Source organism: Camelus dromedarius, chromosome 9, assembly GCF_036321535.1.
Source record: "Camelus dromedarius isolate mCamDro1 chromosome 9, mCamDro1.pat, whole genome shotgun sequence".
Lineage (NCBI taxonomy): Eukaryota > Metazoa > Chordata > Mammalia > Artiodactyla > Camelidae > Camelus > Camelus dromedarius.
In genome coordinates this window covers 52,220,519-52,356,532 of record NC_087444.1, presented here as the reverse complement: position 1 = coordinate 52,356,532, position 136,014 = coordinate 52,220,519, and the positions used below count along the sequence as shown (strand labels likewise).

At 41.0% G+C, this 136,014-nt stretch overlaps 3 protein-coding genes, 3 long non-coding RNA genes and 2 other non-coding genes across 17 annotated transcripts; 5 read left to right on the top strand and 3 right to left on the bottom strand.

Moving 5' to 3' along the window:
* Positions 1 to 17,072: 17,072 nt before the first annotated feature.
* LOC105091177 (UPF0547 protein C16orf87 homolog) lies at positions 17,073 to 40,742 on the bottom strand. 2 transcript variants are annotated; one of them, XM_031458520.2, is made up of 4 exons: positions 40,413 to 40,742; positions 35,359 to 35,455; positions 24,472 to 24,654; positions 17,073 to 18,666 (listed from the first exon to the last, which is right to left on the bottom strand). In XM_031458520.2, the coding sequence occupies exons 1-4, from the start codon at positions 40,476 to 40,478 to the stop codon at positions 18,548 to 18,550; spliced, it is 465 nt and encodes a 154-aa protein (XP_031314380.1). In that variant the 5' UTR covers positions 40,479 to 40,742; the 3' UTR covers positions 17,073 to 18,547. The 2 variants fall into 2 exon arrangements, with proteins under 2 accessions (XP_031314380.1, XP_031314381.1); XM_031458521.2 differs by lacking the exon at positions 24,472 to 24,654 and having other exon boundaries at positions 40,413 to 40,689.
* A 13-nt stretch (positions 40,743 to 40,755) lies between these two features.
* Positions 40,756 to 54,616, top strand: LOC116154881 (uncharacterized). The gene is made up of 3 exons (XR_004138951.2): positions 40,756 to 40,889; positions 53,430 to 53,477; positions 53,932 to 54,616. It is a non-coding gene; the product is annotated as an uncharacterized LOC116154881 (long non-coding RNA).
* Positions 43,558 to 69,798, bottom strand: LOC105091176 (histone-lysine N-methyltransferase SETMAR). Of its 7 annotated transcripts, none has more exons than XR_010382323.1 (5): positions 69,533 to 69,798; positions 67,253 to 67,355; positions 60,614 to 60,683; positions 56,118 to 56,214; positions 43,558 to 48,313 (listed from the first exon to the last, which is right to left on the bottom strand). XR_010382323.1 is itself a non-coding variant. In XM_064489199.1 (5 exons), exons 1-5 carry the CDS (start codon positions 69,566 to 69,568, stop codon positions 48,279 to 48,281), a joined length of 333 nt encoding a protein of 110 aa, XP_064345269.1. In that variant the 5' UTR covers positions 69,569 to 69,798; the 3' UTR covers positions 43,558 to 48,278. The 7 variants fall into 7 exon arrangements, 2 of the variants coding, with proteins under 2 accessions (XP_064345269.1, XP_064345268.1); XM_064489199.1 differs by lacking the exon at positions 67,253 to 67,355 and adding an exon at positions 63,394 to 63,488; XM_064489198.1 differs by lacking the exon at positions 67,253 to 67,355 and adding an exon at positions 63,394 to 63,488 and having other exon boundaries at positions 43,558 to 48,250.
* LOC116155044 (U6 spliceosomal RNA) lies at positions 50,999 to 51,106 on the top strand. Its single transcript, XR_004139074.1, has one exon. It is a non-coding gene; the product is annotated as a U6 spliceosomal RNA (small nuclear RNA).
* A 25-nt stretch (positions 69,799 to 69,823) lies between the features above and the next one.
* LOC105091174 (uncharacterized) lies at positions 69,824 to 87,041 on the top strand. 2 transcript variants are annotated; one of them, XR_010382326.1, is made up of 3 exons: positions 69,824 to 69,989; positions 80,844 to 80,907; positions 86,910 to 87,041. It is a non-coding gene; the product is annotated as an uncharacterized LOC105091174 (long non-coding RNA). The 2 variants fall into 2 exon arrangements; XR_010382327.1 differs by lacking the exon at positions 69,824 to 69,989 and adding an exon at positions 70,020 to 70,173.
* TRNAV-AAC (transfer RNA valine (anticodon AAC)) lies at positions 72,191 to 72,263 on the top strand. The gene has a single exon. It is a non-coding gene; the product is annotated as a tRNA-Val (tRNA).
* Positions 74,936 to 98,113, bottom strand: LOC105091175 (uncharacterized). 2 transcript variants are annotated; one of them, XR_004138949.2, is made up of 3 exons: positions 98,049 to 98,113; positions 75,918 to 76,022; positions 74,936 to 75,619 (listed from the first exon to the last, which is right to left on the bottom strand). It is a non-coding gene; the product is annotated as an uncharacterized LOC105091175 (long non-coding RNA). The 2 variants fall into 2 exon arrangements; XR_010382328.1 differs by lacking the exon at positions 98,049 to 98,113 and adding an exon at positions 80,539 to 80,746.
* On the top strand, positions 97,902 to 130,348 carry GPT2 (glutamic--pyruvic transaminase 2). Its single transcript, XM_031458519.2, has 12 exons — positions 97,902 to 98,008; positions 98,240 to 98,503; positions 105,313 to 105,402; positions 107,488 to 107,596; positions 111,961 to 112,094; positions 114,044 to 114,287; positions 118,361 to 118,440; positions 120,210 to 120,346; positions 123,555 to 123,729; positions 125,194 to 125,349; positions 126,410 to 126,522; positions 127,680 to 130,348. Exons 2-12 carry the CDS (start codon positions 98,261 to 98,263, stop codon positions 127,768 to 127,770), a joined length of 1,572 nt encoding a protein of 523 aa, XP_031314379.2. The 5' UTR covers positions 97,902 to 98,008; positions 98,240 to 98,260; the 3' UTR covers positions 127,771 to 130,348.
* Positions 130,349 to 136,014: the final 5,666 nt, after the last annotated feature.

The following is a 136,014-nucleotide window of genomic DNA, read 5'->3' as shown; positions in this document are numbered from 1 at the left end:
CCTCTGCTCATTTCTATGGACAATAGAGCAAAGTGTGATGGTCACTGATTACATTCCTGATAGGCAACTGAATTTGCACTTCCAGTTTCCATTTGCAGTGTTTATTTTTATGGTTCATTAATGAATGTATCCTGGAATGGCCGTTCAGAATCACCTCCAGGAAAAAAAAGAAAGTTGCTGGGGCACCCACCAGGTAATAAGAGTTACCACTAAAAAGTGTTTCTCTGATGGCTGCAGTCACTTTTTGGAACTGGAGGTGGAGATTCTGTGTGTGTGTGAACTCTCTGCCATTTCAAGAAATGCTGTACACTGTCATTTTTAATTAATTTCAATTTTTTGCTTCTAAAAGGCCTTGCTATCCTTACTGGGTGATCATGTGCATAATGTGAACTAGAGGCGGGGTTAGCTGCCCTCCCTTCCCACGTGCTCCCAAAGCACCCGATCCGGACTTCTGTCGGACCCTGTGAGTAATAATTATCTCTGTCCAGCATTCCCCTTGTGCCAGGCACCCTGCCTTTCATTTACATTCACTTTTTTTTAAGGGGGGATGTAGTTAGGTTTATTTATTTTATTTATTTTTAAGGGAGGTAGTGGGGATTGAGCCTAGGACCTTGTGTATGCTATGTGCTCTACCACTTGAGCTATACCCTCCCCACTTATATTCACTTTTTAAAAACTCTAGGTATTACCATTAATATCCTCCTTTTACCCATAAGGAAACTGGCCTAGAGAGGTCACAGAGTCACTATATTTCGTTTCCTATGATTGCCGTAATACTACCACAAACTTAGTAGCTTAAAACAGCAGAAATCTATTATCTCACAGTTCTGGAGACCAGAGTCTGAAACCAGTATCACTAGGCCAAACCACAGTGTCAGTCAGGCTGTGCTTTCTCCCGAGGCTCCAGGGGAAATCGTTCCTTACCTTTTCCAGTTTTGGGTAGCAGCTGGCATTTCTTGGTCTGTGGCTTCATCATTGCAGCCTCTGCCCCCACGATCACACTGCCTTACCAACTCTTCTGTGTGTGTGTCAGATCTCTTTCCTCCCTTTTATGATGACATATGTGACTGTATTTAGGGCCCACCTGGAAGATCCAAGATAAGCTTAATCACATTTGCAAAGTCCTTTTCTGCCATGTAATGAAACATTCATGGGTTCCACGGATGAGGATGTAAGTATCTTTTGGGGGGCCATCATCTGGCCTCCCACATCACTCATCTAGTGGGTAGTGCCTCCAGTCCTCTCTTCTCCTGCACTCATGAGGGTTCCCTGGCTGAGTGGTGAATATGTAGCACACAGGTTCAGAGCTCAAGCTTTGGTGCCAGGCAGACCCAGGTTGGAGCCCAGCTCTACTTCTCACTTAAGCAAGTACCTTAACCGCTCTAAGCCTAATGTGTGGGATTACTTTGAGGATTAAATGAGGTAGTGGATGTGAAACTCATACAACAGTGCCCAAACTTAGTTTAGTGCGATGCGAATGGTGGCTGCTGCCCTTGTTGCTAAAAGCAGAGTGTATGCTGGAGTTCTGATCTGACCTTATAGAAGGGAGGCCAGTGATGCCAGGCTTCTACAGATGAAGAAATGTGAAAACAGGGGTGGCTGGGGGGTGGGGGTCATTCTGCCACAGAGCCAAGGGAAGTCAGTGCTAACCAAGCTTAGTAGAACTCTCAAAACCTTTTGGTATGGAATGATAACAAAGGCCTGCCAGAACCGGCCGTGCAGAAGGATTTCTGCTCTTCAGAAGTAGAGGCTGTGACCTTTCTCCAGGGCAGGTGTGGATCTGGATGCCCAAAATATATTCCCAAAATATATTTTTTTGTCAACAGATGTTCCTATACATTGTTATAAGTATGGATCATCTGGAAATTAACACTCTGATGGTTCTTTTGAGATTAAATTTACTCCAGTTTCAAGACCTATAGCAAAAAGAATGACCAATAAATCAGAAGCTTAGAGTATGGAGAATAAACTAAGAAAAATAGGCAGGAAAAGAACAGTAGACAAAAAACAAGGACTTTTAAACCTGGGCATTTATTAATATGTTTGAGAAATGACATACAAGCTGGTTTGCCTCCTTAACTCTTAGCAAAATAAACGTGATTTGATTCTGTTCCATTCATTAGCTGGGATAGGACAGCATGAACTTTAATAAAGAGGTTTTAGCACTGCACTTCTAAATATTATCATATATTATGATCTGTTCAACTTGCTATAGTTCACCCAACTGGGTTTTTCAGTTTAATCCACTGGGATTCTTTACAGATACGACAAGGATTTCTCAGTTTGGGTGGAAATCATGCTACAGGTCAGTGAAACAGCAAAGTAATAGATTTTGCCTTTTTGAAAAAGAAAAACTGCAAATTACTTACATGTCAACCAGTAGGGAAAAGAATGATAGCTCTACACCTACTACCATGAAAAACTGTCCAAGGCCACGGCCAAGTTAAAATTCACAAAACAACATATGAAACTTGATCCTATCTAAATAAAAAAGATAAACAAACTGATAACCAGACAGACACAGATATATAAATACATTCGCAGTAGTCGAGGATATATACCCAATTATTAACAGCAGTTACTTCCCAGGAAAAGAGCAGTAATAGCATGAGGAGAACTAGCAGGGAAAAGCCAATTTCTTTTTATAGTCTACATGCTTTTGTAGTCGCACTTTAAAGAGAAGCATGTTTTTGTATATTACTTGTATACTCTTTTAAATAGTAAGAAATAAATTATTTAATTAATGGAAACATTACATTAGTTCACAGATCTTTTGCTAGAAATAATACTTGCAAGACAACAAACAATAAATGTATGTTGTTGTTTTTTAACTTTTATGAACCAGACATGCTCACGCTGCCTTGACTCTTTGTATTAAAGGAACAGAAGTGCAAAAGGGAGCGAGGGAGGGTATAGCTCAGTGGTAGAGTGAATGCTTAGCATGTGCGAGGTCCTGGGTTCAATCCCAGAAACTACATCAAAAAAAAATTTTTTTTAATACACAAAGAAATAAACCTAATTACCTACTCCCAGGGGATAAAAATGAATAAACCCATACCCAAATGGGAACAGAGTAAGGGGGTGTCACTTGAGGATGAGATAGTCAGCATGTATCTGGAAGCCAGAAAGTTGATGGGACAGGGTTAACAGATAAAGAAGGCCTTAGACAGCCGGCCCCAGACAAGCTACGAGGGCTGCAGGGGAGGGCTGCCAGTCAGCCTGGGGAACCAGGCAAGCTCTGACGGTGGATCAAGTGTACCCACCTGCTTTTCTCTACCACCTGCTTCCACTCTCCAGTCCCAGTCTTTCCCTCATACACACACCCAGCAAGTACAGGCAGCTGGCATTTATCCTCAGGCAAAAGTAAACAAACAAGTCCCTGACAGTTCTTTTAAAGAAATTAAACAATCCGTATTGCAGCATCCAGCGTTTTTAGTCAAAAGCTTATTCTGGCCAGCAGGTGGGCTCAGCCTAAAAATGAGTTCCCACTCAACTCCCCTAACTCCTCACATCCAGAGTACCCACTCAGAATTCTCACTGGGGAGATGTCACCCCTTTTACGTGGAACTTTCTTAAATATGACCAGACAAGCAGCAAAGATCCTGAAGATATTAGCAGATCCAGCAGCTTGAGAAGGAAAGACCAAGATAGAGAAACGTGAAAAACAAATTCTGGTGGAAACAACGACAATCAGGCAATAGAAGAAAACTTGAGTCAGAGAGATTTAAGTAGATTTTATAAAACCAGAGGAGGTTGATTTGAAAAAAGAATAATCAGAGAAGCAACTAGAAATTTAAAATATGATAGCTGAAATAAAATGTTTACAAATCATAAGGTTAAATAGAGGAAATCCCCTAGAGCATAGAATAAAAAGAAAAAATGTGAAAGAACAGATAAAATCCCAAAGTACAATGCTCACTAACTGAGGGTTTCAGGAGAATAGACTAGAGAAAAGGCTGGAAGTGGGAGGGGAGGGATGAGTGAATATCAGCCATTTCCCCATCTTTGCATTACTCATTCCCAGGGGAGCTCCAATGGGAGCCTCCTGGACTTACCATCCCATCATGAATGGGGGATAGTATACCAGGAAGGGGAGTTAAGGGTGGCCAGAAAATGACAAATGACTACCATTTTCTTAATGTGGCCTGATAACTCCAAGGAAGCAAGGACCATAGCCTCTGTTCATGTGTGCACTTGCATTCTAGGAGAGAAAAGCTAAAATCAGGGCAGGGTGAGCAGAGCCCTTCAGATCATCACTAATGACCTACATTCAGGCTAACATCAGTTCACCCTCCTTGGATCTGGTTGTTGAATTACTTACAATTGTACCCGATTCTCCAGGATTCAGTTCATGTTTCTCCATCTTGTTTACAAGAACATCATAACTTTTTCCAGTGCTTTAGTCTACAGTGTAGAAAGCACCTCTTGGATGTGTACCAGGCTAGTAAACATTCTGCCTTTTCCAGGAATGACCCTGACACGGTCTACATCAGTAGACTCTCAGCAGCCATGTCTGTACTGTGGGATTCTAGTCCCCACTCAACTGGTCATGACTGACTGAGCCAAGAGTAGATTTCTGATCAATCTGAAGCAACTAGTTTTTCTATTCCAGAAAGTTGATATTAGTTTAGTAAGAGAGATTCTAAGGATAGTCTTTAGGACTCAGCCTTAAGAAAGGGCCATGAACTCCCATAAATTGAAAACACAGGGTAAAAAAAAATTTTTTTAAGCCACAAGGGAGGAAGTATAAGACAAAAGTTACAAAAGTATATTTCTAAAGAACCAAGAACTATAGTGTAGGCAAATGTAGATTAACTGGAGACTTTCATATCGTAAATGAATAAGTTACATAGTTTCCCCTAACAGTTACATAGTTTCTATTTGGAGTGACAAAGATGTCTTGGAAATAGATGATGATAATGGTTGCCATTGTTAATGTAATAAATGCCACTGAATTGTACCCTTAAAAATGGCAAATTTTGCTCTGCATATTTTATCATAATTTCTTAAAATAACATAACATACCAAAAACAACCAAAAGGTACACTTTAACTAGGTGAATTGTATGGTATGTGAATTGTATCTCATAAAAGTGTTGAAAAAAATATTGGTACCTTTGTATCCCCCTGGAAGTTCTTTTCATTTCCCAGATTGAGGACTACTGCCATGGAGAACACTGCCACCAAATAGATGCCCTAAACACTCAGGTTAGAGATGCAGCATCATACAAGCACCATTTTGCAAAAGTATATTGGAGAGTAACAATTTTGTCCATTGCTCAAAGATCACAACTACAATAATGAGTATCCTAACATATGAAGCAAACACTTGAGAATGAAAAACATGTGAGTTACATAATAGAGGTTCTAGGCTGAGCCAGAATAAGTATTTTTTGCCACAGTCAAATAATTAGTTCCTTGGTGAAGAAAAATTGGAAATTGATTCCTGAATCTGCTATGTTATCCTATAGCTGCATTTATCCATGCATATGAGTCTAGTTAGCTCAACAACACCTTCCACTACCTTCGTAAAGTTCCAAAGAAAGGAACCTTTGAGACGTGGGAAGAACTCTAAGACATACTGTAGGCAATGGCAGTGTGCTTTTACTTGAATTAAAAAGCTGTGAGTTTCCAATTCCAAAGATGCAGAGTAAGTAACATATCTGTCTCTTCCACTAAATGCAACTTTAAATCCTAGACAGAATGCACGAAGCCATGTACCCAAGGATTCTGAAATGTAAATGGTAGTAACTGAACTGGGAAAGCTTTCGAATTCTAAATTCTACAGAACTGGTGAAAACTTTATAGTTCTTTTTCCTACGTTATCATCTGGCCTGGACCCAAAAGCAGTTTGAAACACAGAAGTGGCACCAAGAGCACACAAAAGGAGAAAACATATGACCTCCCTTTCTGAACTGAAGAGTGACAAAGGCGACTCCTAAAGACGAAAGAGAGTAGGTTATGTCTCTCTCTCTTTTTTCACCTTCTTTGATTTTCTCCCTTCTCTACCATCCAAGCTGCCAGTTAATACCACAGCAGCCTGGAAAGGCACCTAAACTCCAGAGAGTTCAGAGTAAGCAGACCCCTTCCCTCTGACCAGAATATGATCACAAGAACAGAGGCAAATCCCCGTTGCTTTTCTTCTCTCTCTGACTTGTCACCTCTTAGCCACATGCGCAGTCACAGAAAGTCTGCAGCAGGGAGGAGAAACTAAAGCGCCAGCTTTCTGGATGAAGGATTGGGAAGGGAGGCCCTAGGAAACCAAAAAGTGTCAAGGAAATTGTGAAAAGCAGGAAAATGAAGACACTTATGTCATGAAGTCCGAATTACTGGGCTCACCTCTGAGCTGCAGATGCATGGATCAGACCATAAATAACACAGCACAAGTTATGAGAAATGAGCTGTAGGGTAGAGTACGGCCCAGATCCCAGATTTGCCACTGGGTAGTACACATGCAGGGCTGATCCAAATAGCACTGCAAACACTTAGAAACTAAACTGGTACTAGAGCCACAGCTCACAGAGACACCAGAGTGTGCAGCCTGAACCTAACCTGACTGACTGCCTACTAAAACAACCAAAATCAACAGTACCCTTAGTTATCCAGAGATTCAAACGCAATGTTCAAAATGTCAAGGATGAAATCCAAAATTATTTGGCATACAAAGAACTGAAATAAATCTCGACTCAACAATCAACAGAAACCAATCATGACATGACACAAATGTTAGAGTAACCAGAGAAATATGTTAAAGCAGCTATTATAACCACACGCTAAGGATGAATACTTTTGGAAGCAAATGGAAAGAAATTTTCAGGAAGGAAATAGAAGACAAAAAAAAAAAATCAAGTTGCCATTTTAGAAATAAAAAATACAAAAATAAATATAAGAAATTCATTGGATGGACTCTGCAGACTAGAGATAAAAGAGGAGTCAGTGAGCTTGTGAACTTGAAATATATCAATAGAAATTATCCAATCTGAGCAGAGAAAAAAATCTGAAAAATGAACAGAATCTCTGAGATCTGTGAGACAATACAAAAAGTTTAACATTTGTATCATTGGAGTCTTAGGAGAAGTGAAAGGAGGTGGAATAGAAAAAATATTTGAATAGTTGAAAATTTTGTACATATTTGGTGAAAGATGTACTTACACATTCAAGAAGCTCAGCAAAGCCCAATTTGGATAAATTCAAAAAAATCCACACCCACACACATTATAATCAAACTGATAAAGAGAAGGACAAAGCAAAGACTCCTGAAAGCAGCCAGAGAAGAAAACTTGTGAAATTCTCATCAGAAATCATGGAGGCCAGAAGGAAGTAATAGAATTTTTAATGTACTGAAAGAAAAGAACTGTCAACCTAGAATTTTATATCCTACAAAAATATTTTTCATGAATGAAAACATTCTCAGATGAAGGTAAATTATAAGAATTAACTGTCAACACATCAGCTCTAAAAGAAATGCTAAAAGAAGTGGAAAGGACATAATACCAATGGAAATTTAGAACATGAGGATTCAAGAAGGAGCAAGAGAAATGATACATATCCAGGTAAATATAAGACACTGTTCTCCTCTTGACTTCTTAAAAATATGTATAATAATTGTAAGCAAAATAGACAACATTATCTGATGGGTTTTATCATTTGTAAGACCTCTGTAACAGAAAGAGTAGAGGGTAAAGAGATAGAAGTGGTGATAAGTTTTCTACATTCCATTTGAATTAGGAAAATATTGATTTAAAATAAACTGTAGAAGCTTAAGAATGCTTAGAGTAATCTCTAGAGCAACCACTAAAAAAGCTATCCAAAGTAATATTAGTCAAAAAACACAATAGATAAGTTTAAATAGAATGCTAAAAAAAATTCAAGAAATCCAAAAGAGGGCAGAAAAAGGGAAAAAGAAGAAAAGAGAGAAATCATAACAAAAACAATAAAATGGTAGATCTAAATCCAAACATATAAATAAATACAAATGGTCTAAATATGCCAATATACAGAGATTATCAGAAAAATTGAAACATAAATCGCTATATGCTCTCTATAAGAAATTTACTTTAAATATAATGATAGAGGTAGATTAAAAACTGTACTTAAGAAAAATTCAGAAGAATGGAAAAGATGTACCATGCAAACACTAATCAAAAGAAAGCAGATTGGTTATATAAGGTATTAATATCAGACCAAGTACTACAGAGCAAAGAAAATTACCAGAAATATAGACAGACACTATTTAATGATAAAAGGGTCAATTCACCAAGACAACATAACAATCATAGGTATTTATGTACCCAACCACAGAGCTTCAAAATACACGAAACAAAAATTGACAGAGCCAAAAGGAGAAAGAGACAGATCCATAATTATAGTTGGAGATTTCAACACTCCCTCAGTAATAGATAACAATAGTAGAAAGTCAGCAAGGATACAAACTGAACAATATCAGCAGAAACCACATTCTTTTCAAGTGCACATGGAACACTTAGCAAGGACAGACCATATCTTAGGTCCTAATAACAATTTTAAAAGAACCTAAAATCATATGAAATTATGTTCTCTGATGACAATGAAATTAAACTATCAGTCAATAACAGAAAGATAACTGGAAAAGCCTCCAAACATTTGGAAATTAAAGAAGGAATAACAAGGAAAATTAGAAAATGTTCTGAATTGAACAAAAATGAAAACACAACACAACAAAATTTAGGGGATAAAGCAAGTACAGTGCTAAAAGGCAAATTTATAGCATCCTATGCTTCTGTTAGAAAAGCCTCAAACCAACAACCTAAGCTTCCAACAACAGAAATTAATGAAACTTAAAACAAAACAAAACAAAAAACAGAAGACGTCAATAAACCATAAGATGGTTCTTTGAAAAAGCAACATAATTAATAAACCTCTAGTAAGACTGATAAAGAAAAAAAGAGAGAGAAGACACAAATCACTAATATCAAGAATGAAGGAGGGACTATCATTGATCCCCAAAACATTAAAAAGTAAATACTATAAACAATTCTACATGCATAAATTCAACAACTTAGATGAAATGGACCAACTTTTTGAAAATCACAAACTACCAAAACTCACCCAAATAGAAATAGATGCTTGGAATTGTTCAATAACTATTAAAGAAACTGAATTGATAAAATCCTTTTGAAATAGGAATCTCTAGGCCCCGGTAGTTTCAATGGCAGATTCTAGCAAACATTTAAAGAATAACTAATTCTACACAATCTCTTCCAGGAAATAGAAAAGGATAGAACACTTCCCAACTCATTATAAGAAACCAGTACTATCTGATTCCGATGCCAGATAAAGACATTACAAATGCACTACAGTTCAATACCCTTCATGAACACAGACATAAAAATCCTCAACAAAGTATTAGCATATGGAATTCATCAATATCAAAAAATAATAATACAACACAACCAAGTAAGGTTTATATCAGAAATGCAGGTCTGGCTTCAATCAAAAGAATCAATTTGACCTATCATATTAACAGTTTAAAGGGGGAGAAAATCATATCAATTTATGTGGAAAACCCATCAGACAAAATTCAGCATCTAGTCATTAAAATCTCTCAGCAAGCAACAATAGACAGGAATTTCCTCAATTTGATAAATGCGTACTCTACAGCAAAACTCTATAATTAACATCATACTTAAAGGTGTAAGACTGAGTGTTCCCCCCACATCAAACCTGGAATCAAGGCAAGGCTCTCCTCTCTCACCATTCTTTTTCAACGCTGTACTGAATTCCTTGCTACTGCAATAAGGCAAGGAAATAAAAGGCACAGAGGCTGTAAACTAATAAAACATGAAGGGTGTGGCAGGGGACCCCTCAAATGTAAGAGGATAAATTAGATTCCTTATAATACAAAAGGAAAATATGTGACTGTGGTTAAAAAAAAAATTATTCCAGTCCAGCCTAGAGTCTCTGTTATGTGTCTCATACTTCTCACTCCAGACAGTTTAATTTGTATGTTAGGATACTCATTATTGTAGTTTGCAACATCTGAGCAATAAATACTACTAATAAACTAAAATAAGTGTGTTAAAACAAAACAAAAGAGGGGAGGGTATAGTTCAGTGGTAGAACGCATGCTTAGCATGCACAAGGTCATGGGTTTGATCCCCAGTACCTCTGTTAAATAAATAATAAAAATAATAAATAAACCTAATTACCTCCCCCAAAAAAATAAAATGAAAAAAAAATTTTAATTTAAAAAAACACAAAAGAATAACTTTAAAAAGTAAAATAAAAATGTAAACATATACATATGTATATATAGATACATACCTCCAAATATAAAAACAAGGCATTTAATAACAGTAATAAGAGAGAAAAACACCCAACTACAACACAAAATTTTTTTAATTAATTGAAATAAGAGATTCATTTATTAAAAACTACAATTTTCAAAGGCAAAAGTGATAGAAAATGGTTGTGAAATTTCAAGAAAATTAGACATCAAACCAAAACCAGAAGGTAAAATGGAAATCATAATTTTAGAACAATTTCCAAGAATGATAGACAAATATTTTAGGAAAGAACATATTAAATTTGTCAGTGTGAGTGAAATCACCTGTATCTTGAGCATATTTTGCATGTAGAATCAAAAAAATTTGATTAATACTTTCATATGAAGTATGTAAAGAGTTTAATTTCTCTAAATTAAAAGGATAAAAAAGCAAGTTGAGAAAAAAGTAAAAATTACATATATTGCTAAAGTACTTCTAACGTCAGAACTGGAGAATGAAGTACAATTACCAGATTTAGAAAGCCAAGAACTTTTCCACTGGAATTTTTATCTCAGGAAAAACACTTATAGTAGTACATTTAGGAAGAAACACAGATGACATGCCATACCAACCATTATTTTTTAAAGTATTTCTCAAATTTAAATAAATGTGAATTTACTCTGGCTAAATTTTTAAGTCATTTGTAATTAAATACTTTGTTTCATCATGATATAAACTGCCTTAAGCTGCTTGATCATTTCCACTGATTGCTACAGAAATAATTTGCATATTTCCCTTACTTTTAGATAACTTATATTTAAATACAACCTAAGGCTTCCCTGCCCATGGAAATATAAGAAATGTTCAGGCTTTAAAAATAAAAAAGCACACAAAATCAAATCTCAAACATTCAACTGCCCCCCAGAACCTTGCGGACTAGTTATGGGATTAGGTGGGGAGGTAAAGATACAAATTAGTGAAGTTTAACCTAACAGCTTTCACATAACTTTCATTTCATCTTTCTCACACTTAAGAACGAACATATCTGCAACAGATCTAATCTAATAATGGAATCATTTCAGCACATTTTGAATAACCATATCATTTATAAATATTGAAGCAGAGCAAAGTTTGGATTATGTAATTAAACTACTATCATTATGCTTTTAGGATATCTGCTGACAAGAGAGGTTTCCTCAACACCAATGAGAAATTTTCTGAGACCAATACAACATGCCTAGACAAGTTCAGCTTTATCATGTGATAGCTTATAAACATAGTCATCAGCGAATATGATTTTTAGATAAATTGGTTATATAGTTTACATTACTAACAGAGGAAGCCTAATTTGGTCCTCCTTCAAATTACTTTTTAAGTAAACCAACCATCTAACATTATGAGAATCTGAAACAATTACTTTTCTAAAGAGCAAACTCCAGCTTAGTCACCAGTCTTCTCCCTTATTGTGTTCAATGACTATTTTTAACATGACTTTCTTCTAAGGGCCTTCAGCTTTAAATGGATAGACTCTGACATCAATAATTCTTTAAAGAGATGCCTACTCCATAAGCTGTTCTTGCTTCCTCTGGGGACCTAAGCAGGTATACCTTGTTTTACTGAGCTTCTGTATCTGCACAGATACTGTATTTTTTACAAATTGAAGGTTTGTGGCAAGCCTATATCAAGCAAGTCTGTCAGCACCATTTTTAAAACAGCATTTGCTCACTTTTTGTCTGTATGTCACATTTTGGTAATTCTCACATATCAAACTTTCTCATTATTATTATATTTTATTATATTTATTATGGTTATCTGCAATCAGTGATCTTTGATGTTACTACTGTAATTGTTTTGGGGTGCCAGAAACCTCACCCATATAAAACAATAAACTTAATAAATGTTGCGTGTATTCTGACTACTCCACCGACCAGTCATTCCCTGTCTCTCTCTCTCTCTGCTCTGGCCTCCCTATTCCTTGAGACACAACAATATTGAAATTAGACCAATTAACAACTCTGAATAGACTCTTAAGTGTTTAAGTGAAAGAAGTCACATGTCTCTCACTTTAAATCAAAAGCTAGAAGCGATTAAGCTCAGGGAAGAAGGCATGTAAAAAGCCAAGACAGGCTAAAAGCTCAGCCTCTTGCACCAGCAGTTAGCCAACCTGTGAATGCAAAGGGAATGTGCTTGAAGGAAATTAAAAGTACTACTCCAGTGAATACACAACTGGTAAGAAAATGAAACAGCCTTATGGCTGACATGGAGATCTTCTATATGAATAGAAGATCAAACCAGCCATAACATTTCCTTAAGCCAAAGCCTAACCCAGAGCAAGACTCTAACTCTTCTTAATTCCATGAAGGCTGAGAGGTGAAGGAGCTGCAGAATAAAAATCTGAAGCTAAGAGAGGTTAGTTCAATGAGGTTTAAGGAGAAAAAAGCTGTCCCCATAACATAAGAGTGCAAGGTGAAGCAGCATGTGCTGACGTAGAAGCTGAACAAGTTATCCAGAAGATCTAACTAAGATAATTAATGAAGGAGGTTACACTAGACAACAGATTTTTCATTGTAGGTGAAACAGCCTTATATTGGAAGATGCCATCTAGGACTTTCATGCTAGAGAGAAGTCAATGCCTGCCATCAAACTTCAAAGTACAGGCTGGCTCTCTTGCTAGGGGTTAATGCAGCTGGTACATTAAGATTGAAGCCAGTGCTCATTTACCATTCTGAAAACCACAGGACCCTTAAACATTAAGCTTCATCTACTCTGCCTGTGCTCTATGAATGGAACGACAAAGCCTGAATGACAGTACATTTGTTTACAACATGGCTTACTGAATATTTAGAGCTAACTATTGAGACCTACCGCTCAGAAAAAGTCCTTTCAAAATGCTCATTGACTATGCACCTTGGTCACTCAAGAGCTCTGATGGAAACGCATGACGAGATTAATGTTGTTTTCATGCCTAAGATGACATCCATTCTGCAGCCCATGGATCAAAGAGTAATTTCAACTTTTAAGTCCTATTATTTAAGAAATACATTTCATAAGGCTATAGCTACCATAGACGGTAACTCCTCTGATGGATCTAGGTAAACTGAAAAACTTCTGGAAAGAATTAATCATTCTAGACGCCATTCAGAATATTTGTGATTCATTGGAAAAAGTAAAAATACACAGGAGTGGAAGAAGTTAATTCCAACCATCACGGATGAGATTGAGGGGTTTAAGACTTCAGTGGAGTATCTAAAGATGTGATGGAAACAGTAAACTAAGAACTAGAATCAGAAGTGAGACCAAAGATGTGACTGAATTGCTGTAATCTCATGATCAAATTTTAATGGATGAGGGAGAGCAGAGATGACCAAGTGGTAGGATCATGAGCTCACCTCTCCTTGTGACTACAAGGAAACCACAACTGACTGCTAAAGAACCATCAAAAAAAGACTGGAACCTAGCAAAAAAGACTTTCTGCAACTGGAAACATAAAGAGGGAACCACAGCAGGACAGTAGGAGGGGTGTGCTCGCGATATAATCAGGCCCTATACCCCCAGGTTGGGAGACCCACAGCTGAAGAATAATTTAAGTCACAGAGGCACTTCCACAGGAGTGAGAGTTCTAAGCTCCACGGCAGGCTCCCCAGGCAGGGGTTCTGGCATTGGGAGGAGGAGGAGACCCCAGGACATCTGGTTTTGAAGGCCAGTGGGGCTTAGCTCCAGGAGCCCCATGGGACTGGGGGAAACAGAGACTTCACTCTCTTGGGAAGCATACACAGAATCTCAAGTGTGCCAGGTCCAAAGGCAGAGGCAGTGATTTCATAGGAACCTGGGCCAGACCTGCCTGCTGGTTTTGGAAGGTCTCCTGGGGACATAGGGGATGGCTGCAGCTCACCTAAGGGACATAAAAGCTGGTGATGGACATTCCGGGAGTGTTAATCTACATGAGCTTTCCTGGAGGCTGACATCTTGATTGGATCATTAGCATCAAGACCTAGCCCCACCCAACAGCCTGTAGGGAAGCCTCAGGCCAAACAACATACAGGGTGGGAACACAGCCACACCCATCGGCAGACTTCCTAAGTCACAAGGCCTCTAGACACAGCCCTACCCACCAGAGATCCAGGACCAAGTTTCACCCAGCAGTGGGCAGGCACTGGCTCCTTCTGCCAGGAAACCTACGTAAGCCTCTTGTCCAGCCTCATCCACCAGGGGCAGATACTAGAAATAAGAAAGAAACAATCCCAAAGCCTGTGGAAGGAATCCACAAACACAGGCCAGACTCTGCACTGGGATGGGCTGGACCCTGGACCTTGGGTGACAAGAGAGGAGTGCACTGCTGGGACGCATAGGATGTCTCCATAAGGGCCACCTCTCCAAGATGGAGAAACATAACTAACCTATCTAAAAATACAAACAGAAATATAGGCAATATGAGGCAGCAGAAGACTATCTCAGGCCAAGGCACAAGATAAAATCCCAGAAGAAATAAGTGAGGAGGAGATAGGTAATTTATCTGAGAAACAGTTTAAAGTAATGATGGTGAAGATGGTCAGAGAACTCAAGAGGGGTATAGATGCAAATACAGAAGTTTTTAGCAAAGAGTTGAAAAATATAAATACCCAGAGTTGAAGAATAAAATCACTGAAATGAGTAACACACTAGAAGGAACCAATAGACTAAATGAGGAAGAACAGATCAATGAGCTAGAAAACAGATTAGTGGAAATCACTACTGCAAACCAGAAAAAAAATGAAAAGAAATGAGATTAGTTTAAGAGAACTCTGGGACAACACGAAGCACACTAATATTGCAATATAGGGGTCCCAGAAGAAGAAAGGACCTGAGTTAAGAAAGATAATAACCAAAAACTTTCCCAACTTGGGAAAGGAAAGTCACCCAAGTCCAGGAAGCGCAGAGTTCCACACAAGATCAACCCAAAGAGGAACACACCAAGGCACACAGTCATCAAATGACAAAAATTAAGGACAAGGAGAAAATATTAAAAAGCAAGAGAAAAGCAACAAATAACATACAAGGGAACTCCCATAAGGTTTATCAGCTGATTCTACAGCAGAAACTCTACAGGCCAGAAGGGAGTGGCACAATATATTTAAAGTATGAAAGGCAAAAACTTACAATCAAGATACTCTATTCAGCAAGGCTTTCATTCAGACTTGAAGAAAACAAAAGCTTCACAAACTAAAGCTAAAAGAATTCAGCACCACCAAACCAGCTTAACAACAAATGTTAAAGGACCTTCTCTAGTCATCAAACCATAAGAAAAGAGAATAAAAAGAAGAAAGAGTGGGGTCAGGGGGAAGACCTACAAAAGACTGCTTTGGCAGTTTGCTTTTATGATTTCATATAAATGTTGGAATGGTTTGTTCTAGTTCTGTGAAGAATGTCGTATTTTGACAGGGATTGTGTTGGATCTGTGGATTGCTTTGGGAAGTATGACAATTTTGATAATGTTGATTCTTTTAATCCCAGAGCACAAGGTATTTTTCCATTTCTTTCAATCCCAGAGCACAAGATACCTTTCTATTTTGTTGTATTATCTTCCATTTCATTCACCAACGTTCTACAGATTTCAGAGTATAGATAACCTCCTTGGTTAAGTTTATTTCTAGGTATTTTGTTGTTTTTGATGCAATGAAAACGTTTATGCCGGTTATAAAATTCTGGTTTTTGAAGTGAAAAAAAAAGTGAATGAAGGGCCACAAATGGCAAAATATCCTTTCTTATGGGTGAGTTGTATCCCATTATACACACACACACACACGCATATATACATACACATACACACATACATAAACACATACTACATCTTCTTTATCCATTCATCTATTGATGTGCACTTAGGATGCTTCCATATCTTGGCAATTATAAATAATGTTGCTATTAATAACGGGGTGTATCTTTTTTAATTAATTCTTATTTTGTGGTTGGCTTTATTCCTTTGATAACTATGTAAGTTTAAAAACCTAAAGCTCTAAATGTTCTTAGAAACAATGAACAAACAGTACATATATGTAAATTTAAAAAATACGTGCAGTATATTGTGTATATGTATTTACATGCAATACATTGTACATGTGCAGTCAAATTGTAACAATTCTACGTAATAAAACTGAAAAATGAAAAAAATTTAATGGATGAGGAATTGCTCTTTATAGATGAGTCAAGAAAGTAGTTTCTTGAGAAGGAATCTACTCCTGATATTCTGTGTAGTCTGCTGAAATGACAACAAAAGACTCAGAATATTACATAAACCTACTTGATAAAGCAGCAGCAAGGTTTCAGAGGACTCCACTTCTGAAAGAAGTTCTACTGTTGGTAAAATGGTATCAAACAGCATCACATGCTACAGAGAAATGGTTCATGAAAGAAGAGTCAGTGGATGTGGCACACTTCACTGCTGTCTTATTTAAGGAACTGCCACAGCCACCCCAACCTTCAGTTATTACCACCTTGATCAGTCAGCGATCATCAACATCAAGGCAAGACTCTCTACCAGAAAAAGAGAATGACTGAGGGCTCAAATGATGGTTAGCAATTTTATCAAGTAGTTTTAAAATAAGGCATGCACATTGTATTTTTAAGACATAATGCTAGTGCACATTTAATAAGCAGTATAGTATAAACGTAACTTTTACATGCACTAGGAAACCAAAAACATTCTGACTTGCTTTATTGTGATTATTTGCTTTATTGTAGGTATGCCTGTATATATGTTCACAAGCATTTTTAGATAATAATCATTTTTACTTTTTTCCCCTCAAAATGAAAATAGTTTTCTTATATTTCAAAGACAAAAATCACATTAACATTCTTGGGAATAAACTTTATTACTAGGGCTTTAAAATGCATATAAGATAATTGTAGTAGTACTTGCAGGTAAATAATGGGGATGGAGGGAAAAGGAATTCTTAGGAAAATTCTACATCCCACCTAGAGTACCTCTTAAGCTCCCTCTGCTGGCTACCATTTAAATAAAGTAGAAAAAATATATAAAGCTTTTTTCTTCCAGGAAGTGATGGGAGATGTAGGCTGAAGCTGACAATTTTGTTGTTGAAACTGAAAGGAAAATTCTCTGAAGTAAGAACTAAGTCTAACTGACGTCTACTTCCCCTAATAAGGCTTTAGGACTTCCAAACAGATTTTGGCGGGGGTGGTGGAGCTGGGAAGGGCAGGCGCCATGGTTGACTTAAAATAAGTAAAGTCATTATCAAGTTTAAATATATTGAGCATTAAATCAATACACAAAAATGCAAAAGCATTTAGTATAAAAGAAATCAACTATAAACAATTATCATTTAACACTAGAAAATTAATAATTTAAATATATTTCACAAACTTCACTAGAACAAAAAGCTTATACCACACTATTTAATCTATTAATTTCAATATTAAGGTTTATTTTTTCCTCCAGAGTGAGGTTAAGTAACAATTTAAATAATTTTCAGGATGTATAAATGAACATCCATTCGGAAAGAACATTACTGCTTAAAAGTTGCTAAGAAATATTTCGCATGTAATAAATATATTTTATGTTTAGGTTAACAGGCACCATCTTGAGAGCAAAAAAGTATTTTTTTTAAACCAATAAATAAATTACATTCAAGAAAACAGGTGTTTATATCTGAAGTATGATATATCCTTAAATGTTTTTCTTCATATAGCACCCAAACTTCCAAACTGTCTAGAAGGTATCTTCTAAAATATAACTCACACATTAAGCCATAAAAATAAAGGCCAAGAAAAAAAATCAATTTAAGACAAAATTTACAGTTTATATTCTTAATTCCCTATTCAATAAAATATCAATTGGCAATTTATTAAATGAACTGCAAATATGCACTGTTAGTGCTGAAAATCTGAAATATATATCTTTAAAAGTCACTCTTTCTCAAAATATTTAAAATATTGCATCTCTGGTGGCAAACCTGCAAACTATCAAGCATTTTACTTCTCTAGTTTTCATACTTCCAATATCAACCCTACCCCTTTATCCTTTAACAGCCATCCAGCTTTCTGGGGGGAAGGATAAATACACCACATTACAAACACAAAACACTGACAATACTCCTTGGTAAACAAGGAAATAAAATCCCAGTACAGTCCAAGCCTACAGCTTTGCTCCCAAAGTGTGGCACAGGCTAAATGACAGGGAAAAAAAACAAAAAACAAAAAACAATCAATTGCCCTTATTGATGTAGTCAGAATACTCCTGAGAGTCCATAACTGCTTGAGAATTTGCTGATGTAATTCTGAAGAAAGTTTCAACACATTTTGCGACAAATATCAGAGAATAAGTCTTTGATTAATAATTTTTCTATTTATTTCTGCCAAGGCGACTGAAAACACGAAAGCCTTTTCATCAGAGAGGTTAGCATAGATGTCAATTTCCTTTTCCTGTTTCTCTGTTAAAAGAAAAAAGGAAAGCTTTTAATATAAAAGTGACAGATGCTTTGACATAACATTGTAAAATGACTATAACTTAATAAAAAATGTTTTAAAAAAGTGACAGATGCAGTAATTTTTTTCATTTAAAGTTTTCAAGTATTTCTTTAAATGACAATAAATACTATACATAATACTACAATGTACATTAAATGTTATAAAGGATTATGCTAGTGAGCTGAAAATTTCAAATTACATAAAGGAGTCACTGAAATGCCATGAAGTTAATTCTAAGGCTAAATGGAGACTATATATATTTCTATACACACAGTCTAATATCTATATCATTTCTGTAAGAATCTCAACTTTTCTTTTCCTCTCTGGTATGAGTCTCAATCAAAATTTCCTCACCCTAAAGATTATCCCTTCTGACATCAATGTTGCCTTTATGAATATATTAGGTTCTTCACCTTAGCCCTGCTATAGTAACCAATATTTATTTCTACTTTTCCCCTCTTGATTACAAATGTAACATAAACTTCATGGTGGAAATTTTGAAAAATACTGAAAAATAAACAAGAAAAGAAAAATCACCTGTTATTCATGAGCCAGCTAAAATCACAATGAACATCTTTGTCTATATTCTCCCAAATTACTTTTTCAGGCTCTACTATGATTTCACTTTGTTCTTTGGTTTTGTTTTGACTTTTTAATCATAGTTAAACATGCATGACTCAGTTTAGAGTCAAATTATTTTCACAAAACTGTTACAAAAAACAGAAGTTCTCCTCCCTCCATGCATATTTCCCACTCTCCAAATGCAACTTCTTTTATCATGTGTTCCTTTTGGCTTTTACCTAAATAACATATTTATCTGATGCAATGTCTTGGTTTTTTGGTTTTAGGCATTACCTTGTTTTTTCTGTGAAAAATTAATTTATTGTTTTCTGTCTCTTGCTCTGACAAACATGTATCTGCCACATTTTTTGGTTTTAGGCATTACCTTGTTTTTTCTGTGAAAAATTAATTTATTGTTTTCTGTCTCTTGCTCTGACAAACATGTATCTGCCACATTCTGCTTATTCCATCTTCCCATTATAGTTATACCATAATTTCAATGAGATCAATATATTGTGTTTACATTATTCTCATTATGTAAATGCTTTCACTTTTCCTGCACATTGTTTTCCCTGAAGAGATTTTTTCCATTTGCTTAGTTTTCATTAAGAACTGAACCCAAACTCTCTCCTCATTGTATATATCCTTCAGAATGTTTACACATTATCAATTTTGTCTTCTTGAAGAAACTCTTCAAGAAAGCCTTCTGATCTGCTCCAATCTGAAATGGTTCCTTTCAAGGCCTACTGCATAATTATCATCTTGAGATCTCTCTTCAACATAATGTTGGAGATTCTCCTCATCTATCTCTTGAGTTGGACCCTGTGTCCTGGACCCAGGATACTTTCTTGGTTTACCTCTTCATTTTGATGGCATACATCTTGAATAGCTTCCTGAGGAAGGGAGTACAGGTAGCAAATTTTTTGAGACCCTGAATATCAAAAAGTGTCTTTAGTCTTTCTTCACACTAATTCATACTGTGGTACTAAAGACTCACAGATTTCCTCTTAGTACTTTAAAGGCAAAAAACCGTCTTCCAACTACTGGTGTCACTATTAAGAAAACCCAACACCTTTTTTATAGTTATTTTTAAAGTGATTGCTAAATTTACATACAGTGAAATACACAGATCTTAAGTGTACAACTGGATGAGCTCTGACAAACATGTATCTCTATATATATGTAACCCACACCACAATCAAGATATAGAAAATTCCCCATGCTCCTTTCCAGTCAATCCTTCCCCAACTCACCAGCAACCACTGTTCTATATCACCATTCATTTTACCTGTGCTTGAACTTCACATAAATGTATCATATAGTATGTACTGTTTTGTGTCTAGCTTCTTTCAATCAACATGTTTTGAAATTCATTGATGCTGTTCATATATGAGTAGTTTGTTCCTTGCTGGGCAATATTCCATCGTATTAATTCCTATACCATTTCAATTATTTTCTCTGAACACTTTGAAGGATTTTCCCTTTTGCTAAAGAGAGATGATTTATGATGATATGCTTTGGCATAACATCTACTTTTGACCATCCATTAGGCTGAGAATTGGTGGGGTATTTCAATACGGAAACTCAATGTCCTTTGGGTTTGGGAAAATTGCTTTAATTATTTCATTGATGACTTCCTTCTCCTCCATCTTCTATGTTCTTTTTCTGCAACATCAATTATTTATAGATGTTGACCTCAAAGTGGTCCTCGAAATTTCTTATCTTTTCCATTCTCTTTTTTCACCTCTTTTCCTATTGCTCTACATTTGGCACATTTCTTCAATTTTGTCTGTACGCCTTCTGTTAAAGTTTTTCATTTCTGTAAATCACATATATACTTATGTATTTATATTCATATTTTGAGATTCTTATTTTAAAGTTTATTTTCCAGGTACCTTTTGACATCTGCAGTTTCCTTTTTAATATCTTTTTCTTGTTTCACAACTGCCATGAATTCTCTTGCTAAGAATATTAATGATAGTTTCAATTTTTTTCTTTTCCCCACAAAAACTTACTTCATCCAAGTTATTTTTTGACTTATTGATTTGGTCTTAGCCTTTCATACTAAGCCTTTCATATATCTAGGTATTAGTAATATACTTATATTTAGGAGTAGGACCAAAAAAGCTGGTTAGTTTGACTGTGATCATCACTTCAGGACCATCTGACTGGGCCATTTGTTTGTGAAATCTCTAATTAAAGTATTTTTATTTTAGGTCTCTTCTCTTGGGCTCTTCAGATTCCCTTCCTCTAATATTTCACCTGGAAGATACAAGCCTGACTGGAGAACTCAATATTTACCATCTCCAATTTTTATCTAATCTTCCTCATCTAATTTGGTGCCCCTGGCCTCAATGATGCCTGCTAGTGTTCCTGGACCAGAGACCCTGTTTTGCTTTATCTTTTTCAAAAGATAAACTTGTGGTGGGGGTGGGGGGGCAGTGGGGGACACAGTAAACAGCCCCAGCAGGCTATCAAAACATACTTTCAAATAATCTTGTTTTAAGCCTCACCTTCACACCTCTACATTTCCAGACAGAACTGATGCATAAATTCCTGACCTTAAGGCAGCTGTGTAATAAAGATCAGTCTGTCTCAGCTTTCCTCAAAGGAGCTTACAATTTAGGTCTCCTAAAAAGAAGTTACCACTTTCCAAAATTTTGTTGCTTCTCCCATTCCTTGTCCTTGTGGGATTTTGCCCTTTTAAAAACAAATCCCTTTCCTGACATTTTACTAGGATTTGGGGAGGGTGCAGAGCTAGATGTATTTATTCAATCCACCATCTTTAACTTGAAGTATACATTAATTCTATATTCATTAATAAAATATTCAGAATTGCCTGATATATTTTAATCAATCAAAATGTCACTCCTACATTACTAATATCCAGAATAATCATACACCCCATATAGGAAATGAAGATTTATTTTAAACCAACCAAAACCCAAAAGTTTAACAGTTTGTTTTTATGATTTTATAAAGATAATGTTGTTATCTAGATATCTAGAAAGCTTTCCTTTTCCAGTCTTTCTTCTTCCTATTTTTTACAAAATATAGAAAACAGTAAGGTCGATTAAAAATGTGCTTTTAGGCACAATTGTCAGGTTTTCTTTATTAAAATAAAGGTAAAGCCTGCTTCAAATTCTTCAAGTGCCCTATGAACAGGAAATCAATATATACTAAATTTAAGTAGTTAATTAACACTGAGAAGAATATCAAAGAAGTCTATTCTAAAATATACAGACATTTCAAAAGTTCCTATTTCTTATCAGTATTCTATTCAGGAAATATGATCTGCCCTAATGGTTAGTAACATACAGCCCAGAGTCAAAATCTGGCCTGCCACCTGTTTTTCCAAAGTCCTACCGCAGTACAGCCATGCTCATTCATTTGCATATTCTCTGTGGCTGCTTTCCAGCTACAGCGACAGAGCAGAGTGGCTGTGACAGAGACTATATGGCTCACAGAGCCTGAAAGATTTGTTATCTAGCTCTTTATAAAGAAAGTCTGCTAACTGCCCCTGCCTCACATTAAAAGATTCTAGTTCATTAAACAAAAATTGCTTTGAGTACTTTCCTATTTACATCAAAAGCAAATATATTACAAACATATTTTACCCTGGAAACAGCTTTCTTAAAATTTTTCTATAATAAACCAAAAATATCTGAAAAAAATTTATAGCCAAATAAACATTTTTTCAAGTTAACATGAAATAAAATATTCAAACTTGCATATGTAGAGTCCTAGCACAACTACAGAGACTTGTTTCCCCAAGTAAAAGACTGTCATTATCTGTTTTCTCATCTCTTACCCACCACCAGAAGCATAACTTCTCCATTCTTTGGGTTATATTCCCTTTACTTCAACTGAAAAGAATGTTGTTTTCTGGCCCAAGCAGTCTTTCCTTCTTTTCTTTTGCCTCTGTTGACTTTTCCTTACCTAGATTCCCTTATGAAACAGTTTTTAGCACAGATTTTTCTAATCATCCCATTGTTAAAACACATTCAAATTGGAGGAAAAAAAAAAAAAACCCCTTGAAGTCTCTGGAAGATCAGAACAGGAGGAAAGAGAAAAAGCAGTAAAATTACCCAAGGAATTAAGGAGTATCTAAGTATAGTCTTTAGTCAAACAATATTATGAAATCTTTAACTTTGATAAAAAACTATACCAGTGAAGTTATTTTCCTGAACAGCAGTAATTTTTTTCAAATAAAAGCACACAAAGCAGAGAGAAATGATGAACAGGTAAAAAATTCTCAATATCTAAAATATATTTATGCTTGAATACCTGAATATCTAAGACTGAATACCTGAAAGTGTAACTCACAAGTAAGAAATTATAAATGCATTTCATTGAAGGTGAAATTATTTTAATAAAGGTTTTTTGGGTATCTAACTACATTGTTTTTTTTTAAATTGAAATATAGTTTATTTACTTGATAGAGGTTTTAAAGAATTGTAAAAAGCAACTATCCCTTTTTTCATTAATCAGTGGCTTAAAAGTCTCACTTTAAAAAAGATATTCATGGGCATATAGGGGCTCATTATACTATTATTTCTAATTTTGTATAATCTTTGAAATTTTCCACAATACAAAGTTTTTTAAAGATGTATAAGTCAAAGAAAAGAGAAGCTGAAGTTTTAGTTAGCGGTTAAAAATAAGTTTTGGCAGACACACTACTACTTATCAGAAGAAAGGAGAAGCTCTGTAAGGAGAATATGAATATGTTTGGACCACACAGAATTCACCTTCCTATTCAAAAGCTGCCTCACAGCAAGGGAACACAATAAGAGCAATTTAAAAATTCATACTGAAGAACATTTTCAATAGTATATTTTTTAAAACTCATAGTATAACAGTTTGAAATAAGTCTTAACAGAATTCAGATTTACCTTAAAAAAAGAAGAAGTACAACCATTTTTCAGGCTTATCCAGGATGTCATATAAAATTATCTCTGAACTCTACTATCAGTTTATAGCAAGGTGAATTTTACTTAATTTAAGCCTTTAGTTTTCTGATAAGAATAAATTTACGTGACTTTTTAAAAACAAGTAAATACCTTAGAGAAAATGCTTTCATAAACTAAAATATGAGTTGGGATTTTAAGTTCAATGCCTACCAAACACTTTCTTCACTATTATCTAATTAAGATCTTAGAAAACTTTAATACTTGGAGAAAAAAAAAAGCTGCTGGATTTACTCATACCTCTTTCTTCCTCATGTTTTTTGGCAGATGCACTTTTAGGTCTTCCTCTTCCTCGTCTGATATGATCTGAATGGCTGTTACTTCGAGACCTCTTTCTGTTTTCTAAGTCCTTATTTACTGTAGAATTTATCTTCTCTCTCCTAACTCTCTCTGTTCGCCTCCTCTTGGCCTCATGCTTGTTTTCTGTATGAATGAATAAAAGTGATATATTTTAGGGCTTAGCAAGAACTGTTTGCCCAAGTTTTCATTGCTTTCTTCTTTTTCTTTCTAAATAGCACTAGTGTTCGCTGCCTGGCATATTTTATAAAACTACAACCATAACATCTATGTCCCTCACATCCATGTGAAAAAAAAAAAGAAATTGAGCAGAATTCAGATCCACGTTAACACATGAGGTAGGAGTAATCTTGTAACAGAAGACGAGTTTCTTTATTTGGCACCTTTAATTTCAGCCCCTACAAGTTCACACAATACCAGGGACCTTTCTGCCTTTTTCCTTCTCTCTGCTTTCAAGCTAAAAATGATAAAGTATTACAAAAGGGAAAAAAATTCCATTTTCCCCCTACCCAAATTATAGATTGAAATATGTCAAATACACAGAAGCAAAACTGACGTTAGCCATAATTTATTAGGTTACCAATAAAAAGCAAATAGAAAGTATCTAGGGAAAACATAAAAACACTAGGGAAGTAAGTAGTTTTCATTTTAGCCACAGATGAGGTAATTTCTGACATTCTAAGAGGATGTTTATTCCAAATGGAATAGCAATAGGGGAACTTTACTCAATATGATGATTTAATTAATGCAAGGAGCCACCCTTCTCTCTCCAAACAGATCAAAAGGTTGGATAAGACAAACAAACAACAATTTTTTAAAAATTGCTTTAATACATACCTGGACTCAAAAGCAAGAAACAGAATTTCCCAAATGCCTAAAATCATGATGGTAAGGGGGCAAAACAAATAAGAAAATTTACATCCAAAGGACTAAAGGGAACAATTTAAAAGGCTATATAAATTATGTTTAAGAGGCTACTATAAAAAAATTTTTTTAATTAAAGTAAAATACTAATAGTTATTGCCAAATACCATATCCTTAATTCCAGGCCGCAGATTAGATATATACCAGATGATGAAAGAACATTTAACTATTCCAGATTTTAAGAAAGTTATCAAAGACAACCAGTGTCTTGTTGAAGGACTCAAGGGCTAACTTGAAGAGGCTCCCACTGATCATTGTAAGATAATTTGAGCATTAATAAAAAATAATAGCTATAATAGACTGAAACATCTCAAGAACCAACTCACTATTTTGAAAACTAAAATAAAGGGAAAGAATAAAGCATTTATTCTTTCTTTTCTATTCAAACTGTACCACTCATTGGGTTACAAGGGCAGATGAACAGCACTTTCTCATTTTACAATCACTGCAGCTAAAAAAATGAAGAAGGAATGATAAAATCAGGGTATCACCACTTTCAACCTGAAATGAACTGAATGACCTAAATGCTAAACTTCAACAGCTACTAACATCACAGAAACAGATAAGGAGACTATGTGCCTCCTGATAGAATACCTACCGATTAAGTAGTCTTGTCAAAAATAAATAAATAAATAAAATCTCAAGTCCTTGGATCCAAATTACAATTTTTAAGAAAAACAAAAGTCATTAGAGGAATGTGTTAACACACACTATGGAGACACAAACAGTACATCCAAATGGACAAGAGATGTAGTTTCTATAACATAATTTGCAAGGAAAAAAAGAGAAAATAATAAGAGAGCCAAAAAAGATACCACCCATATGCAATGTGTGAATTTTATTTGGAATCTGTTTTTAAAAACTTTAAGACCATTTATGAGAAACCTGGAAATTTAAATACCAGTTGGATATTTGATATTAAGGAATTATTGTTAATTTTTATTATGCTTCTGTTTTTAAAGGTCTATCTTTTAGAAACATATAATAAATGATTTATAATTGAAATTACATGAGATTTGCTTGAAAACAGTATACAAGAGAAGAAGTAGATGGTGGATATGGATGGGGCAGGGTTGGCCACTGTCTACTCTTGTGTATGCTTAGAATTTCTCAAAAAATAAAAAAGTTAGAAGAAATAGTGATAGGTAAAGCTTTTTATAGTATGCCTTTTAAAGTCTGATACTAAATTTAGGTTGTTCCTCCAGCTACTCACCCATCTCTGCAAACTTTTTCATAGTCAAACGTCTCAAAAATAGAGATATGTGTATTTTCTGCCTTCAGTTTCTCACTTCCCATTCACTAATCAATTCACTTCAGTACAGTTCCCAACCCAATTAAACTGATCAAGAAGGACAAAAACCTCCCTTACCAAATCCAGCAGACAACTCTCTTCAGTCATTTTAATTTCACCTCTCAAAAATTCATCAAAGACAAAAGATGACTTACTCTTTTCCTTGCAATTATTTTTTCACTTGACTTTCAGGTTCTCCAGGTTTCCCATTTCACAAGCCATTCCTCTTTATCTCCTCTGCTGTCTCCTCCTCCCCCAGGTTCTTTCTCATCTCTAATATTAAAGCCTCAGGACTCTGTCCTGAGCCCTCTCCCTTATACTCAGCCTAGATAATCCATGGACCCAAATCATTAAGCACTATTGTTATAATGGTTCTGAAATTTATACTTTCAGCTCTGACTTCTTCCCAAAGCTCTAAACTGCCTACCTGACAACTTTACTTGAATGACTCACAAGCATTTCAATGTACCAAAAAAACCCTCGATTTTTCCCTCCTACTAGTAAATAGCACCAACCTGTTGCAAAAGCCAAATAACTTGTCGTCATCTGTGACTCAGCTTGTTTCTGCTTTTATCAGCACAAAAGTCCACAGATACTCTCTGCAAGATATATACACAATTTCTTCATTTCTCCCACTTCCATGGGCAACATCCAAACCAAATACATTCCCTACACAACTGCCAAAATTATTGTTTAAAAAAAAAATTCAAATCATATAGCTTCCTTTCTAAAACCTTTCCTTAGCTTTTCACTTTATTTAAAATAGTCAAATTTCCTTACCAAAGACTGCAAGTCCCTAAAAGACTTGACATTCACCTCTCACGCATCTCATCTCAAACCACTCGCCACTTTGCTCACTACTCTCCAGACATGCCTTCCTTTAAATAAAACACGTTCCTTCTTCTCCTTGAGTCTCTGCACTTGCTAATCCTTCTGCCTAGAGCTATCTTCCCAAGGCTCTTCAAGATACAGGCTTTATTTCCTTCAGATATCAATATATAGGTCATCCTCACTGAGACTCCCAGCCTAAATTACTTTCTATAATCTACTACCACTACTACTATAATCTGTTATTTATTTACTTGTATGCTTAACATATCTCCCCCATCAGAATATAAGCTCTATGAAAGTTGGGACACTTTTGTCTGCCTCATTCACACAACCTAAAACATTACCTACACACATTAAGTAGTGCTGAATAAATAAAATCAAACTGAGCATATGCATTTACCTCATTATCTTCTCAAAATCTCACTGAAATGGGAATAAACATGGAGGAAAGGGAAAAAAGAAAACAATGTTGCAATGTTGGAAACAAGGAATGGGTCCGATTAATGATCTTAAATTACAGAATTTCAGCAAATTGGAAAACTGACAGAATCTGATTAAATAACCAGAATAGAAGAAACTAAATTTCAAAATAAGAATAAGAGACGGCTCTTACAGAAAAGGTAACTGTACTTCCCAAGGATACTTCCAGGACAGGACAAAAAGTACAGTAAAGGGGAGCAGGTCACAGGGTGATCATCAGAATACAGAACTATTGCAGAAGCACTGGGCCTATGTACACAAAGCAACAGATATAAAGAAAGAAGTAAAGCAATGTTCAAGGGAACTTTGAACCTCCACAACATAGAAAGAAACAAAAAAGGTAGCGCCTCATAAAAATGAAACACTGTAAAGGATTTCACATTGTGCCCCAGAATGAAGCCTTTCTTATTTTGGCAATCATGGATTTCAATATCATCCCCCAGCTCACCTAGTTTACATCTAAAAGCCTGCCTATAAAGCGTCTTCCAATTATACACTAAAGAGATCTGTTGTCAAAACAGATCTTCAAAACAGTGTAGATACTCATGAAAGTTACCTATATTGATAAAGCAAGTCCTTCATTTATAAATATCAATAGGCAATTAAGGATTGCCAGCTATTTGAAGAAGACAAAAGTGACAGAGAGAAGGAACAAGACAAAACATGAGGAACAAAGGTAGCTCAGTAAACAAACAAAAATCTTAAAACATACCTTCAGAGAAATCTGAGTGATTATATCAGAAAGAGAAAACTCCAACCTAAAATTCATATGGAATCTCAAGGGACCCCAAACAGCCAATCTTGGAAAAGAACAAAGAATCACACTTTCTGATTTCAAAACTTTGTCTAACAAAACTACAGTAATCAAAAAAGCACAGTACTGGGGTGGGAGTGGGTACAGCTCAGTGGTAGAGCACGTGCTTAGCATGCACGAAGTCCTGAGTTTGATCCCCAGTACTTCCATTAAAAAAATTTTTAAAAAAAACCACAGTACTTGCCTTACCAGAGACACAAATGAACAGAATAAAATAGAGAGCCCAGAAATAAATCCTTGACTATACGGTCAAATGATTTTCAGTAACAGCTGCCACGATGACTCAAGGAAGAAAGAGCAATACTTTCAACAAGTGAGTTTCAGAAATAAAAACACGGGTTAAAAAAAAATGATATATAAGAAAAAGTGGGATTATCCCTGTAGTACAATGGAAAGAAATTTTCATATGACAGCTGTGCAGCAGATCTAAAATCTATCAGTCTTAATTAAAAGAAATCAGAGGATTCTATGAAAAATGTCTTAAAATATTGAAACAGATATTATATGAACTATATGATTAAACACCTAAAAGCACAGAGGTAAAGGTATGCACTTTTTCATCAAAAGGCAAAATAAAAACTATGTTCCGTATATGACTGTACAGCAGTTTTAAGTGATTAGCATATAAGAAACAATGTTTCCTGAAAATACAGAACCAAACCTTCACTGTCAAGTAATTCAGAGTTGAGGATCACTTACTACTGAGTTAATCTTCCATCACTTTCTGTAAGGTATTGGTAATAATCATTTCTCCATTTTCCCTTAACTATAAAAGTGAGTATATCATTTATTTACTTTGCTTTTTTATCAGCCTTTGCCTGTTAACTTATCTTAGAGAATAATTTGAAAATTATGTTTTAGGTTTAATATTTTTATCCCTTTTTTCCTTCCCCAATAAAAAATGGGGAGGTTGATATTTATTTGACTAAGCTTAACCTATTTGTCTAACCTTATACCCACTGAGAAATATACAGTTAAATACTAATAACCTATTCCAATTTCTTACTGTTTTAAATCTTTTTCTTACCTTTAGAAGTCTTTTATAAACTAGTACCTCATTTAGAATTTCAGTTTACGTCTTCTTTATAGTTTTTATAGTTAAAACAAGGGAAAAGGTATATCCATGGTTACTAAATGTAAAATAGCACAACTGATGTCATTAACTACCCAGAATATCCATTTGGAAAACCAAATTTAGAGATTTGTGACAAACCAAGTTTATTCTCACCAAAAACTGCTTCTGTCAGTATCTGATGATTGACCAAATATTTGACTAGATAACTACTAGTTACAAACCAATCAAACATTAGAATAGATTACTACTATAGTGCTCAAAGTTTAGTCCACAGTACAGATACTCTCAATTTTAAGAAATACAACATTTCCTTTAATCTATTTTTTAAAGAAATTTCTCCAAATTGACAATTTAAGATTTAATCTCAAGGTTACTCTTTAAACTCTCTCAACTATTCAATCTAAAAATGAAATCCTACATGGAAAAGACAGTCAATTGTTAAAAATTTATCTCCATTTAATATTGGCTCCCAAAAAGGATAAAAGAAACAACACTACCTAACTCATTTGAAAAGGTATCAAAGAATGATTAAAGAGGTTCTATACACTCATACAAAACACTGGGCAGCTAATACAGCTCTATCTGCAACACTCATCTTTTCCTCTCACAAAATTAACTTTAAACTTAGAAAAATATCTTAATTTCCAAAACAGATTTTGTTTATTTATATATATTTTCAGCTAGACAAAGTTTTATGTTATTCTAATGTCCCACCTCCTGATTTCCATGTATGTTATGAAAATGTAAAGACAATTAGTATATTTGAAAAATGTGAGTTTTCAACAATTCAAACCTAGATAAATCTATTTGATTTAACAGATTATTTTCCTCATACAGGTCACAAAGTTACAATAATTAAAAAGTTTCAACCCACTGAAATTTAAAATGATCTGTTACAGCTTTGATTTTACTTTTAAGTGCAATCTGAGCTTTAAAGATGTTTCTCTTTTTTGTTTTAAATGTTTAATTATGCAAATAAAAGTCTTCCATGATTCCTCCTAGTTAACTAGTGATCTACCCACTTACGCATTTACTGATTAACACTGCACTTAGAAATCATTTCGTGGAGTCTTAAAAACAAATGAAAAATAGAACTACAGTATGATCCAGCAACTCCACTTCTGGGTATTTATACAAAGAAAATGAAAAACACTGACTCAAAAAGATATATGCACCCACACGTTCACTGAAGTATTATTCACAACAGTCAAGATACGGAAACAATGTTAAGTGTCCATCAATGGATGAATGGATAAATAAAATGTAGAGTATTACTCAGCAATTAAAAAAAGATGAAATTTTGCCATTTGTGACAACATGAATGGACCTCAAAGGCACTGTGAAATAAGTCAGTGTGCTAGTGAAATAAGTCAGAGAGAGACAAATATCATATGATCTCACTTACGTGCAGAAAAAAAACCCCACCAGGAGCTCACAGATACAAAAAACAAAATGGCAGACCAGATGCGGGAACTGGGAGGTGGGTGAAATGGGCGAAGGAGATCCAAAAGGTACAAACTTCCAGTTATAAAATAAATAAGTCATGCATATATAATGCACAGCATGGTGACTATAGTTAATATTGTATTGTATATTTGAAAATTGCTAAGAGTAAATCTTAGAAGTTCTTATCACAAGAAAAAAATTTTTTGTAAAAAATGAATTCATGTAAGTATAGTTTTATACTTTCTTCCCTAAATTAACAATGTTTTAGAGGGTTTTTTCCATGTCAGTACTTAAAAATCTGCACCATTCTTTCTGATTAGCAAATACTGGTGTTCCCTAATAGATTACCATACTTAATTAACTATTCCCCTACTGACATTTGGCTTAACAACTTTTTGCTATTGGTGTTGCCTGAAAATCCCAGTAAATATTTCATTGTGTTTTATAAACAATTGTATCTCTGGGCTACACACCTATTGACAAAGAAGTCCAGTTTCTAGGTTAAGTGCCTTTAAACCTTTTGACAACTACTGTCAGACTGCTCTCTAAAAAGGCTACGCCAATTTATACTCTCACCACTAGTATGAAAGTACTCATTTTACCATAATTATAAAAAGCACTTAGAAATCCTTTACATCTTTTGTCAGAATGTGCACAAAAGAATAGTATTTTATTTCAACTGCATTTCCCGGATTAGTGAAGTTGATTATCTTTTCAGATATGTTATCCATTTTCATTTCTTCTATAAATCCTCTGCTAATTAAAACTGAAATGTTCTAGATCCCACTGACAACATTCAAATACTTGATAAACTGTGGAAATTTTTAAAATTACACTCTTCTCAATTCCCTACATTCTATAGACTACCCAAGGAAAACCTTACTTTTAAGAAATATAATTGTAAAAACAACTATTTACTGAGTACCTTTAACATACCAAGCTTTATGTTACACATTTTCATATGCACTTCATCTAAACTTCAATCCTCTAAGATTGGTACTATGTATCTGTTTTATATACACAAGTAAACAGTAGCTGCTTATGGCAGTTAATAAACTTGTTAGAGAATGATCAAACTGGAATCTGAATTTGGAGCCCGATCTTCCAGCTCCCATGTCTGTACTATATACCACACTGCTTTCCAGGCTTTGAAAACTCTTTAACCTTTCTTAAAACCCTTTCCTCCATTGGTTCCATGGCACAGTCTATCCCTGATGTTTCTCTGTCCTTTCTATTCTTTCCATTTATTTTGCTGGTTCTTTTTCCTGCTCCCCAGGATTTCTAGGCATCAATGTTTCATCTTCATTCACTTCAAGGTCACAAGGCTACTCTTACTAAAACAACAGAAACTTAGGAAACTCCAAACATAAAATAATAATGAATTGCTTTGCACTCATCTCCCAGATATGTAACAATACTGTCTATTGATTGTTCTCCTACAGCTCACATTTCTTCTCAGTTGACATAACCTCCCTACCCACTTCCACCCCTTAAGATTGAGGTTTGCCAGAGCTCAGTCCCTGAACTCCTTCTTTTTCATACCCTACAGACTCTGTAGCACTAGCTCATCCATTTCCATGATGTCAACAACCATCTACTCAGTGATGGCTCAAAACCTTTATATCCACTAGCTGAGGCTATATTCTCTGAGCTTCAACATGGATGATATTTTAAAACTATATCCAAACCTAATTTCTTTCAGTAATTCAAGTCAGAAACTTGGGAGTCATTCTAAATTCTTCCCTCTGGTTCAAATAATTCTGACTCTTTAACACATGTAGCATTCATCCCTTTTCTCTTTCCTGCTGGGTTTCTTCCTTACCTCATTTCTCACCTGAATCATTGGTATATAGAAGGGGCTCAAAAATATTTGAATTAAAAAAATAAACACACTTGTCCCACTAACAGCATGGACCATGTCTTACTCATTTTGGAGATTCAGAACTGAGTTGACATGCCACCCCAGGAAATTTAGTGAATGAATCATTCCAGGGTTCCCATACGTAAATCAAACTTTTAGGGAATAAGAATCAGGAATCCATTTTTAACAAGCTCTCTGGATGACTCCTATATAGACGATCCAGCAACATTCTTTAAGAAATAATGAATTATTAAGTCCATTCTCATGTTAAAAGAGAGCAAACTCAGAGGAAGAAATGGAATTAAACAACTTTCCTCCTACCTCTCTATAGACCTCTCATGCACATAAATGTAAGTAATTCATGAGTCACCTCCTACTATAACCACTCTATAACTCGGCATCTTCACGCAGCTAACATGCTGCAATAGCTCACTTTCACCCTCCAACTCCACAAACTGTCCTCTAGACAGCAGCCAGAATGGTCTTTCTAAAAGGCAAATCAGAGCATGCCACCTTCCACTCGCCTCATCCCACATTCTAGGAATAGTTTCTCCTCATATTGTAAGAACAAAATCCAAAATCTTACTCTTGTTTACAAAGCCCTAAATAATCTGGCCCCTGCTTATCCCTCTGGCCTCATCTCAAACATCCTCCTGCTTTTATGGTCTACACTGCAACCACACTGGCCTTTTTGTTCCTAAAATATTTTAACACCAAACTTTTTCCAGTCTTAGAATTTTTGCATTTGCTCTTTCATCTGTCAAGAATGTTCTTCTTCCTCGTCCTGTCATGGCTAGCCCGTTGTTCCTATTCAGCCTCAGCTTAAATGTCACCTCTCACAGAAGCCTCCAACCACTCAATCAAAAGTAGCCTTCTAGTCACACACTGCAGCACTCTATTTTAATTTCTTACAAGGCATTCATCACAAGTTGATATCCTCCCTGCTTACTTGTTCATTGTTTATTTCTTGCCCGTAAGAATATAAGATCCATGACAGCAGTAAAACTACCTTGATAGTAGATTCATTCATTACCTTAGGCCCAAGGCTTAAAACAGTGGCTAGCATGTAGTAGGCACTCAATACATGTATTTGTAATCAATCTACTCTTATTTGGGGATCAAAAGTGTATGAAGCTCAGATTTCATCAACAAATAACAAAACCTCATCTTTTTATAAATATATTCATTGAATAAATCCAATTTGCCTACATTAATTGGAAAATAAAATTCAAACAGAATTATTTTTTAGGTATTCCATATCAGGCAGTCACAAAAAATAACCAATATGTTCAAAAATTATATTCATAACAAAATCAGGTTATATTTTTTTAGTCACTGATTAAGAAAAAAAATTTAAGTTGTTACAAATTATACCAGCACCATGAGGGGAAAAAAACCCAAATGCCCACCAACCAGTGAACAGATAAACAAATCATGGCATATCCATACAAAGAATGCAAAGCAATAAAAAGGAATGAATTCTTATTGATATACACAACAATGTAGCTGAATCTTAAATTATCCTCAGTGAAAGAAGCCAGGCAAAAAAGTACATACTGTATGATTCCATTTATAAAATGTAAAGTTCTAGAAGAGCAAAAGAAAGCAGATCAGTGGTCATCTGGGGAGAGAGGGAACAAGAAAGAAAGACTACAAGGGGGAACCAGAAAACTTACGGGAATGATGGACATGTTCGTTACCTTGATTGTGGTAGTTTTTTGGTGTAAACATGATAAAACTTAGCAAACATACACTTTAAAAATGTGCAATTTATTGAACATCAATTATAACCTTATTAAATTTCTTTTTGTAATTTTTAAAAATCAGATTAGGTCACTCCCTTAAAAACCTTCAATGGCTCTCCATCCTCCAAAAATAAAAAAATAGAAAATTTCTTATAAGCTTTACCAGCAGTAGAAAGGAGTTAATATTTAAATGGAATGGACAGCATACTAATGTCATAAGCTGATTTCCAATAGCTAATAAAAACCAAACAAATACTTTAACAGATTTTAATTTTTAACTTCAACAAAAACATATATAGTAAATTCACAAGGTTAAAATTTCTACATCAAAAAGCTAAAAATGTGGTAAACTCTCACAATTACCTATAGAAGATGGTGATTTTTCTGGGTGTTTCGCATTTAAAAGTTTTCTGCTAATAAATATGTAACCACAGGGACATGATTTACATGCAACAGGAACCTGTAGGAAAAAAAAGAAAAGAAACAGTATATTATTACTATTTTTCTGTTGTTAAATTTCTCAGTGTTTACATAGTCTCCAGAACTGAAAAATAAATTACTTGAAGAAAGAATCATGGATTTATTTAAACCCCACCTCCTTACAACACATTATTTGAAATTGGTATCATGTCCTCTACATCTCTACATTCTATAAATTCATCACAATACCATGAATATAGTAAACACATGATAAATGTGCTGATGTGAGTGAATGATAGAAAACCATAATAGGGTCAGAGTCAGGGAAAATAGGAAGCATTTCCTAAAATATTAGTTTGATAGTTTATATAAAACAAACTAGAAAAGGGAACATTATTGGGAAGTCATTAAAACAATCCTAGTGTAAGAGTATGAGGGCCCAACTGGAATAGTGAGAACAGAAATGGAGATAAGGTAGATTTACCAGACACATCAAAAGGGGAAAGAACTGAAAAGGACCCAGGCTCCAACATGAGAAGGTAAGATGCCAAATATCACTGACAAAAAAAAAGTTTATCATTATGCTGTACACCAGAAATTGACACAACATTGTGAACTGACTCTATTTCAATAAAAAAGAAAGCAAAAAAAAAAAAAAAAAAAGAGTTCACAGCAACCAGCTTGAGGGGCAAAAGTACAGTATAAACAAAAGAGAATGTAGGAGAAAGTAGGAGTTGAGATCTAGGATCTTACAGTCTCAGCTCCAGGAAGGATGTTGGCTAAAACACTTAAGCTCTTCAGGCTTCTATTTCTAAATCTGTAAAATACTTTTATAAGTAGCTCTTTTCTCCATTTCAAGCATATAAAGTTTAAAAGCCAAATGTTACTGAAAATCATTGAGAAAAGTTTTAGATTTCCCTCCATAATCATTTCATTAATATTAACCTTAATGATCCTAGGACTCAAGACATATTTACCAAAACTGAGAAATTTATCTCAACAAAAAGTACTCATAAAAAAATTATAGTCAGAAAATTGCAATTCCCTTTGTAAGATAAATTTCATTTGCCCATTGTTCTGCTTATGTAAAAGTTTAATTACAATTAGGAAGATTTTCATCCATTTAAGTACAGAATGCTTCCTATTCAAGAATATATTTTATTTAAATATGCTAAATTAGAATTTTGGCAGAATTCTTTTTCTTTGCACAAAAATAATGAACAAAGGATTCTAGTTTGTATTTATGAAAAATAACAATGAATCCTGTAAAAATAATCCAACTCCAGGTATGCCTAACAGTTTGCATTATCAAGAATGTAATGAGATTCTTTCAAATGATGAAAGAAAATGTAATGTAACATTTTTTAATATTTTAAAATCTGCCCCAAATAGATATGTTTTGCCATTTTAAAAATTTCACATCTTCACAGAAACCAAGCTCAAAGGTACTGACTCATTTCCTTTACACTTAAACACATCATAAAGGGCATCCTAAGTAATATAAATTGCTTTAAGTTAATGCTATCCAAAAGACACAGAAACATGATGTTCTTATTCAACAGATCCTCTGCTACTCAACATGCATGTTCTTTCAGCTACTAAAATTCAATACATTTAAATGTAAGTCTCTATCTTATACACACAAAAAAACTGTATCAACCTATATCCAGAATTAACAGAATGCTTGAGTTAGATGACAAATGTACATTTGGCTTCGGGATGACTAATTGAATTGATAGGTTGATTTATATCCCTTAATGAAAGTGCCTTATATTCAAGAAACATTCATGTGCCTGAGCTAATTCACCCTCAAGTCCTTTTTTTTTTCCTCAAGTCCTTTTTAAAATGGAAAGTTCCTTCCTCCCACACCAACTTGGAAAAAAAAACCCAGCTACCACAATACAGATTCTGTAAAGAATAGGGTGGATAACTTTGGCAATATTAATCTCTTTAAATTATAGTATAATTTGGATTTTAAACACCCTAAACTTCCTTCAAATTTCAGTTGTAATGCCAAAGATAATAGTAATGAAAGTTCTAATGCTATACCTTCAGGATTTTAAAATGGAAGAAAAAAATTCAAGGTTTTGTTTACTTATGGCTTACTGTGCATCAACTTGAAAATCAGGTATTTAGATTGTTTATATGTTCTGCAAGTAAAACAGGCTTAAAAAAACTGTAGAAAATGAAATCCTAGTCCTGTATTGTTTCACTGATTTTAAAAAGCCCAAAAATAACCACATTAGAGAGAATCCATTTATACTTGGTTGCTAAGAGAATCAAAATTACCTACAGCAGACATACTTGCTGTCTGTCACATGAAATTTCCTATAAATGATGGGAAAAGAGGTGATATAATTTTAAAAATAAGGCAAAAACAGAAATATACACAAAAGATATCAGAAAACTAACAGAAATCTAGACTACTACTACACTCAAAATGTCTCAGTAATTTGAGTTAGTGGATGTGAAACCCCTTGAAAACGAAAAGCATCGTGGTTTAGATGTTTCAGAACTGTATTTTCAATAAAGGCATGTAAAAGGGACGTAATAAAGCAACTGAAAATCTAGGTCTTCCTTGTTTGCTTATCTCTGTACCTGTCTTTAAACTTAAACACACACACAGGACATATATAAATCTATTCAACTAGGGTAGTCTCCTAAAACTTAAAAATTTTTACATTTATGTTTACAGACTATATCTGAATTCTAATTTAATATTCATGAAGCAACTTAGAATATCAGCAGCATTCTAATGCTGTTTAAAAGGTTTTCTGGATTATAATTTTTTTTTCTCATAATAAATTTGGAACTTCAAATACTTAGATAGCTAAGTTAATCTATTATTTTCTTCAATTCAGTTACTTTTAAAGATAAATCACTTTCAAGAATCACCAAAAATTTTAAGTCTCTACATGTTACATTCTCTTAAGTATTTAGAATAAAAGACAAAACAACCAACATTCAAAATTATGTTGTAGCTTGCTGTGGACTGAACTGTATCCACCCCACCTCCAAATAAATTCATATGCTGAAGCCCTAACCCCCAATGTGATGGTATTTGGAGATGAGAAAATTAGGTTTAGATGAGATCATGAGGGTGGGGCCTTCATGATGTGATTAGCGTCCTTATAAGGAGACATGTGAAAGCTCTTTTCTGTCAGGATCTTGGGACATTTAGCCTCCAGAACTGTGACAAAATAAATTTCTGTTGTTTGAGCCACCCAATCTCTGGAATTTTGTTGTGGCTGCTGGAGGGGGTGTTGTGCGTGTAACAACAAAATTAAAGTGATCTTTCCAAATAAAATGCTGATCACCTTTTGTTGAACAGTTACAGGAACTACTACAAGTTTATTATCCTTTCCTCTTTTCTTAACCAGGATATTAAAAACAAGTGATTTTTCCCAAAAGGTTACTTTATGCCAAGTACAACAAGGTCAGGATTTGCAATAACTGGTGCCCTACAGAAACTGGAATGCATAATGCATACTATGCAAACCTTATACTTCTGCACAATTAATTGGAACAAATGGAAATGATTTAAATATTGAAATAATCTTCCACAAAGAGACTTGAATCAAAAAATCCAATTTTTTCAGAATTTAACAAATTTAGTTTAATGGTAACTATTTTGGAAAACACGGCTTTTTTTACACTGCATACACAATAAACCGTAATTCTCCTTGCAGTCTTTCTCTGATCAGCATTTCTATCATTGCCCATAAAAGACATTGAATATAACATTTTCTGTTACAAGATTTGATCAACTTAAACTTACTCCTTAAAGACTGCACTAAAATCATCTTATTAAAAAAACGGGGGTGGGGGGGGCCCTCCAGCCATTTCAAATTACTCCTGATTTTAAAAAAGAAAGGAAGAGAAAAAAAAGGAAGAGGGTAGTCATTTTGAAAAAAATCCTCTCAGTGGAAAAGAAAAACACACCCAGATCTGCATGTTTGCGTCAAATAAGAGCCCTTACGAAGGCTTTTAACTGGCAGAGTTTTAACTCATTAGATTTTAAGGTTTACTGGAACCTGTAATATTTCAGTAAAAAAATGGGGCATGCTTTACTAGGAAGCAGTAAAATGAGATTTTTTTTAATTACAGGTATGTCACCACTAATTCTGTGTAAAAAGAACTCACTTAAAATTCATAAAACCACATACATATTTTTTAAATGATCTGGAAGCAGAAATGCCAAATTTTTACCAGTGGATACCGCTGCGGGTGGGGGGAAGTGAGGAGTGCCCAGAAAGAAAGGGCTTCAATGGGGGCGTTATTCAATAATGTTCCACTTAAAACATTGTAGAGAAAGGATTCACAATTATTTACGCCAAAAATATAATAAACATATTTAAGAGAAAAAAAATCTCCGATTTTGCCGAAACTTAAAACCATTTCACTGCGGCCCGTTCTGTCACATTTAAGCATCCGCCCAGGTCGCGGTGGGGACAGTTTTGGGGGGTCCACCGCAGACATCTGAAACGGGAACAAAGCAACCGTGCGTGGCAGGAGGGGGCTTTCGGAGCCAGGAGCCTGGACTCGAGAGTCGGGCACATCGGGCATTCTCCTCCGGGCAGGAGCGGGTGAGGGGGCCATGCTCGTCCACTCGGGCCGCCGCCCTCACAATCCTGCCGCCGTCACCCGGAGCCGGCCCGGAGACGCAGGGAGGGTCCGGACACGGCGCCCCGTCCACCACCACAAGCCCACGCCCCCTTCCCGCGCGGCCAGGCCACAGGACGAGACACTCGCCCTCTGACCGCCGCCAGGTGGGCAGCCGCCGGGCGGCCGCCCCGCGCGTTTCCCTAGTAACCCCTCGGCTCCGCCCGGAGGGCTCCGGACCCCCACCGTGGCCACCGAGCCCACCGAGCCCAAGGGCCCGCCCACCCGTTCTGCCGCCGAGACCCCGGAGAAGCGGCCTCACCAAAGCCAACGGCCGCCGGCAACGGCCGCCCGCCCGCTAGTCCCCGTGCGGGTGCTGGGCCCCCAGCGCCCACCTGTTGGTCACACTCAGGGCATGATTTGGTGGCCATCTTCACTTTCTTGGCTCGAGTTGCAGACATACTCCTCTCTGGCAGCGGCGGCGGCGGCAGACGCAGAGGCAGCGGCGGCGGTGACTGCGGCTCGGACTCCGCCCCTCGTACCTCAACGGCCCGGCCTCCGCCCGCCGGGTCCCCGCAGACCAGACCGAGGCTCTGGCGGGTGCGTGCGCGCGTGCGCGATCTCACGCGGAGCCTGCGTGCCGAGGGGGCGGGGCGCGGCGCGGCGTGCGCCGGCTCCGCGGGACCGCGGAACACGCTCCCTCCTACACGGCTCCGGTCCTCCAGCGCGTCCCGATTCTCTCGAGCGGAGACAGCCTGGGTCGTCCCGCGGGTCAATGGCCACGCCTCCTCTCGGCCGGGAGGACGGCGTGGGGCGTGGTTTGGGCAGGACTCTGCGGTAACGGGCGTCGGGCTCGACCAACGAATGCACAGGTAGGGCGGGTGGTGGTGCTGAGCACGCCCCCTCCCCGGGAAGAGGGAGAACGTGAGAGTGAAAGCGCAGGTGGAAGGAAACACGCTTAGCACAGATCCTGGCGTTTGATAAACTTCAGTAAACGTTAGCAAGTTTAATATTGAGGAATTGTAATAGATATCTGATGAGTCTGCTATATACCAGCCCTGGACTCTACGCTGAGAGGTATAAAATTCGTTAAGAATTGGTCTTCGTTATACTGAAGACCAATTCTGCCAGACAAATGTGAATAATAGGAGGTGCCTACCCTCAAACACGCAGTCTAGAGGTGTAGACGGCCTAACATTCGAATATAGGAGAGTTGGATTATTGACGGGAAAAGTGAGTCGGTTGACTATTTAGTGTGTTACATCAAAATTTAAAATCCACCTCATCTTTGATCTGGTAATCCCACCCTTAAGAATTTGAAGAAAAGATATTCTCCAGCTGTGCTCAGATGCATTTGTACAAAGATATTGCACTTTGCATCATTGTTTGTCAGCGTAAAATCAGAAACGGCCAAGTGTCCATCAACAAACTGTACAAGTTAAGGTATGTATACAATGGAATATTGATGCTCTTCAAAGGAATGAGAGTTCTATATGAAGTGATATAATGATCGCCAAAGTAGTGTTAATTGAAAAAACAAACTACACAATACCTTGTTAAAATTGTTTAAAAGTAATATGAAAATATATTTATGCTTGTAAATACATTAAGAAATTGGAAAAGGAACTGGATGGCAGAGAGAGGAGACAAACATATTCCATATCCCATTGTATTATTGAATTTTCTACTAGGTCAACCTAATATGGCCTTTTCTCCTGCAAAAGGGAAAAAGATTTGTACATAGCTACTTAGGAGGTCACCTGGCCCACTGTTGAGGGAGTTAGTGGTCCTAGGCAGCTTTCTAGAAGGGTTATCCCTAAAACCGAATTCCTAAGGATGTCAGGAGGAGTTGCCCAATCCAAAGTGAGAAATTCCCAGGCAGATGGGACAGTGTAAACAAAGGCAGAAGGGTCAGTAGTTTGATGTTGTGAGTAGACCAAGTGCAGGGAAGAGATGCTGGAGACGTGGGCCATTTTCATCTATGCAGAGCCTTTGCTACCATGAGAAGTTGTTTGGGTTTCATACTGAGCGCAGTGGGGCAGTAAGGGTTTTAATTTGGGGAGTAACAGGATTAGGTTTGGAGTTGAGGATGATTGGGCCAGGAAAATGCCTCCAGTAACAAACCTGGGGCGCAGGGAGAAGATGGACAATAAAGAAGGAGAGGAGCGGGATTTTAAAAGTACAAAGGCCATAGTATAGCAAAACTTGAGGAGTTATATTTCTAGGGAAGAGGGGTGGTCATGGACATGTCCAGGAAGACTCTGAAGTTTCTAATGCAATGAAATGGAGGAATAGAAGTAGCAGAGGAAGATAAAACCTCAGTTTTCTCTGGAGGAGAATGGTGTAGGGGATGAATAGGGAACCCAGGCCCTGCAATCCTGGCCCTGAGGTTTCTGAAAGTTTCATTTGACTAGGTCCTTTTTCTGGAAGTCTCCCCAAAAGGCCACTTGGCTGGTGCAGGTGTTAAGAAAGAGGTCTTTAACTCTGTGGGGTTTTGAAATGGTTACCATGGCAGACACTGATAGTTGGCTGATGCAAACTTCATCCAAATTCCCCCTTTCTAGCCACCTTCTGACTAGGAGTGGGCCGTGTGGTGTTATTTCTGACCAATAATACATAAACCAAAGTCTGCTTTGTGGATTTTTGGAAAGGGTCTGAGTTCCTGATAAAAATGAAGTGACTCATGTCAAGAAAAAATGTATTTGTCCTTTGCTTTTCACAATTTTCTTGTGGTCTGGAGCATGAACATGAGGTCCTAAAGGTACAGCAGTCATCTTACCATGAGACAATGAGGTGTTGTAGTTATCTATTGTGATGTAACAAATCACCTCAAACATTATCTCAGTTTCTGTGAGTCAGTAATGCACGTGTGGTTCTGCAATCTCATCTGAATACTCAACTAGGGGGAAATCCACTTCTAAGCTCACTCGCTTGATTTTTGGTAGGCCTTAGTCCCTCATCGCATGGGCTCTTCACAGACCTGCCTTAAAACATAGCAGCTGGCCTTCCCTAGAATGAGTGATCCAAGAAAGAATGAGAGAATATGCATAACAGAAGCCATATTGTTTTTATAACTCAGAAGTGGCATCCCGTCACTTCTGCTGTATTCTATTAGAAGCAAGTCACTAAGTCCAGCCCACACTCAATGAGAGGAGAAATTACAGAAGGGTAAGAAAACCACAAGACAGAGATCATTGGGAGCCATCTTAAAGACTGCCTACCCTAGATGCCGTACGTGGAATTACCACCAATCCACTGAGAAGGATGAAAAGAAAACTAGAAAGTGTGTGGGTCACTCATCCCAGTTTTGACATGCCTCTCTAGATTCCCTATAATGTGAAAGAGGAAAGTAATGGTGTAATCACTTTGGGGAAAGGTCTAGGAATAACTAAACACATAGCCTATGACCCGTATTTCCAATCTTAAGTATTTATCCAGGAAAAGTGAAAAGAGTATTCATAACAGCTTTATTCATAATAGACCCAACTGGGAAAAAAACACACACAAACATCTATCAAATACGAAAAGAGATAAACAAACTGTGGTATATTCATTTAATGGAATATGAATCAGCTTTTAAAAGGAACAAAGTGACACAACAAAATGGATGAATTTCAAAAACAGTATGTTTTGTAAAGGAAGGCTTACACAAAAGAGCACATACTGTAATTCCATTTATATACAGTTCTAGAACATGCAAAACTGTTCCATGGTAAAAAAAAAAAAAAATCAGAGCAGTGTTTGTCTCTTGGGGGCTAAGGGCAGGGATAAAATGAAAAGGGTTATGAAGGAACTTTCTGGGCTGATAGTAATAGTGTGCATCTTAATAGGGGTTTGTGATACATGAGTATTTACATGTCAAAATGTATTGAAAAGTACACTTCTAAGATTTGCACACTTTATTGATTTAAATTTTATCTCAACAAGAATCTTAAACTAATCTGAACTCTAGGTAATATGTATGCTGAAGTATTTAGGATGAAATGTGCTGAAGCCTGAAACTTATGTTGAAATACATTTTTAAAAAATGGCTACATGGGTAGATAAGTGATAAAGTATAGTACAGTAAAATGTCAACAGTACAATCTAGGCAGCTGGTATACAGATGTCCACTGTAAAATTCAAATATTTTGTATGTTTGAATATTTTCATAAATTATAGGAAACTAAACCTACTTTTTAAACTACTGTTCATTAGGTTTTCAATTATTTGCTGTCAAGCATATTCCTTACTTAAGCTAATACCAAAACAAGGGTTTTCTACAAAATAGATGAAACTGTCCCTGACACTTATTCATTTAATATGTGCTGGATCTTGTGCTCTTGATGGGGATACCATCTTGTGAGCAAAACAAAGTTCCTGCTGTTGTGAATCTCATACAAACACACACCATTACACAAATAAATATATAACTACTATGCTCACAATTATGAAGTACCATCCTGGAGCTCTAAGGCCCCTGACTAGGGGATCTGACCTGGGTGAGGTGGGGGTGGGCCAACCAGGGAAGAATTCCGAGAGGAAATATGCATGATGGGTAGAGTTAATGAGGTAAGGAGGAATATCAACTACTCAGCCAGAAACAACAGCATGGGCAAATGAGCTGAGGTAGAAGGAAGCGAAAGGCTATTGTGGCTGAAGCACCAACAGAAAGAGGAAGCACCAACAGAAAGAGGAAGAGAGAATCCACCATACTGAGGATGGGTGCTAGAAGAGACCACTTTCCACTAGCTTTCGATACTATTTCTAACATTGCTCAAGATCCTTCATGTGTGCTGTTAAATTGGCTTTAGATGTTCTAGTCTCATAATAAGCAATTAGACCAGGCAGGAACTTCTTTAATAACAGGTATTATGTACTGGAGAAACCAAAATGGCCACTCAAAGCCATTTTTTTTCCCTTTTGTAATTATAACTCAAGCTCAGGGGTAGGGTGGGGTGGGGTGAGATCTAGCAGCCTCTGTCTCCACAACTTTGACACTCAAACAAATCACAGTTTCTACCAAGGTGCCTTTTAAAGCTCTTATTTCTTTTCTGGAAAAGGAGAGCAAGAGCATTGGGATTCTTAGTGTGTATAAAATTTCTCACTTCTTTTGAAAACAATGTACCTCCTAAATTAAAGAGTTGTAAGTTTAAATCTGTAGTTCCTGCTTTTCCAAGGCAATGGAGAGATGATCACAATGATGAAAATGCAGTCGTAGTCATTTTGTGTTGATTCTGTTCACAACATTACACTCCATATTTCCAAAAAGGAATAGTCTATGATTTCAATAAAAGATACAAATAATCGCCAAAGATAAAGACAAAGAAGATGAAAAGCCTTATCTTTGTCCTGAAAAAGAGCTTTTCTTTACTTCCTGTGAGGTCAATAACACACTGGGTCAGGGAACACCCACTGCAGAAAAACCACAGGCTCCAAGTGACTCAAGGGGGCTAGCCCTCCTTTATAGCTGGGAACCTCTGGACAGTCCAAGACAGGTACCGGTCTTTACTGGAAGCACTGAACTCAGCCCACTGGACTGCCTTGGACACAGAGGGGCCTCCAGGGGTGTTCCACACCTTGCTTTACCTCCTTTGCTTTTTACTCTCACAGTATTAAGTACTATTTATTGGATATCTACTTTAAATTAACTGTCCCTCTTCCTCCCCAAACCCTGCAAAGGTTACAGTTAAATAAAGAAAGACTCAGGGAGCATTAACCAGTCAGGAATCTTTCTTTTGCCAGAATGGAAAAATCCAACTTAAAATGGCTTAAGCAAAAAGGGTTACTGACTCATATAACTAAAAAACACTAATAGCAGTACCAGTCTCAGGCACAACTGGATCCATGGGCTCACAAGAACCACCGGGCCCATTTCTGTCTCTCGGGTCTATACCCTTTATTGGAGGTAGTAGGGAAGACTGCTAAGATAACTCACCATCCTATGTCTGCTCCTTTTCCTGTTACATCATGCTTCACTGCTTCTGTTTGGATTTCCTGTTCATCCCAGAACCACTCATTTGGGCTGGACAAGGATATCCACTGATTGTTTTAGGCCAAAATTCAGCATCCAGCTCTGTGAGCCTGATAAGAGGTCTGAGAATGGAGGGAAGGATGCATGGGCCATAGCACAACTACCACCCAGACTAAGTAACTATAAAACACAACTTTCCCACCCTGTTACCATTTAGCCTCACCCTTGTGCTGCCTTTGAAATTAAGTCCTCCTCACATTTCTGGTCTTAGCCCTGTTACCCTCTCAGTCTGCACTAAATCAGAAGCTTCACTCTCCAGAGAGTAAGCAAGAGTCCACAGAAACACAGTAGATACCCTGACAAACCCAAAGACAGAGTAGTAAAGAGAACAGGTGACCCCAGACCTGGGCATCCAGCCAAGGGAGTAAATTAGGACTGAAAGTATCCCATGCTCTGCTCACCAAGCCTTGTGTCATAGTGCACGGCTGCATCTACCCAAAGGAAGGGACAATGTGTGGGGTTTTTTTGTTTGTTTTTTGCAGTAAAGGGCCCTTAATCCTTGAGTTCATAGTCAGTTCTACTTTAGGGAATTTCCATTCCTTCTCTCCCCTCCATTTCCCTCCATCCCTCTCTTTCTGTCTCTCTCCCCCTCCTGGTAGGATCCATTCCAGAATGTCCTTCTCTCACACCTTATCTTTCAAGATTCCTTAACTCTCCTCTCCTTCATGGATTAGACATAGCAGGTTGTCAGGAAGGAAAGAGGCAGGAAGAGGACCATCCCAGGATCTTTATCCCAACTCAATTCCTAGATGCCACAAAGAGTAACTGCAATCCAGCTACAAAATCATAAAGAGGCCATTAATTATGACCTCTCACAGGCTATCTACATTTTTTTTTAAATACAGAATCAGAATGCAAAACATATTAACAAAAAGGACTGGCTCTGTGTGACAGAATAAGTATTATCATCCGAAAGCATTACTGAGCCACGTGTGCATGGCTTTTAGTGTTAGAAACATGCTTTCATTTCTTTAGTCAAAAAATATTTTCTGAGAGCCTCTGATGAGGCAGCTCATCTCTCTGGAACCCACTTTACTCAGATCTTTGCATACCTGACTCCAAAGCATCTTTCACACACACATACACTCCAGGTTGCTCCACATTCCTCCAATGACGAAGCCCAAAACTGAGGAGCACCATGTAGTTTTCCAGTACCGTAGGTACCTTTGAGTCTTCATGTTCTGCCAGGGTCGGGGAAGGTATCAAGTTGAACCGCATGAAACTGCCTTTTTGTAGGCCAAATGAAAATGTTTTATTTTTGAGAAAAAGAAAAGCTTTATTCAACCAAAGTAGGCACTGTTAGCATTAACTGCTTTCCCAAAATGATAAACTGCCCCAGATATTAAGTGATATATACCATATTTATAAAATTCAGCATTGCTAAAATTTATTCAAATCTTTCAATTACTGGTTTTCAATTGCAGCAAGTTCTGTTTCTTAGGAAGAGTTCCAAATGACAGGAAGGGTGGTAATCCCTTGAAAAAAAGTCAGGTGAGTATGATGGAAGTGGCAAAATTTCTTAGCCCAATTCAGTTAACTTCCATATGGTGGTATGTGACTTCTGTGGTCAAATGCTGTCATGGAAAAGTCTGCTAACCAAAACAGAGTGCTTTTAAATCAATTTTTGATACAATTTCAACTTTTTGACAGTAAGAACCTACTATTAGTTTCACCTAGGTTAGAAAGCAGTAATGAAACTCTTTTTGCAGACCACCATACAACCTATTTTTGGTTTTAGTAACAGTTTTAACACATATTCAGGAACTTCATCAATATCCAATCATTGTCCAGATGACTTTCAATTTCATTTTTTATCAAAGTTTATGATCCTCTCCAAAATAGGTCTCTGCTCTTTCAAATCGTAAGAGATGAGCATATCTCTAACCATCTGAGTTTATGATTGTCCATCAACAGGTGTCGTACCTACCCACTTGTCCAATTTTTTCACCTTTCCTATTGCAGCCAAGTGTCGAGAGATTGTTGTAGCAGAAACTCCTAAGTCTGCCGCAAGGCCTCGAATTGCTGTTTTGGGGTTAGCTTCTACCATGGCTCTCAACTGATCTTCATTTAAAACCGATCTGGGTCTCCCTCGAGGCTCATTTTTCAGGCTCAGATCCCCAGAACGAAATTTTTCAAACCACCATCGGATAGTCCTTTCACTAACAGAGCCTTCTCCAAAGACAGAATTGATGTTTCTACTCGCCATGGCTGCACTATGTCCTAGTTTAAATTCATATAAAAAAAGTATTCATAAATCTTTCAAAGATATGGTATTGTTCACTTCTGTGGAAAAAATAAACAATAAAAACTCAATAATCAGAGAAAACTGAATAGCATAATATCATTGCAAATACTAAACACAACTAAAATTAGACCTGGTATCAATCATGGTCAAGTTTCAACTGGTCAAATATCAGCAATTTCATTTGGAGGATATATAATTTTATCACTGTACTCTTATACCATCAGTTTTCATCAGGTGGACAATACTTTCAAGTCTTCTGGCTTTCCAATACGAACACAACTTCCAGTAATTTTACAAGCATCTAATATGGAAGAAATGCTTTTGAACTAAAATATGAGCAGTACTTTTAAATCCAGGAACTCAATGCCTACTAAATAATTTCTCAGTACTACCAAATATCTCAGATCAATTTAATGCTTTGAAAAAAATTCTCCCATAATGGGTTGATTTTCCCATAATGGACTGACTGTCCATCACCCCCAATGTATGTTTTCGGACCAAAGTATTTTTAGGTCTTCCTCTTCCCCGTCTCGTCTGATCTGAATGACTGCTACTTCACAACCTCTTTATGTTTTCTAAATCCCTATTTACTATCAAATTTATCTTCTTTTACCTCTTTATTTCACTCCTCGTGGCTTCATACTTAATTTTGTATAGATGCATAAAAAAGAATGTATTTTAGGGATGTGAAAGAACTATTGTCTAATTTCGCATTTTCCCCCTGTGACAGTCATGTATTCTAAATGGCGCTTAAGTCCACTGCCTAGTGTGTTTTTTAAAACTACAACCATAATATACATGTTCCCTAAACCCTCCAAAGGTTTTTGTTGTTGTTGTTTGTTTGTTTTTTTAAAGGGAGAGTGATTTAGCAGAATTCAAATATGGACAATGGGGTGAATCTTGAGGTGAAGGAGGATGGTTTCTTTTTCAGCAGCTTTCATTCCAGCCCCTTGTAAGTACACATTGCTCCACAGCAACTTATCTGCCCTTTTCCCCATCTATGATTCTAAGATGGTGAAGTGGAAAGTGGGTTGGTTAGTGGTTGCCCTCACTTAAATTCTAAATTAAGCTATTTCAAATAAGTCAACAATCTTCTATTACAAAAGCAGAAAAAAAATCTGACTTCACCCATACATAATATATTGTTACAAAAAATATATATATATATAGAAACTGTAAGATAAATATTAGGAAAGTGAGTAGCTTTATTTCAGTCCCTAATATACTGAAAGCAATTACCCTCGTTGTTCCTAAATGAAATAGAATTAGGGGAGAGTTTTCCCATTAATATAATAGATTTAACTGATGTAAGAAGCCACCTCTTCCACTTCAAACAAACATGCTAGGTTAAGATACAAACAAAAACACAATTTGTTTTAAGAGTTAAATCCGAAAGCAAAAGAGAGAAATGTCTCAAGTGCATAAGTAGGGGGTAGAGGGTGGACCTGAAAGCCACAGTGGTGAAGGGACACATGAATAGAATTCATATCTCATAACTATATACAAATAATAAAATGATATGAAACACTATTTTAAGTTAAAATAAGACATTTTAAATCATGTCTTAAATGTTCAAAGAGAATACACAGAAATAGATTGCATTAGGCAAGAAAAAGCCATTTGAAATGAAAAAAAAAATCCCACATTATATTTAGTTGTCATGTGTCCTTAGTCTCTTCCAGCCTCTGCCAGGGCCTCAGTCTTCCCTTACCTTTCATGACCTTGACTCTTTTGAAAAGTACTGATAGGTCATTTTGTCAAGTGTATATTATTTGGGTTTGGCTGATGTTTTCTGTTGATTGGACTAAGTCTATGCATTTTTGGCAAGAATACAAAGAAATGATGTATCCTTTTCAGTGCATAATATCACGAATTTCATGATGTCAATATGTTTTATTACTGTGATATTCACCTTGATCACTGTTTAAGGTAAATTTTGACAGGTTTCATCCCTTTAAAGTTACTGTCTTTCCCTTTGTGGGAAAATTTTAATTTCTCCTCAAATTTTCACTCACTAATTTTACTATCCACCAGTGGATCTTGTATACAATAATTACTGTTTAGCTAATGCTGATTTTCTATTTCCTGCAATCCTTCTACAGTTATTAACTGAAATTCTACTATAAGGAAGAACTATACCCTTTCCCCCCATTTTTCATTTATATATCAGTGTGGACTCACGGGTATTTACTTTACTATTCTACAGATTATAATCCAATGGTGTCATTTATTTCTTTAGCTCAAATTGTTCCAGCTTTGGTCATTAAGGACTCCTTCAGGCTGGCTCCCATGTTCAACAATATTCTCTTTTTTCTTTTTTTTTTATTAAGAAGCATTTTGTCATCGCACACCTCAAGATATTCCAGGCATCCTTACCCCATCTCAGTCCTGGGATCGACCAGTTCTCCACAGAGCCCTGGTTCCTTTTATTGGAGAATTATACTTAGAAAAAAAAAATTGGATGCTAGGTTTGTTCATTACCGCTGGGGTGTCATCACTTACAGCTCCTCTCAGTGGACAGAGTAAATATATGTATGCATTCTAACTCACACATAAGTGATATCTCAGATTCCAGTGCAACTCAGAGTTCATTTTAGCCTCCTCCTTTCCTTATTTATGAGAAACCCAGTTCTTATTATCTAAAACACTGGTATCTGTGGTTACCAGAGGCAGGTGTAGGGGAGGGCAAACTGGATGAAGTACATAAAAGGTACACATTTCCAGTGCTCACTTCGGCAGCACATATAGTAAAACTGGAACAATACAGAGAAGATTAGTATGGCCCCTGCACAAGGACTACACGCAAATTTCGTGAAGCGTTCCACATATTTTACTCGTCTACAAAACAGAAACAGACTGCAGACATAGTAAACAATCTTATGGTTACTGGGGGAAGCAGGTGGGAAGGGATAAATTTTAGGAGTTTGAGATTTACAAATGTTAGCCACTGTATAGCATAGGGAACTATGTTCAACATCTTGTAATCACCTTTAATGAGAAAGAGTATGAAAACGAATATATGTATGTATATGCATGACTGGGACATTGTGCTGTACACCAGAAACTGACACATTATAACTGACTGTACTTCAATTAAAAATATAATTTTTGGGAACTGAAAAAAAAAAAGTACACACTTCCAGTTAAAAGATAAATAAGTACTAGGGATGTAATGTACAAGGTATATACAATTAACGCTGCTGTATATTATATATGAAAGTTGTTAAGAGAATAAATCCTAAGTTCTCATTACAAAGAAAATTATTTTGTATCTATATGAGATAATGGATCTTATTATGGTAATCATTTCCTCATATAAGTCAAATCATTATGCTGTACACAAATTTATACAGTGCTGTATGTAAATTATATCTCAGTAAAACTGGAAGGGAAAAAAAAACTGGAAGGGAAAAAAAAAGAATAAACCTTAGTACACTCAGCACTAATCTTAGAGGCCCTTTGTTTACTGTAAGATGTGAGAATTACCTGAAAGAGGACTATTTAATCCTGAAGATGGTTGGCCAGATTGCATGGAATTATTGGGAAGGCTTAAGAAAACAAATGGGACAAAAAATAATAATAATAAATTCAGTGTACAATTCAATGGTTTTAGTATATTCACAGGGTTGTAAATCTAATTTTAGAATGTTTTTTGTTCCCCCTCCCACAAGAGAAACTCTGTATGCACTAACAGCTATTCCCCATTCTCCCCTATCCCTTTCCTAGCTATAAACTACTGATCTATTTTCTGTCTATAAATTTGCCTATGTGGATGTTTCCTTTAATTGGAATCATACAGTATGTGATCTTTTGTGACTGGCTTCTTTCACATAGTGCATTTTCAAAAGTCATTCATGTTGTAGCACATATCATTACTTTTTTTTTTTTTTACTATCAAATAATATTTCACTATATGGATATACATTTGTTTATCATCAGTTGACAGACATCAGGACTATTTCCACATTTTAGCTATTATGAATAATGCTGCTAGTAACATTCATGTACAAGTTTTTGTGGTAGACATGTTTTCAATTCTCTTGGGTATATACCTAAGAGTAGAACTGCTGGGTCACACTGTAACTCTGTGTTTAACCATTTGAGGAACTAGCAGATTGTTTTCAAAGTGGCTTACCATTTAACATCCTAGCAGCAGTGTATGAAGGTTTCAGTTTTCCACTTCCTCACCAATACACAAAAGAAAAAAGTCACCAAGACTTGTCTTTTTTATTATTGCCATCTTAGTATGTGAAATAGTATCTCATGATTTTGATTTGCATTTCTCTAATGGCTAATACTGTTAAACATCTTTTCATGTATTTACTGACCATTTGTATATGTTCTTTAGACAAATTCTACTCATATCCCATGCCCATTTTAAAAACTGGGTTATTTCTCTTTTTATTATTGAGGTGTAAGAGTTCTTTATACATTCTGGATACAAGTCCTTCATCAGATATGTGATTTGCAAATAGTTTTTCCCATTCTGTGAGCTGTCTTTTTACTTTCTTGATAATATTTGCACCAAAAAAAATTTCTGATTTTTATATAGTCCAATTTATTTTTTGTTTTGTCACTTATGCTTTTGGCATCATATTTAAGAAACAGCCTAACCTAAACTAAGGTCACAAAGATTCAGTCCTTTGTTTTACTTGAAGAGTTTTATAGTTTTATGAGCTCTTATATTTAAGCTTATGATCTATTTTGCATTTTCCTGTATGCTGTGAGATAGAAACCCAACTTCATTCATATGTAGATATCCAGCATGGTATACTGACACTGTTTGTTGAAAAGACTTCCTTCCCCATTTAATTTCCCTGAGACCCTGTGGACAGTCAACTGGCAATTTTCTTGGCTATTTTTGCGTGTTTGTTTTTCCATATGAACTTTAATAGTTTAAATCTAACTCAATAAAATAACTTAGAATTTTTACTAGGGTTGCATTGATTTTATAAATTAACTTAGGGAGGATTGACATGTTCATGTTTTACCATTTTCTTAAATCTGCTTTAGTGTCTTTCAGGAGTGTTTTAAATTTTCTTTGTAGAGGCTTTGCAACTTCTTAATTTATTTCTAAGTATTTAATCTTCTATTTTGCTATTATAAATGGGCTTTTCTCTAACATTGTGTTCTGTTTACTGTTTGTATATACAGGCATACCTCAGAAATATTGCAAGTTTGGTTCTAGACTATGGCGATAAAGTGAGTATTACAAAAAGGCAAGTCATGAATTTTTTGGTTTCCCAGTGCATATTTATAAAGCTATGTTTATACTGTACTGTATTTTATTGTGTGCAATAGCATTATGTATAAAAAATATACATACTTTAAATAAACAATACTTAATTGCTAAAAAATGCTAACTATCATCTGCGAGTTCATTCTATTGATGTTGATGGCTGCTGAATGATCAGGGTAGTGGTTGCTGAAGGTTGGGGTGGCTATGGCAATTTGTTAAAATAAGACAAAAGTGAAGTCTGCTACATCAACTGACTCTTCATTTCATCATTGATTTCTCTGTAGCATGCAATGCTGTTTGATGGGATTCTACCCATAGAACTTCTTTCAAAATTGGATTCAATCCTTTCAAACCCTGCCTCTGCTTTATCAACTAAATTTATGTAATGTTCTAAATCCTTTGTTGTCATTTCAACAGTCATCACAGCATCTTTACCAGGAGTAGATCTCAAGAAACCACTTTCTTTGCTCATCCACAAAAGAAACTCCTCATATGTTAAGTTTTATCATGAGATTGCTGCAGTTCTGTCACATCCTCAAGCTACACTTCTAGTTTTTCGAGAATTACCAAAATGTGACACAGAAACACGAAGTAAGCAAATGCTACTGGAAAAATGGTACCATAAGACTTGTTTGATACGGTTTTGCCATAAACCTTCAACTTGTAAAAAATGCAGTTATCTGTGAAGCTCTATAAAGTGAGGTGAAATTAAACAAGGTATGTCTGTATATGAAAGCTGATTTTTGTATGTTAATTTTAAATCCTGCTCCTTCACTGAATCTTTTCACTGTCTGAGTTAGTTTTATTACTGATTTTCTGGGGTTCAGGTATACTATGATCTGCAAATAGTTACTGTTTCACTTCTTCATTACTCATTCTTATGCCTCTTATTGATATCTCTTATCTAATTGCCTTGGCTAATTTACCTCTGATACACTGCTGAACAGTAGGGGAGACAGTGGGGTTGCTGCCTTGTTCCTCATCTTAATGGATATGCCTGTAGTGTTTCCTCATTTAAATATGATACTAGTTTTAACACTAAGATATATACTTTATCAAGATAAAAAATATTCAATTACTATTTTCTTGAGTGTCTTTTTCATGAATGGGTACTGAATTTTGCTAAAGGCTTTCTCAGCATCTACAGAGACAACCTTATGAGACTTTATCCTTATATTTATTAATATGACATATGATATTAATAGAATTCCTTATGTTGTACTGATGGGGCTACAGGCAGGCCACCCCAAGATGTGCCACTCTGGCATGTGGATTATTTTGAGCTGAAAACTATCAAGGCCCACAAGACTCAGCAAGAAGCTTCCCTCTTACTGCCTAAAAGAATTTAAGATAGGAGGCTTGTCCTAGGAAGAAGCTATTACCATAAATAACTATAGTAAAGTATTAGGTATGGTAGACAGTAAGAAACCTCGCAAAGCCCATTTGATCAAAGTCCTCTGTGTCCCACGGTCTTTGGATGGCCCAGCAAACATTTCTTTACCAAAAATTAACACTTTTTATCTTCCTGTGAATTACCCTAGTTCCCCTTGAAGCTTCAGTCTTCTCTACCTCCTTCTCCTTAGTCCAGAATATATAGATCTATCTCACCTTTTCTTGCCTTCTTTGGAATTCTTTATACTATATGGATTCCCCATGCACACATAATAAACTTGATTTTCCCCTGTCAATCTGCCTTACATCATTTGACAGGCAGAAGAACTAATAGGGGAAGGAGAGGAAATTTCCCCTCCCCCACAGTACCAAGTTTGCATTCCTGGAATAAATCCAGCCTTGCTTTTCCCTCTGCCTAGAATTTGCTGTCCCTGCCTTTCATGTGTAGCCCCTTCATGTATTCAGATCCTAGCTAAAATATTACCTCTTCAGAGACATATTTCCTGACCATTCAAGCAAAAGTAGCCTTCCAGTCAACCTCCAGGACAGTACCCTATTTTAATTTCCTACCTAGCACTTAGTATTAGCTGATATTTTTCCTATACATTCCATATGTATATTCCTATATATATTTTTCCTCCACTGTGACAGCACCAAACCTGTCTTGGTAGTAGATTTACTGCTATATGCCCAAGATACACAGCACCTGGCACATGTTAGGTACTCAATAAATGTAATAAATCTATTCCTATTTTGGGTTCACTGTTAGAAATCTGATTTTATCACAGAAAAAAAAATAAGAATAACAAAAAACTACATTCTCTGATTATACTTATTGACTAAATCAAGATTTGTCAACTTTAAAGAGAAAGCTATAACCTCAAAATTAAAATCAGCAATTTTTTAGTCTAAATCAATAAATTGAACAAAATAACTGGTACTTTAAAAAATATTAATAATAAAACTAAAGTTCTCTTTCATCCAGTTAACATTTTTCAAATTAAAATTCTCATTAAAATTTGTTACAAAATTTATCAGTATTGTGAAGGAGTCAACATTTAAATTGGATAAAGAACAAATCATCATAAATCGACTTATTGTATCTAATAAAAGCCAAAGATGTATTTCAATATACTTTAATATGATAACTTTACCAGCAAAAATATTTTAACTCACAAAAATTAATTTTTGTGGTAAACTCTCACAATTACCTGTGAAAGGTGCTGATTTCTCTGACTGTTTCATTTTTAGATATTTCCTATTAATAAATACATAACCACAGGGACAAGATTTACATGCAACAGGAACCTGAAGGAGGAAAAAAAGGAAAAAATGTATTACTACTTTACTATTAATTAAACTTCTCAAGTGTTTATGTGATCTCTTCAACTAAACAATAATTAACTTGAAGGTAAAAATAACATTTATATTTAAACACCTCCCCATAAAAACTGAGATAAGAATCATGTCCTTCCATTCTCCTAGTCCTTTACAGTTCCATGCATATAGTAAATGTTTAATATATGAATGGCCAGGAGAAGAATGTGAAGCATAAAATTTATTTCCTAAAATGTCAGTCTCAGAATAGTTACAACATGGATTAGATTAGAAGAAAGGGACTAGTTAGGAAATTACTGCATTAATTCCAGAATGAGAGGCTGTTGGTCTGTTCTGCAATGCTGGCAGAGAATGTAATTAAAAAAAAAAAAAAAAAAGATGCATTTGACAGACATTTCAAAGGGAGGAAGAAACAAAACTTAGACACAAACTGATTACTGATAATAAAACAGAACTGAAAATGAGTCTTCAAGCATGAAGAGGGTCAATACCAATTACAGAAAAAGGATCATTCACAATAGCCAGTTTGGAGAAAAGGAACATGGAAGACTACAAAAAAAGGTGTTGAGACACAGGTTCTCCTAGTCTCCGCTTGAGGAAAGATATCGAACAAATCCTATAAGCCTTGCAGATTTGTTACTTTTCTAACAAAAGTTCTTTACTACCTGAAGTAGTCTATGATCTTTACATATTTTTTAAGTGAAAAAACCATCACATCATTTAACAACTTCACTAAGGTATAATAAACATAAACTACATATATTTAAAATGTACAATTTGACAAAAGTTTTGACACCTGTATATGCCCATGAAACCACCACCACAATCAAGATAGTAAATACAGCTATCATCCCCCAAAGTTTCTTCATGCCCCTTTGTAATCTCACCTCCTGCCCCTCCCTCTTAACCCCATCTCAATATCCACAAGCAACTACTGATCAGCTGTCACTATAGATAAGCTTGAATTTTCTAAGGTTTTATATAAATGGAATCATAAGCACATGCTTTTTTTTGTTTAGTTTCTTTTACTCAGCATAATTATTTTGAGATCTGTCCACGTTGTTGCATGTAATAAGTTCATTTCTTCTACTGCTAAATACTATTCCATGTACGGATATACCACAGCTATCCATCAACCTGCTGATGTACATTTGAACTAATTCCATTTTTTAGCTTTTACAAATAAAGCTGCTATGAATACAGCAAGTACAAGCCTTTGTATAGACATACACTTTCTTTCCTCTTGTATGAATAGGTAATGGATGGATCATACAGTAGGTGTTTAACTTTCTAAAAAAAACTGACAAACTATTTTCCAAAGTGGTTGTACTGTTTTACATTCCTACCAGCAGTTTTAAGAGAGTTACAGTTCCTCCACATTCTCAGCAACACTTGGTAGGTTCAGTCTTTAATTTTACTTAACCATTTTAGTAGGGTAGCGGGATCTTATTGCAGTAATATGCATATCCCTAATGCCTAATGATGTTGAACATTTTTTCATGTTTACTGCCATCTGTAGGTCTTCCTTGGTGAAGTGTCTATTCAAATTTTTACCCTTGTTTTAACTGGAATGTTCGTTTTCTTATTATTGAGCTTTGAGAGTCCTTAATATATTCTGGATACAAGTCCTCTATCAATGGCTTTCAAAGAGTAGAAGTTTTAACTTGAACAAGTCCAATTTATCACTTTTTTCTTCTATGGATCGTGCCTTTGGTGTGTAATTAATAAACATTTGCCTAACTTAAGTTCACAAAGTTTTGTTTTGTTTTTTACTATTTTCTGGAAGTTCCATAGTTTAAAATTTTTCATTTAGGTCTATGATCCATCTTAGAATATTATTTGTATATGGCACAAGGTAAGAATTAAAGTTCACTTTTTAAAGATAGAAATCATTCAAAGTATCTTCTCCAACCATAACAGGATGAAGTTAGAAATCAAGAACAGAAGAAAAACTTGAAAATTTACAAATTTGTTGAAGTCAAACAATATATTCTTAAATAACCAATGAATCAAAAAAGAAATCACAAGGAAAATTAGAAAATACTTAGTGATGAATGAAAACAAAAATAAAACCTAGTAAATTCATGGGACATAGTGAAAGCAATGTTTACAGAGAAAGTTATAGCTGTAAACACTTACATTAAAAAAAAAAGAAAGATCCCAAATCAACAACCTAACTTTCTAACTTAAGGAACTAGAAAAAGAAGAGTAAACTAAACCCAAAGCTACCAAAAGGAAGAAAAATAAAGATTTGAGAAATACAAAATTGAGAATAAAAAGTAGTGAAAATCAATGAAACCAAAGTTGATTTCTTTGAAAAGATGAACAAAATTGACAAAACTTTAGCTAGACTGACTAAAAGAGAGAAGACAAATTATTAAACCAAATAATTTGATTTGAAAGTGGGTTATTACTACCAATTCTACAGAAGTAAAAAGGATTAAAGAGAGTACTATGAACAACTTCACACCAACAAACTGGATAACTTGATGAAATGGACAAAACCCTAGAAGCACAAAACCTACAAGACTGAATCATGAAGAAACAGAAAATATAACTACAACTAGTCAAGAGACTAAGTCAGTAATCAAAACCTTCCCAACAAAGAAAAGCTCTGGACCAGATGACTTCTTGGTGATTTCTACCAAACATTTAAAGAAAACTAACACCGGTCCTTCTCAAACTTTGTCAAAACATGTTACAACATGAACCTTGGGGATATTAAGCTAAGTGATATATGATATAGGTCAGTTACAAAAGACAAATTAGTATGATTCTACTTAAAGGAAGTAACAGTCAACTTCATAGAGACAAAAAGCAATGAGTAGTTGCCAGGAGCTGGGTAGAGAGCAGAAGGGAAGTTATTTTGCAAAATGAAGAGTTCTGGAGATGGATGGTGGTAATGGTTGCACAACAATATAAATGTACTTAATACCACTGAACTGTGCATAGTATTTCTATAATTATATTTCTAGATTTTTTTAAAAGGAATAATATATTCAAATAGAAAAATTCCTTCAAACTTTAAAGGTTCTATACATTACATATAAAATACATATAAGAATTTTATACGATATAAGGTATTGTAGAATCATTGTAGTATTCTAATATGCAATATTTAATATTCTAATATGTTATGTAGTAAACAAAAAAGCAAGAAACAAAACAAGGCTTTCTGGTTTCCCATTTTTTCGGCTTATATCTTAAAGAACTATTTCTTCATAAAGTTTAAAACAAACTTCACCTTTAAAAAATTAGAAAGCCTCAACTATAATTTTTCTTCAGTTATTTTTACTAAAAAAAAAGCACATTTAAGAATCAACAAAACTTTGATTAAATCCTGATGAAGTCCCTTAAGTATTTTCATTAAAAACTGAAACATTTTCAAATTATATATGTGTTATATTCAAAAGAATATATTTAACATAATTAATGAGCTCTTTCCAAATAAAATTGAGCTATTATGATGAAAACTTGTAGTTGTCCTCAGATTTTCTTTTCATCTCTAAGCCAGCATACAGTTTATGACCTAAACAAACTGGAAGGTATTATGTATACAATGTAAACCTAAGCTTTTACTCAATTAACCAGAATAAATGAAAATGTTTTAAATATTGAAATTATTTCTTCCAAAGTGATTTACAAGTACTCAAGTCAATTGTCAGAACATAATAAATTTAATTTTAAACTAACAATGGAGACAATCCTTTGCTAACACAACACTGTAAAACAACTATACTTCAATTTTTAAAAGTTTTTTAAAAAAGAAAGAATCTTTTACTTTGGAAAACCTCACCAAATTGTTTTTATACTATATACTGGCAGTGCTTGGTGGCACTGGAACAACATAAACTATATTTCTCTTGTTTAATCTTTCTCTGATCACATTTCCAACACTGTCTATAAAATATATTTGTGTAAAACAATACAGACTTGGTCAGACCACAAGATTGCTCCCCAATGTATTCAAGTCTCTTTTTTTAAAAAAAGGCTCTCCAGTCTTTACAAATTATTCAAATTTAAAATAAGTATATGTGTGTGTATTTTTTTTTCTATTACTTTCTTTTGAAGACACATATGATTGTTTATGCCTTCTTTTGTAAAGGGCCAGATTAATAAATATTTTTGGTTTGTGGGTCACATAACTGTGTCTCTCTTTTTTTTTTTTCCGTTTTCTTAGTAACTCCTTAAAAATGCAAAAAGCATTCTTAGTTTGTGAGTCCTTCAAAAACAGACCAGGAGCCAGATTTGGTATGGGAGCCAGATTTTGCCCACCTCTCACTTAAAGCAAAAAGTATAACGTTGTATTGTTGAGTTTTTAACATTAATAGATGTAACAAAGATGATAACAATAGCAAAGGTCACCAACCTTTCCAATTTGCCCAGGACTGAGGGAGTTGCCGAAAGATAGGACTTCCAGTGCTAAAACCAGGAAGTTCCTAGGCAAACAGAAGATAAGCTGATCACTCTAATTATAGCACAAAGGTTGGGAGAAGTAAAAGGAACTGGATGGTTGCAAAATTCCTGTATTTTTTCCTGAACTAATCCAAAATTGCCTCTAAAGAGATTGTGATAAGTTAAGAGTTGCATAATGTAATTCCTAGAGCAATCACACACACACACACACACACACACACACACACACACAGAAGCAAAGAAATAAAGCTGAAAAGCCAATAGATAAATTAAAACAAAGTACAAAAAACATGTGATTAAGACAAAAGAGGGAAGAAAAAGAGAAACATAATAAAAAGCTGGTAAGATGGAAAATAAACAGCAAAAAAATTAAACATATTAATAGTTATATTACATATAAATGAATTAATTCTCCAATCAAAAGTTAGATATTGTCAGATGGATAACAAAGCAAAACCAACACAAAACTGTTTACAAGAATCACACTTTTAAACACAAAGACACTAACAAGTTAAAAGAGAAAAAAAAAGAAAGATACACCATTGTGAGATAATGGGAAAAATATATTGGTTTCTGCCCCCTCCCAGCCCCCAATTTCCTGGCAAGGAGCAACTAAAACCCTTGTAACTTTCTAAGTGATAAGAGCATTAGGAGCATCTTTTATTTTAATTGGTCATTGATCCCAGTTCCTGACACAGAGTTCGTAAATCCCTTGGAATTTCCTGGGTGATAGCAGTGTCTTCTGTTCTTATGAGGTGACTCTTGGTGGGCTGCTGGATGGGGGCTAATCACCAGAAAGACCAAGCTATGATTAAAAATTTGGAATTTTCAGCCCAACTGCCAATTCTCCAGAGAAGGTAGGGGGCTGGAAATGGAGTCAATGATCCATCATGTCTAGGTGCTGGAGCCTCCATAAAAATGCCAAAAGTAAGGGGCTCAGAGAGCTTCCAATTTGGTCAACACATCTAAGTCCTGGAAGAGTGACACATTCTAACTCCATGGGGATAGAAGCTCCTGTGCTCAGGACCCTCCAGACCTTGCCCTATGTATCTCTTCATCTGGCCTTTCATCTGTATCCTTTATCATAATCTTTCTTACAATAGTCAATACTTCCTTGAGTTTTGTGAGCTGTTCTAGCAAGTAATCTAATCCATGAGGGAGGAGGTCACAGGTATCTCCAATTTGCAGACAAGTTGGACAGAAGTTGTGGGTGTCCTTGGGACCTAATACTTGCAACTCCAGGTAGATAGTGTAAGAACTGAGCTGGTATCACAGAGAATTGTTTGGTGTAGGAAAACCCCCTACATATCTGGTGTCGGAAGTGTTGTGAGAGTGGTAGTAACAGAAAAGTAAAAGAGAGAGAGAAGTGAGTTTTTCCTACTCATCCATGCAAACAGGAAGTATAAGAAGGTTAGATCGGCTACAATAAAATCAGACAATGCAAACTTCAAGATAAGCAGCATTTATTGGAGACAAGGACAGATATTTAATCACAGAAAGGTAAATATATTAGGAAGATACAAAATTATAAATGTTTATGTGCTTAATGGAAGAGTTTCAAAATATATGAAACAAATACTGGGAACACTAAAAAGACAAACAGTCCAATCCATAATCATAACTGGATATTTCTAGCACACTTTTCTCAGTAATGTATAGAGCTAGACAAAAAAATTTAGTAAAGATATCTGAATGACAATATAAACCATCTTATCATAATAGAAATTTATAGAACACAACAGCTAAAGCTGAAAGAATATACACTGTTTTCAAGTATCCAAGGAACAGTCATTAAGGCAGACCATATAGGGGGCCATAAAACAATTCTTACAGATTTTAAAAGACTGAAATCTTCAAGAGATGTTATCTGACCACAATGGAATTAAACTAAAATCAATAAAAAATATTGAGAAAACCCCAAGAATCTGGAATTTAAACACTCTTCTGAAAAAAAACAAAAACCCACAGGTCAAAGAAGAAATCAAAAGGGAGATCAGAAAATACTATAAGCTGAATGATAATGAAAAAATATCAAAATTTGTCAGATGCGGTTAGTCAGTGTCCAGAGTGAAGTTTGTAACTTTAAATGCTTACATTAGAAAAGAAAGGTCTAAAATGAATTTTCTTCATGAACCTGGAAAAATAAGAGCAATTAAAATCAAAGTAGAAGTGGGGGAGGGTATAGCTCAAGTGGTAGAGCACATGCTTAGCATGCATGAAGTCCTGGGTTCAATCCTCCGTACCTCCTCCAAAAATAAATAAATAAACCAAATATCCAGCTCCCTAAAAAAAGAAAAGAAAAATAAATAAAAATAAATAAAAATCAAAGTAGAAGGAAGGAAATAATAAAAAGAGGAAATCAGTGAAAAAGCAAGCAAGCAACAGAGAAAAACAGAAATATTAGCAAATGGAATCCAAGAATGTATAAAAAAATTATATACCACAACCAAATGGGATTTATCTCAGGTATGAAAAGCTGTTTCAACATTCAAAAATCAACTGATATAATTTACCACATCAACAGGCTAAAGAAAAATCACATGATCATATCAATATGGGCATACTTCTGAGATACTGAGGATTTAGTTCCAGATTACTGCAATAAAGTAAATGTTGCAATAAAGGGAGTCAAATGAATTTTTTGGGTTCCCAGTGCGTATAAAAGTTATGTTTACATTAAACTGTAGTTTATTAAGTGTGCAAAAGCACTATGTCTTAAAAAAAAGTACATACCTTGATTTTAAAATAATACTGTTGGAGGGAGGGTATAGCTCAGGGGTAGAGTGCGTGCCTAGCATGCACAAGGTCTTGGGTTCAATCCCCAGTACCTTCATTAAAAAAAAAAAAAAAAAAAACTAATTACCAACCCCTTTAAATAAATAATACTGTTGAGAAAATGGGTCTGATAGACTTGCCTAACACATGGTTGCCACAAACCTTCATTGTGTAAAAAATGCAGTATCTGCAAAGTACAATAAAGTGAAGTGCAGTAAAACAAGGTATGCCTGTAGATGCAGAAAAAGCATTTGATAAAATTCCAACACCATTCATGATAAAAGTTTTCTGTAAATAAGGAATAGAGGGGAACTTCCTCAACTTTATAGTAGATATCTACCAAAAACCTAGATAACATTATACTTAATGGTGAGAAACAAGAATCATTCCCAGTAAGATCAAACACAAGGCAAGGATGTCCCCTCTCACCACTCCTTTTCAACATCATACTGGAAGTCCCGGCTAATGCAATAAGACAAGAAAAGGAAATAAAGGGTATACTGATTAGGAGGGAAGAAATAAAACTTTTTTGTAGATGACACGACTGCCTATGTAGAAATCCTAATGAATCAACCAAAAATCTCCTGAAATAAGCTACTAAACAAGGTTGCAGGACACAAGGTTAATACAAAAAGAAAAGAAAAAAGCCAACTGCTTTCCTATATACCAGCAATGAACAAGTGGAATTTGAAATTAAAAGCACAATACTATTTGCATCAGCATGGCAAAAAAAAAAAAGGAATACAAAATATAAATCTAACAAAATAGGTACAAGATCCATATGAAGAAAACTACACAAATATAATGAACAAAATCAAAGAACTAAAAATATGGATAGTCTATGTTCATGAATAAGGAGACTTAATATTGTCAAGAGGTCAGTTCTTTCCAGTTGACCTAAAGATTCAACTGCAATCCCAATCAAAAGCCTACCAAGTTATTTTGTGGATATCAACAAACAGATTATATGGAGAGTCAAAAGACCCAGAACAGCCAACCCAACCTGTAAGGAAAAGAACAAAGTTGGAGACTTACTATAAAGCTACGGTAATTAAGATAATGTGGTATTGGTAAAAGAATAGACAGAAGAATCGATGGAATAGAACAGAGAGTCCAGACATAAATACACATAAATTAGCCAACTGATCTTTGACAAAGGAACAAGCGCAACACAATGGAGCAAAGACAGTCTTTTCAACAAATAGTGCTAGAACAACTAGACATTTACATGCAACAATAAAACCAAAAAACAAGAAAAACAAAAAACAGAATCTAGACACACACCTTACATCCTTCACAAAAATTAACTCAAAATAGATCACAGACCTAAATGTAAAACACAAAACTATAAAACTCTGAAAAGATAACATAAGAGAAAATCTAGATGACTTTGGGTTTGGTGATGACTTTTTAGATATGACACTAAAGGCACAATCATGAAAGAAAGAACCAATAAGCTAGACTTCATTAAAATTAAAATATTCTGCTCTTCAAAAGATACTGTGAAGAAAATGAAAAGACCAAGCCACAGACTAGGAGAAAAGATTTGCAAAAGACATATCTGATAAAGGACTGCTATCTAAAATATAGAAAGAACTCTTAAAACTCAACGATAAGAAAATGAATCCAATTTTTTAAAATGGGCCAAAGATCTTAAAAGACATCTAACCAAAGAGATACACCGACAGCATGTAAGCATATGAAAAGATGCTCCACATAGTATGTCATCAGGGAAATGCTAACTAAAACAACAAGATTCCAGTACACACTTATCAGAATGGCCAAAATCTGGAACACTGACAAGGATGTTGACCAACAGAACATTCATTCATTGCTGGTGGGAATGCAAAATGCTGCAGCCACTCTGGAAGACAGTTTGGCAGTTTCTTACACAACTAAACATTTTACAATCTAGCAGTGATGCTCCTTGATATTCACCTTTTGAAAGGGCTAAAAACTTATATCCACACAAAAACCTGCACGCAACATTTATAACAGCTTAATTCATAATTGCCAACACTTGGGAATTGTTGTGTACTCTATCCTCAGTACATAAATTGGTAAGTAAACTGCAGAACACCCAACAATGGAATATTTTCAGGGCTAAAAAAAAAAAGTAAACTATCAAGCCCTGAAAAGACATGGAGGAAACTTAAATGCATAATACTAAATGAAAGAAGCCAATATAAAAAGGTTATATACTATATGATTCCAACTACATTATTCTGGAAAAGGCAAAACTATGGAGATACTAAATAAATCAGTGGTTGCCAGGGGTTTGTGGGGAGGGAGGGATGAACAGGTGAAGCACAGAGGATTTTTAGGGTAATGAAAATAGTCTCTAATACTGTAATGGTGGATATATGTCATTATATATTTGTCCACACTCATAGAACATACAACACCAGGAGTGACCCATAATGGAAACTATGGACTTTGAGTGACAATTATGTGTCAACGTAGGGTCATCAATTTTAATAAATTTATCACTCCAGTGGGGGATGTTGATATGGGAGAGGCTATGCATGTGTGGAGCAGAGGGTATATGGGAAATCTTTATACCCTCTTCTCAATTTTGTTGCAAACCTAAAACTGCTATAAATAAATAAAGTCTTATTGTGTGATCATTTCACATTATTCACAATTACCAAATCATTATACTATACACCTGAAACTAATATAATGTTATAACTAGTATATGTAACATTATATGTCAATTATACTTCAATTTTTTATTGAAGTATAGTTGATGTACAATATGATATGTTACAGGTGTACAATATGAGTCACAATTTTAAAGGTTATACTCCATTTATAGTTATTATAAAATATTGGCTATATTCCCTGTATTGTACAATATATCCCTGCAGCTTATTTTATACAAATAGTTTGTACCTCTTAATCCCCTACCCTTATGTTGCCCCTCCCCCTTCCCTCTCCCCACTGGTAACTACTAGTTTAATTATACCTCAATTTTTTTTAAAGTCTTTTAAAAACCTTGTATATCAGTGAAAAAAGAAAAACAAAACAAAACTCTGTAATGCTGGCATAAGAATAGACATATACATCAATGAAAGAGAATTGACAGTCCAGAAATAAACCTAGCAAATATTGTCGATTGATTTTCAACAATGGTACCAATATCCTTCAATGAGGAAAGAATCATCTCTTCAACAAAAAGAGCTGAAACAGCAGGATATCCACATCCAAAGAATGAAGCTGAACCCTAACCTCACCCCATAAACAAAAACTAACTCAAAATGAATGAAGGACATAGATATAACAACTACAACTATACAATTCTTAGATGAGAAAAGGGGTAAGTCTTCAATGACCTTGGATTTGGTGACAGTTTCTTAGTTCTGACACCAAAAAGCACAAAAGCAACAAAAGAAAAAATAGACATACTGGACTACCTCAAAAAACTCATGCATCAAAGGGTACTATCAAGAGAGTAAAAAGAAAACCCACCAAATTTGTTTTCACAAATATTTGCAAATCATGTATCTGATAAGGGTCTAATATGCAGAATATACAAAAACTCTTACATGACTCAAACAACAAAAAGAAAAACAACCCAATTAATAACTCAATTAAAAAATGGGCAACGAACCTGAATAGGCATTTCTCTAAGGAAGATACATAAAATGACCAACAAGCACACAAAAAGAGTTCAATGTCTTTGATTATTAGGGAAATGCAAACCAAAACTGCAATGACATCCCACTTCACATGCACTAGGATAACCATACTAATTTTTTTTAAACAAAAAATAACACGTGTGGGTGAGGATGTGGGGAAATTAGAAACTTCATACAATGTTGGTCCAACTGTAAATGCAGCAACTCCTGGGGAAGACACTCAATAAATTCCTCAATAAATTAAACACTGAATTACGATATGACCATGCAGCTCCACTCCTAAAAATAAATGAAAACAGATGTTAAAACAAACACTTGTACGTGAATATTCACAGCATCACTATTCACAATAACCAAAAGGTGGAAACCACCAAAATGTCCATCAACTGATGAATGGATTAACAAAATGCAGTATATCCACACAATGGAATGTTATTCAGCCGTAAAAGGAAACGAAGTACTGATATATGGTACAACATGGATGAGTTAAATGAAAGAAGTTAGATATCAAAGGACACATTGTATGACTCCATTTATATGAAATATCAAGAATAGGCAAATCTACAGAAACAGAAAGCAAATTAGTAATTACTAGGGGAGGGTGAATCAGGGAATGACTGCTTAATGAAAACAGGGTCTCATTTTGGAATGATGAAAATGTTCTAGAACTAGACAGTGGTGATGGTTGTAACACACTGTGAATGTATTAATGTACCCCTGTATATAATTAATGAACACTGATAAGATAAAAAGTTTAAAATAATTCCACTTACAATACCATCCAAAAAATTAAATTCATAGAGATAAATTTTACAAAATACATATAAAACCTGTACACTGAAAACAATAACACACTGCAGAAAGAAAGTAGAGGAGGCAGTAAATTTCTCTTGCCAAGGGAGGGAAATTAAAGAGAAGTAATTATTTTGAAAAGAAACACACATCAAGGTCTGCATTTTGGCATAAAAGATGTCTTACAAATGGTTTTAATTGAAGGACTTTTAAATGAACTTCTACCTTTCCTAGTTAAGAATAATCAAATGATCACATAGGAAACAGTAAAAAAAAAATTTCCATTGGGTTATGACATGTTAATAAAGGATTAACAAAATTCCTTCATAAAAGAAATACCTTTGGTTAACCTATCACTATGCCCATTAGGCTGATAAAGACGACATGTCAGCAGCGTTACTAGGCAATATTGCTTATGGTTAAAAAAAAAAAAAAAGACCTCTTGTTGGCATCTGGACTGGAAGGTACCTGGTGAGAAGCCATAGCTTTGAACTTCCCTAAGTACAGTATAATCATGCCACTCTCTGGAAAACCTTGGAAGCTATGGCCTTGCCCACGAGCTAAGAAACATGAAATTTCTAAAACAGTAGCTCTTGCAATCACTAGCGTGGTTTTGCTTCTTTACATCTAAGCTGTCATTGATGAGGCAGAGAAAGCCCCTGGTATGCTGTGAGGATCCTTACTGGCCACAATTCTGATGCTGTTCTGATTACATGTAGTGTTTTCTGTCCTAGCTGAACCCTTGTGAGTTTGAATGTCTATCTAAACCCTAGACCACTAGTGGTATAAAGCCACTGCATGACCTAATGAGTTTAGTTTAGAAAGCAGATATTAAAAATTCAAGAAACCACACAAAGTAGGAATGGCAAATCTGTCTTATAAAAAGTTATAAAACTACGCAACACTTTAATAGGAGAGCGCCTAGAAAAACAGGGCTTTAATGGGGACTTAGTATTTAAAAGTGTTCTAAAAATAAAGACCAAGTTAATGATTATTGGAGTTATTAAAATTATTGAAAAAGCATAAAGATCATCAATCTACTCAAGTCTAAGAGGAAAACATCATTTCACTGCGGCCCGTTCTGTCACATTTAAGCATCCGCCCAGGTCGCGGTGGGGACAGTTTTGGGGGGTCCAAACGGGAACGAAGCAACCGTGCGTGGCAGGAGGGGGCTTTCGGAGCCAGGAGCCTGGACTCGAGAGTCGGGCACATCGGGCATTCTCCTCCGGGCAGGAGCGGGTGAGGGGGCCATGCTCGTCCACTCGGGCCGCCGCCCTCACAATCCTGCCGCCGTCACCCGGAGCCGGCCCGGAGACGCAGGGAGGGTCCGGACACGGCGCCCCGTCCACCACCACAAGCCCACGCCCCCTTCCCGCGCGGCCAGGCCACAGGACGAGACACTCGCCCTCTGACAGCCGCCAGGTGGGCAGCCGCCATGCTGCCGCCCCGCGCGTTTCCCTAGTAACCCCTCGGCTCCGCCCGGACGGCTCCGGACCCCCACCGTAGCCACCGAGCCCACCGAGCCCAAGGGCCCGCCCACCCGTTCTGCCGCCGAGACCCCGGAGAAGCGGCCTCACCAAAGCCAACGGCCGCCGGCAACGGCCGCCCGCCCGCTAGTACCCCCCCGCCAGTCCGCGTGCGGGTGCTGGGCCCCCAGCGCCCACCTGTTGGTTACACTCGGGGCATGATTTGGTGGCCATCCTCACTTTCTTGGCTCGAGTTGCAGATATACTCCTCTGCCGCCGCCGGCTGCGGCGGCAGCGGCGGCGGCTCGGACTCCGCCCCTCGTACCTCAACGGCCCGGCCTCCGCCCGCCGGGTCCCCGCAGACCAGACCGAGGCTCTGGCGGGTGCGTGCGCGCGTGCGCGATCTCACGCGGAGCCTGCGTGCCGAGGGGGCGGGGCGCGGCGCGGCGTGCGCCGGCTCCGCGGGACCGCGGAACACGCTCCCTCCTACACGGCTCCGGTCCTCCAGCGCGTCCCGATTCTCTCGAGCGGAGACAGCCTGGGTCGTCCCGCGGGTCAATGGCCACGCCTCCTCTCGGCCGGGAGGACGGCGTGGGGCGTGGTTTGGGCGGGACTCTGCGGTAACGGGCGTCGGGCTCGACCAACGAATGCACAGGTAGGGCGGGTGGTGGTGCTGAGCACGCCCCCTCCCCGGGAAGAGGGAGAACGTGAGAGTGAAAGCGCAGGTGGAAGGAAACACGCTTAGCACAGATCCTGGCGTTTGATAAACTTCAGTAAACGTTAGCAAGTTTAATATTGAGGAATTGTAATAGATATCTGATGAGTCTGCTATATACCAGGTATGAACTTTGGGGTGCATGTATCTTTTCGAATTAAAAGTTTCACTTTTTCCAGATACATGTACATACAAGAGTGGAGTTGCTGGATCATATGGTAGTTCTATTTTTAGTTTTTTAAGGAACCACCATACTGGCTGCCCCAATTTGTATTCCCATCAAAAATGTAGGAGGATTCTCTCTTCTCCACATCCTCTCCAGGGTTCACTATTTGCAGACTTTTCGATGATGGCCCTTCTGACTGGTGTGAGGTGATACCTCATTGTAGTTTTGATTTGCATTTCTCTAATTATCAGTGATGTTGAGCATCTTTTCAAGTGCCTGTTGGCCATCTATATATTTTCTTTGGAAAAAATCTATTTAGGTTTTTTGCCCAGTTTTTGATTAGATTGTTTGGGGGTTTTTTTTGATACTGAGTTATATGGGCTGTTTGTATGTTTTAGATAGTAACCACTTGTTGGTCACATCATTTGCAAGTATTTTCTCTCATTCTATATGTTATGTTTTTGCCTTGTTGATGGTTTCCTTTTCTGGGCAAAAACTTTTAAGTGTGCTTAGGTCCTATTTATTTTTGCTTTTATTTCTTTTGCCTTGAGACTGATCTAAAAATATATTGCTGAAGTGTATGTCAAAGAATGTTTCACCTATGTTCTCTTTTAGCTGTTTCATGGTGTCATGTCTCACATTTAGATCTTTAAACCATTTTGAGTTTATTTTTGTATATAGTGTGAGAGAATGTTCTAATTTCATTGTTTTACTTGTTCGTAGATTAATTGACTGTAGTTGCATGAATTCATTTCTGGGGTCTCTATTCTGTTCTATTGATCTATGTGTCTGTTTTTGTGTCAGTACCAGGCTGTTTTGATTTCTATAGCTTTGTAGTATAGTCTGAAATCTGGAAGGGTTATACCTCCAGCTTCGCTCTTTTTTTCTCTGGATTGCTTTGGCTATTATTATTTTGCTAAAGAGTTGTATGATGTCCTCATATATTTTGGACATTAATTCCTTATCAGATATGTGGTTTGCAAACATTTTCTCCCATTCCTAGGTTGCCCTTTCATTTTGCTGATTATTTCTTTATTTCTGTGCAGAAGCTTTTTAGTTTGATGTAGTCCCACTTATTTATTTTTTATTCTGTTGTTTGTGCTTTAGTAATAGGGCCAAAAAAATCATTACCAAGACCCATGACAAGAAGCTTTTCCCTGCTTTCATCTAGGAGCTTTATGGTTTCAGGTCTTTCATTTAAGTATTTAATCCATTTCAAGTTGATTGTTGTGAGTAGTATAAGATAGGGGTCTAGTTTCATTTTTTGCAAATAAATATCCAATTTCAGGGCACCATTTATTGAAGACACTGTCTTTTCTTCACAGAATTTTTTTGGCTCCTCTGTCAAATATTAGTTGACTGTGTGTGCATGAGTTCATTTCTGGGCTCTTGATTCTGTTCCATTGGTCTGTGTGTCTATTTTTATGGCAGTTCCATGCTGTTATGATTATTATAGCTTTGTAATATGGTTTGAAACCAAGAAATACGATACTACCAGCATATGTCTTCTCTTAGTATTGCTTTGGCTATTCAGGGAATTTTGTGGCCCCATATGAATTTTTACTTTTTTTTTCTATTTCTGTAAAATTACCCTTGAATTCTTGATAAGGATTCCATTGAATGTATAGATGGCTTTGGGTAGTATGGATGTTTTAACAATATTAATTCTTCCAATCCATGAAGATCAAGTATCTTTCCAATTGTTTGTTCAACTTCCTTCATCAATGTCTTACAGTTTTTAGGGTAAAGATGTTTCACCTCTTGGTTAAATTTATTCCTAAGTATTTTGTTTTTGATGCTATTGTCAATGGGATTGTTTGCTTTATTTCTTTTTCAGATAATTCATTTTTAGTATATGCTACTAATTTTTGCATGCTGGTTTTGTATCCTGCAACTTTACTGAATTTGTTGATTAGATCTAACACTTTTTTGGTGGCGTCTTTAGGATTTTCTACATATAAAACCATCTGTAGCGGGAGGGTATAACTCAGTGGTAGAGTGCATGCCTAACATGTATGAGGCCCTGGGTTCAATCCCCAGTACCTCCACTAAATAAATAAGATAAAGTAAAAAATTAAAAATACATCTGTAAATAGAGACAGTTTTGCTTCTTCCTTTCCATTTTTGATGCCTTTTATTTCTTTCTCTTGCCTGACTGTTCTGGTTAGCACTTCCAGTACTGTGTTCAATAGAGGTGGCCCAAGTGGGCACCTTTGTCTTATTCCTGATCTTAGAGGAAAAGCTCCAACTTTTCACCATTGAGTATGAATGTTAGCTGTAGGCTTGTCATATATGGCCTTTATTATGGTGAAGAAGTTTCCTTCTATCCCTAATCTGGTGAGAGTTTTTATCATGAATGGATGTTGAATTTTGTCAAATGCTTTTTCTACATGTATTGAAATGATCATATGATTTTTATCTTTCATTCTTTTAATGTGATGTGTTACATGTATTATTGATTTGTGTATGTTGAACCATCTTTGTATCCCAGGGATGAATTCCTCATGATCGTGGCATATGATCCTTTATTGTGCTGCTGAATTTGGTTTGTTAGTGTGGTGAGAAATTTTGCATTTGTATTCATCAGGAATATTGCCTGTAGTTTTCTTTTCTTGTAGTATCCTTCTCTGGCTTTCATATCAGGGTAATTTTGGCCTCATAAAATGAGTTTGGAAGTGTTCCCTCCTCTTCTATTTCTTGGAAGAGTTTGAGGATTGACATTAATTCCCCTTTAAATGTTTGGTGGAATTCACCAGTGAACCTGTCTTGTCCTGGGCTTTTCTTTGTTGGGATGTTTTTAATTACTGATTCAATATCCTTAATAATTATTGATCTGCTGAGATTTTCTATTGTTCCTGATTCAGTTTAGGTAGGTTGTATGTTTCTAGGAATGTATCCATTTCTTCTACATTGTCCAGTTTGTTGGTATTTAGTTGTTCCTAGTAGTCTCTTATAATCCCTTGTATTTCTGTAGTATCAGTTGCTATGTTTCCTCTTTCATTTATGATTTCACATTGATTTCTGTTTTCTCTCTTTCTTGGTAGTCTAAGTAAAGGTTTGTCAATTTTGTTTATCATTTCAAAGAACCAATTCATTTTCATTGCTCTTTTCTATTGTTTTTATTTTCTCTGTTTTGTTTATTTATGCTCTAATCTTTGTTACTCCTTTCTTCTATTAACTTTGAGCTTAGTTTGTTTTTCTTTTCCTTGTTTCTTTAGGGGTAAAGCTAAGTTTTTTATTTGAGGTCTATTTTATTGATGTATATGTTTATATCTATTAGCTTTCTTCTTTAAATGCTTTTGCTGCATCCCATTGGTTTTGGTATGTTGTGTCTCCATTGTCATTTGTCTCAAGATACTTTTAATTTTTCTGTTAACTTCTTCTTTGATCCATTGGTTATTCAAGAGTATGCTGTTTAATTTCCATGTATTTGTGAGTTTCCAGTTTTCCTCCCATTACTGGTATCTAGTTTTCATACCATTATGATCAGTGAAGATATTTGTTATGTTTTCAGTCTTCTTAAATTTGCTAAGACTTGTTTTGTGGCCTAATGTATGATTTATCGTAGAAAATGCTCCACGTGTACTTGAGAAGAATGTGTTTTCTGTTGCTGTTATTGTTGGATGGATTGGTTAGGTTGTCTGTTAGGTCCATTTGGTCTATAGTGCTGTTTGAAACAGCAATTCAAATCTACTGTCTCTTTATTGATTCTCTATCTGGTTGATCTATCCATTGTTGAGAGTAGGGTGTTAAAATTCCCAACTATTATTATACTGATGTGTATTTCTCCTTTTAGTTCTGTTAGTTCTATTAGTATTTAGATCCTCTGATATTGGGTGCATAAAATTTATAATTTCTATGTCTTCTTGATTGATTGACTCCTTTATCATTATATAATAACCTTTTTGTCTCTTCTGATCAATTTTAGCTTAAAGTCTAAAATGGCTAAAATTTTAGCCTAAAGTTTTTTTTTTTTTTATGATTTATTCTTTTAATGAAGGGACTGGGAATTGAACCCAGGACCTTGTTCATGCTAAGCACACTTTCTACCACTGAGCTATACCCTCCCCCCACAGCCTAAAGTCTTATATAACTTTAGTCTAAAAGTCATATAAGAATATATGGATATGCCACATTTTGTTTATCCATTCACAGCTGGTATTATCTTTGTTCAGGTGGGGCATACAAAGCTTTCACATGCTCAGAAAATCATGAGGAATTACTTTCACTGTATTCTGTTGGTAACACAGGGCCAGGCCATAATGACTGTGAAACGGAACTATACAAAGACATACAGTTAATTCTCATTATTTGTAGTAGTTAAATTCCATAAAGTCACCTTAAACACTGAATTAGTGAATACTGAATCATTGCTCCTAGGGGAAATACAAGATCGGGTTCCTGCAATCCTCTGATCACATTTTTCTCGATTGATTAATTCATCACCTATTTTTATGTTTGTTTCCATTTAAAGACACCTTATTTGCTATATATTGTTGATTCACTAACACTGAACTAATGACCAATGGCACTCTAACTCATGCCTGAACAGAGCTTTTCTAATACACATACTTTCTCCATAAGACAGTCACAGACTTCTTGTGCTTTGTAACACCAGACAGCAGCACTTCAGCACTCTTCTTGGGGACTCCAAATAAACTAATAAAGGTAACCACTTATCTACTTTTAGTCTCCATAGATTTACCTTTTCTGATCATTTTGTATAAATATAATCATATCACCTATAGTGTTTTCTAACACCACTTCTGACACTAAGTACGTGGGTTCTTTTTCCCCACAGTAACCAATTCTCCAGCTTCCTAAACACTGGCTGTGTGTTCTACAATTCAATTCAGTTCTGACACTAACTACCTGTAGGTTAAGGACTTAGCCCCACAAGACTGCCCCAGCTAAAGATACCTGTTGCAAGTCCTAGGTTGCCACCTGTACTTCTGACCAACCCACTATAAATCAGGAGTTGCCACGATCCCCCCCTTAGCTTCAATAATTTGCTAGAACAGGTTACAGGACTCAGGAAAACACATTACTTACTATTACCAGTTTATTATGAGAGGCTACAACTCAGTAACAGCTAAATGGAAGAGATGCATAGGTCAAGGCACGGGGCTGGGGACACAAGACTTGCATTCGCTCTTGGCATACAACCCTCCCAGCACCTCAGTGTGTTCACAAACCTGGAAGCTCTCCAAACTCCATCATTTAGGGGTTTTTAGGGAGGTTCCATTAGATAGGGATGGTTGATTCAATAATTGCCCATCAGTGACTGAACTCAGCCTTCAGACCCTCTCTCTTTCCAGGGTCCAGAGTCTTATTGTTTCATTGGTCAGTATACCTCCATAAATAATATACCGCAGTCTTGATTCTTGATTGTTAATTTTGGCTTCTGTTGACAAAAACAAATGAACAAACAAAACAGAAACAGTAAAGTTTGTTTTGCTGTATTAGGGTAGAAAATAAAAAAAATAAATTTTCCTTCTCTAGTTTACCTAATAATATTAAACTACATGTGTATTCTTTTAAGACAGTTAAAAACTTAAATGATTATAAAAGTGCAAGCAGCTTAACCACGTGGTTCTGACACCGAATCTCTCATGAGGAGGTGGCAGTCAAGCTGTCAGCAGGGCTATAGCCATCTGACTTGACTAGAGCTGGAGAATATGTTTCCAAGGTGACTCACTCACATGGCTGTTGGCAGGAGGCCCTGGCTCCTCGCTTCATGGGCTTATCCACAGGGATGTTTGCGTGTCCGCATGACATATCAGCAGATTCCCTCCAGATCAAGTGATCTAAGAGAGAGACAAGAGTAGAGTTGTGATCTCGTTCACGACCAAGTCTCAGAAGCCACAAGCCATCCTGTCTGCTATATTATACCTATTTATTAGAATTGAGTTAACAAACCCAGTCCACACTCAAGGAGAAGGGAATTAAGCTCCACCTCTTAAGAGAGATGTGTCAAAGACTTTGTGGACATCTTTTAAAGCCACCACAGTGACTGATGGCAGGAAGCCTCAGTTCCTTAGGATGTGGGCTTCTCCACTGGACTGCTTGAGTGTCATTATGACATGGCAGCTGGCCCTCCATAGAGCAGGTGACCCAAGAGAGAACAAGAAGGAATCTACAATGTCTTTGATGGCCTAACTTCAAAAGTTACCCTCTGTCATTTCTGCAGTATCCTATTGGTTACACAGGTAGGCCTCATTCAGGGTGAGAACAGACTAAATGAGGGCATGTATCCCAGGAAGCAGGAATCAGTGGGAGCCATCCTAGATGGCTCACAGGTACCCAAAGGAAAGTAATAATTAATTCTGTCAGGGCATGCTGGGGAGGTCTCCACAAAGGAAATGACATAGAGATAGGCTTTTGGGGTCCCACAGACCCTGAGAAAAATGAGGAGGATCAGTAAAGGTCATCTAGTTCTATCCTTGACTTGAAGACAGAAGGAACATAAGAACCAGGACAGGTGCCAGAGGAGTCTGCTTTCCACTGGCTTTTGATGCCCTTTCTAACTTTGCTTACTATCTTTCATGTGAGCTGCTGAAATGGCTGGAGGTGCTCTAGTCTCACAATATGCAATTATACCAGGCAGGAGCTTCTGTAATAATAGGTATTAAGTACTTGATGAACCAAAATGGCTATTCAAAGCCACTTTTTGTTCTCTCTTGTAACTAGGTCATGAGCTTCCTCAAGAGATTGGGAGAAATGAGCTGTAGCAGCCTCCACCTCTATGCTTGTCATTGTTTTAACATTCAGAACACAGTCTCTACCAAGGAGCCTTTTAAAGCTTTTACATTTTTGATGGGAGAGACCAGGAACAGTGGGAAGCTCAGCAGATCCTTAAAATATAAAATTCCCCATTCCTTTCAGAAAACCAAAAATAATTCCTGAGTTATAAATTAGAGGTCTTTGCTCATTCTTGTTTTTTTTTTCCCCTCAAAAGCTTTGGCATCATCACAGTGCTGCAAATGTGGTCATTTCCTGTGTATTCTTTTTATTTTGTTATGAACTTTACATATTTCCACAAATAAAGAGTCTACCAACAACAACAACAACAACAGAAATAAATGCAAAGAACTGTCCATGTAAAGAGAAATAGGGTAAGAATCCTCCTCTTTGGCCAGAAAGACAACTTTTTCTTCCTCCTGCGAGGCTAATAACACACTGGGTCAGGGAGCATTCATTGCAGAAAAGCCACAGGCTCCAAGTGACTCAAGGGGGCCAGCCCTCCTTTACAGCTGTGTATCTCTGGACAGTCCAAGACAGGCACCAGCCTTCAGTGAGCTCTAAACTCAGCCCACTGGCCTTCCCTGGACAAGAGGGGCCTCCAGGCATGACCCACGCCTTACTTTGCTTCCTTTGCTTTCTCCTCCCATAGTATTAATACTATTTATTGGGCAACTGCTCTGTGCCTGCACTTTATGTTTATTGTCCTTCTTCCTTCTCAAACCCTGAGTCACATTTTACATTTAAGTGCAGAGACTATATTAAGGATATTTCTTTTTAAACAATAAATTTATAAATTTATGTATAGTACAAGGAACTGTATTCAATATCTTGTAATAGCCTATAATAGAAAAGATTATGAAAAGGAATGTATGTATGCGTGTATATAACTGAAACATGCTGTGCACCAGAAATTGTTACAACATTGTAAGCTGACTATACTTCAATTAAAAAAAGAAAAAGAAAGATAAAAAAGAATATTTCTTTTGCTGAAATGGAAAACCCAAACTCAAAATGGCATAAGCAACAAGAGTATTTATTGACTCACGTAACCAAAAAAGCCAAGTATATGATGGGCTTCAGGCACAGCTGGATCAATGTACTCATGTGCACCATTAGGCTACATTTCTCTCTCTGCCTCCTGTTTCTGTACCCTCTTCAGGCAAGTTCTTCCTGGTGTTGGGGAGATGGCTAAGACAACCAAAGGTGCTACATTTCATTAAGTGTGGCAGCTGTGGGCGTGCTCCATTTGGATCTCCCTTCTAAAAGAACTTGCCATTCAGCTCCAAGGAGCACCTTTAGCTGGCAGCCTCCAGTTATACCACCTTCAGGATCCATGTCCTTCCTGATCAACTACCAGCCAATAACTGGACATGGAGAGGGGTACTAGGGCCTGGTGACTTCTGCCCAATGCGTGACTCCTCTGGGTGGGCAGTCTTTGCTGCAGAGCTCCCATGGGGTAGGCTGAGAACATCGGATCTGATTGTGTTCTGCAGCTCCCCTTTATCTTTCACACGTGTTACCCTCTCCCCTAAATAAACCTCTTGTACCCTAAACTCCATCTCAGTGTCTACCTCCTTCAGGAGTCAGCTGAACCATCAGTTCTCACTGGCTTCCATCCCCACTTGAAGCAGATGTTCTTACTCACCCAGATCCCTTTGGACCCCTTTGGACTGATTTTCAGTATGCTCTTCTAACAGCCAGTGCTTCTGGCCGTGCGCAGGTAGTGCTCTCAGAGCCCCAGAGGGTGAACCCCACTGAACATTCAGAAGGGCCAGGGTCCAGTTTACTCTCCAACTCCCTCTTCTCCCCCAAACCTGTCCAGTGACTGGCGGGTCAAGAGTCTCAATGCCAAGCTTCCTTGCCTCCAGGCAGAACTTCTGAGACATAACCTACTCTCCAGAGTTCCTCTGTGGGCTCAGGCTTAAAGCCACCCTCCACCAGACTCTGCCTGAGATCTCACCTTCTCTGCCCGGCTTCTCCCCCTCCACTTCCCATCCGCCACGGCACACTTCCTTAATGAATCACTTACAAAGGAATCGTCCGCAGGTGTGCTTTTTAAGCACCTAACCAATAACCAGCAGCTGGGGCCACAGCACCCATCAAATGGCTCTCTCTCTCTCCTATGGAACAGTCCCACTGGGTCCTCTCCCTGTTCTTGCTTCATTAGGTCTATGGGTGGTAAGTGCTTCCTATTATCACTAACTCTAGAGTCCCTCCCTGATCCTTGATTGTTTTCCCTGGACCCCTTTCCACTCCTTTGTGGGTAGCCCATTCATTAAACTCTTCCCCAGTCACCCCTTGGGAGGATGCTACCTATTTCCTGCCAGAACCCTGAATCATAAATATAGGCTTTTAAAAATATTATGTGTTTCTTAACATATAAAATTCATAGTGCCCTAGAGACTTGGAATGAGACAAGTTTAACGTTATGGAATGATTGCCCTTTTATCTCATCCAGTCAGTTTGGCTCTGGGACTGTATGTGTAATAAGCTAAATTAGAGATGATGTCGAAAGTCTGATTTTGAGGCTTCCTGATGGGAAGGCAGAGGTAATGAATGAATGACCTCCTACCTCCATTTACCCCTCAAAAGGCCCTCCAGTTGGAAACAGCCAGTAAACAACTTGCAGAAAGTGGCATTTGGCGCTAGATGGCAGTCATGCCCACCAGTGCTGCTGCTCGTAGACGCCATCAACAGTTCCCGCTTGCCTGACCCTGCAGATTCATTATTCACAGTCCAGCAAAAGCTAGTTTGCCTGCCAGCTCTCCACTCCTAAATCAGGGTTGTTGCACATTCCTTCAATGTAGAAGAAGCTTGTGGTTTTCCAGCACCTTGGGTACCTGGGCCTCCCTGCCCTGCCAGGGCCTGGGAAGGTTCCTATTATTATCTGCTTCTACAGGCTCTCTCTCAGTACATCTGTTGCTAGACACTCAAACACCGATGCAGACCCAAGGGTCTAGGTCTCTGGGGAAGAGGCTGTAGAATATAGACGCTTAGGGGGAACCCCTCCTGGTGCAGGAAATACTGGTGTGTTTGGGCTGCCCCTCCCCCTGGCTAAAGGACCTCCACAATTGCTTTAGCTGGCCTCCCCCAACCCCCTTGGATTTAGCAAATGAGTGACATTAGTTAAAATCATTGTATTAATAGAGACACTTTAAGTTACAAGTAACTGAAGCCCTGTGAAAAATGAGCTTAAGCCAAGTAAAAAGATGGAAGAATTGTTTAGTCAGTAGCCTTAAGAGCCATGTATAGGGGAATTTAGACACAACTATATCCACATGTGTTTCAGGCATGTCTGGATCCAGCTGCTGAAAGAAAATTGTCAGTAATCTATCTGCCTCCATCCACCTCTTCCTTCTCTCTTGAGCACAAACGCCCAAGTGCTGAAAGAAAGAAATGTTTTTCTTCATAGTTCTTTCAGGATCCCTAGACTAATCACATGGGAGGAGTTCTGGGAGATGACATACCTAATTTGATTAGGTCAAATGCCCATTGCTAGAAAGAAGCATAGGTCAGGAAGAGAACAAGGAAGGTTTGAATTCCCAAGGATGAAAAAAAAAAAAATCAAGTTATTATCACCTGAAGAAGAGACACAGTGATAAGCCGAGTCAGCAGATGCCCACGGTGACCAGGCAGCTGCACTGACACTTTCCTCTTCTGCTCACTCACTTATCTATTGACTCACCCAGTGAACCCAGGGGCTCCCTCCTGATAGCACTGCCAGCTCTCCCTCTCCATTCCTACCGAGGTAAAAGTCCTGCTTATTCAAGGACTCCTACCCCACAGTCTCCTAACATCCTGTGCTTTTCTTTCAAAGCATTGAACAGTCCAAGATTATGTAGTGACATAAGTGATTATTAACCCGGTGTGTATCTTTCCTCTAGATTATAATCTTCAAAGAGACAAGACTGTGGTGTCCCCAGAGCCTAACGCAGTGACTGACACATGGTAGGTACTTAGCAAACATGTGATCATTCATTCATTTGATACTTATCTGTTAGACCCCAGGGACAGTAGGTCCAATCAGACAGGGTCCCTGCCTGGCTTCTACCTTAGTGAGGGAGACAGACAAGTAAAGCAGTGTTCACAGTCCAACTGCAGTGCTTTCTCCAAGAATGGTGGACTCAGGGGGAGCTGGAGGAGGAATGTCTAAATCAGAGGGGTCCAGGAAGTTTCCCTGAAGAGCCATGATGTTGGCCTCACTTTAGAAAAATAGAAGGAATAAGCAAATGAAGGAGGGAAGAAGGTGCCCTCAGAAGCAGGGGGAGGTTATATAGCTCAGTGGTAGAGTGCAGTGCTTAGCATGCATAAGGACCTGGGTTCAATCCCAGGAAACTCTATTTTAAAAAAAAATAAGGAGGAGAGGGGGGGTGGGAAGGGATAAACTGGGAGTTTGAGATTTGCAGATACTGACTGGTATATATAAAATAGATAAACAAGTTTATACTGTCTATCACAGAGAAATATATTCAATATCTTGTAGTTTACAGTGAAAAAGAATATGAAAATTAATATATGTATGACTGAAGAATTGTGCTGTACACCAGAAATTGACACAGCATTGTAAACTGACTATACCTCAATTAAAAAAAAAAAAGATTTAACAACTCCAAAAAAAAGAAGAAATAAACCTAATTACCTCCCCCACCCCAAAAAGAAGTACCTTGGAAAACAAGGAAATATAGCCTGATACAGTCTGTCTCATTGGATTAACCCACCAGGACAGGGGAAAATCATATAGGAACTATGCCTTTTAGCAAAACCAATGCCTTAAAAGAAAGAAAGAAGGAAGGAAGGAAGGAAGGAAGGAAGGAAGGAAGGAAGGAAGGAAGGAAGGAAGGAAGGAAGAAAGAAAGAAAGAAAGGAAGAAAGGAAGAAAAATAATTTTTTGGATAAAAAAATTAGCTTAAAAGGATACAAAAAAGCTTTCTGATTATATCAGCACCTGGCAAGGCAACTGCCACATGTGTGAATGCCTGGATGAAAGTCATTGGATTCTATATGTTTTGCTTAAAACAGAAAAGAAAGCCAACCTGGGGTATGGCCCATTAAGAATCCAAGCAGACTCCTAAAGGCACAGAAAAGAAATAAAAGGCAAAAGAAATTACTATAAAACAAGAAGATTTATATAACCCTATCTGCGTAGAATAAAAATGTGCCCCGCTTCACATGCCATTTGCTGCCAGGATCTGGGATTGTCACAGAGGGGAAATCACGTGCCAGGCCAAGAAACAGGCACAGAGAATTCAACGTTTAGGGCTTGAAAAGAAGGCCTGGAACACAAGCCTCTTTTGTCTTTCAGGCTTCTCTTAATGACCATGTTTGAGACCTGGGATTTATGAAGGAAGCACTATTCAAAAGGACTTCATTATAGAGAAAGTTCAATTGCAGTCCCCAGTTTCCCCTCTCATTGCAAATCCCTTGTGGGATGCTTGTGTTAACTGTACAAGAGAGTTATAAATGGTTTAGAAATCAGTGTGTTGTGTCACAAATTGAAGCAGTTGCTGCTCCTTAGGCTGGCAGCAAAATCATGAATCAAAACCTAAAGTTCTAGAACAATGTTTGTAAACCAGGTCTCACAATGAGTTGTCATTGATGGCATTCAACTGCTATGCCCTCGCCCCCAGATCTCCTCTGTGAACCACCTCCCCCCAGCAAATGAATGGAATCTGGAAGCTCTTCATTCCGTACTAAGATGAAAGGGGTCTCTTCCAGTCACTGTATCTCACAGCCTTAGGCCAAAGGAACCATACCCTTTTTTCACCACTCGCTGTACAGAGCATTTTCCCTACTTTTCCCTCCGGATCATTAACTCTCTCTCAATAATAGCAAAGACTTCTCTAGATCTTGTCCAACACCAGTCACTGTTCAAAGTGTTATATGCATATTTAATCAATTTTATGTCACAGCAGTCTTATGGGGGATGTGTTGTCATCTCTCATTTTTCAGATAAGGAAGCTGAGACCAAAGAGGTTTATTAACTTGCCCAAGGTCATACAGCCCTTAAAGGGTGAAGCCAATATTGGAACCAAAATCTTTGGTTCTGTAGCCCACATTCTCTACCACTACGATATGATGCCTCATAAGGGAGGGTGCCATCGAAGCCGGGCTGAGCTGTCCATTGTCCCAGCCCCACTATATTCACCATGCCTGATTCCCTCCTCCTCCCCTCTTCATCCAGGAGGTTCTGAAGAAGCAGCTAACTTTGACCAGGTACGAGCCAATCATCCATGTTCTCAGCTTTGGTGATTGACTCAGAGCTGGGCCTGTGACCCCATCAAAGTCATGACGGGACTTTTCCTGGGGCTTCTGGGAGAAAGGAGCCCTCTCTTCTTTTCTGACTTTGGGGATGGGCAGAGGTGGGGAGAGGAGCTACCACAGCTCTTTTACTGCTGTAAAGGGAGGCCGCCAAGGGGGAGTCAATGAACAGAGAAAGCAGAGCAATGAGAGGGACCCACAACACAGAACTCCAGGGGCATTGCCAAGAATACATAGTGTTGGGCTCACGCCACACAATATAACAGGGCCCCCTGGAGTTGGGCATAGTATAGTTTCACGACCTGACATGAGCCCTGAATCCAGCAACTCTTGAAGTGCCAGATACCTCCACATTGTTTGGTCCCATGATTCAGTAGATCCCTTTTTATAAGGCCGATATGGGTAGGGTTTTCTGCAATTTGAATCATAATGCAGCCTAATCAAAACAACCTCAACAAACCTTGTGAAAGCTGGGCCAAAAGTCCCCTTAGTTACAATGCTATGATGGAACAGTAGGCTTGCTGATCGGAAATAAAACTATGACTCAAGGTCCTGATCATGCTTAAGAATAGAGAAAGGGCCAAGTTCCTAAAATTCGCAACCGTTCTCAAGTTTTACCATTTATTGTACAAGTGGAAGACAACCGCACCTCAGATAATCCTCCAAAATGGCTGCTAATGGATTCACTCTTATAATTACATTTAACTCTGGTTAATGTTAAAATGACTTTAAATGCTCTCTCAGCAAGGCAGAGGGTCAAGGACCAGATGCCCATGGAAGACAGGGCAAAGTCAACCAGGCATCAAAAAATAGCCAGGACACCTGGATTGCCAAGGAGTGGCCAAAGAGGACTTTAGTCTTATTTATGTGTTGATCTCTTATAAAGGAATGTATTTGTAAATTATTTGTAAACAAATAAAAATTAACTTTGAAGTAGATAGGGCTAAAGGAAAAGTCATGTAATTGCATTATCTTAGATGAGTGTCATCACACTTTTTTTTTAAAACAATGGAACCCCTCAAATAAAACATCTTGTTAAAACTGTAATGAACATCTGTTGTTTTTCTCCTTCTTTGGTTCAGAAGTTTAAAATATGATGGCTTGTTTTCTGGGAAACACCTTCTGTTCACGTCTAACTGGTTCAGGTACATGGCACTTGGTCCTGGTCTGGCCATAAAAGCAAATATAATAATTCCCTTCCTGGGCTCTCTTGACTCTTTTTCCCTCCCTAACAGTTCTGGAAAGACACAGCAGTAGCATAGTTTTTTAATCTCCCTGAATCTTCTCTCTATCAAAAAAGAAAAAGAAAAAAGCAGAGCAGCTAGATGATAAAGCCAAAAACTAGGGACAACATCTACAAGGCCAGGTGATAAGGTATCCCCCTCAAAACTCCAAAATACAAGAAAGGGAGGACAACCACCATCATAACTATAAGATCTGCATGATATCCACATTTATGCAGGAGAAAGCAGAGGGAAGAAACAGGACATCTGATGGCCCGCAAAATGGTGTTCACAGGAAGGCAGAATGAGCCTTCAAATCGGAGCAAAGCAATTAAAGTGACAAGGGATTTACCTGCTCCAGTATCAGATAAGTACAAGGGATCTCTAGTTTCAAAAGGTACAAGATATCAGAGATTAAAGTAAATCAGATCTAGAAAATTATGGCAATTAAGTGATAAAACTCAGGAAAAATTAGGACTAAATAAAAGTTATTTCTGAAATGAAACTAAATCAAAAAGAAAACAAGAGTGAATACACAATACAAATATTGCCCTATGAGAAATAAAAGGTGAAAAACAATTTTTAAGTTTAAAATAAAGAATGAAGAAAAAGGATTCAAGAGAAAGTGACAAATTTGAAGCCATGTAAACAAGATACAACATATTATAATCATAGTAACTAAAAGAAAATCAAACCAAGGGAACAATATGACAACCACTAAAAATTATATTTCAAGAAAGCTTTCTTGAAATAAATATCTGAAACTACATATTGAAAAGGCATAGCTATACCTGAAAATATTGACCCAGAACGACCAACACCAAGATGTATTCTAGACTTTAAAGAAAAAGAATTGGTCCTTTTTTGTGTCAAGGTAAAAAGGCCAAGTGAATTACGATGGGTAGAAAGTTAGATTGTCATTAAACTTTCAACACCAATGCCTTATGAAGAAGATGGAGTCACATATATAAGATATCAAAAAGGAGGCAAGGGTATAGCTCAGGGGTAGGGCACATGCCAAGAAAGCACAAGGTCCTGGGTTCAATCCCCAGTACCTCCATTTGAATAAATAATGAATACAACCTAATTACCTATCCCCCCCCCCGCAAAAAAGTATACAATGCAAATGTCAATTACATCTCAATAAAACTGGAATGAAAAAAATTTTTTTTAAGATATCAAGGAGAGAAAATGTGAGCCAAAGATTTTGTATTCAACTGAACTGAGTATGCAACTGGATAAAAGGACAGACAAACAACTTGTCATCAACTGCAGAAACTCTGGGCATCTTGTTTAGAATTTTGGTCACTTTGAAAAGAGGGTGTTTGTAATTGAGATGAGGTATATAGGTGGCTTCTGAGGTGGTCAGCAAAGTCCTCTCTCTTTTCCTGAGTGGTGGTTATGGGTGTTCACTCTACAATAATTCACTAACCTATATGCATGTTTGGTTTTTCTGTAAATATGTTTTATTTTATAATGTTTAAAAGCAACAAAAATAAAATCAAATAGACAATTATACTTAGATTTGAATATGGACTAATAATGATGTTAGGGAACTATTGTTGAACTTCTAGGTATGGTATAATGGTATTGTAGTAGAATGTTCTTATTTTTTGGAGATGCATGTTGAAGAATTTACTTTAACTTTATTTATTTATTTATTTATTTATTTATTTATTTATTTATTTATTTATTTATTTATTTTGCAAGAAGAGGTAATTAGGTTTACTTATTTACTTTTTTGATAGAGATACTGGGGATTGAACCCAGGACCTTGTGCATGCTAGGTATGCTCTCTACCATTAAGCTATACACTCCCCCATACTGTATTTTACTTTAAAATGCTGTAGCAAAAAAAAAAAAAAAAATCGATTACAAGTCACATTTTGTTACCATAATTTTTAATTGAGGTATAAAATATATTATGTAGTATATAAAGATCTTAAGTGTTAACAGTTAAATGAGTTTTGATAAATGACATTACTGTATCAAAATACAGAATATTTCCGCCAGGAAAGTTTCCCTGGCTCTTCCCAGTAAATCCCCTCTCCTGCCCTACATGGAGGGAACCACTGTGCTGATGATCTCTTTCACTATATATTAGTTTTATCTGATCTAGAACTTCATATAATAGAATTATATAGTGCATACTCTTTAGTCACACATTTTTTTCACATTTTAATATCCCTGAAATTGGAATGTAGCTTAGAAATTGGTGGTGTCTTAACAATTAAATGGCAGTGTTTTCTTCTTTTTATCGTTTTATAAAATAATGGAATGTCTTATAATCAATGGCATCTTCAATTTGATGAAGTACATTATATGTAAATTAATCAAATATGGCAAAAATGTTAACAGTTGTTGAGTCTAGTTGGTGGTATATGGGTTCCCTACTTTTCTGTGAACTTGAAAATTTAAAAAAAAAATTTTTTTTGGAGGAGGGGTGGTAATAATTTTTTTTTTTTACAGGAAGGCACTAGGAACTGCACCCAGGACCCTGTGCATGTTAAGCACATACTCTACCACTGAGCTATACCTTTCCCCCTTGAAAATTTTTATGTAAAAAAGTTTACTAAATATATATGTAAATAAAAGGATACCACAATTGTTGTGTTTTGTTTTGGCTTTCTTTCCCCCTTAATTAAAGTGACCCTGAAATAATGGAATTGCCTAGAGACTTTCTTGCCCTCTGTGAAGAACATCAGAAATCATCCTGAAAGTTCTGGACTCCTTCCCTGTCCTGGGATCTGGCTTCCCCAGTCCCTCACCCTTTATCTTCAGGAGAAGGCAGCATGCCCTTTGTCCATGGAGTCAGAGGAGGTGACTCCACACTGAACATGTCACTTCCGCCACAGACAGAATGACAGCCTATCACATCATGGCACAGACATAGGTTTCCACTTGGAAGTTCTGACTCTGCCATTAGAAAACCTGTGTGTTCCAGAGAAATTTTAAGCTCTTTCATTCCCAGTTTGCTCATCTGTACGACTGGTTAGTAGCCTCCACCACTCAAGGTGGTTAGAAAATTGACAGGACAAAAGGGAAGGAAGTTAGCAAACTGTAAAACTACTCTCAATATGAACAGTTAATTTTATTCTTGGGAAGGGAGAGAGAAACACTTCATCTCAGATCCTAGTTGGCTGATGGTGTAAGCAGCAGTATTGGCCCCTATCTTCGTAGAGGGGTGGTGGCGGAGGCTGGGACTGGATAACTGCAGGACCCTTTTGGCTCCGACATTCTGGCCTTCTCTCAGCATGGAGGAAATAGAGGTACCAGCTTCCTGATGTTTTTACTAGACCCTGGTTGGTCCCACTTCACCTACCTGGTGGACACCAAAGAGAATTTGCTATGGTCACACATTACTAAAAAATGCTGGGAGAGAAATAGCTTAGTGGTAGAGCGTATGCTTAGCATGCACAAGGTGCTAGGTTCAATCCCCAGCACCTCCATTTAAATAAATAAATGAACCTAATTATCTCCTCTCACAAACAAACAAACAAAAACCCAGAGCAAGTTAAAAAAAAAATAAAAAGATGCTTATCCCCAACATTTGAAAGTGTAGGAGCTGTTCTTTATTTTGCACTTCTTTAGTTGGACAGAGCAATTCTGCCCTACAGACATGCGCTGGTAAAGAGCCTGTTAGCCTCCCGGTTTTGTAGGCCACCCAGTGTCCATGTCAGAGCTTTCCTTGTTTTTGCTTCTCTCCATTTTCAAAATCAGTCATCTTTCCTGTGCTGTGAGTAAGAACATTTTAGAAGCTGTGGGCAGTTCAATGGCTGAATTGGCAACAAAGATTTTATGACGAAATAGTCTGTGTGCAGTTTTCTTTAAGGAGGGTATAATTACTGACATCCTAGAATGTGCAATTTTTGAGTGACAGTATGTACATTTAAAGAAAATGTTTAATCTCTTAATTTGTGAAGGTTTATATTATTTATAATGTAGTTGCTCTGTAAAAATTATTTTAAAATAAATCAATCTTTGGGTTACAAAATGATGTTTAGAGTAACATCAGCTAGATGTGGACTAGAAAGCTCTAGGTCCTCATTCTCCCCTTGGAAACATTACATAAACAACTAGAAATTGGCTAAACTAACTTAATAGGAGCTCTACAAATGCAAGACCTACAGCAACCAAGCAAATTGCCAATTAAGTAAAAGCCACATTCAAAATGGAATGAAGTTTTGAGGTGGTTTTACTTGCTCTTGCCCCACCTCCTGCTCAGCGTGGCGTACAGTGGGCTAGGGGAAGAAGTGATCCAGTCCCCAGTTTTCTTCCACGAGACAGAAAAAGCAGAATGGACCTAATTTTCAACATTTTAACCTGTGTGGGAGTTGTCTGATTGGTCCCTGTCACCTAACTTGGAGCTCAGATGGCCAAACATAGTACTGCTCAGGTCTCAGGCTGGGAAAAGCTATGGGAAGCAGTGGACACAGCTTGTAAAAGCCACAGGGGCTACAGACCCCCAGCCACCTGGGGCAAAAGATTACTTATTAAGGAATACAATAGACCAGCTAAGATCCCTTTTAAAAGCAGGAGTAAGAGTCTCAGGGAAATTAAAACACTTAAAAGCTGCTGTGTATATGGGAGAATTGGGAATCAGAGTGTATGCTAACAAGGTGGCTGGAGGTGAGTCTAACACTTGATTAGAGGGGTTAGAAATTTCAGCCCCACTTGCCAAACTCCAGGGAGGTGAATGAGTCTGGAGATTGCGTTCAGTCATCAATGGTCAATGGTGTGATGAGTTGTGTCATGCCTATGGAAAGAAGCCTTCATCAAAAACTTTTTTCTTGTTTTTTATTGAAGTGTAATCAATTTACAATGTTAGTTTCATGAGTATAGCAAAGCAATTCAGTTATAGATATATACATACACATATATTTTTTCAGATTCTTTTACATTACAGCTCATTACAAGAAATTGAATACAGTTCCCTGTGCTATACGTTAGGTCCTTGTTGTTTATTTTATATATAAAATGTGTATCTGTTAATCCCAAACTCCTAATCTATCCCTCGCCCCATCCCCTTTTGCCCCTGGTAACCACAGTCTTTTTTCTATGTCCGTGAGTCTATTTCTGGTTCATAAATAAAATGTGTATTTTTTCTTTTTAGATTCCATGTATAAGTAGCCTTGGGGAGCTTATGGGTTGGTGAACACCAAACCAAGTCCCCCTAAAACTGAGTTCCCTTACCGAGTTTATGATTACTCACTCTCTCTATCCAAAACTTTATTCACTTTCTTGACCCCTGTGACCTCAATCCTGTGCTAACTGAACACTAATCAACAAGAGTCAGATAACTAAAGTTGCTGTTGTCGATAACATTGTGAAGATAACCTCGTGAAATAGCATCATTAACCTGGAAGCTCAGGTTGTTTCTCCAGGGCAAGATAAGCCTCCCAGCCATGGACCAGAGAATTGTAACCAGAGACATCCTGACTCCTGAAACCACCATCAAAAAAAAAAAAAAAAAAAAAAAAGACAACTGAACTTCTAAATAAAACAGAAACAGACTCACAGACATAGAAAACAAACTTGTGGTTACCAGGGGAAGGGGGTGGGAAGGGATAAATTGGGAGTTTGAGATTTGCAGACACTGACTGGTATATATAAAATAGATAAACAAGTTTATACTGTATAGCACAGGGAACTATATTCATTTTTCTTTCAGGAGGGGGAGTAATTAGATTTTTTTTTTTTTAATGGTAGTACTGGGGATTGAACCCAGGACCTCATGCATGCTAAGCAAGTGCCCTACCACTGAGCTATACCCTCCCCCATAGGGAACTATATTCAATATCTTGTAGTAGCTTATGGTGAAAAAGAATATGGAAACAAATATATGTACGTTCATATATGACTGAAATATTGTGCTGTACACCAGAAATTGACACAACATTGTAAACTGACTATACTTCAATTAAAAAAAAAAAGAAATGTCACAAGATGATTAATCCCAGCTTCTCGGTTCTTCCTCTTAAAAAAAAAAAATCCCAACCCAAGACCAAGTTGGAGTGAATCTGAGTCTTGACTCTCCACTCCCTTGCTTTGGCGCCCTGCAGCAGACACTGTGTTTTCCTTCACCACAACCCAGTGTGTCAGTAGGTTAGCTTTGCTAAGCGTGGGCCAGCAGACCCAAGTTTGGGCAGGTAACAAACACATCCACGTGCTGGAAGGACAGCACGCCCTCCTCCACTGCTTATGCCACTGCTTGCCTCTCAACCTGCCCTGTGCATCCCTTCCATTTGGCTACTCCTGAGTTGTAGCCTTTATAATAAAATTGTAATCGTAAGTAGAGTTTTGATAACTGAATTCTGTCATTCTAGGGGAGTACTGAATTTGAGTGAGGGATTGTAGGGTCCCTCGAGTTTGCAGTTACCTGAGCAGAAGGGCAGGTAGCCTGGGGACTCCACATGTGGCTGGTAACAGGAGTGGGGCAGTCTTGTGGGACTTTAACCTTTTTTTTTTCTCGGTATATAGATATTTTTATTGAAGTCTAGTCAGTTTACAATGTTGTGTCAATTCTGGTGTACAACATAATGCTTCAGTTATACATGAACATACATATATTCGCTTCCATATTCTTTTTCACCGTAAGTTACTACAACATATTGAATAGAGTTCCCTGTGCTATACAGTAAGAACTTGTTGTTTATCTATTTTATATATAGTAGTGTGTATCTGCAAATCTCGAACTCCCAATTTATCCCTTCCGAGCCGCTTCGCCTGAGCCTTTAACCTTTAAGGTCCTAAGTTCAAGTCTCAGCTCTGCTACTTATGAGCTGTGTGATCTTGACAAGTTGCCCAATCTCTCTGAACATCCATTTTCCTATCTGTGTAATGGGGATCATAGCAGTCAGTATGTCATAGGGTTGTTCTGAGTCTTGTATGAAGTGATGCAGTAAAGCACTTAGCCTAATACCTGACACATTAAAATGCCTCATAATGATTAGCTATAACTTTAATCATGTTATTACTAATAAAGAAAGCTTCGTGCCACACCACACTGGTGCTAAATATAATCTGTGCCCGTATCCCCAGGCATAAAATAGGAAACAGATCCTTTTAAGATCTAGAACCCAAAAAATAAAGGCATAAATGAGAACAGCTAAGGACAAGGGTTTATGGTATTGCATAAATATGTTTTTCTCTTAAGCTTCTGGGTCCTGAAACTATTTTGCAAGCTTCTCTAGGTGAAAGATTCTGTGGCTTCATGAAGAAAATATCTGGCAAAACTCAGAGTAAACCCCAGTTGGAAGTATTGATTTGAGCCATTGCTTAATATTTTTATCTGTTTGGAGGCACTGAATAGCTGAAGTCACTGAGTTTGCTAAGAAGTTAATAATAAAGATAATTAGTTCCTTGGATTGTTTCTGAAATCTTTTGCGAGTGTCCTCCATGCAAGAAGTTAAGTCAAAGAGTCTGCAAGACCAGCAAGCAAGAAAGCAAGGAATGTGGAAAAACAAACACACTCTGAAAGAAGGTTGAATTCACTCCTGAAGCAAACACAATTGTTCTTTCTCTTTCACCCGTCTACCCTTTCCTCTCCTTGTTCTCCAATACCTGGATTTTGTTGAGTCAGCTGCAAAGACCACAATGTGTCTGCCTCTGTTTTGAAATGTTATTGATGCACTATTGAACTGCAAATACTGCTTTTGTGAATGTCTTTATTCAGTGTCAATCTTCACAAATTAAACTTATGTCAAATGTGCCAGTTGCCTGCCTATGTCCAGCTTGGCTTTGTATCACAAGTTTATCTTTAACCCACTTTGCACGTCATTTTGAAAGCTTACCAAGGCATATGTCCTGGCTATTAGGTCACCTCAACTAATATTTGCTTGTTAGAGAGGCAATCATTTGCGTGTAAGAGACTCAGAGCTGGTGGGATCTCAATGAAACCCCCTAACTTTCCCATTAAAAACTCAAGCCTGACATTAAAAAAAAAAAAAAAAAGAGAGAGACCCTTGTTTAAAAGGAAAACAGGAGGAGCAAGAATGGGAACTGATTGGTATGTGGTAGAGAAAGAGAGAGAGAGACCCAAGCAAATGCCCCTCCTCACATGCCAGAAACAGCTCAGTTAGCCATCTCTGAAACAGGGGATAAGCATTCTTAGATTTACACTGTTTTCCTTTTTGTTTATCATTGTATTTTAATTATTTTTATTTTGGTGAGGGGGTGGTAATGAGGTTTATTGATTTTTAGAGGAGGTACTGGGGATTGAACCCAGGACCTTGTGCATGCTAAGCATGTGCTCTACCACTTGAGCTATACTCTCCCTCCTGTTTTCCTTTTTAAATGTTCTTGCATTACACAGGAAATCCTTGTTCATTAAATTTTTTATGGAGAAATATATGTAATATAAAATTTACCATTTTGAGCATTTTTAAGTGTACAATTCAGTGGCATTAAGTACATTTCCACTGCTGTGCAACCACCGCCACCACCATCCATCCCTACAACTTTCTCATCCTCCCAAACTGAAACTCTGTCCCTCTTAAACAGTAACTCCCCCATTCCACCTTTCACGCAGAGCCTTGGTAGTCTATTCCAGTTTCTCTCTATAAATTTGCCTATTCTAGGTACCTGTTTTATACACAGAATTGCACAATATTTGTCCTTTTGTTGCCTATATAATATGTCTTTGTCCTTTTGACGTAGAATAATGTCTTTAAGTTTCATCAATGTAGTAGTGTGTGTCAGAATTTCCTTCTTCTAAAAGGCTGAATAAGTCTATTATATTTTGTTTATCCATATTTTGTATATCCATTCATCTGTTGGTGGACATTTGGACTGTTTCCACCTTTTGACTGTTGTGAATAATGTTGCTATGAATATGGGTGTACAAATATCTGTTCCAGCCCCTTCCTGCTTTCAATTCCTTTGTGTATATAGCCAGAAAAGGAATTGCTGGATCATATGGTAATTCTCTATCTATAGTTTTAAATTTTATTTTTATTTTTTATCATTATTTTTGTTTTACCATTTTTTTAAAAATAGTGATAATATATTAAACGAAAAGAAAAATTAGTCATCAGTAATCCCACCACTCAAAGATAATCACTGTTAACAATGGAGTGTTAATCTTTTCAGACTTTCTCTTTTTGGGGGGGCAGGGAAGGTAATTCGGTTTGTTTATTTATTTATTTAATGGAGGTGCTGGGGATTGAACCCAGGAACTTGTGCATGCTAAGCATGTGCTCTACCACTGAGCTGTACCCTCCTCCTCCTTTCAGACTTTCTAATCTACCCAAATGTCCCTAAAGAAAATAAATTTTTAAAATATAATTTTAATCCTTTCAGCAACCCTCTGAGGTAGCTACTGTTGTCACCTCACTGACCGGTGAGGAAACCAAGGCCCAGTGAGCAGAAACTGCAGCTGTGACTGGGAGAGTCAGCAGCACTGGAAGGGGAGACTGGACTGTCCTCAAGCTCTCCGAAGAGCCGGTAACTCAGAAATCAGGTAGAAATGCAGGTGGTCCTGCAGAAGAGGAGGTTAAGGCCCAAGAAGGGATAGCACTGGTCAAGGTCATACATCTAGTTAGTGACAAATTTGGAACCAGAATTCAAAACTACCTGATCTGGGCTCTTCCCACTATGATAGTGCCTAGCCTTGCCCTACACCCATGGTTAAATTTTAGTGTACATCAGAATCCTGATTTAAAGGAAAATCCCTGGGCAAAACTAGCCTTGGAGTTTCAGGACAAGCAAGTCTGGACCAATGCTCTGGAATCTGCATTTTAAGCAAACACTCAGGGAATCACTTTAGAGACACTGCCCTAGACCATTAGCTAAGGCATTTAACTACTGAGATCACCAACTCCTACTCAGCTTCCTAAGAGTCCTTGGGAGGAAAGGATGAATAGTTACCTTGGAGTCATCCAAGCACCCAGACCCAGCATGACTTGGCATTCTGAGAGGTCATCAGTCCCTTCCTGCAGCCCCACAGTGCCCATCTGTTCTCTTTGGAGGACCCTGTCACGTTCTGTCCTGCTCTGTGGTTATTTACAAATGTCTCTTCTCCTCCTAGCTGAGTGGTATGGCCCTTACTGACTCCAAGGACTGGCCGCTCTGCACTCTTGGGGTCTGCCTTTACCACACTGACAAAGTGCTGCCTATCTCCTACTGGACTGCAAACACCTTGAGAGCATGGACCTCACAGAATCAAGGTCCTCATTTATCCAATAAAAATTCACTGAGAAACCTCTGTGTGCCAGGTATTATTTGAGGTTCTGGGGATGCAGAAGAGCCTGTCCATTTCTCATCACCCACACCCAAGTCCTGGACAAAAATGGACCTTGTTCGTGCCACAGTTAGTGCTCCTACATCCTGTATTACCCACTCCACTTCACCCTCCATACAGCAGAATTTTAAACATAAATGTGATCAGGTCACCCCCCCCCCCAACTTGTTTTCAGCCTCCCATGGGGTTCTAGTTGTACTTAGGATGAGAACCAAAATTCTTACATTCGGGACCTGGCCTGCCTGTCCTACCAGGGGCTCACCTCTGACCCCAGTCTTCCAGCCCTGCCCCTCCCTCACTGTCTCACCTGTTGTCACCCCAGCCTTCTTGTAGCTCCTCAAACCCTGGCCCAGGATGCCATCTGCCTCACCACTGACACTAAGATGGAGTGTGAGGTGCAAGATGGATATCAGGAGTCCACTCCTGTAAGAGGAAGTGGGAGGAAGCAGGGTCAGGCAGAGAAAGAAAATCCATGATTGTAGGCCTGCTGAAACTTCAGCCAACCTCCTGGGGAAGCCCTGAAGCAAATACTGTTCAGCAGTCCCGTGAGCTTCTCCAGTTAGGGTGTGACGGAGACCTCAGGCAAGGTGGTTCTGTGCAAGTGCTGTGCAAGGCTGTCGACTGACTGCACGCCTTGGTTAAAGGCAAGTTCTCCCTTGACAGGTGAGGGCACATCCATGTGTCTACCACGCCTGCAAGTACTGTTGTCCCTTATCATCCTGCCAGGCTGCCAGGCAGCTCCAGCTCGTGGCCCGCTTCCTCTCAGAAACCTTCACTCAGACCTCTGGGCTATAAGTGTTCATAAAACTCAGCAGCTATCATGCTATGTAATCACTTTTGTGTGTGTAGTTATCTAATCAATGTCTGCCTTCCTTAAGAAAGTCTATGTTCTGTGCAGGAAAGGATGGTCTGTGAGACTCACTATAGACCCAGAGTTCAGCCAGGACCTGTCACGTGGTAGGTGCCCAGTAAAAACCTGTTGAGGAAAGGAATACAAACTGGTACCCTGTCTTGCAAACATATGATTCTCCCAACTGTGTGGGTCATCGAGAGCTTGCCGTGTATTTGGAGCGCTCATCTAGCTTATAGGGGAGGCATTTTTGATCATTTCAATCAGGTTTTATTTTTAATATTTAGGAGACTGCCTCCTGCCCCACCCTGATCTGATCTAGAAGGCAAAATAAAGGCAAAGTTCACACTATTACCACCATCATCATCATCACCATAACTAAAACTCAAAAGCCTTTGAAGGGCTCAGTGCACTGCAATGGGTAGCTCAAATTTCCAAACCTGGAGAGCCACACAAGCCCAGTCCCTGCATGTATGGGCTGCAGCACTGGGTCAGGAATCACACTTCCTGCTCAACACTTAACTGTGCCCCCAAACAAGTCACACTCTCTCTGAGCCTCATCCACAAAGTGGGGATAATGCCTGCCCTTTTTCCTTCATTGATGTCTATCAGGTTCAAATGCAACACTAGGGAAGAAAGTGCTTTGCAAATTGTAAAGTGTGGTTCACAAGGAAGCAAGGGAGCTTTCTTCTCATGCGGTTATGACAGGTTGGCAAAGGACGTATTTGGAACATTAACTTGTTTTCTCCCTGGGGGAGAATCTTTTTCCTGGAGACTGAATGCCTATCCACTGAGACAGAGGCTGGGAAGGAGCTAGTGTAGATACAGGTGCTGGGGGTGGAACCCGTGATGAGGAACCCAAATTACTTTCCAGGGCCCTGGGTGGGCCAAGCCAGTTTGCTAACAGGAATACTCAGCAAGATCTTTGTTTTCTGTTGTTCTCCTCATCCACCTTTCCCTTTTATTGGTAATCAGTTTATTTAATCCAAATCTGTGGCATTTTCTTGACAAAGATGAACAAGAGCGAACCACAGCACTGTGTTCCAAACACTTGGCTTTTACAGTTACCTCATTGACCTTTCTCTCACAGATGGGGAAACTAGGCTTACAAAGGCTAAGTAACATGCTCAAAGTCAGTCAGGTGGTAAGTGGCTATTTGTATCTATTCAAACCCAGATTTTTCAGTACCTTCTCCCCTACACTGCTGTGTTTTAAAGTGCCTCCTGACCCCTACTTTCAGAAATTTAATGTGTGTGTGTGTGTGTTTGTTGGTATAAGGGAGCTCTGGACTGTTCATCTGCCTGAAAACACCTTAGACACACAATTTCTAAGCTCAGGAGGGACAGTGTAGTTTACTTAATCCAATTTATTTTGCAGTTAGAGAATCTGAGGCCAAGAGAGAGGAGGTGACTTTTCCCACACCCTCTATTATTTTGGTGTCTTGTAATAGGTGTCTTCCATTCCCACTCTTGCCTTCGCTCTGGGTGAGCCAGGACGCCTTTGCCTGCAGATACCTTTCCACAAAAGAATAGCTACCTTGCGCTGAGCATTCACTCTTCAACAAACATTTACTGAGTGCTTACTATGTGCTGGGAACACATAGAGGTGGTGTGAATATGATGAACAAGAAAAACACTGCCCCTGCCCTCCAGAAGCTTAAAAGTTAACGCAAGAGCCAGTAAAAAGTGCCTAAAGGTAATTTCTGATGCTAGAAAGTAAATTAAAAGAGGTAAAGGTGGTGGGGTAGGGTTTGAAACGGAGCAGTCAGGAAAAGCCTGACCACCTAGTATACATCAGCGGCTGGTACTGTCACTACAATCCCTAGACGCTGTGAGCTCCGTTTTGCCGACAAGATAACCGACGTTGAGAGGGGATAAGAGTGGCAGCCAAGTCCTAAACTCCTTACCCCGACTTCCTAACAACCCACGTGGTGCGGCCCCCGTGGAGTGGCCACAGCCACCGTCGGGCGTGGATGATGAAACTTAGGGCAAGGACTGCACCATCTCTCAGCCTGTGTCCTTGCAGGTGTTGGGGGAGGGTGTGTGTCGGGGAATGCGGGGTGCGCCTCCAGGGAGAAGCCACATATAGCTCTAAATTCGCAGAAGGCTGAGAAGACATTCCCAGTCAGACCCCCTCGGGGCTCTCCATCCCCTCTGCCAGACAAAGAGCCCGCCCAGCCGGCAGCAGAGCCAGACCACCGCTCCCGCCTCCTGCCCCGCCCCCGATCAGGCCAGCGCGAGGCACTATGGGACTTGTAGTTTGGGCAGCTCGCCACACCTGCTCCGAAAACAGACTAGGAAACTACATGGCCCAGGAGCCAGCGGGCGGGCCCCGGGTGGACTCGCCGGCTGTGGGCGTGCGAGCGCAGGGGGCCAAGCGGCGCGGGCGCTAGGATGCAGCTGCGGGCTCGGGAGCCGTGGAGCAGCTCCTGGCGCGCGCGCTAGACCGACAAGGCTAGGGGTGGCCAGGGAGCGACAGGCACGTTGCATGCATGCATTGAGCGCAGTCTTTGTAAAACCTGGTTGTGCAGCGCTTTGGCTCTGCAGTGGCGTGGTACAGGGTCCGAGTTGCCGGGGGATGGGCACTCGACCCCGGAGCCGCTGGCTCGTCTCGCTGAAAGAGCCTTTGGCTGGGCTTGGGGGCGGGGGTACGGGTGCCCGTCTTGGGCTGTGCGCGACGTGTTTGTTCTCTTTCCCTTTTTGTGCCAAGGTTTCTCTGGGCGGGCGCGCGATGCAACGGGCGGCGGCGCTAGTTCGGCGGGGCTGCTGCCCCCGGCCCCCAGGCCCCTGGGGCCGTAGTCAGAGCAGTGCGGCTGCCGAGGCCTCGGCGGTGCTCAAGGTGCGGCCCGAACGGAGCCGGCGGGAGCGCATCCTTACGCTGGAGTCCATGAACCCGCAGGTGAAGGCGGTGGAGTACGCGGTGCGGGGACCCATCGTGCTCAAGGCTGGCGAAATCGAGCTCGAACTGCAGCGGGTGAGCGCGGGCGACGGGGCCCGTGGGAAGGGAGGGCCGGGGAAGGCCAGGGAGCACTAGTAGGGGAAGAGTACCAGCTGTCCCTAGTTGGGGACCTCCTGCTTGGACTTACTCCCACCCGCGTGGCCAACTCCTTTCCGCCAACCTTGGCTAAAGCAAGTGAGTGCCCTCCCCCCATCCCTTCACCCACTAGTGCCCGGCACCTGGCACAAAGTAAGGCCCTCAGATACGGTTCACTTGTTGAATTGAATTCAGCAATTGTAACTGAGCGGTCCTTAGTGCCAGGCACTGCCTGCTGTGTGGCTGTCCTACCCGCATGGAACCAAGACCCATTGGTGGGTGGGGGTGTGGGTGTGGGTGTGGGTGAGGGGAACAACAGGCAGTAAGGAAATAAACGGGAATTTCAGGTAGTGAATAAGTGCTTTGAAGAAAGTAAAATGGCGGAGCGGTGGAATGGGGGTTCTGGATGGAGTGGTGGGCAGGAGATCGTGTTAGGTTCTGGAGAAGGGAGGAAGGCTCTGAGCAGACCTAGGTTTGCTCCCCTAGCCTTTTCTCTGTCTGAGACCTTTGGGTCATTCTACTAGTAATGGTTTCCTGACAAAAATGGAGGTGTTGGGGAGGGTCCCGCACAATTCCTTCCTTTAGGCCCCCTCTGGAACCTTGACTGGCAGCCATGTTTTGTTCTCTGAGGACACAGTTACCCCTTGTGGGTAGCAGAGGCTCGGGCCTTTTGGGTCTTGGTAGGCTGGCCCTGGGGCTTTCTTACTCTTGGGGCCAGCTGGCTGGGATCTTGACTTGAGTTCACAACTGCGTGTAAAGTGCCACGCACAACCAGAGTGGCTGGGGTGAGTGGAAGAGATGCCCCTGTGGGATCCCGAGTTCTAACTGGGGTGGAATTCAGCAAGTGGAGTCAAGAAGGGTAATGTAAAATAAGTAAACATTCTTAAGAATTCTAAGAACTGATGAAATGATCACCCAGCTGCTTGCTCAAGATAGTTCTAACCCAGAAGGGGAGAGGGTTTCTTGATCTCTCTCTCATAGGCACCAGAACTGGACCTCTTGGTGAGTTGGTTACTTAATATCTCTTGAATGCATGGGAGGAAGCCATGGTGGGACCACGACGCTTGGCCCCCATTAACACCAGGACTTTGGGGGTTTGATGAGCGCCTGGCCTGCTGAGACCAGGTTGGGACACCCAGTTCTGCTGACTCAAAACAGTGAGGTGGACAAGTCAGAGTCCAGTGTTTCCCTCTGACTCCTTGCAGAGCTAAGTTTGAAGCTTGGCCCACAGGAGGCCAGCTCGGTTTCTGTGCCTCCCTGTCCCGAGGGCAGGCCAGAGGCAGAGAAGACGAGTTTTTGCTGCTCTGCTCCTTGTTGGTACCTGGCAGACTGGAGCTGGCCTTCCTTAAGACAACAGTCTCCCTGTTAAGTCTGAGGTTAAACTGTCTCCAGTTACCACTTTACAACTGATTTCTCTGGTTCCAGAGCTGGTAGGAGTTCAAGGATTATCTCTACCTTTTGTTAAACAGTATGAGATCCACGAAATACGAGGATGATTAGGACAGAACGGGACAGTGTCTTTGCCTTCAGGGAACTGAAGCCATGATGTTCTCTGGGCCTGAGCCTCTCTTCCCCCAATTCTTTAAGGATTGGTGGGGTATTATTTTTTTTTCTGTCTTTGTTTTTTGTTTTTTGGTTTTTTGCAGACAGAAAATGTGAGAGTATGCCAGGTGGGAGGTGGGCTGTGAGCAAAGATAGAAGGTTGGGAAGTTCTGGGCAGTTGGGGAAGGGGATTGATGCCGTTGGGAGAGCACTGTCTGGCATAGGCATATGGTAGAGGAATGAGATGGAAAAGGTGGACTGGAGTCTTGTGTGCTGGGCTCCAGACTTTATGGTACAAAGTTTGGTATGCAGTGGGGAACCAGGAAGGTTTTCCAACAAGCTATGGCTCCATGATTGAGGTGGACAAATTTCTTGGTCACTTGAGCTGGAAACACCCTGTGATTTCTAGGACAGATGCCCAGCACTGCCATGTCCTACCCCTGAGTAAGTTGAGATGTTCTTTCTGTCCACCTACCTTCTCCCGTGCTTTCATTCCAACTCATCCCTTCTTGTTCTCTTCTCACTTTGCCGAGTCTCAGTTGCCTGAATCTAGGTACTGCAAATAGTAGCCTCGGCCAGGCCAGTGTGGCCTTGCTTAAACCTTTCATTCTTGGGAGACAGCCTCTCCAATTTACTAGTTTAAATAGCCCCTTCTGAGAGAGCCGTATTTTTCCCAGTCCTTGTTTTTTGGTTTTTTGTTTGTTTGGTTTTTTTTTTTTGACTTGGCTTTGCAAAGTTTTGGTTTTTCTACCTCTGTTTTGAATTCTAGTATTCAAAACTGGACTTATGTTATTTTCAAGGGTTTGATTTGGTTAGAAATGGGTGGGACTGGTAGGGGGAACAGTGACTTGGGGTTGGTTTTCCTAGTCTAGAAAAGGAGATTCAGTGGCCAGGTGGGCCCAGGGTTTTTCCCTGCCCTGACTTTCATGCCTCTTTATTTATCTGGAGGCATTTAAACTGCCTTAGGGAATCATTTTGCCAGGTGCTCTGAGAACAATACCCGCTGTTTGGCTGGACACGTGGCTCTGGTTTTTGACTTTGGGGTGGCTTGCTGGGCAAGTCCCACCCGTCTTGCTTCTGTGATTGGAGTGGAGGAGAATGCTCAGGAGAGCCTCAAGGAGGAGGAGCAGTTGGCTAAGTGGGCGTGAAAAGGGGCCATTCTCCTCCAGCCTGGTCTGTGTACTCTCAGGGAGGCCCTGTTTCTCCTAATAGCAGCTCCAAGTGGGAGAACCTACCAGCTTTTCAAATCCTGGTGTTCATTGGGAGCAGCACTTAAATATAAGCTGCCATTAGAAGGAGTTTTGAAAAGATCTGTCAGATCCTCCTCAACCTACTTCTTTTTTTCTTGCTTTATTGGGACAGAGGAGGAGGTTGGCATAAGTGGAGACAGAGAAATGGCTTCTATTTGTAAAAGTACTCGGATTCAGGGCAAGGCATTCACAAACAGAAAAACTGAATACTGTTAACAGCAGTGCGTGCTGCATTTAAGCACAGGTTAAAACGGAGGGTGCTGTGGCAAGCACGTGGTTATAGTTAGCTAAGAACTAAGATTGGAAACCCTGGATGTGCCAAGCACAGGTGGTGAAATCTCATTGGTCATTTTCTTTAGAATGTAGGTGCTATTTTAAAATAAGGAAATTTGTAGTGTAGGCTTCCATCTGGATGAACCCTCCACCCACCCGCCCTGCCTGAGTTGCCAAGGACCTGCATCCTGGGCCCTTTGTGCTGTGGCCCTCAGACAAGTTGTTCAGCTCACCTTGGCCTCAGTTATTCCTCTGCAAAATGGAGCCAATTTATTTCTTCTAAAGACTAGTTTGAGATCTTAGTGATGATGCTTTGAACAGCTAGAAGCCATACAGGACTCTTAAGAGTCTTTGTTTTCAAGCTAATGAGAAGCTTGGGGAGAAGTTCCGAGGGTCCCTCTTTCCTTGCCTTCCTCCTGAGTCTCTCTGGGTCTGGGAACATACTCTTTGGGGTTTGCTGTCTCCTGCCCGGGACTTAGCCTTGCTGTCTTCAGTTATCCTATTTGGAGCTCATCCAACTTTCATCCCTGTTTCTGCCCTGCAATTCTCAATTTCTATGGTTGACCCAGACCCCCAGAGTTCAGGAGCCTACATCCAGCCTCCCCTGCTTTCGTGGCTAGGAAAGTCACCCCTTGGAGCTCCCACCTAATCTCTTCATCATAGGTGTGTATAGCTTTGGCTCAGTTTCTTCCAGCGTGGCTTGTTGTAATAGTCAGCACAGGGTCTAGCCTCAGTTTTCTCAGCTATGAAATGCACCTGTTTTCAGGCACTGTGGGGACTAGTTGGAGTTTGTCTCTGGAGTCTCTTTCTGGTGCTCTCTGTAGGACTTCCTGCCTGGCCCCCCACCATCCCCTCCGTCTTGCTCACAGCCCCAGTGTCTTTTCATGTGGCCTTCCTGGCCTGGGGCCTGCTATGCCCTCTCTCTCTTCTCTGTGCCCACTTCTTATTCTTCACCAGCCTGGGCTCTGAAGTGGTGGCCTCTCCTGTGTTACCCACTTCTGTCACAGGGCATGATTCATAAGTATTTGTTGAGGGGGAGGGTCCCAAGGAGTAACTGTCCTACCAAGCTTTCCTGCTCACAGGTCATATGAAATGACAGGGGCCGTCTCTCCCTTGAGGAAACTGCCTTGTTCACGTTGGAATCATCTGTTGTCCCAATGCTGGGCCTGTGGGCTGGGAAGGACAATGATAACTCCTTTTTCCTTCTCCCCACTAATACCCTCTGAAATATGCCATCCGCAGATCCCGGGGGCCTGCTCCCTGGGTCCTGCTTGAGCTGAATGGTGAGAAGGGAGCCCCCCTGCGATGGGTCTCATCTCAGTACCCTACATGGAGGCAGATCTGGGCAGGGTGTGTGCAGGTGAGTTAGACAGGTGGGCTCTAGAATGCTGGGAATCAACTAGGAAGCTACGTGCTGACCTGGCAGGCTCCTGGGGGTGGGGCCGGAGGCGAGGTCGCCACTGGGTGTGCTTGCCAGGCCTGAATGAGTCACTGGGCAGGAGCCTGCCTCTGGCTCCTTGGTGTTTCCCAACTGGTATAGACCTCGAGTGCCTAGATACAGGAGTCTCCTTTGTATGGTGGCCCTTGGCTGGGCAGGCTGGTCCCCCGCCCATTCGAAGAAGCCAGTTTCCCACTGCCCAGCTCATCCATCATAGGAACGTGTCTTGGGTCTGGGTGCCCCAGAGCCCAGAAAGGAGATTCTTGGCATTTCTAGGCTCCTTGTCGGCAAGCCCCGAATTGGTTGATCAGTGACTGCAAGGGGAGGGCACAGAAAAGGAACATCCAGGAATCTGTTCCAGGCCTTATTCTTTCCCTGCATTGGGCTGGCGGAGGGCCTGCAACTGTGTGTTGTAGTTCCTGGCCCTTGACCTTGACAGATTTGCCTCCTACTGAAGAATGGGCTGTGCCCACACCATGGAAATCACCTGCGTTCAACTGGCCAGCCTGGGGGGGCCGTGGTGATTCAGTCAGGCTGGCAGAGGGTCCTGTGCCAGGAGCCCAGGCCAGTGCCAAGGGGTGGGTCAGGCCCGCCCCTTTGCACTCAGTGGCCTGGGTCATCTCACCTGTAGGATGAGCCCTGAGGCCACACACCAGGGGCCTGTCTCCAGGTTACCTGCCCTCACCCGTGGCCTCTCCCTGGGCAGTGGGCAGTGCTTTACCCCCTGTCTTGGCCCCTCCAAGCCGCTTTCCATATTGGCCAGCCCTGAAGAACTTGGTAAAAGGGGCACAAGGGAATTAAAGAGACTTCCCCACCCCCCAGCCCCAGAAATAGCTTTTGGAGACTTATCAGGCCCTGGTTATGAAGGTCCAGGGCCGTTTCTGGGGCGCCCTGCTCAGCCCACTGTGCCTCCTGGCTCCTGAAGCAGCTAGAGAATCTATACAGAAGGGGCTTAGGGTCAGCAAACGAGGGTCAGAAAACCTGTTTGGCAGCTGCTTTCATCCCTTAAACCTGCTGGTTTTGATTTAAAGTGTATATTACTGATTTTAAAAAGGAAAAAATGTTTTCTAAAGTTTTATTCACACATTGTGTGAAATGGAGACAAGTGTCAAAACTATAGAATTGTATCTTTAAAATTTGTATTTAGGGTGCCTTTGGGGAAAGGGCAGCAGGAGGCGGGAAGGTGGCCAGGCATTCCACGCAGGCCACCTCTTGGTGTTGCCACCTCTTTGCCCCTCCTTCCTCCATCATGACCTTTGCAACCTTGTTCCTGGTCAGGCTTTGTAAGATGATATTTGTACTCTGCCAAGTGTTTTCACACTGTTTGTCTCAGATAATCCTTTCAGCTGCCCGGGGAGGTCCCCGAACCCACTGTTGATTCTAACTCTTACAGTGGCTAATTCTGGATTTATCAGGGAGCTGTGTAGAATCGCCACAGTTCCAGGTCCCCACAATTCTCCATCCAAACTGCATTTTGCCCTTTACAGCAGCCTGTGTCCGAGCTTCTCAGTTCCTCCTCTCTCTGCGATCTCTGCTTTGTGCTAAACACGTTGCTCAGGCAGTGGCCTCAATTTTACTCTTCAGCCAGTCTTTTTATCCTGATGTGAAAATCTGCCCACATTCTTCATTCTGCAAAGCCAAGGTTGGAAGACCACAACCCCTAGAGGTCTCTGCTGATCGAAGGGGAGGGAGGCTGCGGTGCCCCTGGCCATGCCCCTGGCCGTTCACTTAGGCTGTCTCTGCTTGGGGATGGGGAGCTGGCAGTCGCGGGATCCTCTCCCTGGTGTTTGGCATCTTCTTCTGCCCCACCCCTGCCTCCCTCCCACCACATCTGCCCCAGGGTCAGCGTGGACCTGCAGCTGCCTCGGAACTCTGTCCACCCAGGAGGGCTCCTCTAGCCTTTTCTGAAAGTGGGAGATGGTGGAGCTTAAGAAGTGTGATTTTGGAGTTAAGCTTCAAATCCCAATACTTGTATTTACCAACTATGTAGCCTCAGGCAAGTTTCTTAACCTTTTGAAGCCTTGATTTCCTCATCTGTAAAATGGGATGGATACTGACTCTTCCTTATGGGGATGGTTGTGAAGGTCAAATGGGACCAGGCATGTCAAGGGCTGGGCACTGTGCCCGACACCTGGTAAGGCTCAGAATAGGGCAGCTTATTAATATCCTGTGGAGCACTGCTTGGCCTCTGGAATCCAGGGTCTGAGAGTCTCTAAGTAACCACCTGTTGCCTTTTTTCTTCCCAGGGTATCAAAAAACCATTCACTGAGGTCATTCGTGCCAACATCGGGGATGCCCATGCCATGGGTCAGCAGCCAATCACCTTCCTCCGACAGGTGAGCTGACTTTCAAGTGCAGAGGCCACTAGGAGAGCAGGGAACCAGCCAGCCAGGCCCGTTACCTCAGCCTCCTTGCCTGTCCAGCCCCCTCAGGACACAGCAGGCACCAGAATCCCACAGGGCGGTGCCACTGAAGTAGCAGCCCCCTCCAGTGCTGATGTCCCCTGGTTCTCTCCCTCAGTCTCCTTCCCTTCCCAGCTTGTCTAAAATTCCTAAACCCATCGTGCGGTTGCTCTAATGTACAAGGCTCCCAGGGATGCTCTTCCACAGTGCGTGGTCCTGGATGCTGAGTTCAGAGCTGGGTTGGTGAGGGCATCAGAGAGTAGGTGGGAGAGGTAGAGGCCCAGTGGGCTGGGAGGTGGTGTCTGGGGGTCCAGAAGCGGCCTCCCAAGTGAGATGCCTCGGGTTTGAGTGTTGGTTCTGCTGCTTACCAGCTGAGTGGCTTTAGGCAAGTGGAGATCACCAGAACACTGCCTCAGAGGACTGCTGGGGACCTTGGGGAGATGCTAAGTGTGAAGGCCGCCAAGAGGCACGTTTCAGTATTTCAGTTTGAGCACCAGCCAAGGGATACTGCATGGGTCAAAATTGTGGGATCGGTGGGCTGGAGGGGAAAAGACAAGGTGGGAGAGTGCCATGGGGACTCCTGAACAGAGGCTGGAGACCAGATGTGGAGAAAGCTTTTTCCCAGAGAAGAACTGGGGCCTGTTTGGACAAGATTTGGTCCTTGTGTGGGTAAGGTTCCCAGTCAGGAAAGCTGAGTGCTGGAGGCCCCAGTCTTCTGTTCTTTGCCTGCGTCTCCTGCCGTAGGGGCTGGCATGCAGGAGGGGCGACCCTGCCCTGTTCTCTGGGCAGAGGGGTGTCAAGACCAGGGGCCTCAGCCTGGGGCCCCTCAGGGAATTCACACAGGGTGTGGAGGAAAAGAACCGAGACTAGCCACGACCTGAGGAACGTCTTCTGTGCTTCCCACCTGTGGCCCCTGCTGCTGACCTCAGGAGCGTGTCATCTCCCCACGTATGTCAGAGGCCCCAGGCTGGTCCCAGGATGAGGCAGCAGATCAGACCAGACAGAATGGTCTGGGGAAGTAGAGGCAGGAGGAGGTCAGAGTGTCCTGGTTGTCCTGAAAGCTCATCCTGGAAGCACGCAGCTTTGGAGAGGAGAGAACAGAAGTTCCCCACACATGCCTGGGGCTCTGGGTATAAACACAGTCCTGTGGCCTCAGCCTTTTCTGGCTGGCTGACACAGTCCAATCCAGCCCTGCCACCAGCCATGGCAGGCTCAGCCTCTCCCACCTGGTGCTGGCCTCCTCCAGCCTTCATGCATCTCCTCTGATCTTCACAAGCACCCCTGGCAGGAGGGCAGGCTGGGTCACTGCCCTTGGTACAAACGAAGACGAACCAGGCTCCGAGAAGCTGGCGTCTATCTGAAATCACTCAGCTGGTGTCAGAGCCCTGAGCCCCCGCTCTCCTCAGTGCTCCTGGCTCCACTCCTAAGCTTCCAGCTTAGACTTGCCCGGTGAGCTGGGGTTTACTGGCACTTTTGCAAACATTTCCTTACTTAATCCTCTTAATTTGTGAGGAGGTTAGGGTGATTTCTCTGTTACAGAGATGAGAATGCTGACCCGGTGTTTAGTTGTGGCCAGGAAAAGGGGTGATGGTGAGGAAAGGGGGAGGGGGCTCAGGCTGGGAGTAAGGAGGGGTCTGTGCCGTACTATCAGGTGGGCCCAACCTCGGCCCTCTGCTCAGGAACCCCTGATTCTGTGGCCTTGGGTACGTGAGCCACTGTCCCTTACGGAGGAGGTGGAGCGGGGGCTGAGTAGCAGCCTTGCTCTTCCTGGCTTCCTCTCCTGGCAGCCCACCCTTGGCCCAGGCCCAGGTCATCATGGAGCCTGCCTCTCACTGTCTCCCTTCTGCTGCAGAGAGCCCACTGTCCTCCTCCTACCGGGGTCCTTGGGAGAGGCCTGTGTGGCACTGTCCCTCAGAATTGTCATCTTCTCACGGTCTCCTGCCCCGTGTCCTCTGTGCCCCTCCTGGGGCTCCGGGGGGGCAGGTGCTGGGAGCCCAGCCCATGCCTCTGTTCCTCCAGGTGATGGCACTCTGTACCTACCCAAACCTGTTGGACAGCCCCAGCTTCCCAGAAGATGCTAAGAAAAGAGCCCGTCGGATCCTACAGGCTTGTGGCGGAAACAGTCTGGGTGAGGTCCCAACTTGCCAGGTCCTCGCGGGCCTGAAAAGACCGTGTGTTCTCAGTGTGGGCCTGGACCCTGGCCCCAAATGGAGGGCTGTGTGTGAGTGAGTGTGCAAGTGTGTGGGGGGTGGCTGACGTGCAGAGTCGATGAACAGTCCGTGCTCTGTTAGCCTCCCGTCTGCTGAGCTTACGGGGTGAATGGCAGCTTTTGGTGGACTGGGGCACTTCAGGCGCCAGAGGCTGCCTTTGGGGTTTACCTCTGGGAGCCAAGTTTGAAGCTGAGCCCTCCCTCAGAACAGGAGGTCAGCCCAGGGCTGGACCTCATCCAGCCTAAACACACGTCCCCAAATCACCCAGGAGGTGGCAGTCAGTTGTTGTGGAAGGGACGTGCTGCAAGGTGCCTCTGGGCCCCTTTTGGTGGCTTCCTCGCTCTAATGGTCCTGCCTACCCACCACGTTGCTGTGTTCCAGTCCTTTGTGCCCGGAGCCGACGCCCAGAGGGCTCAGGGACGAAGCCTGGAATTTGGCCCCTGTTGATGTGAAAATGAATCTCTCTCCCTTCTCTGCTGAGATGGATTTTCAGCCTCAGGCCTCTAGCTCTTTGTTCTCATCTCATGTTCTTTTTCCTGTTTATTTTTGCCTCATTCCGTTGTCCTCTGCCTACACAAAGAATCCAGCTTCCCTTGTCCTGAGGAAAACAGTTGTTCTTAGGGCTTTTTTAGTACACGTGCCTGGATGTTCCGGAACGTGGGACAGGGATTCTCATGGCTTGTGCAGCAGGGGATCAGCCAGCCACACTTGGCCTCTCTGTCACCTCCCTGCCTTTCCCTTCCCCCTGTCCTGCTCTGTCTCTTTATTGAGAGCCCTTCCTAGCTGTGGGCACCCTACCAGCCCTCTGTCCAAGTCTGTGTCCTTCATGGTGTCCCTCTAGGAAGGGACCAGCTGCCCTTTACTTTTTTGCCTGTCAGCCTGGATGGGGTGTGGGCCAGCACCTTGTGTGGCAAGGCCTAAACCACAGGCTGTCAGAGGGCAGCGCAGCAGCCCAGAGGCCTGGCCTCCAAGCTCCTTTCCTCCTGCACCCTCTGCCCCGCCCAGAGGACAGAGGCGCTTCTCAGAGACCCATGGCCGTGGGCCTGAGACTCCAAGCCCCTCAGCCCAGCGGTGGGGGAGGGGGGTTGCTCCTGCAGGTCTGATGTGACTGGGGAATGGGTAGGGGCCCCCTGTTCCTTGTACTAAGCCTCACCAACAAGTTTGTGTAACTCTTTGTCAGCCAGGGCTGAGGGAATGGGGTTGGGAGGCCACGTCCATGTGAGGCTCCCCTGGAGGTGTTGTAGCAAGAGAACTGATGGCCTTCGGGGTTTTGGGGACCTGCACTGGGTTCTGTCTGAGGAGCTCAGGAGGACAGGCGAGGCAGGTGCTCTCTGAGCCTCTTTCCTCATCCTTGAACTAAAGTACTTTGTACCCACCTCCTGGGCTTGCAAGGAAGGTTGACATTTGTGCTAAAGCCCATTGAGAGATATGGAGAAGCCCTGCCCCAGAGGTCACTCCCGGTTCCTGCCCATTGCCGGGGGGGGGGGGGGGGGGGAGGTAGGGGGGATGGACAGTGCAGTCCTGGCCCTTAACTGGGAAAATGGTGGGTGGTGCTCTCTGTCAGCCAAGCCTCGGGCAGCCTGAGCACCTGCCCAGAGAAATAGAGGAATTGAAAAATGTCATTATGCTCCAGGGCCACCCTGACCCTAGTAGGGATTAAATGCGCACACAGGGTCTTAGAGCTCACCTGGAGCTCTTAAGTGTTTTTATCATGATCTTTAAAATTATTTCTTACTGGGGCTTCATTTATTTTTTGTTTGATGAGTGACCCAGTTCTCAGACTGTGTCCTGGATCTTGAGTAGGATTGAGACAAGTCTCAGACACATGTGGGGCAGGTGGGAGATGGCAGGTATACGCCCTCGTCCAGCTCCTCTCTGAGCACATGCCATACACCAGGCGCAGCTCCAGGCTCTGAGGGACACTAGTGGGCAAGGCAGGTGGAGTTTCTGTGCTCATGAAGCTCACTGTCAGATTTGGGAGAAACAAACATTAAAAAGAATTAACACAGAAACATAGTCCCTGGTTTTCATGAGTTCTCAGAGAAGGAGCAGAGAGCTGTGGGGTTATAACAAGGGATTCTAATATAGAGGGAGGTTTTAAGGAGAAAGCTGCATTCAAATTCACATGGAGGTTGAGTAAAGAGAATCTGCTAATGCCTGCCAGATGGGAATAGTGTGTGCAAAGGCCCTGAGGTTTAAGACTGGAGTGTGATTGAGTGAAAGGATTTGGGTGTGATGAGGCCGGGGGATTTGGCAGTGGTGATGGTGCCAGTTTGTGGGCCATAGGAGGAAGGTTGCTGTCAGGTTCAGAGCAGTGGGTCCTACAGAGGACTGTGGTGGAGCAGGGCCCAACAAGGGGTAGATGCTCTACAGAGATGCACAGAAATCAGTAACGGTCCCTGCCCTCATGTCAACATAGAGGGGGCAGGGCTTCACTGGAATGTAATAAAATCACCGGAGAAATCATGGGCTAGAATAGAGGCTGAGGTCAGACAGTAAATCGGGCCCTAGGGAGAGAGACAAGATCTGAGGATCTAGTATGAAGGATCAGTGTGGTTCCACCTATAGCAGAGCAGCTAAAGGAAGAGGGCAGAAAATCTGTGGCTGGCAGGAGCAGGGAGCTTGCTAGTGGGTGAAGGCCTGGAAATTCAGGGAAGCAAGTGAGCTAGAGGCAGAAAGAGGAGGCTTGTCTGGCATGGAAATGGCCAGGCCCCATGGAGTGGAGGGGAGGGCACTGAAAGAAAGCGGAGGGAAATAGGAGGCACTGGAAGGTTTCTGAGCACAGGAGCTCAGAAATAGCAAATAGATCACCCCAAAGAAGAAAGATTCTCCAACACCAGCATCTGCACCTCCCCACTTTTTTATTTACAGAAAATTTCAAATGCATTAGTATACCCCGGATAATGTGACAGAAGGCTCTGTACCCACCACCCTGATTTGATGTGTGTTACTGTTTGCCACTTGAACCTTAGAAAAGTAGTCCAGTCCCCCCACCCCTGTCCATTTTACAGATGGTCAGAGGGGAAGGGCGAGCCTAGTGCTGCACAGACCCTTACAGTGAGCGCCTCCTGGGTGCGGGGCTTGGACTGATGCGCACTGAGGCTCAGACAAGAGCCAGTCACTCTCCAGAGCCCCGTCCTCCCTCCTAGTGGTGGTTTTGCGGTAGTCCTAGAAGGAATAGGCTGGTTTTCTTTAAATGTGGTATGAAATTCAAATGGTGTAAAAGGATATAGTGAAAAATCTGACCCCAAGCCTCGTCATTCACCTCCCCAGAGAATTCACCTCACCAGTTTGAGTCTCCTTCCAGAGAGATTTCGTGCATGTGCAGATTCCTATTTTCAATCTCTTTCTAAAAACAAATAGTGGCCTGACATTTTTAACAAGTTTTCATACATTCAGTAAAATGCACAAATATTAATGTACAGCTTGAATAATTTTTGCACGTGTGCCACCCCCGCTCAGGTCATGACATTAAACATTCTAGCACCACAGGACGCACCTCATGCCCCTTTGCAGTCAATACCCCCAACCCCTAAGTGGTCACCACTGTTTTTGAACCTCGTATAAATGGTAGTTTGGATTTTAATCCTAACTGGCAGCCTGACGATACTGTTGACATGGGGTGGGTGTGGAGGGGTGTCATGCTCAGCAGCCCCAGGGATCTGTGGTTAGTGCTGGCTAGGGCTCCAAACTCCTGGGCTGGCAGGTGGTACCATTTTGGGTTGACCCATTCTCTCACATTCTTTGAAATCATGTGTAGGTAATAGTGATAAAAGCATTGCAGTCCCAGCTATAATGATAGATACTGTCACGGAACATGTATACATCCCGGGAGGGTGGGTGAAACAGGTGTGGGCACCATTTAACTGGTTAGAAGCCAGGGTCTAGAATAATGCTTGATGTATAAGTAGGTTCTCAGTAAACATTGGGTGGATGAATGGATGAGTGAGTGGGTGGGTAGATGGGCAGATGGGTGGGTGGGTGGGCATGTGGTTGGATGGATGGATGGATGGATGGATGGTTAGCAGACAGGCGGATGGATGGGTAAGTGGGCAGACACGTGGGTAGATGGATAGGTGAGAGGGTGGGTGGGTAAAGCCCAGATAGGTGGTGAAGCAGCTTGCCGTAGTTCCAGAGCCTAGAGTAGTGGGAGTTGGGCCCCACCAAGACCTCCCTAACCTCCTCCCCACCCTCCCACAGTCAGCTAATTATATGGATATCACAGAGTCTATGGGGCCAGACGTCTTGCCTCTTAGTCACTGTCTTGCTTGCTGTCTTACAGGGTCTTACAGCGCTAGTCAGGGTGTCAACTGCATCCGTGAAGATGTGGCCACCTACATCACCAGGAGAGATGGCGGTGTACCTGCCGACCCGGACAACATTTACCTGACCACTGGAGCTAGCGACGGCATTTCTGTATGTGTGAAGGCGGCTCATCGTGATCCACTGTTCAGCCACGCGAAGGACGGCCTTGCATGTTAGGGCGAGCACGTGGGCCGTTAGGGGGACAGGCCTGGGAGGAGACGCTGGCTCCTTGTGGTCCCTGCTGTTTACCTGGTAGCCCTCTGTCCTTCCCTTGTTCAGTCTTTGTGAGCCTGGCTGCTCCTGCAGCCCCGGACTCCCTCCAGGTGCAGACGGGAGGCGCCACGGGGCACTTGAGTGCCCATCTTTCTGGCAGCATCGGCCTCTCTCTCAGCAGGCACGGTCTTCCTCCTCCCAGGCACCATGCCAGGTGCTGGGGAGACCATGGGGGCCAAACACGTTTGGTCTCTGCTTACACACCAGTGCTAGATCAGACTGGCATTAATATTAATATCCCATAAATGCATGTCAGATCGTTAAGCTTTCAGTTTCTCTCCTGGTTGAAGAGGACAGAGTACTACAGAAGGGAGTAGCAGGAGCTCTGACCTGGGGGGAGGGCAGGAGGCTTTCTCAGGATGGCTGAGCAGGTAGAGAGCTGGCGGATGTGTAGGTGTGTACTCCAGGAGGCAGAGCAGGGGGAGTATTTGGAGCAGAGGCCTTGAACTGGAAGGAGGCTGCGTGTTTTGAAGTGGAGAGTTGGAGGGACGAGTGCATGTGGTGAGGGCCAGTTACCAGCCATGCACTGGGAGGCAGGTGAGGCCTGAGTACTGAAGTGCTAGATCAGACTGAGGATTTGGGTCATGGTCCTAAGAGCCATTGAAAGATTTGAAGCAGGCGGGGGCACATAATTGGATTTATGTTCTTAAGCTTTAACTTTGGCTGGGAGGGGTAGTAGATGTGAGGGAGTGTTTAGGAAGCAAGAGAAGAGGTGACTGGGGATCAGCCATGGATGAGGGGAAGAGGGCTAGTATCAAGGCTTCCTTAGCACAAGGGGCTGAACCCTGGGACTGAGGGACCTGCGGCCTCCCTTTCCTTCCAGCAGGCTGCCCAGCGCCCAGTCGGTGCTGGGTGCCAGGGTGGTCCATGTCTCTTGACCTCTAAGGCTCTTGTTTTGATGTTTGTTGAAGCATCAGTCCTTTCCCACAGCCTTTCAAATGCACTGAACTCTTACTGGTTACCTACTCTAGGTCAGCCTCTCGTGGCATTGGGATTCTAGTGCTGGACTCAGCCCCCAACCATGGCATCCCCCATTGTGCTCTGCCCTCAAGCCCCCTCTCCATTCCCAGGGAAGCCCAGGTAGAGGTCCCAGAGGAGGGGTCCTCAAGATTTAGTGAAGAGAGTTAAGTCATTGTGGTTTTTAATCCAGTGCGGCAAGGAACTGAGCCTGAGAAAGGAGCTAAGCCTGTGTGTAAAGTGGGGACTCTCCCAGAAGAGAGTTTGGGGTTATTAATTCAGTAAATCATTACCACCTCCACCCGAGCCCCACAGAGCTCCCAAGTCCTGGTTTCTCAGGGATTGTAGGAAAACAGGTCCCACTCAGCTTTGGAAACTGCTGTGTTGAAGCGCCACCTGGTGGCAGTAGCTGGGTGTTCTTATCCCGTTTCAACAATCCCTTCTTTGTTCAGGGTTCTGTCCAACCTTGGGCACCACTGACCAGACAGATTCCTGGGCTCCACCCTAGACATGCAGAATGAGTTTCAGGGGTGAAGTCAGAATAATTCTGAGACAAGGCTACTGCTTGAAAAGATCTCTTTGAAAAATACTAACAAGTATTGAATCTTTTAAGTCCGTGTGGTGCACTGTGTGGACAACTTGAGAGCATTTTTCTTATTTCTCACAGCCGACCTCATTTCACAGATGAGAAAGGTGAGACTCAGGGAAGTTCAACAGCTGGAGGCAGGCAGTGGGGTGGCTGGTGAGATGCCCTCCAGCTGGTCTGCTGGTCAGCCCCCAGGGGCTGGGAAGTGGCAGCGGTCCTGTAAGGTGTGACTTCTTGGTTGCAGACTATCTTGAAGATCCTGGTCTCCGGAGGCGGCAAGTCCCGGACGGGTGTGATGATTCCCATCCCGCAGTACCCCCTCTACTCGGCGGTCATCTCCGAACTCGATGCCATCCAGGTGAACTACTACCTGGACGAGGACAACTGCTGGGCCCTGAATGTGAACGAGCTCCGGCGGGCCTTGTGGGAGGCCAAGGAGCACTGTAACCCCAAGGTGCTGTGCATCATCAACCCCGGGAACCCCACAGGTCTGCGCTTCACTTCCTTGTCAGTTTCTTTCAGGGGCGGGGCGGGGCAGCCGGTGTACTGATCATCTGGACACTGAAGAGCTAAGAAACAGTGAAGTCCTCTTTGCTCCCGGGTGGCCAGTCTAATTCCAGATTTGCTAACATAAAGCTATAAGATTTGCTGCAGGCCACCTTAGGAGGTGAGCAAATGCAGGCATTTTCTTGGGCAGGATTGTATTAATTATTAAGGCCAGTTTTCTTTCCTGTTCTTGCATTTGCAAAGAATCTTCTCTTTGAGGTTACAGGTTACACACAAACCGTCGTCATTAATCATAGGCCTCATTTTACCTTACCCCTACTTGTTCTTCTGAACCAGTTTTCAGCTTGCTGGTGTCTGCATTTTTGTTTTTCTTCGACACAGCATTACTGTGTTCTTTGATGCCTGAAAAGGAAATGCCATATTAAAAACAAAAACAAACCAAAAAAACCTGTTTCCAGAAGTTGAAAAGCACTCCTAATTTTGCATATTTTTCTTTTAAAAAAATGCACAGTTCTGCCTGTTTTGATCTTTCTGGGCTGCTGGCTTCATGTGCCCCCGTTGCTATTCGGATGCCGAGAACAAGGGCTCCTCTCTCCTCCTTTGTTGAGATAAACTGGGTCAGGGCCAAACACAGTGGAGCTGATTGTAGAATCTGCTTCTTGGGAACATCAAATGATGCATCAATCAGCTGCAAGCGCCGCTTGAATTCCTGAGTGCAGAAAATGGGTGCAGCTGCCAGCCACACTGGTTTATTTACACCCACTGCTTGGGGGAAGGGTGAAGCTTCTAACCGTGGTGAGGTAGGAGAATGACACAGCTGGGATCTCTATCCTGGTTGCGTATTAGAATCACAAAGGAAGCTTTTAAAAGTGCCAAAGGCCAGGGCACACCCACACGCCTCTCTTGGGGGCAAGGCCCAGGCATCCGCGTAGGGTGCACTGTACCTTAGGACAGTGGTTCTCAAACTTTGGCTCATTAAAAAAACAAACTGCTTGGCTGGTGGGTATAGCTCAGTGGTAGAGTGCATGCTTAGCATGCACAAGGGCCTGGGTTCAATTCCCAGTACCTCCATTAAATAAATAAATACATAAACCTAGTTACCCCCCACAAAACAAACAAATAATTTTAAAAAAATCCCTCCTGGGATCCACTTCCAGACAGGAGCCCTGGAGTGAGGCTAGCAAATTTGCATCTCTAACAAGGTCCCAGGTGATGGTGATGCTGCTGGCCCCACACTTGGAGTAGCAAGTCTTACATCTTATGAAGTACTCTGTTTACCTAGTTTATATCATAGGGTTGGTAACTTCTTGGCCAGGTGTTTACATAAAGTTTCACCTGGCTGTCTGGGGAGAAGAAACTGCAGCAGACTTCCTGTTTGAGGCAAAGTGTGTGTGTGGGGGGTCATGTATATTAATATAAGTGGTTTTTCTAAAGAATAACTTTATGAACGGGCAGAGGCTGGTTTTTCTCTCAGGGGTCTTAATGTGTGAAAAGCAGCTATTGGAAGATGGGAGATGGAAAATAGAAACCCAGCTGTGATGACCATGTATCTTGTCTGGACCACACACTGACCACTGGTTAAAAGCTGTCAAAATGGAGTGGGGTATTAGCTAGGGCTCTTTGGGTTTCAAGACGGAAACTCATCCCGAGACTGAAGGAAGTGGATCTGTGAAGTCCGGGGTGAAGCAGTGCACTTAAATCAGCATTATTGTCATAGCAACCTCAGGCCATTTCCCAGCTCTGCTCTCCTCTGGGTTGGAATCCTGCTCAGGACGCATCTGTCCTGGGAGTGGCCTTCAGCAGTTCCAGCCATTGCCCACCAGCTGGGCATCCTCCCCAGACATCCTTGCCTACAGTTGAAATGAAAGCTGTAGGCGAGACTCTCATTGGCCCATGTTGGGACACCTGTCCATCCCTAGTCAAGACTCTGATTGCCCAGGTTTGTGTTCCATGTCCCCTGCTGGGGTGCAAAGAGAGGGAGCTTTCCATAGGGCAGCTGAGTGCTGAAATTCCTTTGGCGAGGCCTTTAGTGAGGGACACTTGGAAGACCCCTCCCCAGCCTTCGGGACAATGGCAAAGCCATCTGTTCTGTGGGGTGGTCTCATGTCGTGCCCTGCTGGGCACAGCTGTGCCCTGGACCCTCTAAAGCTGCATAGGACTCTCCTACACCACCGTACGTTTGTCTGTCCTTGGCTCAGCAGGCATGTTCTGAGTGACTGCTTCATCCCAGGCACTGGAGCGAAGTAAGCTCTGTCCCCATCCTCGGTTTGCATGGCCCCCATCAGAGGGGTTATGTGTGTACAGCAGGTCTCATTTTCCCCTCCCGAGCTGCAGGCTTTCTGAGGCCTGGTCCTTGCTCAGTTCTCTCTGCACTGCCCTGGCACATGGTTTTTATATTCTTGGTGCTCAAATCTTGGCCTGCATTCTAGCAGGATACAGTTTGTAGGATGGCAGCCCTGGGAGGGAAGACTAGGAGCGTTTGCAGGCAGGCTCAGCCCCCTGGATAGGCAGCCCCCCCTCCGTCTGTGGGAACAGTGGCTGGTTCCTTGTAGAATCCAGGGCTGCCGCCTTTCCCCACTCCCAGAGCCCTGAGCTTGCTTCACAGGAAGACGCGGGGAGGGGGCACTTGCTTGACAGGCTGGTCCCTTTGTAAAAGGATTGGTTCGTTGCTTACGTAGTTTAAGGCTAAAATCCTGGCTGAGTCATAGCGTGCTCTTATAAGGTATATCTACATATTATTTCCAGACTTACTCTTGATATTCTTAGCACAGACAAGAATATAGGGTTTTTTTTTTAAAATAAGAGTTAATTTTAAAAAAAATTTTTAATTGGGGTACTCGGGATTGAACCCAGGACGTTGTGGGAACTAGGCATGTGCACTACCACTGAGCTATACTCACCCCACCCAAGAATATAGGGGTTTTTTGGGTTTTTTTTTGTTTGTTTGTTTGTTTTGTTGAGGGAAGGTAATTGGGTTTATTTACTTATTCATTTATTTAATGGAGATTCTGGGGATTGAACCCAGGACCTTGTGCATGCTAAGCATGTGCTCTACCACTGAGCTATATCCTCCCCATGAGAATGTAGTTATTTTTAACCAAAGGTAACATACTCTACATACTGCTCTGTATCAGGGTATATAGCGTGTGTACATAACACACGTGCACATACGTACACACGTAGACGTATACGTATACGTATACGTAATAACATCTATAGACACACAGATGCACAGTAAGGAAACAGCCTTTTGTGAGAAGTCAGCAAGCCTGACTAGTGCTTTTCCAGAGGATCTGAGATCCTCAGACCTCCCAGTGCCGCCCTCATAGTGGGTCACAGGAAATGCTGGGAAAAGGTTCGTTTCCACCTTGTTGCATTTGTTCCTTTCCCCTAAATACCTAAACCCAGGGTATTTAATATTTTGCTGCAGGCGCTCATTTCTTTAAGATGGGTGAAGTGTCGAGTCGAGCCCTGAAGGGAGGCCTGGCAGGGACACTGAGGGGTGCTGGCAGGCAGGCTCCCGCGTTGACTGGGGCCCTGCTGAGTGCCGGCAGTGAGGATGGGCGCTGAGCCTGCAGCCCTTGCCCCTGCCTTGCGGCGGCGCGTGTGGGGAGCAGGTGTAGCCAGGGCAGTTCTCCATCGGGGCTGCTGGCGTAGGGTGAGGAGGGGAGCGCAGCTGAACGACTTAACGCCGTCAGTTTTCCTTTCCTGCTCTTTATGAGGTTTCCATGCCTTCCTGTTCTCCTGCCCAGACTGACAACTTCCACACACAGTCTAATAAGAATAACTTCCACACACAGTCTAATAAGAATAACAAGGAAGTTGGGTGTGAGACACTATTCCTCCCACATACCCAGCTTCACTGAGTCAGAGGGATGGGGCTGACCCTCCCAGCGGTCCTGGGGGGTGACCACACCCCATCGATCATGGCAGCTAGGGAGATTAGTGTCATGAAGAACACAGACATCAGAGTGATTCTGGTTGGGGTTCTTACCTAGGGACAATGTAAACAGCATTACAACCTACATTCTGCTTTTGTTTGGGGACTTTTTAGGTCAGGTGCAGAACAGAAAGTGCATAGAAGACGTGATTCACTTCGCCTGGGAGGAGAAGCTCTTTCTCCTGGCTGATGAGGTAAGAGCGCCCTTTGCTCTCAGAGGTGAGGGTGCGCTTTCTCTTCTAGGGGGAGGGAGCCAGGCCGGGTTGTTCTGTAGCCAGTGAGAGCTTTCTGTGTGTTGGGGGAGAGATTCTAACAAGGATATTCAGTGTTGCAGCCTATGAGAACTGTGAACTAAATCATCCCTGTATTGGTTTGGAGTCTTGGTTATAAGGTTCAGAAATCTAACAGTCGACTTTTAAACTTGAAAAGTAAAAAGATGGTGGGATCACAGGTGTGGGCTGGATCCAAGGCTTCCACTGTATCTTCCAGCTTCTCTCTCCTTCTATCCTACTGGCTTGGCTTCATACACGGGCTTGCTATCTTCCCAGCTGAGAAAGAGGTCATTTCTTCCTGGCACTTCTGGCAAAATCTCAGAATTGAGCCTCATTGGTGCAGCATGGCTGAGACACCCGAGGCTGAACCAGCCCCTGTGGCCCAGTGGTTGCACACAGTGGGGAGGTCTACCCTGTGCCCCCAAACCCCCAGACAGTGCAGAGGAGGGTGTTCCCTGAGGGAAACCGAGGGGCTCTTTTTCAAGGAGCGTGGGTGCCGGCATCACGCTGTGGTTCTGTGAGTAGGGGAATCTAATTAACCCCACAGCTGCTGCTGCTTGGAACCCAGTTCTGGAGACAAGGCCTGCCTGTTCTGTTGTTTGTTTTGTTTCTTTTTTTTTTTTTTTTTTTGGTTTTTTTGCTTTGCAAGGAAGAAATGAAAGACCTGTGGAATCCTAGCTTCACGTCTTCATTTCTGTATGATTTCTGGTCAGTCGTAGCTTCTAGCACACTAGCTTCGTTTCTTTGCTCCTTAGCACCACCCCCACTCACACACACACACAGACTCACACACACACACATACACACAGCTTACCCACCAGATTGTTACTGTGATTGTTGCAGATGGGTCTAGAATCTTAATTTCCAAAGGAGAGAAAGGGTATCAGAGTGACCTGGTGCACAGACCCCCTCCTTCTGGGTCTGGGAAGAGATGGGGGAGGGGGAGGAGGTGAGAGCCAGTGAAGGATCTGACGACTCTGGCTGGTTTGTTGGAGATGGAGCCAACCTGACCTTCCCGCTGACCCACAGTGCCCCAGAGCCTCAGTTTCCCTGATCTCCACACTGGGAAAGGGAAGTTCACCTCCAAGGGCAGATGGGCGCCTGCCTGCTGAGCTCTAGACTGTGCCAATGGGAAGGAGCAAGCAAGTGTGGGCCCTTCTCAGTCTAGTTGGGGGAGACTGAGTGGGGACAGGAAACAAAATCGTTCCAAACTGGGTGAGTGTGGTGAAGCACTGGGGAACACGGCGAGCTCTTCAGGCAGGATGGTCCGAGGACAGGTACATCAACTGCTTTCGTGACTCATCCTACTGACAGAGTGAGCATCATGCAGGGGGGAGACCTGCTGGGGCAGGTGGGGTACTGGATGTCGCCACAGGCACATGAAGTAGAGAGGGGGTCTGGAGACTGGGTGGGGGCTGATGTAGTCCCCACCCAGTCCCCAGATTTATTTCAGAAAGTCATTGAAGAAATCAAGTGGGCATCCAGCCTGAGGCCTTCCCTCCTTGTTCTGGAAGGTTCCCTCGGGTGCCTTCTGGCGTGGAAGCAGCATCTGAGGCTGGGTGTCACGGCAGGCAGCCTGACTGCAGGTTGGCCTGGAGCACCTGTGTTCTCCCTTGGCCACAGCCTGCGTGGCTTAGGCTCCTGAGGGGCTTGTGGTGACTGTCCCTGTCCTGTCCTGTCCTCCCCTGCAGGTGTACCAGGATAATGTGTACTCTCCAGACTGCAAATTCCAGTCCTTTAAGAAGGTGCTTTACGAGATGGGGCCCGAGTACTCCAGCAATGTGGAGCTCGCCTCCTTCCACTCCACCTCCAAGGGCTACATGGGCGAGTATGTGGGTCCCCACCTCCCTCCCGCTGCCCTGGGCCCGCCTGGTCCCTGCGCTTCTCTGCCCTGCCCTGCCTTATCCCCAGCCCGCTGGACGGAGGCAACTGCCCTTACCTACGGCTAGTGCTGATCTAAGAAGCAGGAGGAGACAGGCCACACCTCCCCGAGGGAAGCCCAGGGGTGTGAGGACACCCCTGTGCAAGGGCTCAGACAAAATAAGACCATGATGAAAATGAAAACAGGACCTCAGAGCAGCTTCCAGCGCTGGTGTTTTCTGCCAGCCATGTCACCATTGCTCTGACATTGACTGACGTCTGACAACCAGGGAAGGCAATTTGAGTGGACAAATGCTGTCAGGCCCGTGGGCCAAGCTCTGTGTGCAGGCGTTCTGTCTGTACCTGGCCTTAGCCCTGCGTGACCTCTGAGCCAAAGAGTCAGTTTCAATCCTGTATTCGTTCATTCGACTATTATTTATTGAGCACCTGCTGTGAGTCGAGTCCTGATCTCGGCACTGAGGTTATAGCAGTGAGCAAACTACAGCAACCCCTGCCCTCACAGAGTCATGCTCTAGTGAGGGGAGCAAAGCAGTAGATGAATGAAAATCATGGGTTAAGTGGGGGAAAACAATCAGAGAGACGGGAATGCCAGGAGGTAGGGGCTGGTCCCCTAGGAGCTGGCTTTTGAGTTAAGACCCAAGGGAGGGGTGGTGGGGATGCTACGCAGATATCTAAGGAAAAAGCATTCCAGACAGAGGAAACAGCAGGTGCAAAGGCCCTGAGCAGGAAGGAGCAACTGTTACAGGAGCAGCAAAGAGACTAGAATGGAGTGAGAGGGAAAGTGGCAGAAGTTGAGACCAAAAAAGTCATAGGAGGCCAGATCACCTGGGCTTTAGGTTGTTTTTCACTTTTACTCAGAGTGAGATGGGAACCCTTGGAGGGTTTGAGCAGAGATGAAACTTCACCTGACTTATATTTTATCAGACTCTCTGATTGCTGTGTGATGGGGTCAGGGACAGAAGCAGGGACTCAAGTTAGGAGGCTGTTACAGTCCAGGTGAGATATCGTGGGCCAGGATACCGGTGGGGAGAAGACATTGGATCCCACGTATGTTTGAAGGTAGAGTTGACAGGTGTTGCTCGGTGGAAAAGGTGGCTGAGAGAGAGAGAAGTCGAAGATGATTCCCAAGGTTTTGTTGAAACGATAGGAAGGGTGGAGTTGCCGTCAATGGATGAGGATGGCTGTGGGAGAAGCAGGTTTTAGGGAAAGGTTGGAAGTTGGTTGAAATGTGCTAAATTTACAAATGCCTATTGGACGTCCAGATGGAGATGGACGTGTGAGTCTGCAGCTCAGGACTGACACCTGGCTGGAGATCTAACTTGGTGAGTTGTCAGTGTGTGAGTTGTTAGATAGTTAGGTCTCTGTGCCTGGACGTCTCACAAGGAGTATAGATAGAGAAGAGGTCCCGGGACTGGGCTGAGGCCCTCGCTGCTCAGAAGGTGGGGGAGGAGAGGAGGGACCTGCAAAGGAGACTGAGACAGAAAGGCCAGTGCATTTACAGCGAAGGGCAGTCACTCTCCAGTGTTGTTGGGGTTCTGCTCTGTGCCAGGTGTCAGGATAGGGGAGGGGGTCTGGAGGCCAGTAGGACTGTGAAGCTTGGAGAAATACTGTGGCCTGGTCAAGGGAGCTGTCCCCTTGGGGTGGTTGCCCAACTGTTCTTGGCTGTATTTGATGTGGACAGGAGTTAATTTACGCTGGTCTTCCTGGTCTACCCCATTAGCAGTACCACCTCCTTACTAGACTTTCAGGAGCTGTGTAGCTCTTTTCCTAAACAAATATGTTCTCTCTCTATTAACTCATTTTTCAAACTCAAGTGTATTTATCACATACCTATCCATCTCTCCATCTGTGTTATTGATGAATCTTTTATCAGTGATGCCCCAGATGTTGATAATCTGAGTTGGTATCCTGTTGCTCTCAGATTCTGATTACCCAGGATTAGACTTCTTTGCTCAATTTGATTTTCTGCTCATCAGCAGAGGATAAAGCAGAAGGTTTCTTCTTTCAACTTTTGCTACAGGAAACCTTTCTGAGATGCCAGAATTTATCTTCCTGCCTTGAAAAGACCCATCAAGGGATCAGATGGGGATCTGTCTTTGCCAGTTCATTCTGCAGGCTGATCCTAAAAGTGTTTTATTGAGTGTCTCATCGTATCAGGTGCTCTGAGGGTGAGGGGGTGAGGGGGTGCATATACAGAGGAAGGTAGGACCAGACCAGGTGCCTGCCTTAGGGCGCTTACATTTCTTTAGTCATTAGTCTGAAAGTTACCAGTCACAGTCCAGAGAAGGAGGCATAGCTCCAGAAAGTGTGGCTGATGGAGCTGATTTGGTTCGGAAAGTTTTTTGGTATGATCTCATTGTATGATCTCAGCTTATTTTCATGAGTTTTGACCCTGTATCAGTCAGGATCTTTTTGGCAGTAAGTAACAGAAACTCAGCTTGAACTGGCCTACATCAAAGAGGCTTCTTAAAAATCCATGTTGCTAAGAAGTCCAGGAGTAAAGTCAAATCAGGAGGCTTAAAGGTGTTAGTGGGTCTCTCTCTCTGCTTTCTTGGTTTGTCTCATTTTCTCAGCTCTGCTCGCTTTTGGGTTGGCTTTGTTTTCAAGTAGCAGAAAGTTCCAGCAAGTCCTCGGGTTGCTGCTCGTATGCCTACTTGGGGAACCTGTGCAGGGGGTGCCCAGCCTGGATCATGTACCCCTTTGGAGCAGGGCTGGTATATTAGTTAGGGTTCAGGCTAAGCTGCTATAACAAAAAAGCCCCAAATACAGTAGCTCAAACAAGATGAAAGTGTGTCTGTGAAAACAGTCGAAAGGCCGGAGGAGTCCAGAGCAGGCTCTGTTCCAGGAAGTCTTTGGGGACTGGGGCTGGTGGGGTGGTCTGTCTTCTCAACATGTGGCACCTCGAGCTCTGAAGCTGCTGCTTCGGTGTCTGCACTTCTCATGAAATGGGGAAAAGGAGAGAGCTTGCTTTTGAAGAAGTGATGTGCAATTTGCACTTAGCACTTCCATTCACCATCCAACGGCAAGAACTCGGCCACACCTGGCAACTCATTGTTGGGCATGGGGCTGGTTACGGAGGATTCTGGCCGGCTGGATGCACTTAGTAGAGGTCTCTCTGTGACTGGTGGATCCTCTTCCCCACTTCAACCCTCTAGGTGTGGCTACAGAGGGGGCTACATGGAGGTGATCAACCTGCACCCTGAGATCAAGGGCCAGCTGGTGAAGCTGCTCTCAGTGCGTCTGTGCCCGCCAGTGTCTGGGCAGGCTGCCATGGACATCGTCGTGAACCCCCCAGTGCCAGGAGAGGAATCCTTCGAGCAGTTCAGCAGGGTGAGTCTGCTGTGTCCCGTGGCCTGTCTGCATCACTGCTGTGGCCAGTGTTCGTGTGTTCAGTCTCCAAAGCCATCCTTTCTCCGGACAGCCTAAGGTGCTCAGGGCTCCACGTGGTGGCTGACCCACCCCAACAAGACTCAGTCTCAGGATACAGCTGGGCTATATTCTGAAGTGAGAGGACTGTGCATGTGGGGGGGCGTCTTTTCCTCTTTCTCACTCATGAGCACCACGGATGGGCAGGTACCCAGAGGGAGTGGCCCCATGGCCTGAGAACACCCTGGCGGGGATTCTGGTACTAAACTGCAAGGGGAAAATAGATGAGCACGGCATTGATTCTGGACCGTGGGCCTGCCTCTGGCTTAACCAGATGTCCTTGCAGCTTGAAATGACTCAGTCAGACCTTTTAACTGCAAGTGACAACAACCCAACTCTAACTACTAGTTTAAACAAAAGTGGAATTTGGGGGTCCTATAACCAAAAAGTCAGTTCCCAGCTGTTCCAGATTCACATCTTTTTTAATTGTGGTAAAATACATGATCACTTGGCCATTTTCAGCTGAACAGTTTAGTGCATAAGGTACATTTACATTGTTGTGCAGCCATCACCACCATCCATCCATCTCCAGAACCTTTTCATCATCCCCAGCTGAAGCTCTGCCCATTGAACACTAACTCCTCACTTCTTCCCCTCAGCCCCTGGTAACCTCCGTTCTACTTTCTGTCTCTGTGAATTTGACTCCTCTAGGTAGAAATGGAACCATACAATATCTGCCCTTTTGTGGCTGGTTTATTTAACTTAGCGTAGCTTCTTCAGGGTTCATCCCTGTTGTCCTGTGGGTCAGAATGTGCTTCCTTTCTGAGGCTGAGCAATACTGCACTGTGTGCAGGTACTGCATTTTGTTGGTGTATTCGTCCGCAGGCCCCACCTCTTCACCCCCATTCATTCCGGCAGCACTTGCAGAAGTCCTGGACTCCCTGCTCCAGCTGTGGACACACATCCAGCTGTGGACACACGTCCAGCTCTGAGCCTGTCACTGATGTGCTTTGCCTGGGACGTGTGCCCCAGGCACACCACATGGATTGTGGGGAGGGGTGGCTCCCCACAATGAAGTGGTGGGGCCACCTCCTAGAAGCATGTTCTAGGGTATTCTGTCCAGAGCCACGTTCATTCAGACTGATGGGCTGGGACTGGGTTTTCTCATTTTCTGGAATGACATCCTAGTATGAGAATAGAACCTAATAGGACCTACCTGGAACTCCCTGTGTACTTGCGTGCCCCTGCCTCTAGGATGCATGGCTCATGGGCTGAGCGTCTGTGGAAGAAGTTCCTGCAGAGGGACGTGTGTTTTGCCCACCTCCCCAGTTTGCTGTGCTTGTGCACATGCAAGCTCGCCTTTCACCCGTCTGCCCAGTGTGAAGGGATCCAGAGGTGCTGACTCGTGTGCTTTCTCTGTCTCATCAGGAGAAAGAGTCCGTCTTGGGTAACCTGGCCAAAAAGGCTAAGCTGACAGAAGACATGTTTAACCAAGTCCCAGGAATTCACTGCAACCCCTTGCAGGGGGCCATGTATGCCTTTCCTCGGATCTTCATCCCTGCCAAAGCCTTGGAGGCAGCTCAGGTCTGGGATGCTGGCTCTCTCTTTGGGTTCCCTTGGGACGGCTTCTTGCTCTGGGGAGCAGAAGTGTTGGCCCCAGAGGCTCTGGACTTTGTGGTTCCCTCGGTCAGATGGTGTTTAGTGTGTGAAGATGCCGGGCTCTGGGAGATCCAGCCCTGCCGTGTGCTGTGGAGGTGGGGCGGGCGTGAGGTCGGCCCCAGGTGAGCAGAGCCCATCTGGACTCTGTTAACACCGGTGCTCTGAAGGCAGGTGCCAGGTGTGATGTGGTACATTTAAAACTGAATGGTCGCTGGGGCAGCATCAAGAGCTGTCTGCTCCACGAGGCCTCTGTACCCTGGAGGGGGCGCTTCTCTCAGACTTGGACGTGTGTGTGATCACCTAGGGTCCTGTTAGAAATGTCAGTTCTCGTTCAAGAAGTCCATGGCGGGGCCTGAGATTCTGCATTTCCAGTAAGCTCTCAGGTGGTGCCACAGACCCTACTCTGAGGATTGAGGGCCATAGCGGTATTTCTGAAAGTGTCCTCACATCCCCAACTTCCTCAGTGCTTCCTTAAACATGCAAAATCTGGTCCCCCAGTTGAATCAGAATCCCTGGTGTTGGAGTCCGAGAGTCTGTTTAAACAGGCAGCCTGGTTGTGCAAACCGAAGTGTGAGAAGCACTGTTAGCAGGGCCCCAGAGACTTATTCCTTGAAGGCTCCCGGGCGCCAGCCGCAGGGCCCCGCAGTCAGAGGACTGTGCAGCTTGGTGAACAGAAGGCCATGCCAGTGCCTGGGTTGCTGCTGCCGGGGACGGGCTGCACGGGAAACAGGCTGGCACTCCTGTGGGGGGTGCAGGGTCACCGCAGCCCCCGGCCGTCCTGGAGTCACCTTTGGGTTCCTTGTCCCCGGCACCAGCTGCCTGCAGCGCCCAGTGTCCTGCCTTGGCTCTCACAGGAAGGGAGGGCAGAGGGCCCTGCCACGGGAAAGAAGCTGTCATTTCGAGTGTATTTGGCTTTGAGTTTTCAGTGGTGTGTTTGTGCGGTGCGAAACCAGGAATGAATCCTAAGTTCTTCCCACTCCCACAGGCCCATAAGATGGCCCCCGACATGTTCTACTGCATGAAGCTCTTGGAGGAGACCGGCATCTGTGTGGTGCCTGGCAGCGGCTTCGGGCAGAAGGAAGGCACCCACCACTTCAGGTACCACGGCCTCTGCACCGGGGGCTGGTCCCAGCTTTGTCTTGGAAAACTCGTGCTTCTTACCAAGGCGGCTACAGAGACAGAGATGTGTGCAGCCCCTGTCCTCCCCATCCCACCCCTGTTCTGTCCTGCCACAGAGCCAAGCTGAGACCCTGCAGCCCAGGGACCAAGGAAAACTGGACTCCCAGGGTCATCTCCTTGACCACTCAGTCTCCCCCTCCGCTGCCTCCATCTGTCACATGCCATCTGAAATGTTCCCGGGGTTGTGGTTTCATCCCCTTTCCCTTTTCAACTCTGTGATAGCGTCATACAGCATCCAGCTGAGTAGCTCACCCACTGCACTGAAAGCCCCGAGAGACGCAGTGGAATTGGCTCTCTCTATTCGCTGTGCTGCCTTTCACAGGCCTGCTACTCTGCTGGGCGAGCTGGAGCAGCTCAGCCGGGGTGTCCCCACCAAGGCCAGCTCTGTTCCAAAGAGCAACCTCTCCATGAGGTGCTCTCAGATGCCTCCTGCAATAGATGCTAAAAAAGGAAATGTTACGGGCCATGTCTCAACACAGTGAAGGTCGGGTAACACCCCCCACCCCCATGGATGAACGTGTAAGGTTGGCCTTTCTGCCCTAATTAGGTAGATTCCCTTTGGCTATTCATGGCTCGTTCAAGAAGTGGTTACATCCCCAGGGCTGCCCTTGGGGCTGGGAAGCAGATTGACAGCATTGGAAGGAGGAGTTAGTTATCATGGTAACATGGGAATTGCTTAGGAGGGAGATTTGTGACGGGGTTCTCACTGTGAGACTGACTGATGAGGGAGATGCAGAAGGCCTGCCTGAGCAGGAGTGAAATCTCGCTCTGTACCTGTGGGAAATACCAAGAGTCACGCTCTAGAGAAGGTTTATACACCTGCCACAGTGTGGGCAGGCCTTCTCTGACGATTGGTGGATGTGTTAGTGAGCTGGGTAAAAAAATAAATGTGTGAATGGTGGGGGACATTCCAGGCGCTGTCCAGGGCCTGGGGCTGTCACAATGGACAAGACAGGCCTGTCCCTGCACCTCCTGGTCTCCACAGCTTCAGGTGGAGGAATGGCCTGCTGGGTTCACTCCTCTCCCCTTTTCCAGAGCAGCTTGTGTCCGGCTGACGCTGTTCTCTTTCGTGACAGAATGACCATTCTTCCTCCGGTGGAGAAGCTAAAGACGGTTCTACAGAAGGTGAAGGACTTTCACATAAAGTTCCTGGAGAAGTACGCGTGAGGACTCCTCAGGCCCCAGAGCCCTCGTCCTGATGGCCGCCCCGCACAGACTGAACTCTCCTCCGCTCCCCTGCGACTCTGCCTCAGGCCTCCCAAAGGCCACTGGTCGCCTTCATGTCATGTTGCCCCAGGAGACTTCTTTCTTTGTGCCTTGATGGTGGGAGCACCTCTCTTCTGAGCAAATGTGAATTGGGGATGTCTCAGAAGCCCTGTTTTCGATGCAGCCAAAGTAGAGGGGACTTGTTCAGCACACGTGGCGGTGCTCTCTGAATCTGTTATTGTTGCTCTCAGAAAATTAACTTGGGGTGTAAAACAACCAGGGTGTGTTGGGTGAGATGGTTTAGATCTGGGAAACAAGAAGGTGTCACAGTAGGTGTAACTTCATCATGCGAAGGCCTGGAAATCCCCAACTCACCGCCGTGATCTGTGAAATAAAACCCATCGCGGTGTGAAAATCTAGTCCTTCCAGCCCGAGAGCCTGGAGTCCGCTGGTGGCTCAGAGAGGCCAGGCCCTTCTGAGCTGGAGGCAGGCAGCCTGCCTCTCAGACAAGAACGGTGGGGGCCAGGCTAGGTTGTGGCAGACATGGTCAGAGTGTCCTGCAGGGGAGGACGTGGGGTGAGCCAGGCTCCAGGATGAACAGGGTCTCCACCTGGGAGCACACAGCAGGTAGTGAGGACTGCACACAGGAGGGCTTCAGGCTGAAGGGTTCTCTTGAGCATGCTGAGACTGGGATGCCTGTCCAGAGGTCTCCCTGGATGCCAGGGGCACAGCGGGCCACCCAGCAATATCCCATCACATGGAGGAGTCCTGCCTGGTGGTGTGTGCATCCATCCACTGTGACCCAGCACCCTGTCTCATTCAAGAACTTGAGTGAGCCTCTATACACATGGCCCCTGGTGACAGCAGGGACAAGGAAACCCTGAAAATGTCCTAGCGAGGGAGGGGCATCCTTATGAACTTGATGACAGGTAACCACTCTTGTAGTGTTTGTTGAGTTGTTTCAAGCTGAACTTGGTCCATTTCCTAGCTCTTAAACAGTCCAAGTGCCTGGTAGCTTGGCTGCTGTGTACACGTGATCCGATTCAAAGTTTATAAAAGTGTTTTAACTTAATGCAAAGTGTTTTCCCTCCACGTCTGCTGCTGGCTCCCCTCCCAGGCTCTGCAGACTGTTCTGCAGCATCAGTCGTCTCCTGGGGGTGGGGGGGAATCCACCAAGAGGGCAGCCTCCCCAGCAGGAGCAAACCTGCATGGGGTCCCGGCCCACGCTGCCAGAAAGTCGGCCCTGTGGGCGGCAGCAGGTCTCTCCTACCATGAGCCTCCTTGGGTGGGTGGTCAGGGAAGCCAGGGCCAGCTCAGGAGTCTGGGGGCCCAGCAAGTCCCAAAGTGGGTCTGAAGTGATCTGAAGGGGCTGAAGAAGGAACTCTGAAGAGGCTAAAGGAGTGGGCTTTGAAAGCGTACCCATGCCAGGTCCATGCAGGGGATGTAATAGGAAACTTCAAACTGCCCTGCCCACTGGCGTCACAGTCCCTATGAAGAAATAGCCAAAATCTCAGATAACAAAGGGAATGTTCTGGAACTTTTTCTTCCTTAAAAGAATTGAGAAAATTGCACTTGTGCTTGTTGATGGTGTATAAGGCAGGATGAGTCCCAGAGCGGTGAGATTTCTGGTGGAAGGGTTGAATAGTAGAAGCTAGTATATTTTTTATATTTTTGTAACAATTGCTTTTTTCATGGGGGGAGGAGGGTTTAGTATTTGTAGTTTTAACAAGTCCAGTAGGTTTTTTTTTTAATAAATCTTCAGATTATAAATAACCCCTAGGAAATTTGCAGCGTTTACATGATTTTTTAAAAGATGCCATATACACTTGGTTTGCTTTTAAAATAAATGAATAAAAGCATAATAAGGTCAGCTGGTTAACTTCGTGCAGGTCAGAATGCTGATCGTGATCGATTTGATTTTCTGCAGATCCAGGTGTCGTGTTGGGGCACCGCCAGAGAAAGTCGTTTGTCATTTGAGGTCACACTTTAAACCTACACCTGTCAAGTTTTCTGCTGTAGATCTAGATCTGCACGTGGGGGATGCTGGGCTGAATACCTTGGGTGGTCCGTCACCTTGTACCCTGAGGCCGGGCTGGTTGTCCCAGTGTTTGTGGATTTGCAGGAAGAGCTGACAGGCCAGCCTGTCCTTGTTTTCCAATCTAGATTCTCATAGGCATCTCTTGACAAAGGTACTTAATGATAACTCTGATGGAAATTTCTAAACAATAAAATATATGTCCAAAATGGTGACTGTTTAGCTCTCTTTGTAGTTTAAATCTAAATATCGAGGGGACATCACTGATCCTACATCTTCATTATTTGTAACTTAATGTTGCAAGCACTGCCTCCCTGCCTCCTTCCCTCCTTTCCTTCTTCCCTCCCTCCCTTCCTTCCTTCCTCCCAAATACTACAAACTAAAGTCACAGCTTTTCAGCTTCCATTTCTTTTTAGGTGTCAACCCCAAGGACCCTGAGCTGTATTTTGTTACCGGAGGTGGGAAAACCATGGATTCTCTGAAATAAAATGTTGTTCAAATGAATACAGACCTTGGTTTCCTAGTGGGAGTGAAACAAGGACTAGATCGCAGGCCTGAGGTCAGTGGGGTCCATGGGGAAAGGAAAGCTGCCTGTGCAAGGGATTTCATTCATTGCCCCAGGCTTTCCCAGATTCACATCAATTTTGATGTGTAGTTTTGGAATTCAAACCTTTATTTTTCACTTGAAATGGAAACTTGTGTCTTTATTAAAGAAAATTTGGAAAATACGAAAAGAAGAAATGTAGGGTTTTTTTCAGTTGGAAGATACGGAAACCTACTCAAAGTAGCTTAAGCAAAAGAGAATTTATTGCCTCATGTAAGAGGAATTTATTGAAATCCTGGAGGGATGCTGACTTTGGTTCTTACATGCACTGTTAGTACAAAGCCTGTCCGTCCAGCTGTACATGGAAAAATCCCATGGGAGGGCTCTGCCTTGGTCCGTGTGCCCTTCTCTGAACCAGTCTCCATGGCAATGTGGAGTCCTTCGGCTGGCCCTGTGCATGAGTGGAGGTAGGGAAGGGCCTAGAATCACCAGCCCCACCGGGGCCATTGGAGGAGAAGCTGTTTCCCATAGGAAAGGGCTGGATGTGGTACTGCACCTACAAACCTCATATACCACAGGGAACTCTTTGGAGACGGACTGGGGATGAGACGGTGTGTTCAAGGTAGGTTGAGTCATTTCTGGTTAATAACCAAGGGGACTGGAGATGCTCTCTGCATCTTCCCTGATTGCGCGCGTGCACACGCACGCACGCACACACACACACACACACACACGCACACACACACCTGGGAACATTTACATCTCTTCGTCTAGGGAGCAAACTTGGTATAGTTTATTATACAAAGAGTTTATTAAGTAGATAAAGATTAAGAAAGTTATACACTCTAGACTATTTTTGGTATGGAGTTTGCTGTAATCACACCCAGAAAGCCTTCAAATGTTCGATAAGGACCCAGCATGAGTCACAGACTTGTAGGGAATGGAGAGTCAAAAGCGAATAAGATGCAGCCACTGTCCTCAGAAAGCATACAGATGGAATGGCCACCAGATAGCTCAGTACTCTATTCCATCCACCCAGTGGTGCTTGCCTTAAAGGCGGTAGGTGGGTGAGGTATACGGGTGGGGGCTGATGCGGTTCTCTTCCTAGTTCGGTGCGCCTCTACCCACCTCTACTCTTTCTGCAGTGCCTTCTGAGGTCTGCCAGATATCTTTTTTTCCCTTTTTTTTTTTTTAATTGATACAACATTGTACATTGTAAACTGACTATACTTCAATTTCTGGTGTACAGTATAAAGTTTCAATCACATATATACATACATCACATAGTAGTTAGCATCTGCAAATCTCGAACTCCCAATTTATTCCTTCCTACCTCCCCTCCAGTAACCATAGACATTGTTTTCTGCATCTGTGAGTCTGTTTCTGTTTTTAAATAAGTACATTTGTGTCTTTTTTTAAGATTCCACATATGAGTGATATCATATGATATTTTTCTTTCCCTTTCTGACATACTTCACTTAGAATGACACTCTGCAGATCAATCCATGTTACTGCAAATGGCATTTCATTCTTTTTTATGGCTGAGTAGTATTCCATTGTACGAATATATCATAACTTCTTTATCCAGTCACCTGTTGATGGATATCTTGCCTTTGGCTTTTATCCTGCCCCTACTCCAGAAGACTTCCCCCAAGAAAAAGGAAGATGAAACTTACTGCCAGGTACCCACCCTCTCTTCCTTAAGAGGCACAGGGCAGCTAGAGTTTCCTGCTGAGATTTGATTCTCTCACTTAAAAAAATAAAAGATATCCACACACCTATCTACAAAAAAGAATCAAGAATATACAATGGGGAAAAGACAGTCTCTTCAATAAGGGGTGCTAGGAAAATTGTACAGCTACATGTAAAAGAATGAGATTAGAACATTTCCTCACACCATATACAAAAATAAATTCAAAATGGATTCAAGACCTAAATGTAAGACCTGAAACCATAAAACTTACAGAAGAGAACATAGGCAGAACACTCTTCAGCATAAATCACAGCAATATTTTTTTGGATCTGTCTCCTAAGGCAAAAGAACTAAAAGCAAAAATAAACAAATGGGACCTAATTTTTTTAACTGAAGTATAGTCAATTTACAATGTCATATTAATTTCTAGTGTATAGCATAGGGATTCATTATATATATACATACACACACATATATATTCCTTTTCATACTCTTTTTCATTATAAGCTATTACAAGGTATTATATATAGTTCCCTGTGCTAAACAATAGGACCTTGTTGTTTATTTTATATATAGTAATATGTATCTGCAAATCACAAAGTTCCAGTTTATCCCTCCACCCTACCCTTTCCCTGCCCCTGGTAACCATAAGTTTGTTTCCTATGTCTGAATCTGTTGCTGTTTTGTAAGTGAGTTCATTCGTGCCATTTTTTTCCTTAGATTCCTCATATAGTGATATCATATATTTATTTGCCTTTCTCTGTCTCACTTACTTCACTTAATATGATAATCTCTAGGTCTATCCATGTTGCTGCAAATGGCAGACTTTCACTCTTTTTACTGGCTGAATAATATTCCATTGTGTGTGTGATATGTATATATCACATCTTTTTTATCCATTCATCTGTTAATGAACATTTGGGTTGTTTTCATGTCTTGGCTATTGTAAATAGTGCTGCTATAAACATTGAGGTGCATATATCTTTTCAAATTAGAGTTTTCATCTTCTCCAAATATATGCCCAGGAGTGGGATTGTTGGATCATGTGGTAAATCTATTTTTAGCTTTTTAAGGAAACTCCATACTGTTTTCCATAATGGCTGCACCAATTTATATTCCCAAGAGCAGCATAGGAGGGTTCCAAATGAGACCTCAACAAAATACTAGTAAATCGACTCCAACAATGCGTTAAAAGGATCATACACCATGATCAAGTTGGATTTATCCCAAGGATGCAGGGATTTTTCAATATACTCAAATCAATCAACATGATACACCACATTAACAAATTGAAGAATAAAAACCATGTGATACTCTCAATAGATGCATGAAAAGCTTTTGATAAAATTCAACATCCATTTATGATTAAAACTCTCCAGCAAGTGGGCATAGATGGAACATATCTCAATAATGTCCATATATGACAAACCTACAGCTAACATCATACTTAATGGGGAAAAGCTGAAAGCATTCCCTCTAAGATCAGGAACAAGACAAGAATGTCCACTCTCACCACTTTTATTCAACATAGTTTTGGAACCCTTAGCCATAGCAATCAGAGAAGAAAAAGAAATAAAAGGAATCCAAATTGGAAACAAGGAAGTAAAATTGTCACTGTTTGCAGATGACATGATACTATACGTAGAAAACCAAAAAGAATTGACCAGAAAACTACTAGAACTCATCAATGAATATGGTAAAGTTGCAGGATAAAAAATTAGTATACAGAAATCAGTTGCATTTCTATACACTAACAATGAAAAAGCAGAAAGGGAAATTAAGGAAATGATACTTTTTACCATCATGCCAAAAAGAATAAAATACCTTGGAATAAACCTACCCAAGGAGGCAAAAGACCTGTATGCTGAAAACTATAAGACACTGATGAAGGAAACTGAAGATGACATAAACACATGGAATGATGTACCTTGTTCTTGGATTGGAAGAATCAATATTAAAATGGCCATACTGCCTAAGGCAATTTACAGATTCAGTGCAGTCCCTATCAAGCTACCAATGACATTCTTCACAGAGCTGAAACAAAAAATGTTAAAAATTTGTATGGAAACACAAAAGACCCCGAATAGCAAAAACAATCTTGAAAAAGAAGAATGGACCTAGGGGAATCATGCTCCTTGTCTTCAGACTATACTACAAAGCTACAGTAATCAAAACAGTATGGTACTTTCACAAAGACACATAGATCAATGGAACAGGATAGAAAGTCCAGAAATAAACCCATGCACATATGGTCAATTAATCTACAACAAAGGGGGCAAGAATATACAATGGAGAAAAGACAGTCTCCTCAATAAGTGGTGCTGGGGAAACGGGACAGCTACATGTAACAGACTGAAATTAGAACATTCCCTAACACCAAGTACAAAAATAAACTCAAAATGGATTAAAGACCTAAATGTAAGACCAGATACTATAAAACTCCTAAAGGAACCAGCTCCTGGAGTACTGGAAATAAATGCAAAAATAAACAAATGGGATCTAATTAAACTTAAAAGCTTTTGCACAGCTAAGGATACAATCAACAAAAAGAAAAGACAACTTACAGAATGGGAGAAAATATTTGCAAATGATGTGACTGACAAGGGACTAACTTCCAAAATATACAAACAGCTCATACACCTTAATATCAAAGAAACAAGCAACCCAATCCAAAAATGGGCAGAAGGATGTGAGGGAGATCTGGCTGCGACATCTGTCACCCCACTGATTGCCAAGATCTGGCTGTCTAGGAGGGTGTCCCCTTCCTCCCTCACTGCCCCATGTGTGTCCCTCCCAAAGCTGCATGCTCTGTCAAAGAGGACGACCATCCCTGATAGAGGAGGACCATTCTTCTCAGTCAAGGGTATATGAGTAGCTGTGCTTGCCTGCTAGAACTTCTAAACAAGCTCTCAAAAATGGGCAGAAGACCTAAACAAGCAATCCTCCAATGAAGACATACAAATGGCCAATAGGCACATGAAAAAATGCTCAGCATTGCTAATTGTCAGAGAAATGCAGATCAAAACTACAATGAGATACCACTTCACATCAGCCAGAATGGCCATCATTGAAAAGTTTACAAATGATTGATGCTGGAGAGGGTGTGGAGAAAAGGGAACCCTTCTAAATACACTGCTGGTGGGAGTATAGATTGGTGCAGCCACTATGGAGGACAGTATGGTAGTTCCTTAAAAAACTGAAAATAGACTTGCCATGTGATCCAGCAATTCCACTCCTGGGCATATATCTGGAGAAAAATAAAATTCAAAAAGACAATGCACCCCAATGTTCATAGCAGCACTATTTACAATAGCCAAGACATGGAAACAACCTGAATGTCCATCAACAGATGACTGGATAAAGAAGATGGGGTACTCATATACAATGGAACACTACTCAGCCTAAAAAAGAATAAAATAATGCCATTTGCAGCAATATAGATGGACCTGAAGATCGTCATTCTAAGTGAAGTGGGCCAGAAAGAGAAAGAAAAATGTCACATGACATCACTTTTATGAGGAATCTAAAATAATAAAATAATAAGGACACAAGTGAACTACTTAATATTTATAACTTAGATGATTGATTTCTTGAATATGTGTAAGCACATTTGACTGTCCTTTATGATTGGATTACTGCAGTCTGTTGATCCTTATTTTGTAGTTGGCTTTATTCCTTTGATAACTATGTAAGTTTAAAAAGCTAAAGCTCTAATCTGTTCTTAGAAACAATGATCAGTACACATATCTAAACTAAAAAATGTGCAGTATACAATACATGTATTTACATGCAATATACTGTATATGTGCAGTTGAACTATAATAATTCTACCTAATAAAATTGAAAAAGGAAAAAAAAAGAAAGGTTAAAAAAATTAATCAGAGAAAGACAAATACTATATGATATTACTTACACGCGGAATCAAAAAAATAA

What these genes read in the sequence shown, in the direction of transcription:
- GPT2 (XM_031458519.2), top strand. Translation starts at nt 98,261, where the DNA reads ATGCAACGGGCGGCGGCGCTAGTTCGGCGGGGCTGCTGCCCCCGGCCC. An exon ending in TCTTTCTCCTGGCTGATGAG is followed by an intron (nt 118,441 to 120,209) that starts GTAAGAGCGCCC and finishes CCTCCCCTGCAG; the next exon opens with GTGTACCAGGATAATGTGTA. An exon ending in TCCAAGGGCTACATGGGCGA is followed by an intron (nt 120,347 to 123,554) that starts GTATGTGGGTCC and finishes TCAACCCTCTAG; the next exon opens with GTGTGGCTACAGAGGGGGCT.
- LOC105091177 (XM_031458520.2), bottom strand. Translation starts at nt 40,478, where the DNA reads ATGTCTGCAACTCGAGCCAAGAAAGTGAAGATGGCCACCAAATCATGC. An exon ending in AAAATCACCATCTTCTATAG is followed by an intron (nt 24,655 to 35,358) that starts GTAATTGTGAGA and finishes TCATTCATACAG; the next exon opens with AAAACAAGCATGAGGCCAAG. An exon ending in AAAACATGAGGAAGAAAGAG is followed by an intron (nt 18,667 to 24,471) that starts GTATGAGTAAAT and finishes TTCTTTTAACAG; the next exon opens with AGAAACAGGAAAAGGAAATT.
- LOC105091176 (XM_064489198.1), bottom strand. Translation starts at nt 69,568, where the DNA reads ATGGCCACCAAATCATGCCCCGAGTGTAACCAACAG. An exon ending in AGTATTATTTTAAAATCAAG is followed by an intron (nt 60,684 to 63,393) that starts GTATGTACTTTT and finishes CTGTTTGCCTAG; the next exon opens with GAACTTCCTGGTTTTAGCAC. An exon ending in GTCCTGGGCAAATTGGAAAG is followed by an intron (nt 56,215 to 60,613) that starts GTTGGTGACCTT and finishes TTCCTCCTTCAG; the next exon opens with GTTCCTGTTGCATGTAAATC.